This window comes from Peromyscus eremicus, chromosome 22 (genome assembly GCF_949786415.1).
Source record: "Peromyscus eremicus chromosome 22, PerEre_H2_v1, whole genome shotgun sequence".
Taxonomy (NCBI): Eukaryota; Metazoa; Chordata; class Mammalia; order Rodentia; family Cricetidae; genus Peromyscus; species Peromyscus eremicus.
Window position 1 is genome coordinate 6,393,546 of NC_081437.1, and position 144,179 is coordinate 6,537,724.

General features: G+C 43.2%; 3 protein-coding genes across 5 annotated transcripts; 2 read left to right on the forward strand and 1 right to left on the reverse strand.

The window, feature by feature from the left end:
• Nucleotides 1-13,057: 13,057 nt before the first annotated feature.
• On the forward strand, nucleotides 13,058-94,624 carry Fbxo11 (F-box protein 11). Of its 2 annotated transcripts, none has more exons than XM_059248455.1 (23): nucleotides 13,058-13,329; nucleotides 64,769-64,893; nucleotides 65,013-65,094; nucleotides 65,923-66,067; nucleotides 68,568-68,697; nucleotides 69,780-69,863; nucleotides 70,107-70,239; nucleotides 71,895-72,001; nucleotides 72,084-72,195; nucleotides 72,282-72,388; nucleotides 72,466-72,603; nucleotides 81,029-81,246; nucleotides 83,202-83,287; nucleotides 84,595-84,689; nucleotides 87,097-87,219; nucleotides 87,332-87,417; nucleotides 88,425-88,501; nucleotides 88,588-88,731; nucleotides 91,158-91,268; nucleotides 92,295-92,402; nucleotides 92,607-92,715; nucleotides 93,112-93,210; nucleotides 93,288-94,624. In XM_059248455.1, the coding sequence occupies exons 1-23, from the start codon at nucleotides 13,122-13,124 to the stop codon at nucleotides 93,415-93,417; spliced, it is 2,757 nt and encodes a 918-aa protein (XP_059104438.1). In that variant the 5' UTR covers nucleotides 13,058-13,121; the 3' UTR covers nucleotides 93,418-94,624. The 2 variants fall into 2 exon arrangements, with proteins under 2 accessions (XP_059104438.1, XP_059104439.1); XM_059248456.1 differs by having other exon boundaries at nucleotides 65,926-66,067.
• On the forward strand, nucleotides 55,735-56,600 carry LOC131897527 (small ribosomal subunit protein eS17-like). Its single transcript, XM_059248457.1, has one exon. It carries the CDS (start codon nucleotides 55,769-55,771, stop codon nucleotides 56,231-56,233), a length of 465 nt encoding a protein of 154 aa, XP_059104440.1. The 5' UTR covers nucleotides 55,735-55,768; the 3' UTR covers nucleotides 56,234-56,600.
• Nucleotides 94,591-112,215, reverse strand: Msh6 (mutS homolog 6). Of its 2 annotated transcripts, XM_059248453.1 has the most exons (10): nucleotides 111,887-112,209; nucleotides 106,499-106,698; nucleotides 102,667-102,836; nucleotides 99,035-101,588; nucleotides 97,194-97,462; nucleotides 96,611-96,728; nucleotides 96,349-96,438; nucleotides 95,128-95,282; nucleotides 94,846-95,045; nucleotides 94,591-94,748 (listed from the first exon to the last, which is right to left on the reverse strand). In XM_059248453.1, the coding sequence occupies exons 1-10, from the start codon at nucleotides 112,168-112,170 to the stop codon at nucleotides 94,667-94,669; spliced, it is 4,122 nt and encodes a 1,373-aa protein (XP_059104436.1). In that variant the 5' UTR covers nucleotides 112,171-112,209; the 3' UTR covers nucleotides 94,591-94,666. The 2 variants fall into 2 exon arrangements, with proteins under 2 accessions (XP_059104436.1, XP_059104437.1); XM_059248454.1 differs by lacking the exon at nucleotides 94,591-94,748 and having other exon boundaries at nucleotides 94,868-95,032; nucleotides 111,887-112,215.
• Between the last annotated feature and the right edge of the window lie 31,964 nt (nucleotides 112,216-144,179).

A 144,179-nucleotide genomic window follows, 5' to 3' on the forward strand; every position in this document is an offset into this window, starting at 1 on the left:
GGACTAAGACAAAGGGATACAGCCAAACAGCCCGCGGAGGAATGGGAGGTAGTAGAGGTGAGGTCACATTGGTCACACTGCAGTCTGCAGTCAGGAAAAAGAAAATGGACGGAAAGAGGGGCGGGGTTATAAAACCGCAGAGCCCAATCCCATTCATCCCTTTCCTACAAAGAGGCCCCATCTCCTAAAGTTTCCACAACCTCTCAAAACATCACCACCACTTGAGAACGAAATGTCTAAACACATCATCTGTGGGATGTATTTCACTTTTCTTTCCTGGCCACCACAGGCTTAAGCCATCTCATAATGCAAATACATTCATTTCAATTTTTAAGTTCTTACATAGTCTTTTTAAGAAATTAATTACATTTTATTTATTTATTTACTTTGTGTGTGTGTATGTACCTGTGTGTGTGTGTGTGTGTGTGTGTGTGTGTGTGTGTGACAGTGCACATGTGGAGGGCAGAGAACTTGTAGGAGTTGATTTTTTCCTTGTACCATGTGAGTCCTGGGGATTGAATCAGGTCCTCAGCCTGAAGGCCATCTCACTGGCCCCATGCCTTTTAACAGTCCCTACACTTCAAAAATCCAAAGTCCGAGTCTCCTCTGACATTCAAGGTAATTTCTTAGCTGTGTGCCCCTTTAAAAGAAAATGAGCCGGTTTGCGGTGGCGCACGACTTTAATTCCAGCACTCGGGAGGCAGAGCCAGGCGGATCGCTGTGAGTTCGAGGCCAGCCTGGTCTACAGAGCGAGATCCAGGACAGGCACCAAAACTACACAGAGAAACCCTGTCTCAAAAAAAAAAAAGAAAGAAAATGAAAAAAATTACATTCTTCTAATATACAATGACACAGAGCACAGAGTAATCATTTCCATTCCAAAAGGGAGGAACAAGGGCATAGCAAGTTAAGATGAGACCAAAGCAAGACTGAAATCCAGCAAGGAAAACACCAAATCATATAGCTCTGTGTCTGGTCCAAAGCCTGGTCCCCGGGGCCCCAGTGGTTTGCACACCCCCACCACTCCAGATCTGCTGCCTACAGCACATGTGGACACTTAAGGCTGCTCAGCTCTGCCCCAAGCTTTCCTTGGCAGATGTCCCACAGTCCCGGCACCTCTAATATCCTGGGGCCACTTCTGAAACTTAGATTTCACCTCCCAGCTCTATGTACTGGCCTCTCAGGGAATTCAAACCCCGCCACACATTGCCTGCCCTCGGCGGCTTTCTGGGACGTTGGCATGAGTCTCCACGATCCCCTCATTTGTGCATATTTAATGCACCGTGTAAATGATGCTGCCAAGTTCTGCTGCTGCAGGCTTGAGATGCAGCTGACCCTCTTGGACCACAGCTGGAGTGGTTTCTCTGTACCTTAGTGGCTGAATCTAAGAAAACACTTCCATAGTTGGCCATTTGGGATCAGGGACTCCTTTCAGCGGTATTCTCAGTTCAAGCCCCCTCTTTTCAAGTAGACTTGTATTTTTACAAGCTAGAGCCTTTCTCTGTAGGTAGAGTCTTGCCTTCAGTACATCTAGCCTTCTGTCCCAGTGAAGAGCACTAGCTTTCTCTATGATGGTGTTATCCTTCAATAATATCTGCTTTTGCATCCACCTTGTCTGCAACTTTATTTATTTTTATTGTTTTTATACGTAAACACACACACACACACACACACACACACACACACACACACACACACAGAGAGAGAGAGAGAGAGAGAGAGAGAGAGAGAGAGAGAGAGAGAGAGAGAGGCTTGTTTTTGCCAGCTTGACACAAACCAAAGGAATCTTAACTGAGAAAATGCATCCACAAGACTGGTCTGTAGACAAGTCTATGAAGTACTTTCTTGATTAAGGATTGATGTGGGAGGGCCCAGCCCATTGTGGGTGGTCCATCTCTCGGCAGGTGGTCTTTGATGGTCTAAGAAAGCAGGCTGAGCAAGCCATGAGGAGCAAGCCAGTAAGCAGCACTCCTCCATGGCCTCTGCATCAGCTCCTGCCTTCAGGTTCCTGCCTTGAGTTCCTGTCCTGACTTCCCTTGATAACAGACAATGATGTGGAAGTACATGCTAAAATAAACCCTTCCCTCCCCAAATGGCTTTTGTTCACAGTATTTTATCTCGGCAATAGACATTCCAACACACACACACACACACACACACACACACACACACACACACACAGACTTGCATGGGATGGTATATGTTTGGAGGTCAGAGGACAACTTGCTGTAGTCATTTTTCTCTTATCATGTGGGTTCTGGGGACTGAATTCAGGTCGTGGGGCTTGGCAGCAAAGGCCTTACCGGCAGCACTCCATCACAGGCCTTTGTCTGCAACTTTAAATCTCCTTCTGATTTCTTCACCAAACTGCAGGATTCTCTTATCTTTCCACTCTATGTCTTTCTTCCATAGACCTAGATAAGAGCAGGAGCAATAACCATGGCACCGCCTGAGTTATCCTACCTTTAGTTTTTCTCCACCAAACAAACTAGTCTATTACTTTTTAATTTTTTGTTTGTTTTTGTTTTGAGACAGGGTCTCTCTATATAGCCCTGAAAATCCTGGAACTCACTGTACAGTTGAGGCCGGCCTTGAGCTCTCAGAAATCCACATGCCTCTGCCTCCCAAGTGCTCAGATTAAAAGGTTTTGCCACCACACCTGGCTTTAGTCCTTTACTTTTGAAACCAGCCTCACTCAAAATTTCAGAACATGGGCAGAACACCGAAAGATTCTTTGCCAGAATGTAACATGATGGCTTCTAACCCAGTTCCCAACAGAGTCCTTATTCCCCCCTGAAACCTCACGAGCTACATCTCTACTGTTTCCATTCTTCTAGAGCAGTGTTCTCAACCCTCCTAACACTACAACCCTTTAAGACAGTTCCTCATGTTGCAGTAACCCCCAACCATAAAATTATTTTCGTTGCTACTTCATAACTCCTATTATGAATTGTAATGTAAATATCTGTGTTTTCTGAGGGTCTTAGGCGACCCCTGTGAAAGGGTCCATTGACCCAAAGAGGTCAAGACTCACAGGTTGAGAATCACATTTCTAGGCATTCTGTCTTCCAAATTCCCACCTGAGTGGCCCATTAAGCTCTGCTTGCAGCCTTCTAGGACTTCACTAGCCCACAGCTCCAAACTCTTCTGTATTCCTCCCTCAGAACAGTTGCAAAGGCTTAAAATCCATAGTGAGCTTTGTCACTGGAACTCTTGGCTCCTGGTACTACTTCTCTATATTAGTTTCTTTCTTCACTGCTGTGGCACAATTTAAGAAAAGCTGAGGCTATATCTCATGCTTGCCTAGCATGCACGAAGTTCTGTGTTCAAGTCTTCAACATGGTTTAAAAAGAAAAAGGAAGAAAGAGAGAAAAGCAGCTTGAGGGGCTGAAGAGACAACTCAGAAGTCATGGTGTGCTTGCTTCTCTTTCAGACAACTGGAGTTGGGTTGTCGTCACCTGTAACATCAGCCCCTGGGGACCCAACACCCTCTTTTTGCCCTCACAGGCACCTACACTTGAACATACCCACATAAATAAAAATATTTTTGAAGAAGAGAAGCCAGCAGGGTGTGATGGCGCACACCTTCAGTCTCAGCACTCGGGAGGCAGAGAGAGGCAGGCAGGCAGCTATCTATGAATCAGGCAGATAGATATCTGTGAACTCAAGGCCAGCCTCGTCTGCATAGTGAATTCGAAGCCAGGTAGAGTTACACAGTGAGACCCTGTCCCAACTCCCATCTCCCCTTCCCCCCAAAAAAAATCAATGTAAGGAAGAGTTATTTGTTTATTATATTCTAACCTCAGTTCCCACTCCCTCGTCTGTTCCCAGATCCTCCTACCTGCCTACCCTTGTGATTCTATGCCTTCTTTCTCTCTCTCTTTAGGAAACAAACAAAAAATAGAATAAAACAAAACAAACAGAGGAAAAAAAAACAAAGAAAAAGCACACAGACACACACACAGACACACATACATATACACTCACACATATACACACGCACACACACACACACACACACACCATAAAAGCACAAAAAAAACCCCAGAAACCATAGAGTAGAAGCCAATGACCAGTAAAGCAAAAAACACCCAGGCAAAGCATTATGAGACAAAAATTCTCCAAAAATATCACTGAGTTCGTTTCCAGTTGGCTGTCTTCTGTTGGGCATGGGGCCCGACCTTAAGTGTGGTTTGTGTACCCAGTGAGTAAGGAGGTTTGTCTGGCCCGTCCATCATGGTGGGGAAGGCATGGTTCTGCCCTCAGAGAGAAGCTAGCAGGCAGACAGGCAGTAAGGCCAGGCTGTAAATCTTCAAGGCCCACACCTACTGACCCACTTCTTCCATCCAGAGCCCCCTCTTAAAGGCTCTAGAACCTTCCAAAACAGCACTTCCCACTGGAGACCAAGTGTTTCACCATTTCACATTCAAACCATTGCACCTTTAATACAACATCTTCCTTCTTCCCCTCCCTAGACCCCAGCTCCAAACACTTCCATATTCCTCCCTCAAAACAGTGGCAAAGGCCCCAGAGCGACAGTCAGTAACCACCCCACTTCTGATACTATTCTATATTAGCTACTTTTCATGGCTCTGAAAAAATATCCAACAAAGACTTTAAAATAGCTTCTGTTCTTCCTCTAAAGGCCTCCATCTCTTCATCCGTTTCATTCCATAGGAAGATCAAGAGCCCGTCTGATTGGTCTGAGGCAATTCCCTCTCCTTTACCAGAGATCAAGAACTGTCATGAAGACAGAGATGGATGTGAGGGTTTCGTCTGATAGCATTTCAATGTCTAGCTCATTCTCTAGCCTCCTTTCCCCCCTTGGAATCCTCTCCATATCTTGAATGCTTATTTCCCTTTTCCCTTTCAGCCTGGTGTTTCTGGCATGGAAACACAACGTTGAACTGATTCTGGTTTCTGCCCAATGACATGACTTCTCCCACATGTGAATCCAGCACTTCACATTTACAGTAGTCAACTCTACAATCCATGCTTACAGCCCGACCGCTGATTTTTCCGGGATGTGCCCATTTCCAGAAAGACCTGGAGACTTTTTCAACTGCAGGGTATAGCTGCTGCCACTGTTTCTTTTTCTAGACATCTGTGTTAACCCTGTTTCCAAGGCCTCTTTCCGACAGTGTGTCCTAGCGGCACAGATCCTGAATCTGGTTACCACTTCAAATGGCCATAATTACAGGAACACAGTCGGGGGTGGGGGTGGGGTTAGGGGTGGGGGCTGACATGTCTGTGTTTGAGTGTGAATATCTAGCTCACGAAGACATATGTTTGTCTCCAAACAGCCTTCTTCTGTTAGTTGTTAGAACCTTGTGTGCATTCATTTCTGCCTCTTTTCTTCTCCTGTCGCATTTTTTCTATCATTTTCTACTCTCAATGGGGCTGAATTAGAGTTTTGTTGTGGTGGTTATCTTGAAGAGACAGGATCTTGTTCTGTAGCTTGCCTAGAACTGGATATATAGACCCAGGTGGCTTCCAAATCAAAGATCCTCCAGTCTCTGCCTCATGAGTGCTGCTGGGACTAAAGTCATGCACCATCTTCCTAGGGTGAGTATGCAGATTTTAACCTGCTACTTAAGTGGGTCCAATTCTCCCTCTAACACAAATAAACCTTCAACTGCTACCCCCCCACCCCCCCCACCCCAGCCCTATTTTGCTTCTTGACCTTGACCTCTCCCCAGCAGTTCATCCTAGGTCCAGGTATTGCTTGAGTGGAGAAACCCTTCACAGGATTCTCCTCTCATCAATTTCAACCTGTGTCAAGTTCATGCCTATAGCCAAACTAAGTTGCCCTGCCTCTTTCTTTTGTGTGTTTCTTGAACCTTAAAAAAGTTCTCGTAACAGTCATTTTCTTGGCACATTTCCTTACAAGAGCATACCTGCTCCCCTATGCCCCTCCACAAAAACGGACCTTCACATTGATCAGATAATGTGTGAAGTAAATTCATCGCCAGCAGCAGCAAGGACCAGAATGGCCCACCATGGACTGGACTTCCACTCTGCATTAGGCACGGGTTTAAGCATAGACGCTTTGTTTTTATAGACACTGATTTCTTTAGTCCTGGTGATGAGCCTGCACAATGAGAACTATTATCATAACTCCCCACCCCCACTTTGTAGATGTAGAAACAAACCCAGAGAGGCCAAGGAATTTGCCCAAGGTCATCCAGCCAGTGACTGCACTTCCTGCGGCCTTCTCCCTCACAGCTCCTTATGCTTCTGTCGCCTCCCAGGCCCTCCATAGGACAACTTCCACACAGTACTTTGGACTAGTCTTCTCAACACTGAGCAATTGGGTTCTCCCTTTTAAAAGCAAAATATAAAGATATATAAAGATGGACCATCATCCACCCTAAATCTTGAATATAGTTCATTTCTTCTACTGTGTTGGCTGCGTTATTCTATGGGGAAGGGTATTAAAGTTACTCTGTAATTCTTTAACGATGACCTCTAGTGTAAGTATAGCTGTATGGAGGTCACCAGGCTTTTCCATGTAGACATACACTTCAAGCCTTAGTTCTGAGTTAATTTTCACTACCTGATAAAGTATTATCTGAGCATGTGCTAAAGAATGACTTTCTGGAATTTAGCGAGATAAGTCATTCATACTCCAACACGGATATCTTAAACAGAGCTGGTTATTCCTGTAGGGGAACTATATTCAGATCAAACTAATTTCTTAAATGACATAAAAGGAGTGTGAGGCTTTGAGGTGTCTTATGTAACTGACTGAGTGCTGATGGCTTGGGACTAGATGGTAGCTGACAGGGAAGCTGAATCTTAGAAATGGCAGAAATTATAATCTAAAAATTACAATAAATATCACCTGCCAGGTATTAAAATGATTAAAGGGCTTATTTTTCTACACTCCTATTGTGGTAGGTTTCATAAGCAAATAATTTTAAAAACACTAACCTGTTAAGCACTAGTAATTAGTTGAGAAAAACAAACACAAACGTTCTTGAAGACGAGTGAACCCTGAGGGAATTCAGTCCTCTGAAATTATACTAAGTGTTACTGAAGTAATTCTTGAAGATTGCTACCCCAGATGAAAACCCCCTTTATATTTTCTTCTGTTTCCCATCATCTAACACCAATGTCTGGAAAAACAAAATCAAAAAACAAACAAACAAACAAACAAGCATTCCAGGGGATTTGGCTCAGTAGGTAAGAGTGCTGAGCAAAAATGAGAAGCAGCATCCATGTAAATAGCTGGGTTCATGTCACTCACCCACATGTAGCCCCGGGGACATGGGAGGCAGGCACAGCTGTCCGAGCACTTGGGCCTGCTGGCCAACAGCCTGGCTCCAGGTGAAGTGAGAGACCCCGCCCCAAAGAAGATGTGATAAAGCTCAGGTGATAAAGCAGGACACCTGGCGTCTTTCTCAGGCCCTTTGCATGTGCACACTGGTGCACAGCATACCTGCCTACGCCCCCCAACACACACACACACACACATACACACACACACACACACACACACACACATGTGCACACCCCCCCCAAAAAAAAACCCCAAAAAAAACTCCCCCAAAAAAACCAGGGTCTTTCTGTAGCCCAGACTCTCCTAGAAATCAGTATGTAGCTCATGATGGTCTTGAACTCACAACAATCTTCCTACCTCAGCTTTCCGAGTTGAGATTACAGGTGTGAGCTACCATGCCCAAGCTCATCAACAATTTCTATGGCCGGGCGGTGGTGGCGCACGCCTTTAATCCCAGCACTCCGGAGGCAGAGCCAGGTGGGTCTCTGTGAGTTCGAGGCCAGCCTGGGCTACCAAGTGAGTTCCAGGTTACCTTGGTTTTTTTTTTTTTTTTTTTTTTTTGGTCTTTTTTGGTCTTTTTTGGTCTTTTTTGTTGTTTTGTCTTCTTTTTTTTTTTTCCAGAGCTGAGGACCAAACCCAGGGCCTTGCGCTTGCTAGGCAAGCGCTCTACCACTGAGCTAAATCCCCAACCCCCCAAGTGAGTTCCAGGAAAGGCGCAAAGCTACACAGAGAAACCCTGTCTTGAAAAATCAAAAAAAAACAAAAAACAAAAAACAAAAAACAAAACAAAACAAAACAAAAAAAACAATTTCTATGGCAGCTGTCAGGATCAGTTGCTAATCTAGGTGGGTCTGGTGATGGATGAAAACCCTCTGGAATATTTTGGGTTTTCACCAGAAGCATTCAATGTTTGTGAATGGAAGGACATTGGACTGGTAGACAGTGGCTGTTACTGAGTAGTTAATGGGGTATGGTTTGGTCATCTCGTGTCTCTGGACTTTGGTTTTGCAGTCTGTCAGATACAGAAATGAGATGAAATGGTCTCCAAAGCCCACCCTAAAAACTCCGAGTTCCACAATTTTAAGACGTTTTTGAACACTGTTGCGCAAACAAGACTCTAAGGCTTAATTCCATGAAATAAACTAAAAATACGTCTAAACCAGTGACATGGGAATAGGATATTTAAAAAAATATCTCCCCAAAGATCTGTTATTGTTAAACTAGTTTTTCTCTCACACTCTGTCACTTCACCCAAGAAACAGAGCAGAGCAAATGCCATTTCAAGGAGGAAGAGGCACCTGTGTTCTCAGTAATGCAGGAAGGATGTAAGTTCAAGGCCAGCCTGAATACAACATAGATCATATCTTAAAAAAAAGAATGTAGTACGTAAGGGATGTTTCCAAAAGAAAAGAAATCCATCCTTTGTTGGCTCTGGAGGACGAGGGAAAGAAGACAGGGGACAGTGAAGAGCTGATTTACTTTCCATGCCCTCCCATGGTGGAAAGGGAAGTTGGAAGTAGGCAGCTGACAGACTCACATACATAGGGAGACATTCAGGGAGCCTGAGATAAAGGGTTGCTTTTCTGGGCATGCCTGTGAAAGGCCAAGGCCTCTCTCTGAGTGCGCTTGCAGCCTCAAAGCATGTTCAATGCGACTCAGGGAGAACAGGGCAGCATTGGGAGAGAGGTGGCCCTGGAAGTGCAAAGCAAGGCCCCTGCCTCATCAAGACCTGCGTGGGGGATTCCGGAAGTCCAGAAGTAATGGTGTGTTTCAGTAAGAAGACAAAGTGTCACTCTGAGGATGGACCTGGAGACTTGAGTTCCATACAGACACTGGGGTGTGGGGGAGGGGAGAAAGGAGACAAATACCTCCAAATGAATTACCATGAAAGGAAATCGCATAATATCTCAAAATGATAGAAATGACCAGTTCTACCTTTGGGGTTAGTGCTCCTTCTGAAGCACAGTAGGGGCCACACTAGAGAACAATACACCGTGTGGCCTTTGTGGCTCAGACGTCCTTTCCTCCTGCCTGCCGTGAAAACCTCCCCATCCCTCAGTCACTGTTATTAGAAAAGGGTGTTCCTGGGTGAGCAGTATACGGCACATGGCCTTAGTATTTGGGAGACAGAAGCAGATGGATCTTTGTGAGTTCAAGACCGGCCTGGTTTTACATGGTGAGGTTCCAGGTCATCCAAGACCACATAGTGAGACCCCGTCTGGAAGGAAGGAGGGATGTTTCTTTTCTTAGAACACTTAATTTTTATGTATTGGGAAACTGTCATAAGAAAACAAGAAATGCTATGTTATAAACAAGGCACGTTGCCCTCACTGGCCAGATACCAGTCACAGTTGATTCAGAAATCTAGGATATGCAGAAGACAGCCTCCGTAACTTTATTCCCAAACATATTTTGAAATAAGCAACTTGTGAAACAAAGTCTAAACGATGGTATTTATGTCGAAGATGGAGAGCTACATGGAGCTGAGGGTAAAATGGACAGGAAACAGGGATGAGTTTGGTCCTCAGAACCCATGACAGCAGAGGACCAACTCTGCCTGGGAGTTGTCCTTTGACCAGGCCATTGCACACATGTGCTCACACACATACTCATCTACGCACACAAAATAAGAGGAAATAAGCCACCGTTTCTCCCTACATCTGATTAATATGAATAAATCTTCAATTCTACTACATCAGAATTCAAACTCATCACGGCTAAGGTTTGGTCTTTGGTATTTTTCTGTAGTACCTTACGTACTATGCTTACATCAGAGGAACCCGTGTGTACTTGTTGAGCCCCATATTTTTTCTTTCTTGAGACAAGGTTTCTGTGTAATAGCCCTGGCTGTCCTAGAACTAGCTCTGTAGACCAGGCAGTCCTCAGACTCACAGAGACTTGCCTGCCTCTGCTTCCTTAATGCTGGGATCAAAGGTGTGCACCACCACTGCCCACCTCTCTTCCCTCAATTTTTTTTTTTTTTCCCCCGAGACAGGGTTTCTCCGTGTAGCTTTGCGCCTTTCCTGGAACTCACTTGGTAGCCCAGGCTGGCCTCGAACTCACAGAGATCCGCCTGGCTCTGCCTCCCGAGTGCTGGGATTAAAGGCGTGCGCCACCACCGCCCGGCTCTTCCCTCAATTTTTATTTTCGCTAAATACTAATGCTTATTTTTACCTAGTTAACCATAACATTTTTAGTATTTATGTATTTACTTAGAGATGGGCCTTGTTATACAGTCCAGGATGGCCTAGAACTTGCCATTCTTTTGCTTCAAGCTTCAAAATTCTGAGGTTATAGGCTGAACTTCTCATGAACAACTCAAGCTGTTTTGTTTTTTTAATAAAAAAAAGTTTAAGAGTATAGATGTTTTGCCTGCATGTCTGTGTACCACGTGCATCCTGGTGCTTTCAGAGGCCAGAAGAGGGTGGGTGACAGGTGCCCTGACATTGGAGTTACAGACAGTTGTGATCTGCCATGTCGATGTCGTGAACAGAACCTGGGTCCTCTGGAAGGGCAGTCAGTTCTCTTAAGGGTTGAGCCATCTTTCTAGCTCCTCAAGACATTTTTCAAACAGCTGTCTTCACATAAGAGGTTTTGAAAGGATTATGCTCAGGAGTCTCCATTTTCCAGACTAACAAGAGAGCATCTCAAAAATCACACGATCCAAACAAAAAAGAAAAACAACAATGGTATATCATATGGTAGTTTTATTTCAATGGCAGGAGAGATGTCTGATATTCAGAAAGCTGATTTGCCTAGAGTCACATAAGAAATCTGGGTCTCACACAGCACAATATTGGCTCCTCTCCTTGAGTTTCTCTCAGAATTCACTTTTCTCGCTCTCGCTCTTATCAAGCTTTGTAATGTCTTATCTATCTTAAGCCTAGAAAGTAATCAATGAAATTCAAGTAGGAAATCACTGAAAGCTCTGAAAATAAGGGAATCCAGAGGTAAACTACTAGCTATGCCGTAATGGATAGTGAGAAGAGAACATTCTCAGCGGCAGCCAGGGAATAGAAACACGATTTCCTTGGGGAGAGATTATGCTAAGGGGACCAGATACAGATACAAAAGATAATTCCTCTTGGGAGTTTCTCTTTTTTGAGTGTGTGGGACCTAAAAAAACAATGAAATAGTCAATCACGAACACAATCTTCACACATTTATTTCTTCCGGAACATCATGTACATCACACACACACACACACACACACACACACACACCCCAAAAAAAAAAAAAAAAAAACCCAAAGCCAACTAACTGGCCAAGATCTAAAACATTCGGTTTGGGCGACAGAAACTGGAACCGACTCTAAACTTGCAAGCTTTCAGCTCCGTCCGAGCAGATCTCTAAGGTTTTTTTACCCCCAGCTGGGCTAAAGGGCACAGAGCCTGTGGCGCTCCCTGCAGCTCAGAGTTAGAACCTCCCGAGCACAGAAATGCCGAGTTACCCAAGACTGACTCCCTCACTCCACTTTCCGTTTAAGAAAACCAGGTGAAGGTTGGGGTGGAGGGAGGCTGAAACGGCAAAATACAGGATTAATCACTTCTCCCAGTTACATCAGCAGCCCCCGCCCTTTCCTCCGAGCGCCTCCTCTCCTAGAATCTTCGCTCCGTACTGGCGCTCCTTCGCCTCCCCCCCAGCTCCATTATATGCCCCGATACCTCCCCATTATCACCCGCCCTGCCACACTCCCCCTTTCCTCTTTCCTCCTCCTCCTCCTCCTCCTCCTCCGCGGGGGAAGGAGGAAACCCGAGAGAGGAAACAGGGCGTTGGAGGAAGGGACTTCGTGATAAGAGAGGAGGCCCTATTGGCCCGCGGACTGTACGGGCGCCCCCCATTGGTCAGGCCCGGCCGGAATCCCCGCCCCTCCGTCCCCGCCCCCTCCGCCCCTCCCCCGCCGGCCGCCCCCCCCCGGCCCTCCCCCGCGCCCCCCGGCCAGCCCCACGGCGGGGAGGGACCGACTCGGCTCGAGTGGAGGCTCCGGCGGCGTCAATGGCTCCTCCTGCCACGGAGCAGCAGCAGCAGCAGCAGCAGCAGCAGCAGCGGCGGCGGCGGCGGCGCTGGGGCTGAGGAGGAAAGGTTCCTTTAAGGAGGAGGAACGACGACGCCTCTTTTTTGCCCCTATCTCCTCCCTTTACACTCATTTCCCCTTCGCTGAGGAGGAGGGGGGGGGCGGAGGAGGAGAGAGAAGAGGCCGAAGAAAGAGAAAAATTCCTCGCAGGGCGCTCTTTCAGGGGGTGTGGGGGGAGGAAGAGGAACGGAGGAGCCGGGCGCCCCCCGCGCGCTCCCGCCCCGCTCGCCATCTCCGAGATCGCCCGCCCGCCCGCCCACTCCCCCCCGCCGCCGCCGCCGCCGCCGGAGACGCCGCTCGGGAGTCGGCGGGCCCGGCTCGTCTGCTCGGCCGCAGACGCCGCCGCCGCCGCGCTTCGCCTCGGGCTCCCCAGGCAGGCAGGCGGACGGACGGACGGACGCCCTTTCTTTCTTTTCTCTCGCCCGGCCCCGTCTTTCTGTCTGCGTCCCTCGCGGCCGCCCCGCCCGGCGGCCTCGGCCTTGCCCGTGCGCCAGGCCCGGCCGGCCGGCCTCGCTCGAGCTCCGGCTGTGTGTACCCCGGCCTTCCCCGCGGCCCCGGGGGCTCACGCCCGGTCCCGGGCCCTCCCCTCCTGTGTCCCCTCGTCCGTCCCCCACCCCACCCCGGCCGCCCCTGCTCCTTCCCGCTCCCCACCCCCTTCCCCGGCCCCCGGAGCTCGCGGTGCGTGTGCGCGTGAGTGTGTGAGTGTGAGTGTGTGTGTGTGCGTGCGTGTGTCCCTCCGCCAACGCCGCCACCTCAGCCCGGCAAATGAACTCCGTCCGAGCCGCCAACCGGAGACCCAGGCGAGTGTCGCGGCCGCGCCCGGTGCAGCAACAGCAGCAGCAGCCCCCGCAGCAGCCGCCGCCGCAGCCGCCTCAGCAGCCCCAGCCGCCGCAGCCGCCGCAGCAGCAGCCTCCGCCGCCGCCACCGCCGCCGCCGCCGCCGCCTCAGGAGCGGAACAACGCCGGCGAGAGGGGTAAGGCCGCGCTCGGGGCCGGGCCGGGCCGGGCGAGCGGGCGGGGAGGCCGGGCGGGGGCGGCGGCGGCGGCGCGCCCGGGGTGGGAGACGGAGGCCGAGCGGAGGCGGGTCCCACCGTGCCGCAGTGTTCGCTTGGGGCCCGGGCCTGGCCCGGCCTGGCCGGCAGGAAAAGCCGCGGCTGCGCGATCCGCCCGGGCTGCGGCTCAGGCCGCGCTTTGTTTGGTTTCGGGGCCGGCACCCTCCGTCCCCACCCCTCCTTGGGCTTCCCGGCTGGCTCACCCACCCCACGGGAGTCTGTTGGCGGCCGGGGACGGGCAGAGGGTGGGATTTCCCCCCCTTTCTGCCGCCTGGCTCGGTCTGGGCTCCCCCCTTTCTCGTGGTAGGTGTGTGGGGGGGGACGGCTGGCAGCGTGGGGCGGTGAGGCTGGCTGGGGAACTTGTTTTCCCCTTCTCTGTGGGCTCCCCCTTGCCCTGGAGGAGGGGGAGAGGGGCACCCGAGTGGTCCGCGGCTCTGGCTAGGGAACTTGTGCTGCTCCCCGCCACCCCCACCCCCAGGTCACGGGGCAGGGGGAGCAGCGGCTCCTCTCCCAACCCCACGATGTTTGCTGCGCAGTTTGCCTTTAGTTACAGAGCCCCTGGGAAGGACCCGTTAAATCAATACCTTTAAATAAATAAATATAGAAGCCATCGGCCATTTCCAGCCCCCTCCCTCGTGTGCGGTGCAGTTACCCTTCCGCTGTGTCGTCCCCCTCACCTCTCCTCCCCACTACGCCGCGGTGCTCCCCTCTATGGCCTGGTGGGTTTGAGCACCCCTGTCGTAGAACCGGCCCCTTGGGATCGTGTGTGTATCTGTATGTAGACTCGCGCGCGCGCGCGCGTGTGTGTTGTGACCAAGGCCTAGTGAAATGTGTCATTTGGACCCAACTGTGCTGCGCTGTCTGGTAACCACCATTGTCTAAGGGCTGAGGCTCCCTGGGGTTGGATTCCTGCTTTAGCAAAAATAATGTTCGGCTTTGCCTGGATGATGTGGTTAATTGGAGAGGTTTGTGAGATGAGAGTGTTGCACCTTTATCTCCGAACATAACTAGTCTATTAATGAGCTGCTTTCAGTGGGTGTAAGTCAGCACGGAATTTTTGTGTATGGTTGTTTAAAGGAGGAGACTTGTTAGAAGACATTTTGCGTGTTTTGGTTGGCGGATTAAGGTTAATTTTTCATGCGTTGCGTTGGTTGTCACACCTCCTTTGATTAAGGAGACTGCGTTTAAATGTGTTTTTTAGACTGTACATTCTTTCCTTAACTGTTTCATTGTATTTGATCAAAATATTGATTAGGTGAAGGAAATTATTAGTTTGAAAAACAAGTGTAAAAGGTTTGCGTTAGTCACTGTTACAATAGTCTTTGAGAAAGCAGTTTGCTGTGTGTTGTTTGAGAGAAGGGGATGTTTCCAGCCAACTAGAGGTCTTTTGCAACATGGTTGGTAAAAATGTTTTAGCGATTCTTTGATACGTTTACCAATTTTTGACAAATTAAAAAAAAAAAATTGTATCTCATCGTTACCATTCACTTATACATACCAGAGTTGTACCGTGTTCCATTTAGATAATTACTAGGTCTTCTAGAATTGACATTAGGGGAAACAAGCAAAATTGAAATGTTACGTGTTTAATGTTAAGGATTCTGTCGTTACAGTAAGCCTGATGTCCTGATCTGTTAATAGCAGATCACTGAAAGTGTCAGCCACACTCAATTCACTCCCATTGTGTATTTTTAAACGTTTATTCTGCATTCCTGGCTCACGACTTGTTCTAGTTGAGGTAGACCCTGGGCATTGTCTTCATTTATTCTAAATTATTAGTTACCAAAGTCTATTTCTACCTGCATCTTGGTCATTGATGGTCACATGCCAGTGTCAGTTTTCTTTTTATTGTTGTTCAAACACTGACAAAGATATTCTTGAATCGTGGCTTCATTATGTACTTAACCAAACAGTAATTGAAGTGCACTGGGGTTGTTGCTGTGTTGTAGGAGTAGGAACTGTTCTTGAGGTTCAGTATTGGTACAGAGGGGATAAGGACTTGCCTTGGGGGAGACTGGTGTGAGTCTTTCAGTAGACAAATATATGGCCTCAAAATGAATAAAACATTAAGATAAATTAAGACTAAAGTAGTGAAGATTTTGCTAGGCTTGTGCAAAAATAATATTCTTTGAAAGATTAGCATTTTTATTACATTTTTAAATGTACGTAGAAGTTTTAGAGAGTATACAGATGATTTCTAGTTTAAAAATATATTCACACTCATTTAGGAATATACTGTAATTAGTAATTTTATAAGGGGGCTAGAAAAATGGCTCAGTGGATAAAGGAGCTTGTCACCAAGCCTTGATGACCTACCTGAGTGTTCCATCCTGAGACCCACATGATGGAAGGAGAGGACCAATTCCCTTAGGTGATTTTCTGACCTTATATACCACCATAGACATACACACATTAAATAAACGAATTATAAAATTATAAATGATTTTATAAGGGAATTAGGGAACTAAAGCAATGTGTTTATGGTTATTTTTCTTTAAGTCTTGATGAGTATGTAACTTATATTAGTCTTGGTTACAGTTACATAATAGTGGTTCAGGTAGTAAATCAAAGTGAGAATTAGTTTTTAGACAAATTAGTTAAATCTGTCTATAATTAACTTACTTCATATGAAGATGTACTCTAAGCTTTTTAGTTGTAATACAGTTAAAGACATTTTTCCAACAAAAATTCCTTCAGATTGTTTTTTAGTTGCTTTTTTATCCACAAGTTTAACTAGAATAAAAAATTGTTGGCAGTGTTATTAAATATGTATCTACAAATATGTGTTTGTCTCTTTTGTACACACACATTTTCTCTTGTATGTAATGACTAGTATTTGAAGTGCAGTAGAAACTTGGGTGGCATCTTAGCAGGATTCTATGCCAGTTACCTGGAGAATTTCTAATAGGCTACACTGGGAGAGGGAGTTGGTGTTGGATTTTGTTTGTTTGGTTTGTTCATCTGTTTTACTTGTTTACTTAATTTATTTAGAGGTTCTCCTTTGTAGCTCTGACAGGCCTGGAACTGACTATGTAGACCAGGCTGACCACCTACTCACAGAGATCCACTTGCCACTGACTCCCGAGTTCTGGGATTAAAGGCATGCACCACCATGCTAGGCTTATCATTCATATATATATACATATATATTTATATATGCACATATGCACAATTATATACATATGCACACACATACATATATACACATATATGTGTGTGTGTATATATGTTTATTTAACTTAATTTTATGTGCATTGGTGTGAAGGTGTCAGTTCCCCTGGAACTGGAGTTACAGACGGTTGTGAGCTGCCATGTGGGTGCTTGGAATTGAACCCAGGTCCTCTAGAAGAGCAGTCAGTGCTTTTAACCGCTGAACCATCTCCACACCTTATACTTGTAATTTACATATTTATGGGATACTCAGTTTTAGTACGTGTATATGTCATGTGTAAAGTTCAGATCAGGATAAGCATCAAATATATCTCTCCTTGAATATAATTTCTTTCTGATTAAAAACACCTTCTAGTTTTTTGAGATCCGTAATACATTGCTGTTCTCTGTAGTCACCCTACTATAACCGTAGAGCACCAGTGCTCAGTTCTCTTCCTGTGTCAGGGTGCTGACCCACCTTCCTCATCCTCCTCCCTCCAGCTCTCCTGGTGTCACTGATTCTGCAGCAGTGAGGTCAGCTTTTGAAGTTCCACACATCCGTTTGTCTTTCTGTGCTTGGGTTGTCTCACTTAGCATCATAAAAACAACAGATTTCATCCCCTTTTCTTTCTGGAAAATGTGTATGCGTGTGTATGTACGTACCTGGTGTTCATCAGTTGATAGGTTGTTGAGTTGTTTGCATCTCCTGACTCCTAAGAACAGTGAACGAACGAGGCAGTGGAGGTTTAGCATACTGAATTCACTTCCTTTGTTTATGCATGCGTGTTTGTTCTAAAATTCTAAAAAGGACTTAGCTTTTGCAACCTGTCCCACAGATTTCATCCTCTTTATTCTTAGAACTTATTTTCTACTTTTTCTAGAAATATAGGGAAAACAAATCTGCAGATGTGCTATATAGATATTCTAACTAGTAGTTTTTTAAAAAAAATTATTTAATAACATTTCTCTCTGTGTAGGTATGTGTGTCTGTATGTGTGTATATGTCTGTATATGGGTTATGTACATGTATGAGTACAGAAGAGGGTGTCAGATCCTCAGGAGTAGGTACTGGTAGTTATGAGCCACTTAACATGGGTTCTGGGAATAGAACTTGGGTCCTAAAGAGTAGCAAGTGCTCTTAAAGACTGAGCCATCTCTCTAGCCCTTATTTTTTTTTTTAAAAACAGTCTCACTGTGTAGCCTTGGATGGACTGGGACTCGCAGATACCTGCCTGCCACTAGCTCCCAAGCACTGGGATCCAGGGTGTGTACCACCATGCTCAGTTTCTTAGTTACTTTTCTGTTGCTGTGGTAAGGTATGATGACCAAGGCAACTTATAAAAGCGTTTATTTGGGGCTTATAGCTTCAGAGGGTTAGAGTCCATGACAGTCATGGGGTGATATTGCAGCAGACAGGGCACTAGAGCAATAGCTGAGCACTTACATCTTGTTTACAAACACCAGGCAGAGAGAGCTAACGGGAATGGTGTGGGCTTTTGAAACCTCAAAGCTGGGCTCCCATGGTATACTTCCTCCAACAAGGCCCCACCTCCTAATCATTCTCAGACAGTTCCACCAACTAGGGACTAAGCTTTGAAACATGAGCCTATGGGGGGCATTCTAATTCAAACCACCATACCTGGTTAACCAGTACTTTTTTAGATGCTAAAATTATTTTTTTTAAACTGGATATGATCGACTCATTCTTATAATCCCAGCTGTAGGGAGGCAGACACAGGATCATGATTTGTAGGCTTGCCTGGGCTACGAAGCAAGACTCAAATAAAAATAGTTAATACATGTGCACAGTTTAAAATTCAATTCCCTTTTTTATTAAATGTTTTTATTTATTTGGGTTTACATGTAAATGTCTGTATGAGGTCAGAGGGGTGTCAGATCCCCCCAGAGCTGGAGAAACAAGCAGTTGTGAATTGTCTGATGTAGGTGCTGGGAACTGAACAATATGTGCTCTTAGCTACTGAGCCGTCCAGCCAGACCTGAAAGTCCCTTTTTATATGTGCCTTCACCTACTAAATTCTACTTGCAATCAGTCACTCTTCCTAGCTTCTCCATCATGATGATGTTATAAGAGAATTTGAGTTGTATAAATATATTTATATAGAAGTTTCTGAAAGTAGTGGTAATATCTACTATGTGGGAAAGAACATGACCATTTTAGGTGCTGAAATTTTAACTATAGCGTATTATTCAAGAAATGTACTAATTCTGTATATTAGTAGATGTTGCTATTTATCATCTGAAATAAGTTCATAGCACAAAAGTTTAGTCTTAGCCTGTTGGTGGTGACACATGCCTTTAATCCCAGCACTTGGGAGGCAGAGGCAGGTGGATCTCTTGAGTTTGAGGCCAGCCTGATCTACAGAGCGAGTTCCCGGACAGGCTCCAAAGCTGCACAGAGAAACCCTGTCTCGAAAAACCAAAAAAGAAAAGAAAAGAAAGAAAGGAAAAATTATTGTTTATTCTCATACTTGCACGATAAAAATCTCATCTGTGACTGGACTCTGGTCATGTGTGCTGGGTGTACATTCTCTTTGACTGTTTTGGCTTATAGAAGGAGCCTCTGAGACCTATTTTTGGATCCAAAATATGATTTTCCTTTTTTGAGGAATTAAGTACCCTGGGACACTGTCTAGCGACATAACCCTCACCAAAGCTCCCAAGAGAGGAGTGTTGTTCTTTATTCCTTTCTTAAGGGAGACTGTTTTCCCAAGGCTTAGCCATTGAGGGGTACCAAACGGTAATGTTAAAGTTGTGCTGGTGAGGCCTCAAGGCTGTCACTGCAGTTCTTTCTTCTTTCTTTGATACTCTTTGAGACTCTGGCAAATGCAAGGAAAGGCCACCTAGCTTAGGAACCCGTTGGGTAGACAAGAAGCACCAGCAGCAGGTGCTGTCCAGTAGTGAGGCCTGCCTTCCACACCTCACGTTTGGCAGAGGTCAAGGTGCATCCTGCAGTATCCTGAGGGAGCAGGGCTAGTTGAAAGACCGTATACCAAAACCTGGGTCCTAAAGTTTCTTCTACAGAATGGCCTAGTACAGAATCTGCATATAAACTTGACATGTCCTTCCACAGACAAGAAGTTGTCTCTGGGTCACTCATAATAATGCCAGTGAAGTGCTGTGCAGACTGCCACACTGTTATCTGGAATAGTAATAAGGAAAGGCTCTATACACGACAGTTTTCAGTGTGGATGCAGTTTCCTCTCCAGATAAAACAATCTGTTTTGTTGAAACTGGGTCTTATTATGTGGCTCTGGCAATCGTGGAACTTACTATGTAGATTAGTCATTTGGGGGACTTAGTTTTTTTCTTAATGTTGGAAATAGCTTACTTAAGGTCTGGCATGGTAGCTTCGTATGCCTTTAATGTTAGCACTCAGGAGGCAGAGGCAGGCTGATCTCAGGCAGAGTTTTATACTGAAACCCGGTCTTTAAAACAAAAGAAGGAAGGAAAATAACCAGCCTGTGGGTTATTTCAGTGTAAGAGTTCTTGACTTCCTGTTTCTCTGTCACTAATAAGTGACTCTTATTTTGTATAAATCTGTTGTACCTGTCTCTGAAGAATTCTGATTTTTACTTTCCATTTCACTTTATTAGCTTGAATTGCATTCTTCCAAATGAGTAACTCAGATTAGTGACAAGGTGGTACTCCTCAAATTGCATTTGTTGTCCATTGGAAACGAAATTAGGGAAACATAAAATAGAAGGGGTGTGACAGATAGCAGCATAGTGTGACACGCTTAGCTGTTGGAGGGCAAGCAGTCCACTGCTGTGCCTTACTTTATAGTCTGAAGAGAGGGAGTGTAAGAGTGAAGACACAGAGGACCTATGATATGTACATATGATAATCACTCACAATGACAACTCTTTCAGATAATTTTTAAAAGAAGAGGTTCTAATCAGTTGTCAAAATTAGATGCAAGAAAATAAGTGCCTGTGAGACATTAAAGACTTCAGTAGATCCAAAAGTTTTGATCTACATGATTTGGTATAAACTGAGCAACACCGATTTTTTTTCTTAAGCTATTCTTTTTTTTTTTTTTTTTTAATGGATGTATTTATTTTATGACTGTTTGGCCTACATGTATGTATGTGCACTATGTGCATGCTTGATGTCTATGAAAGTTAGAAGAGGGCATTGAATCTCCTGGAACTGAAGTGACAGATGGCTGTAAGCTGCTATGTGGGTGCTGGTAATCTAACCTGGGTTCTCTGCAAGAGCAAGAAGTGCTCTTAACTGCTAAGCCCGTCACTTCAGCCTCAGTTACACTTTTTTTTTTTAATTGTAAATAAGTAATCTTAAATATAGTGAATTGAATTAGTTTTTAGATTTATTTTTTATTATATGGAGATGTGTCTTCATATAGGTGTGTGCACATGAGTGCAGGCGCTGAGGCCAGTGGCATTGGGTTCCTTGGATGTAGAGTTAACAGCTGGCTGTAAACCTCCTGACATGGGTACTGGGAATTGAACTTGAGTCCTCAGGGAGAGCAGCAAGTGCTCTTAACCACCGAGCACTTTTTGCTATGCACTAATCTGCAGGCACGTTCATAATACTGTCTCATTGAACTGTTCTTTCAGTTCAATGGAAAGTACATTTCATTATTAATTTTTCAACAAAACAACCAGGAATCACCATTTCCGTGCATAGGAAGTAGCAAAAAAGGAATTTCTAGATTGACTTTTGTCACTGACTCCATATAAAGGGAAATAGCCAGAACATGTTTGGTTGAATGCCTCCATCATGTTGAGAGAAGGATTAACATAGCCCTTACAGCAGATCTGCCCTTTATCTAATCTCATCTAGTTTTTCGAGGTCAGTATGTTAGTTTTGTACTGTTAATGCATCACGTGGCTTCACATGTTCCCAAATAACCTAATGATAATTTGTCTCATTTGTGGACTAGTTAGTAAGTAAGGTGCTGTCTACTTGACCAACATGGTTTTTTTTTTTCTTCCTAGCATGTTAATGACAACACTAACAATTACTGTACAAAGAAGTGTCGATTTTCTCTGAATTTCATATAACTTAAGAGTAAAAGATTTCAAGCCGTTTTAGCTCATGGTTGCAGGAGCGAAATATTTCAGGAGGGGAAAAATGTGAGTTAAATAATAGTGTTAGACAGTAATTTTAACTGGTTTATGAACTGGGCATGCTTTCCTAACCAGAGGATTTTTGTTTTGTTTTAATTTTTGGTTAATATAATAGATGTGCTTAAACTTAATGTTAGAGAACAAAGAAATGAAATTAACTAACTTCCTTCATATAATTTACTTGGTTTTAGGCAGATACCCCAAATAATTTGTTTCATTTGTTTTACTTTAAAGAGGACACTAATTGCATTTATTTATTTTAAAACACTTTGAATGAGATATGTTAATGCGAGTGTAGGTTCTGTATGATTATTGCTTACCTCTCAGTTTCTAAAACTTCACTTTCAAATGGTCTGCTCTTTAACACGTAGGACACTGAAAAGTTGGCCATTAAAAAGAGTGAAGGAAAGATTACTAAAAGCTGTTCTCCTATTTGGTGACTAAACATTAAAAAAAACTATTACTGCTACTATATTATGAGAAAAGAAGGACTATTTAAATCTTTTTCTTTGTTTCATGAGAAGAAAGATTACGGACTTTGTTTTTTTTTATGTGTATGTAAGTTTTGTCTGAATGTATGTATGTGCACTTTGTGTGTGTGTGTGCTTATGAATGGTTGTGAGCCACAGTGTGGGTGCTGGGAATTGAACTCAAGTCCTCTGCAAGAACAGCAAGTGCTCTTGACTACTAAGCTATCTCTCTAGCCCAGATTCCAGTTTTTTTTTTTTTTTTTCAAGTGTAAAATTTGAAGGGTAGAACTAGAGTTAGGCACTTGTGCTTTAAACTATTCTTCAATAGTAATGGTAACCTTAGGTTCACTATTTCCTGATTGAACAACACTGTTTTCCAGATGGCTGAGTTGGATTGTGGCAGAATCTATGTTGAAGGTTTTTCTTTGATCTGGAATTAACTGGCTACGATGTGGGTTCAACCCTTTACGTTACTTCTTTAGTATCCCGATACACCCATCTGATTTGAATTAGATCAGTCTGCTAGTCAGCCAGCTCCACTTGGGTTTAGATGCTTTCTTGCCTGGTGTTCAGAGTTTATGAAATTCTGTCTTCTGTACCTAAGCATTGATTTTATATCTTGTACACATAATATATAACAGTGCATGCATATAGGGGCATGTTGTTTTTATTTTTATTTTTTATTTTTATTTTTTTATTTTTTTTTTTTTGGTTTTTCGAGACAGGGTTTCTCTGTGTAGCTTTGCGCCTTTCCTGGAACTCACTTGGTAGCCCAGGCTGGCCTCGAACTCACAGAGATCCGCCTGGCTCTGCCTCCCGAGTGCTGGGATTAAAGGTGTGCGCCACCACCGCCCGGCAGGGGCATGTTGTTTTTAAGAAACTATAATCTGGGGCTGGAGAGATGGCTCAGTGGTTAAGAGCATGTGGTACAGAGACAAACAAAACACCAATAACACATAAAATGATAATTTTTAAGAAAGAATTTATATCTAAGAGGAAGTAGCTGGAGAAAGGAAGAACATAAAACCTTTTAATGCACTTTTTTTTAAAAGTTCCTTTATTTTTTATGTGTATGAGGGTTTATCTGCTTGTATGTGTGTGTGTGCCATGTGCATATGTGTTACCCACGGAGACTAGAAGAGTGTGTTCACCTTCAGTGATCACCTGAGCCTGGAGTTGCACATGGTTATGACCTGCCATGTGGTGCTGGGAATTGAACCCTGATCCTCTCCTAACCATCACTTGTTATGTTTTGAGATGGACAGAATTAGTATAAATGTGTCACTAGTAATTATTTCTTCCCACGTAACTGGTCATATACCATGTTGAAAAGAGAAAGAAAACAAAACAGAAAACCCACTTTAAAAAGTGAGTTTAAGCCGGGCATAGTGGTGCATGCCTCTAATCCCAGCTCTCAGGAGGCATAAAGAAAGGCAGGTGGATCTCTGAGTTGGGGCCAGCCTGGGCTACACAGCGAGTTCTAGGACAGCCAGAACTACATAGTGAAACCCCTACCCCCCCAAAAAAAGTAAAGGTGAGTTTAATTTAACAAATGAAAACTAGGGGTCTGTACAAACTTGTATCTTCCAGCTAAGAAAGATCAAGGATTTATTTGAATGAGACAGAAAGAAAAGACTTTTGAATCCGTTTTAACAACGTGGTTTTATAGTATAAGAAATTGTGAAAACATTTGTTTCTTCTTTTTACATGCTCTACATTACTATGTTAACACAGCCATTGAATTAACTCACAGTTGTGTGGGAGTGACTGATAACGTTCTGAGGGCATTCACATTTAAAAATCTTGAGTACTGGGCACTTTAGTAATTTATGCCCAGGTTGAAGCAGAAAGTGAAATGCAGTGATCAGAGGAAGGGAGAGTGGAAAAGTCTTGCAAGCACATTCCACTCGGCTTTTCCGAATGCCCTTTGACTTTAGCTCTTAAGGCTTCCCTCTCTGAAACTAATTTTGGTTTAAGCATTGGGATTTGTAATAGGTGGTAGTGATAGTACATATGGATGAGTCATTTGAACCAGGAAAGGACATTTGGCTCAAGAGTCTTTTTTAAGTAATTTATTTTTATGTTATGTGCATTGGTGTTTTGTTATGTTCCAGGATGTCAGATTCCCTGGAACTAGAGTTTCAGACAGTTGTGAGCTGCCATGTGGTGCTAGAAATTGAACCCAGGTCCTCTGGTAGAGTGCTCTTATCCACTGAGCCATCTCCCCAGCCCCTTTAGAGTCTATTCTATACACACACACACACACACACACACACACACACACACACACACACACACGGTGGGGGGAGAGAAGAGGAGAGAGAATATACATTACAGAAATTATTTTTGTTAATTAAAAAAAAAAGTCTTGTGCCAGGTGGTAGTGGCACATGCTTTTTATCCCAGCACTCAGGAGGCAGAGGCAGGCGGATCTCTGTGAGTTCGAGGCCAGCCTGGTCTACAGATGGAGTTTCAGGACAGCCAGGACTACACAGAGACACCCTGTCTCGGAAAACAAACCCCCCAAAAACAAACAAAAAATCAGACTTGTAATCAAAGTCTGTTAAATGCACAAATAGTGTCCAGTTTGATGCCTCCTGACAAGTGTGTAAGGAGGTGATAACACCTACATGAAGAAATAAACACTACTGGCATCCTAGACGTTCCTTTAAGGTCTCGCTGTTACTACTCCCAACTCTTTCTAATTCTTTGGATTACTTGCACGTGTTTTTAATTTATGTAAATAAAATCACCCTGTGTGCACTCCTTTATTCCTTACTACTTGCCTCTAGTATCTGGGTTTCATCCCTGTGCAGTTAGCCTGTTCATTCTTACTACATTGTTTAAATATGTTGCAACGTATCCATTCTACAGTTCAACCTAGAGACAAACATAGAAACTGTTTTTGTATTTAGATGTCAGTGAACGTTATTATGTGTATCATTTAGTACACACACGTTCACAAACCAGGGCCAACAATATATGTCAACATATATTGTTGCATTTTCCCAAAGAAATTGACAAGAAATGGAAGATAGGACATTTTGAAGACAAGTAAACCTTCTCATGACTGTCACTAAAACCTTATCATTTCAATCTGAGGCTGATAATCCAAAAATATAGTGGAGGAGAGTGCTCTGTCCTGTTTTCATTTTTGCAGATGGCAAAATTATTAAAAAATTTAATATTAAAACATTAAAGGTATTAAAATAGCTGAGTTATGCCAGAGACATTACTATAAACATGTTGGTGCTTGTTCCCCACCACCACCACCTTCTCTTTGTTTGGTTTTGTGAGACAGGGTTTCCTCTGTCTAGCTGTGGCTGTCCTGTCCTGGAACGCACGCTGAGACCAGGCTGGCCTTGAACTCAGAGATCTGCCTGCTTCTGCCTTCCAAGTGCTGGGATTAAAGGTGTGCACCACCACCAACCCAAATGGCTTTTCCCCCCTCTCTTACTGACTGCAGTTTCCCTGCCTCCACTCTCCTTCAGATCCATTCCTCTTCTGTTTCTCTTCAAAAGAGGAAGAAAAAAAAGGAGCAGGCCTCCCAGGGATATCCACTGAACATGACCTAACAAGTTACACTAAGACTCATCCCCTCATATCAAGGTTTGACAAGGTGACCCAGTAGGTGGAAAAGGGCCCCAAGCACAGGCAGAAGAGTCAGAGACACCACCCACTCCCCCTGTTAGGAGTCCCACAAGAACATCAAGCTATACAACCATAAGCTATATACAGAGGACCTAGCTCAAACCCATACAGGGTCCATATTTGTCACTTCAGTTTCAGCGAGTCCTGTTTAGTTGATACTGTGGGCCAGGTTGTCCTGGTGTCCTCAACTCTTCTGGCTCCTACAATCCTTCCTCCCCCTCTTCTGCGGGGTTCCCCTGATTCTGCCTAGTGTTTGGCTGTGGGTCTCTGCATCTGCTCCCATCAGCTGCTAGAGGAAGCCTCTCTGATGACAACTGAGCTAGGCTCTGATGTATGAGTGTAGCAGAATATCATTAGAAATCATTCCATTGACTTTTTTTTTGCGGGGGTGGGGGGGGGTGGGGGCTGTCATGTTTGGTTCTATCCTAGATCCTCCTGGGCTGTCCTGCCTCTAGACCAGGCAGTGTCAGGTATGAACTCCCTCTCAGTCCTCCTGGCTTTTTTTTTTTTTTTTTTTTTTTTTTCCCCCTTAAGGGTTAGGGATCACTATGAAATCTGTTTGGCAAGGTTTGGCCATGAATTCTTGGGCTCAAGCAATCCTACTTCAGCCTCTTAAGTAGCGGGGATTTAACATTTGTGCACTACTGTGCCTACTTTGTGTGTGTATATGGGTGTGTCTGTGTGTGTGCATGAATGTATGCACATACATTTTTGTGTGTGAATGTGGGCGCATGCATGCCATAGCATATGTGTGGAGGTCAGAGGATATTCTTGAATGCCAGTCTTCACCTCCACCTTGTTAGAGACAGTGTCTTTTTGTGGTTTTTCCCAGTTGTACACACCACCTAGCTGCAAGCTTCAGAGATTGACTTGTGTCCACCTCCATTTTCCTGTAGGAATGCTGGGGCCACAGGTGCTCAGGGTACTTGTCCAGCTTTCACCTGGGTTCTGGGAATTGTAACTCAGGCTTTTACCCACTACGCTCTTTTCTAGCGCATAAGAACTGCATTGTCACAGAGTTTACCTATCAGTGCCTGAAATTCCATTTGCTTGGGAGGCTGAGGCAGGAGGATTATAAATTTTAGGTCACCCTGGGCAATTTGGGGAGTTTCTATCTGAAAATACAACTTTGTAAAGAGAATTGGAGATGTGTCTCAGTAGTCATGAGTTTAATTCCCAGTACTGTTTTCCCCTCTCCCCAAAAAATTTACCTACAAAAGTAAATAAACTTCATGTTCCACTCATAAATTACAGGTTTAAGTGGTTGTGGGAGAGCATCTTTTTATCTTTAGAAATTTTGAAATATTGTAGACTTTGACGTGATTTTTAAATATTCACCCAAGAACTAATGGCTACTGAAGTGGTACTGAGTATTTTTGTTTTCACATTTAAGTCTGAAACATGTTTCTAGCTGCTTTTAAGCTTATCCTTTTTAATAGCTTTCAAGTGTCTTGCAGTGGACAGGTACCACATGTGGAGGCCGAAGGATTGAGTTCAACACCAGCCTGGGCACAGAATTGAGTTCCAGACCAATTTGGACTATATAGTGAGAAACAACCCCCTCCCCCCCTCAGGATAGTCTTAAGTAGCCCTGGTTGGTCTGGAACTCAGTGCTGGGATTAAAGGCATCACACCCAGCAAAGAAGCACTTTTCTTTTATCTGGCTTTCTGCTTGTTCTTAATTGCTCCTTATTGTCTTATAGTCAGCATATACTAAGAAGTGTAGAAAGTTGGGGCTGGAGTGATGACTCAGCAGTTAGCAACACTGGCTGTTCTTCCAGAGGACCTGGGTTTGGTTCTCAGCACTCACAGGGTGCTTCACAACCGTCTGTGCTCTGCCTCTGTGGGTACCAGACATGCACAGTGTGCAGAGGCATGTGTGCAAGCAAAAGACCCGTACACATCAATAAATCCTAAAATATTTTTGTAAAGAATTGTAAACTTTTTTGGTTTTTCAAGGCAGGGTTTCACTCTAGCCCTAGCTGTCCTGGAACTCACTCTATAGACCAGGCTGGCCTTGAACTCAGAGATCAGCCTGCCTCTGCCTCCTGAGTGCTGGGATAAAAGGTGTGTACCACCATTGCCTGGCTAAGAATTTTAAACTTTAACCGAAAAACTGAGGCATATTTTGCTGTTTTTCTAGTCCTTGACCTTATCATTCCTGACATACAGGGAAAAGGTGAAAATCAACATCCTTGGTAAGTTCTCAGGTAAAAGCTTGTGCTAAGTGACTTGTAAGCTTGTGTCCCCTAGGATACAGGTGTCCCCTAAGAATGACTGCTTGATTGAAATGGACAATATGATAGCCTTAGATAACAAAGGAGAAGGGGTTATAAAAGTCTATTTTTACTTGGGAGGCTGAGGCAGGAGGATTATCTAAAAGCATCTAACAGTCTGTCTTTTTTTTTTTTTTTTTTTTTTTTAAGTTTTTCGAGACAGGGTCTCTCTATGTAGCTTTGCGCCTTTCCTGGAACTCACTCGGTAGCCCAGGCTGGCCTCGAACTCACAAAGATCCACCTGGCTCTGCCTCCCGAGTGCTGGTATTAAAGGCGTGCGCCACCACCGCCCGGCCAGTCTGTCTTATTTTTTGCCAGTCTAAGCTGAGGTTATCTTTCCTGCCCACAAGAGCAGGTTAGAAAGGATTGCTGTCTTCCCTTCCCGGACTTACTTTTTCCAGACAGGGTCTTACCTTCTTTGTTTCTATTTGTTTGCTTGTTTGTTTTATTGAGCTGTGTTTTGCAAATGTTGCTTAAAAAATTTGGAGATAAGAATCTTCCCCACCCCCCAAGAATGATTTCTTTTTTACATTTACTCTTTTTCTTTCTTTTTTGGGGGGAGGGGGGCGGTGATCTCATTTGTAGACCAGGCTGGTCTCATATTTCTGGCAGTTTCAATCCCTGGAATTCTAGGATTACAGGTATGAATCATCACGTCCTACTGAGAAGGATTTCTTAATTAGGGGCTTTTTGAGGAGAAGGATTTCTGAGACCTCTTAAAATTCTTCGTGTAGTTTTTTAGTTACTAATATAAGTCAGTGGGGTTTTAATTTATAAGTCATTATTATGTATATATAATTCTTGCCTTACGAAACTTAAGGTTGAGTTAAGAAGGTGACTTTAAAGGCCGGGTGGTGGTGGCGCACGCCTTTAATACCAGCACTTGGGAGGCAGAGCCAGGTGGATCTCTGTGAGTTCGAGGCCAGTCTGGACTACCAAGTGAGTTCCAGGAAAGGCTCAAAGCTACACAGAGAAACCCTGTCTCGAAAAACCAAAAAAAAAAAAAAAAAGGTAACTTTAAAATAAAATACAGGATCAAGATGGACTGTAAATAAAGATATTGCTTTCACTTTTTTAAGGTAGGGACTTACTGTGTAGCCCTGGCTGGCTATGAACTCAGAGATCTGCCTGCCTCTGCTTCCCAAGTGCTGGGATTAAAAGCTTGCACCACCACTGTCCTGCTTTTTCCTTGTGTCTTTTTTTCCTAACAAGTAGAAATCAATGTTTTCATTGTTTAGAATAATAATTTACTGCCTGTGTCAACCCATATTTTTCTGCTTAAATCAGATACATATACATTTTCAAGTATGGTGACTGATGTAGATGGGTGCTAGTTCTGTGTATGTCTTCAGTTCTGTGGGGGGGGGGGTCTATTGGGACCCCTGCTGTCTAGTAATATTTTTGCCTTTTAATGGCCTTTGTGCCATATTTCAAAAGTTGTTTTAACGTAACAATTAAATTTTAGAGGTTCTGTGTATGTACATTGTTTTTTTTAATGTATACCAGCTAAGGAAATACCTGCAGAATTAGAGTCACTCACTTTATTTTCATGGTATTGTCCTTTTTTATTATACTTTCTTTGATCTTATCTAGGAATTAAAGGTAGGAAGATGGGTTTAAATTAAATTATATGTTGCAAGAGTTCAAATACCTCAACTGCAAAGATTAAAAGAACACTTGAGGTTCCTCACATATGAATTAGTAGTTAACCTCCCAGGCCCTTTATGGAGCTTTTGGATTTCACAGGAAACCTATGCTTTATTTCTGAGTTATTGATTTGGAAGTTTACTCGGAATCGCTAAGAGTTGAAAAACTAAAAACTAAAATGTCAGGAGCTTGAACCAAAACTGCTACATAAAAACTCTGGGTTTAGGGGCCTAGAAAATTCCACATACCTATTATAGACATGTTTTAACATAGAAACAGAAGCTGAGAAGTATGCATTCTTTTATTTATTTATTTATTTATTTATTTATTTATTTATTTATTTATTTTTTTGGTTTTTCAAGATAGGGTTTCTCTGTAGCTTTGGAGCCTGTCCTGGAACTCACTCTGTAGCCCATGCTAGCCTCGAACTCACAGAGAGCCTCCAGCCTCTGCCTCCGAGTGCTGCGATTAAGGGCCTGTGCCACCACCACCCGGCAAAGTGTGCATTCTTGAGTTGATAAACTATCTGAAATGTTTTAATGAGAAACTTGGTAAGAAGTCATGATGGTAGAGGTGGAATACCTCGTTACTCTTTTACATTTATTTTTCAGGTAGCATATATGTAACCTAAAGAGAAGGAATCTGTGTGACACTGGTTTTGTCATCATAGATAAGACAGCAAAAGTGAAAGTACATGTGTAATACTGCATCAGATTAAAGGCTTCTGCACGCCAAGAGACTGAAAAAACAGTCTATGAAATGGGAAAAAATATTTGCTTAACATTTATCTGATAGGCAGTTAATTCCCAAAATATATAAAGTATTACTACAACTTGATAGCAGAAAAACTAGTAACTCTACTAGAAATGGGCAGAGGACTTAAGAGATGTCTCCAGAGAAGACATACAAATTAGCAAGCAAGCTGGTGAAAAAAGACGATGTCTCTAGCCCTCAGGGAAATAGCCCTCTGCTATTTGAAACAACAGCAGCAAACAATGAGGGGCTGGAAAGGTGGTTCAGTGGGTTAGGAGTGCTCACTGCTCTTGCAAATGACCCGACCCAACCTTTCTGTCACCCATGTGGCAACTGACAACTTGCCACTCTAGTTCCAGGTTATCTGATGCCTTCTTCTGACCTATGAGGACTCCTGCATGCATGTGGTGCACATAGACTCATGCAAGCTTGTACACATTAGAAAAGAAAATAGACAAGGCTACAAGGGTAGCTCAGTGTAGAGTACTTGGCTAGCCTGTGCAAGGCCCTGTATGCAGTCCTTAGCACCTCATTCCCTGAAAGACAAGTATTGGGGAGTGGGGTGTGTAGAGGACTGGAGCCTCATTAATCACTGTTCTTAGATTGTAAAATAGTGCAGTCTTGTAGAAGACAACAGGCCAGAGGTTTCCAAAAAGTAGAACTAGTGTGTTACCCAGAAATTCTACTTCTAGTGATTGACTCAGAAGAGGGTTGAAACCAGTACCTCCCCTCCTCTCTCATACTGGGAGTTATACCCAGAGTCTCTTGCCCAGCAGGCAAGCACTTTCCAGATGAACTCTTTCTCAGCCACAGACAGCCTCAGTATCTTGAAGAGATGCTGACTCTCTTGTGTTCATAGCAGTAATTATCCATAGTAAGTAAGGTATGAAAACAGTCCACCTTTTATTGACAAGTGAATGGAGAAACAATGTATACACACACAGAGGAGTGTTATTCAACCTTAAAAAAAGATACTGTGCAATATGCAATGACATTGATATACTGTGAGAATATTAGCCAGTCACAGAAAGATAAGCACTGCCTAATTTCATTTTATACATATTTATATGAAGTATCTAAAATAGTTTCCTAGAATCAGCAAGTCTTGGAATGGGCTTGCCAGAAAATAAGGGAGGGTTAGTGGAGAGTTAGTATCAACAGACATAAAGTTTCAGTTAAGCAATACAAGTAAGTGCTGGAAATCTGCGTGTCCTCAGCACAGGTTAAAACAACAACAAAACTCACCTCAAGTGATCTTGACCAAATAAAAGGAACTATACAGGAAGTTGTGATTTAGTAGGGGTTTTTTTTGTTTGTTTGTTTGTTTTGTTTTGTTTTTGTTTTTGTTTTGAGACAGGCTCTATGTAGCTGAGTCTGTTCTGGAACTCCCAGTGTAGACCAGGCTAACCTAGAACTCAAAAACAGCCTCCTGCCTCTAGGCCTCCCAAGTGCTGAGATTAAAGGCATGCACTACCACACCTGGCCAGTGTTTTTGATTATGATATGAAGTCACACTACTTGGTTAGTTGTGTAATCCTCAATATAATTCTTTTTAAATTAGAAAAGCTTTATATTTTTCAGCACAGTTTTAAATACTTACTAATTTATGAACAGTTTTGGAATTTGTAACCACAGTAACTTTACAGTGGCAATTGGCTAAAGTTATTGTCATTAGGAACTGAGTAGAACTAATACCAGAAACCTAGTTGAGAATTTAAATATTAAATATTTGAGCAGGCAACTCTTTCCAGAGTAAACTTGGTGAGTGTAGCATAAAAATCTTTTTGTATCAATTAGATTATGATAGCAAATACAAAGAAATTTAGTTTCTAATTAAACTGAATGGTTTAAAAGGAAAATGTATTTCTGTTACAATAATTGGCTTTCTTTCCCTAGATACCAGTGGTATAGATGGTGCTTTTCATAAAACTGGGTTTGACTCTAGAGAAATTAATGACTATCAGTTCATGAGGTTTTGAAACAGATTGATAAAATAAATTGTTTTGTCATCAGTTTAAACACACACACACACACACACACACACACACACGCACACGCATGAACCCTTTTTTGTGCGTGTGTATGTTGTATGTGCATACTAGAGCGTGTATGAGGTGGTCAGAGAACAGCCTTGGGTGTTGGTTCTTGCAGCCTTCTGCCTCACTTGAGACAGGGTTTTTTGTTCACTCTGTATACCAGGCCTGCTGGTTCCACAAGCTTCTACAGGTGGTTCTGTGTCTGTGTCATCTCCCTTAGAGCACTGGTGGACAATTAGAACTACAGCACCCAGATTTGTGTGGATTCTGGGAATACGACCAGAGATGCTCCGTCTTGCTACCTGCTGAGCTAGCTGTCTCTGCAGCATGCCCTTACTTCCGGTTGGTGAGACCTAGCCTGGTTGAGAATGAGTAACCATTTCAATAAAAAGCCTTTGAAACAGAATAAGTCATTAGATTTTTTTAAAAATCTTTTACTTATTTTTATTATATCATGTGCATTGCTGTTTTGCCTGCATGTATGTTTGTGTGTGTTAGGTCCCTTGGAACTGGAGTTACAGACAGTTGTGAGCTGCCATGTGGATGCTGGGAATTGAACCTGGATCCTCTGGAAGAGAAGCTGATGCTTTTAACCACTGAGCCATCTCTCCAGCCCCTCACTAGATTTTTTAAAAATTGATTGATATATTCAATTATCTGTAGGACTAATTATCTCTAGGATTCTTGTTTGTTTGTTTGTTTTGTTTTGTTTTGTTTTTTGAGACAGGGTTTCTCCATGTAGTTTTGGTGACTGTCCTGGATCTTGCTCTGTAGACCAGGCTGGCCTCGAACTCACAGAGGCTCTGCCTCCTGAGTGCTGGGATTAAAGGCGTGCACCACCACCGCCCAGCGTAGGATTCTTACGGAACGTAGACCAAGAGAAAACAAGCACTTACCTGTTTTAAATACACTAGATACCTACCAAAAGTAGTGAAAGATGTTTGTCTTAAAATAAAGGTTAATGACCTGGGAATGTAGCTTAGTGATGGACTACTTGTAGAGCATGCTCAAGTGCTAAGCGTAATAATTAGTAACATTAAAAACTTAAGTAGCTAGACGTCGTGGAGCACACATGCGGATCTCTGTGAGTTCCAGACTAGCCAGATCTACATGATACCCTGTCTGAAGGAAAAAAATTAGAGGCCACTGATTGATTTAGGAAAAATCATTAAGAGTAGATTCTAGGTAATAATTTATATGGGTATAAACTTGATGTGTTTCTCTGAAACTTTTTTTTTTGCCAAAAAATTAGTAAGAGAAACAAATTCAAATAAAATTTTTATGAAACAATTATATTTGTGTTTTTTTTCAGTTGCAGGAAACTTCTAAAAGTGTTTTTAGGAAAGCTGTAACTTACAAAGGAATGCTAGCATTTGCAGCAGATACTTAGATTGTTTTCCTTTCACTTCCGTCTCTGGACCCAGCTTTGTTCATATAATTACTGATTTACACTACTGAACATTTTGAGTGTATACTAGATAACAAATTTGAAATTTTGTTCTTGAAGAAAATAAGAAATCAAAGCATTTGTTATTTTTAAGACAAATATACTTTGGATGTGTACAAGCAAAAAAGTAGATTCAAAAACTATCCTGAGAGAACTAAGTATCGCAGCTATGGCTCTAGGTAAAGGTAGAGAATGAATATGCGCTCAAGCACAGACATGACGTTACAGCAGTAAGTTTGCAGATTTTTCCATGTCCTGACTGGGTATGGAGCTCTGTTATAGTGTATGCCAGCACCTACACAGCCCTGGGTGTGATATCCAGTGTCCTGTAAAGTAGGCTGGGTGGTACATCCCTTGACACTAGTACTGCAGCCTTGGGAAGGCAGGAGGACCCAAGTTCACAGTCATCCTCAGCTGTACATGGAGTTCAAGGACACCCTGGAATACATAAGATCCTGTCTCAGAAAACAAAAGTTGGATGCAGGGATGAATGCCTCTGCTCTCAGCACTCAAGAAGTTAATGAAGGATTCCAAGTTTTCTGTTTGAATGTTTATGATTGCTTTTCTTTTTTAATTAAAAAGAAGCCACAAGCTACACAGGAATTAGTTGGTGATTTAAGTTTTGCTTTTTAGTTAAGATACCCAGAATATTCATTCCTCCATATCTATTACTCATGCTTTTTTAAAAGTTGCTGAGTAGTCTATATAAATACACTGTATTTATTAGAATATTTTTCTACTAATAGATACTTAAGTCTTTATTTTTTGCCTTTATTATTGAACTGTAGCAATTAACCTTATGCCAGTATCTTTGCATGTTTTATGTCACAATCTCAGGAAACAGATTCATAAAATTGGGTCAAAAGGACCTGGGAGGCAGAGGCAGGCAGATCTCAGTGAGTTTGAGGCCAGCTTGGACTACAAAGTGAGGTCCAGGACAGCCAGGGTTATACAGAGAAACCTTGCCTCAAAAAAACAAAAAACAAAAAAAGGGGGGTGAGGGGAGTCGGTGTACAATTTATAATTCCCATTAATGTAAAAGATTAAATACGACTGAATGAATGAATACATCAGATACTTAGGGAACAGCTAGGCCTGGGGTTGAAAATGATTTCCCAAGTTGCTCAGAGAAAGTAGATAAAGTAGATTTGCTGGTTTGGGATTGGTTCAGTTTGGCTGGATTCTAGGTTTAGGGTGGTCCTTCTGTCTTCACTTCCCAAATCCTGGGATTATAGGCCACCCCTTCTGGCAAGTAAATTTTGAAGAATGAGTATATACCACAGATAGAGGAAAGAGAAAAAGAAGTTTAAGGAAAAAAACAAACAAACAAAAAAAAAACAACCAAAAGATCTCTGTTAGTGAGAGGATATGGGTAAAATGTAGAGATTAGGAGAGTTACCAATACTGTCTTTTCACTTTGTTATGCTCTGTTCATTTCTCGGTTCACTTTTATTGGTACTTTCTTGTCTTCGTGGTTTTTTGCTGCATGGAACATCTAAATACTTCAAACTAGAACTCAAAGTCTTCCATTGCTTTCATGGGATTCTTCCCTCAGTAGACCATTCATTTATACATTGTTCTTAAGTGAACCACAAAGATGGCAACTGACATTCTTTCGGTACTGCTGGAAGATTTTTAACTCAGTAGTCATCTTCTTAGTAGGTGCTCATATCACAACCTCAGGTACTTACTGTCCCATAGAAGGATCGTTTTGTTCACTGTCTTGAGTATGCCCTCTTACATAATCGTAAAGTCCAGAGAGCTCTGAACTCAAAACTTTTGTGTTAGCTTGTGTTGTTACTCAAAAATTTGAGATTTCTGACCCTTTGGAATTCTGGGTTTTTGGAATAGCAGTGTTGAATTGGTAATGCCTGCAGGTAGAAGTCAGAAATTTGTGGTGACTGTAATGAGTGGTGCATGCTTATGATCCCAGAACCTGGTAGGTAGGGGCAGGAGGAGCTGGCATGCAGAATCATCAAGACCAGCCTCTACCTCTAATGAATATTCCAGATAGTTTGAGACCTTATCTCAAAAAGAACTTGAGAGTTGGAGGAGCCAAACTCTTATCCCAAGCATTTCAGATAAAGATTTCTGCCAGGCCATGGTAGCATGCCTTTTATCGCAACAGAGGCAGGTAGATCTCTGAGTTTAAGGTCAGCCTGGTCTATATAGAGAGTTTAAGGACTACATAGAGAGATCCTGTCTTAGAAAAACAACAACAAAAGATTTCTAAGCAGTAATGCTGTTTGACAATTAAGTTGATAAATATTTAACTGGAGTATATTTTCCTTGTTTAAAAGTGTATAATATCAATGCCTGGACTTGTAATACCCAATAGAAACCGTATAATTTCTGTTAAGTGTGATAAGATTTTTTGGAAGTATTTTTGTGTGTTCCAGTTATTTAACTTGACACATGGGAAAACAATGTAGAAATTTTCTAATAATGGTAACAAACACTACTTATAGCAGTAATGATGACCATTACTTATTGGTCATTGTTCTATGGAAGCACTAAATGCGTCTTGTAACAGCCCTCATTAGACAGATAATATTTTATACAGTTTACATTTAACAGACAGAAGTTTAGGAAATGTAAAGGAATTAAAAACTGTGCCTGTCTTTCTGATTAAACAGCCTGGGTAAACCTTTAGTTGCTATATTATACTGTACCAGTAATGATTATCTCATGTAAAAGATATAAAAATATTTCTAAGAAATGTAGTCTTTTTGTTACATAAAATTTATCACTAATTATGCTGCAGTTACTTGCCTTTTTCTGAAAAGCAGAGAAATTATTGCATCACTTGGGAGGCAGAGGCAGGCAGATCTCCGAGTTCGAGGCCAACCTGGTCAAGAGATTGAGTTCCAGGATTGCCAAGACTACACAGAGAAACCCTGTCTCAAAAGACCAGGGGGGGGGGGGTTTAAAAAATTAGATGCTTACAATTTTTTTTTAATTCAGAATGTTTAAAAATTGAAAAATTGCAGCAATTTAACAAACTAGAAGAAAGCTGTACTCCTTTCATTTGGTAAAAGTAAATATCCGAAACATAGAAATATGTAAAATTGTGTCTACTAGAGTCATATAATGTTTACTTTCATATTACTATTTATTTTCCCACTATAAATGTACATGCATATGTATTCTTTCAAGATATTTTTGTTTTGGTTTTGGTGTTTTTCAAGACAGACTGCTCTGTGTGGCCCTCGCTGTCCTGGAACTCCCTTTGTAGACCAGGCTGGCCTCAGACTCACAGAAATCCACCTGGCTCTGCCTCCCAAGTACTGGGATTGAAGGCGTGCGCCACCACTCCCTGGTTGGAAACGATTCTTAATTGGTTCTTCATAATCCTTTACATGTATACTGAACCTCATGTTGTCACTAGACCTGTGAATGACCATTACTTCTGCATTTGAAGTTGTGCTATAGCTAGAAGGAGACCAAAAGAATAGTGCTGTGGATTCAACACTGTCTCCAAAGAGCGTTGACAAATGAAGCTTTCACAGCTAACGGTCTTCTGGAACAAATAACAGCTGCCTTTGCTGTGTCTTTTTTCTCTAGAAATTCTAAAAAGAAAAGAATGAGAAAAACCTTAACCTTCATTCTCAGTGAAACTGAAGATTGTGATTATTAAAGGCTATCAGAAGTGTCTGAGAAGGGCAGAAGCTGTAAGCCTAAGTGTATTTGCTAAAGGGGAGGCTTCACCTTGAAGTTATTTGTGATGAGAGAGTTAGTGGCAGAAATCTCTGGTTTGGTTTAAGAAGGAAGAGAAAATACAGCAATACAGAAGCGTACACAGCCCCAGGTTCACAAACAGCCGTTCTCTGGTTTGCATTGGGACATCTGCCACCCCCCCCCCTTTGCCTGCCCTGCCTAGTCACTAGGAACCAGTGTATTCGTATCAAAAACAAAGGAAGTGGTCATGGTAGCAGAAATTTACCAGAGCACAAAAGGACACATTAGGTAGGAAAGCGTTCTACAGAGCAAGTGTGTGTGTGTGTGTGTGTGTGTGTGTGTGTGTGTGCGTGTGCGCGTGCGCGCGCGCGCGTGCATGCATGCATGCGTGTGTGAGTGCGGAATTGAGGATCTTACTTTTTACCACCATGTCTGGCTCCTCACCCTCACCCCAAATCCATTTTGATTTTTTTTTTTTTTTTTGGTTTTTCGAGACAGAGTTTCTCTGTGTAGTTTTGCGCCTTTCCTGGAACTCACTTTGTAGACCAGGCTGGCCTCGAACTCACAGAAATCCGCCTGCCTCTGCCTCCCGAGTGCTGGGATTAAAGGCGTGCTCCACCACTGCCCGGCCCAGTTTGATTTTTGAGACAAAGTCCTCACTGGATACCCTGGATGTCTTGAAATTCACTATGCAAACCAGACTGTCCTCAAATTTGGAGTGGTCCTCTTGGCCTTTGCCTCCCAAGAGCTAGGATTATAGGTGTACATAGCTGTGCCTGGCTTGTTTTTGAGTTGGAAACGCTGTAAAAAGTTCTACCAAAGATGACCAAAGATCAAGAATACAGGAACTCAGGGAAAAAAATGGTAAACTAACAAAGAGATGGAATTGAGAAACCTTAGAAAAGAGTTTGAAAAGGCAAAAAATCCAGAAATTCACTTGGAATTAGAAAGGAGATAGCCTTGAAAAGCAGTAAAGAGATAAGCAGATAAAAATAAGAGAAGCTGGGCTTGGCGGCACATTCTAGCATTTGGGAGGTGGAAGCAGAAGATCATGAGCTCAGCATCATCCTTAGTTCCACAGTGAGTTTAAGGCCAGCTTGAGCTCTCCCAGACCATGTGTCAGAAGGGAGAGGAGGAGAGCTAATGGAAGGAAGGATAAATGATGGTCCTTGTCTATAATCCCAGTATGCCTGTAATCTCCATTAGGTGATAAAGAAGGAAGATTGTAAATTTGAGGTCAATCTGGGCTGTGAAGTGAATTCCAAGACAGCCTTAGCTGTGAGACAAAATAGTATAAAAAAGAGATGTTAACAGTTGTAAAAGATGATCAGAAACTCTGGATATACTGTATACCCAGCACTAAGAAGCAGGATTTGAGGCCATCTTGGGCAGCATACAAACATGTCTCAAAAAGCAAAACAAAACAGATAGAAAATAAAACTGATAGAAACTGCTGTAGATCCAATACTTAGAATCGGAACCTCTGTCGAGAACCAAGAAAGTCCAACAAGAAGACTGGTGAGAGATACAGCTGAAGAGCAGCCAACTGACTGAAATGTATACGTTAAAGACTGTCTGTGCAGAGAAAAACTGATCATCTTATAGCAGGTGGATAGCCACATCCCCACAAATCTGCCCAAGTAGTAGATAAGCTGTTGAAATCAGGCTGGCCTTCTGGAACACTGAACAAATAGTAAAGCTACATTTATAACATACAGGAGGAGTAGGGTAGGAACTAAAGATTTCTCATGTCCAATCACATTGTTCTTGAAGTAACACACGGAGCTCAAAGAACACTGTTTTTGGTTTTTTTTGAGACAGGTATAGTTTTGGTGCCTGTCCTCTGTAGACCAGGCTGGCCTCAAACTCACAGAGATTCTCCTGGCTCTGCCTCCCAAGTGCTGGGATTAAAGGCCTGTGCAACCACCACTGGGCAAGAACACTGTTTTTTGTTGCTTGTTTGGTAGATTTTTTGGAGACACGATTTCTCTGTGTAGCCCTGGCTGTCCTGGAACTCGCTCTGTAGACCAGGCTGGTCTCAAATTCAGAGATCCGCCTGCCTCTGTCTCCTGAGTGCCGGGATTAAAGGCATGCACCACTATGTCCAGCCAAGAACACTGTATGAACCCTTCTGCAGAAGCACAAGACAAACTTGAACTAACAGACATCTGGAAGAAACTTTGGTGGTAAGTATTGAATGTAGATACACTCCTAAGGACTCAGAAATACAGAGGCTGCAATGACAGAACAGCCATATAATCCTGAAGGTGACTAGTCTTGTCAGAACATGATGTTGATGTTATGGAACTCAGTAAGACAGAAATGATAGAAATAGTAAAACACAGGCCTGTAATCCCAGCTACTCTGGAGTCTGGGGCAAGAGGATCACAAATTCAAGGCTACCTAGACAGACCACAGAGAAAGAAGTCCTTATCAGAATAACTGATAACCAAAAAGATAAAGATCACAAATCAAGTAATAAATTCAGTCAGTGGAAGAATAAACATACAAAAGAAACATTAAAGATACCCACAGTTAAATGTTATTAAACTAGTGGATGGATGGGGGAACATCCTAGTTTTGACTTTGTCCTTAAGGATGTAACTGTTGAATTGAGAAATATAGGTGAATTATGGAAATTAGTTAATCATGCGCCATATAAGATTATAACCTGGTGGTACTGCACATGACTAACTGTTATTTCCCTAATCCATGGGCAGAACTAGTTTTGCCTGGAAAATGTAACCTCAGAATATTTGTCTTGTTAAGACTAAGTCCACTACCTGTTCTGTTTGAGTTTTTCAGTGAGGGGATTGAATCCAGGCCTTCCAGCATGCTAGACAAGTTAGACAGTGAGCTAGCCTCACTCAATCAAGCCCTTCGTGTTTTCTTATTAGTAAGGCGACAGCGGCAGGGATCATAAGACTCCATGTTTTGCTCCATGTGCAGTTGCATGTAAATTTTCTTTCACTAGATTTTAATGGATTTTTGGTTCTTTCAGTATTAAAGAAAACTTAAATTAAACTTTCAGAACAAAAATATAACAGTTCTGAGTCACCTAACTAGGATATTTCCTAAGAAATGTGTTATTAGGCAATTTTGGTGCATGGACATGATGTGTCCTTCCATGTCCTCACAAAACAAGCTTTGAACAAATGAGGGAACATACTGTTTTTTGGAATGGCAAAGTGACATCAAAGATAGCAGTTCTCATTGAGGAGCTTTGTATAAATTAATTTTAAATAATAGACATGCTATTTTCCAAAGTATAAGAGGAAAATGAATTGAATGTTGTTTTTTCATAAGATCCACATGGATCATTGTATGCCTCTAATCCCAGCACTCAGGAGGCAGAGGCAGGTGAATCTCTGTGAGTTCGAGGGCAGCCTGGTCTACAGACTCTAAGTTCCAGGACATCCAGGACTACATAGAGAAACCCTGTCCTGAAAAACAAGCAACAACAACAAAAGAGCCACAGAAAAACAAACAACAACAAAAAAAACCCAAAAACCAAAACAAAAACATGGAATCATGTAGAATAAATACTCATGCATAAAATAAATTTAAAAAATTTAAAAATACATGGAAATGTCTTTTTATAATCTTAGTAAGGGAAAGTATTTAAGTAATCTGAGCTAGGTATAGGTTGGTGGTAGAGTGCCTCTTTAGCCTGCACAAGATTCTGGTGCTGTCCCAGAACCAACAAACCACCCACCTCAATTAAGAAGTAATAAATTGACAAATGTGTACAGAAAGTAAATACATTTTAAAAAATAAATAAAAGAGCACTGCTCTTCCAGAGGCTCTGGCTTCAGTTCCCAGCACCTAATGATGCCTCACAACCCTCTGTAACTCCCACCCCAGGGAGTCTGATGCCCCCTTCTGGAGATGCCTCTGTGAGCAATGCATGCATGTGGTGGTCAGACACACATGCTGGCAAAACTCTTGTACACATCAAATGACAAGTACTAAAGCAATTAACATGGTTTACTACATTAAAAGTGCTCTTGCAGCTGGTGAGATGCCTCAGCATGTGAAGGTGCTTGCTGTGCAGATCTTGTGACCTGAGTTTGATTCCCAGATCCCAGGTAAGGGTGAAAGGAGAGAATGGATTCCACAGTTGTCCATTCCTTCACATGCTCCCCACCTTATCATTTGTATATACACACAATAATAATACATTTAAAAACACGCACTATTTTTTTAAAGCAACTGTTGCAATCCCAACACTTGGGAGGCAGAGGCAGGAGAAACTGCAAGGCCAGGGTGGGTAGGAATCTTATTTCCAAAGAACAAAAACTAAAGGCAAACAGATGCCTGTCTGAATGGATAAGGAAGCTGTGGTTTGTGTATTGTGTAATACTCAGCCTTCCAACCTTTAAGAAGTGTGGGACACACTAGGAATAAAGCTTGAAGATGCTGTGCTGACCAAGCCACTCATAAATTGGCAGATACTGCTGAGCATCTTGGTATAGTGAGAGGCCACAATGGAAGGAGTGCTGTGAGTTCCAGGCCAGCCTGTGTTGCATAGCAAGGCACAGTCTCCAAATTAAAATTAAAAAAAAAAAAAAAAAAAAAAAAAGACAAATATTGGACAGGGTTGAGTAGAATGCTTGTCTATTGTGTTCAATTAGTTTATGATTGCATTTGTGCCAGGTATCTTGATTAGAATTAGTTACTCATAGAAAGCAGAATGGTTATTGTTGGGTTGTTCAGTATATATGGATTTTTAGCAAAAATATATTTGCATCCTAAAACTTACAATTAAAAGTGAATGGACTGGGTGGTAATGGTGCATACCTTTAATCCCAGCACTCGGGAGTCAGAGGCAGGCGCGGCTGTGAGAGTTCAGGGCTAGCCTGGTCTACAAAGCTAGTTCCAGGATGACCAGGGGTACACAGAGAAACCCTGTTTCGAAAAAACAACAACAAAAAGTAAATAAATCATATCATAGTCATCTACAGTGCATCTCCAGACAGTGGGTAATAATTCAAATAGGTAGTTCTTAGGAGATTAAGTTGTTTTTAAGTATATGAGAAGTTGCCAGCCTCATTCACAGAAAGAAAAATTAAATTTACAATGTTAGAGTTTACTTAGACCTAAACATAAAGGTTGGGTGACATGTTCTGCTGGTGTGGTGGGAATGGTGTGTACAGTGTGATGTATGCATTACGGAATATTCAGCCTTTAGAAGATTGGCTTCAAACCCAGAGATCAACCTTGTCTTTGCCTCCAGAGTGCTGAGATTTAAGACATGCACCACTATACCCAGCTTATGAGTCTTAATATTATATCCTATATGAATTTTCTCAAGAGAACTCATCAGTGGGCAAGATTTTTCTGATGAATGAATTTCCTTTTTGAGACAGAGTCTCACTATGTGAACAAGATTGGCCTTAGACTCAGAGAAAAATATGGAATTATATTCTGGAATTACAGACTTGTACCACTGTACCCATCCCACACAATATGTCTCTTAAGGATAAAAATAAAATAATCTACTTAGTCATTCAGAAATATTTGCAACATAAATCCCAGCCATCTCCGAAGAGAAAAGATGTCATGAGAGTGCCCTTGCGCTTTATATGATGTTGTGTGCAAAACTTTACTTGGTACCAGAGACTTGTTATGCTTAAATTCTTCCTACTAACATTTACAGCCAAGCATAGTGCCATATGCCTAGAATCTCAGTCATCAGGAGGCTGAGACAGCTAGACTGAGTTTGAGGCTAGTTTAGGCTTCATAGTTGAGATTTTATCTCAGAAAAGATAAAGGGGAAAAAATAAAGATCATTTTGTACTTTGCCTTTATTTTTCTTTATAAAATGATAGAAAACCTTTCCTGAGGAGGACCATTTGTGAACACATAGTAAACGATATGCCGAGGCAAAAGAATGAGGAATGATGGAAGAGAGACAGTAGGAAGTTTAGAAGGATAGTTGTAACAAGGTAGTAGAAATACACTCAGTCACAGTGAATGGACTAGCAGTGTGAATTTAAGATCACGGTCTTCACACCTAAGATGGTGACTGAAGTGGGAAGTGTGTATATGAAAAGGTGAAAATCCCAGTGCTTTAATGGTCACCCAGTTAAATACTAGGTTTCTAGGTTTGTCTCTTTTCTTTTCTTTTTGTTTGTTTGTTTGTTTGTTTGGGTTTTTGTTTTGTTTTGTTTTGTGTTTTGTTTTTGAGACAGGGTTTCTTTGTGTAGCTTTGTGCCTCTCCTGGAACTCGCTCTGTAGACCAGGCTGGCCTCGAACTCACAGAGATCCACCTGCCTCTGCCTCCCGAGTGCTGGGATTAAAGGCGTGCGCCACCACCACCCTGCTTTAGATTTGTCTTTCAAAGATGACATGTCTTGCTACCATGACATTAAAATAGGTAAGTTGAGGGGTTGGGGATTTAGCTCAGTGGTAGTGCTTGCAAGGCCCTGGGTTCGGTCCTCAGCTCCAGGAGAAAAAAAAACAAACAAACAAAAAAAAGAGGTAAATTGAGCTGTCTAGAAACAATGGGAGAGCTGTGGATGTACTTCAGTATTAGAGCATTTGCCTACCATACACACAGCCCTGGAGTCGGTCTGTAGCACCCTACAGTGTCCTCCCCGTAAACACTAGGAAGGTGATAAACTTGCCAGTGTTTGTCCTGAAACTTCATTATGACCCTGTTTTATTACTCTGCAGTAGCACTGTCAAGCTTTTCTATGTCAAGACTTGTAATTGTCTCAAAGTTACCAAGGTACCCTAGTAAAATTCAAGTGTTGACATAACAGCTGTAGCATAAAACAAGGACAAGCAAGGTGGCTCAGTGGCTAGTGGCACCTGTCACCAAGCTCATCAGGTTAGATCCCCAGGTCCCACATGGTAGGAGGAGGGGATGGATGACTTGCAGATTGTCCTCTGACCTTCACACACATGCTGTAGAATGAAGCACACAAATACAAAAACAGAAACGTACAAACAAAAGAACAATATTTTTTTAGAAACTATAGCAATAAACTTAGGTGTCAACATGGCATACTTCTTATGAAAAGTAATGCTCTGAGTCTGAAATTTCTCCTACAGGATTGTGTACTCACTGAGGGCTCTATTCTCAGCCTGTGGCACTGTTTTGGAATACCGTGGAGCTTTTTGGAAGTGGGACTGGGCTGTCTGAAGGTGTAGCTCAGCCCTAGTTTCCATCTGGCTTTTCTCAAAGATGTGACATGAGCAAGCATCTGCCACATGTTCTTTCTGCCACAGAGATATTTCACCCTAGCTTCCCTACCATTATGAGCTGTGTACCCTTTGAAGTCACAGCCCAAACAAATCTTTCCCCATAAGTTTTGTATGTTAGGTTTTTTTGGTCATGGCAATGAGAAAATAAGTAATACACTAACTTCTCCACTAACACATTTATAATAACATTGTTTAATAGTCTTGTGAATCACTATCCAACTTAACAAATACTTAATTTAATACCTGCTTCTATATTTTTGTTTCTCTTATTATCAAGTATGTGTGTATTTATACATGTATTTATTATTAAGGAACTGGCTCATGTAGTTATGTGGTCTGTAGCATTTAAAATCTGTGTATAGTCTAGCAGGCTTCGGACTCATGAAAGTTGATGGTACAGATGAAGGCTGGAGGCTGGAGATCTTTTTGTTCCATTCAAATCTTAGCTCCTGGGATGAAACCCACTCAGCACTTATGGAGAGCTATTTATTTACTCAAGAGTTTGCTGGTTTAAATTTTCATCTTACCCCAAGACACTCTCCAAATTAATACATTGGCACCCAAATTTATTTTCTTAAGACATACATAATGTCTGACTGTCTTGGAACTCAAAGAAATCCACCTGCCTCTGCCTCCTGAGTGCTGGGATCAAAGGAATGTGCCACCACACCCACCCAACATAAATCAATAGTGTGATTTATTTATTTATATATTTATTTATTTATTTATTTATTTTTAAGTCAAGGCATGTAGGCAGGGTAGTGTACACTTTTAATCCCAGCACAAGGGGGACAGAGGCAGCTGGATCTCTGAGGTCCAGGCCATACTGGTTCCAGGACAGTCAGAGCTGCATAGAAGACCTTACCTCCAAACAACAACAACAACAAAAAGAAACAGGGAATGAGCTATAGCTCAGTGGTAGTGTGTTTATCTTGCATGTCTTGAGTTCAGTCTACTCACCACCCTCCCCAAAGGACCATATATGTTACACACACACACACACACACACACACACACACACAAGTGAGAAAGAAATACTTCATTTCTGTAACTACTTAGATAATTATAGCTGCTGCTCATACCAGTTTCCTTTTTGCTACTTATTCTGTATTCTCTTGGCTTTTAACAAGCACTAGGTGTAATTCTTTCTGATTTCTGAAGGATCTGGGCTATTTGTAGTCTTGATTAATTGGGTCATAGTTTTCTGTTGACTTTGATTACATGAACAGTGATACTGTGATATAACCTGGGGAATCTCCTACATGCCAGACATGCTCTTTCTTTTTCCCTTGTGAGTGAGTAGTAACAGACCAATTTCCTCTCAGTAGTCCAGATAAAATACTCAGGCAGCCTAATAACTCCATTGCTTTTTGATTCAGATACATGAGTGTTTGAAATGGCCAGGTGGCAATGGTAACTTGCATTTCAGTGGAATTGTTTCATCTCCTGATGGAAGCCTTCCTTCCTTTGGAGCTAAGATCTCCAGGCTGGAAGAGTATGTGACATACTCACAGTGACACAAAGCAAAAATGTTGTTAGTGTGTCACTAAAAGCAGAAGAGATACCACTCTCGTTTCTCTCTTGATTCTTAGGCCTGTCAATTCTGACTACTGAAGAAACAGTACCATGTGTTAAACACTGATGCAGGGAATACATAGTTGCTTGTAGATCATCATCCCATCGCTACAAAGTATTAACCTAACAACCTTCAAAAGACTATTATTCTATGAAGCCAAGCTGTCTTAGGATGGTATGTTCAGTGAATTTCACGAGCATTTGCTGGGTTGTGTCTAAGGCAGATAAGATGCTGCTCTTCCATTATGAAAGTGCTCCAACGATACTCAGACTTGAGTGACCTTAACCTTCTACTGTAGGAAGCTGCCACGTCAAGTCTAAGTATCGATCTCCACTGTTGACAGACTAGGCACTCAACAGTAGCCTTCCTTCTCCCTTCTAAGCCCAAGTATAACCTCCATCCTTGCTACTTGCTTAGTGGGCACTTTATTCGTGAGTCCATGGTCACTAACAGGGAAAGCCACCACTTGAATATTTATTAAAATCCTTCTCTCTTGATGCCACTTTTGGTGGCATTTATCTACATGTTAACACAAATACCTTGGGGTTGCCCACTTGGGTTTAGCTGCATACCCGTCCCCCAGGTTTCTTCATCCCCAACTTGAAGTTGCATATCTCCAAGTTGCTGATCATCCAGCCATTGACCACTGCCCATGGATTGGTTGGTATATAATTGTGTATCTGGCTATATTCTTCATCAGTGCCCCTCAGTGGGTGGCCCAGAATAGAGTTGCAGTGCTGTATCTATCCACCCAGAACTGATTTCTGTATGTTACACAGGAACATCCTATAAAGTGAGCCCTTGCTTCCTCTGTCAGCTGATGAAGAGACTTCCCGCTGGGGTCACGTGTGCAGGTGATGGCAGTGGCGGGGGTGATGGCGGGAGTAAGAATCATCATGAGACATTTCATCTAAGTTGTTTGCACCCTAGGGCCTTGTTGGGCACAGTCCTAACAGTGTCACTTCCATTTGATGACAGAACCTTGCTGCTCTTGCTCTTTCATCTGCCACTCTCTGGGCCACTGTCATTGGCCCATATAAGCAGTTCTGGCCAAAGATCTGTGAATGGACATCTGTTTGTCAGTTCCAGTCTATCAGTTAGTTTCAGTGTGAGACTTTGAGAGCTCTCTTCTTGTTTTGTTCCTTCAGCTAGCAATTAGCAGTGCTAAGGAATGTGCTTGCACATGTGTGTGTGTGTGTGTGTGTGTGTGTGTGTGTGTGTGTGTGTGCACGTGCATCGTCCACAGGCTGAAGAGAGTGTCAGCTCCCTTGCAAGTGGACTTACAGATGGTTGTGCCCTGCCCCCCTGGGGACTGAGGACTGAACTTGGGTGTTTGCAAGAGCGGCAAGTTTTCTTAACCACTGACCCATCTCTCCAAGTCCTGTTTTTAGCTTTTAAAATGATTTGGTTTTTCGAGACGGGGTTTCTCTGGGTAACAGCCCTAGCTGCCTGGAACTCACTCTGTAGACCAGGCTGACCTTGAACTCACGGAGATCCACCTGCCTCTGTCTCACAAGTGCTGGGATTAAAGGCCTGCACCACCACTACCGCCCAGCCAACAGGTCTACTTCTTATCGAGCTAATTTAACAAGAGCTTGGTTTGGATTATATTTCCTAGATTGCAACAGACTTCAGTGCAGCACAAATCCTTGTATTTGAAACTGTTAAGTCTTTGGACTAATTGTTTTAGATTTGTCATAGTTACTTATTAGGAGTCATATGTCTGGTACTGTGATAATTGATGTTAAAGGAGAATTCAAAAGAAAGAATTATACATTGTGCATGTTTTGAGATTTGGACTTGAATTGTTATTCTTTGCCCTGTAGATTAGGTTTTGATTTTCACTATTCCTTTTTAGTTACTCCACATTACTCCACTTTGCTTAATTCCTCTAATAACGTGGGGTTTCATGTTATTACTCCTTGTTTTATATCATGAATGGTGGAACGCTTTCAAAATTCAAGGTGCTTTTGGATGTAAATTCAATTAAACTCAGTGTTTTAAAAATAAGAAATATTTCATACAGCAAGTTTTATTTCTGATTTTCCACAGTTGTATCTTTGCCCTGGTCAGTTTGTCAACCTGGCATTCTGGTTGGGTTTCCTCAAAGAGCTAGGATGATTACCTACTGTAGACAGTACAGCACTCACCTGTTTTGTTTTGTTTTTCCCTGAGACAGGGTTTCTCTGTGTAGCTTTGGTGCCTGTCCTGGATCTCGCTCTGTAGACCAGGCTGGCCTCGAACTCACAGAGATCCACCTGGCTCTGCCTCCAAGTGCAGGGATTAAAGGCTTGCACCACCACCGCCTGGCACTCATTCTGTTTTTGATTCTGCTAGCAGGAATAAAAAGAACACTGCTATCTTACAACCTTCCTCTTCTCTTCCAAAAAATAAACAAATGCTGCAGAGGATCAGCTTGGGCTTGCCTATCCCTGAAATAGATGTACATCTGCCATGGGAGGTGGGTGTGTGAAATCAGGTATAGTGGCTAGTCATGTTCTTACAGAGTCTGCAGGTGACTCAGGCTTAGAAATGGGGTGCGGACCCCTCATTTTCCAGTGGAGCAAAGTGACTCTGTGTGACTGGTGTATCATATCTTTTTTAAGTCTTTTCTGACATATCTTGGCTTTTTCATGGGTGGGGGCAGGACCAAAATTGGAGGTAAACAACTTCCTGCAGCTGTGTTTCATGCCCCTTTATGTGGATCCCGGCATCAAAGCTCCGATCTCCAGGCTTGTTCAGCAGTGTTTTAGCTACTCAAGACCCCAAGGCCCAAGTTTTTAGATTAGTGTTGGTTAGAGTCCAGGGTAAAATGTTTAATTAAGGATAAGGATTGAAATCTTACATTCACAATTGCCATTTACATTTACTAGCCATCAATATGAAATAGTTAATTTTTAATGCCCTGGTTGTGATTTCTGGCAAGAACTAACCAGTTGGAACAGTGGTGGGAGTTCTCTAAATTTTGTGTGTATGTGTGTGTGTGTGTGTGTGTGTGTGTGTGTGTGTATGTGCATGTGGGTGTGTGCATGCACAAGTGCACATGGGCCATGTGCTTGTGGAGGTCAGTTCTCCACCTCTTCGTGGGTCTCAGGGATCAGATTGAGATCTGAGTTTGCCAGGCTTGCATAGCAAGTGCCTTTAGCTGCCTAGCCCTCTGCTGCCCCAGAAAACACTGTAATTATTTGAAATGCAGCACTCAAATTCCGTAACATTAAGAAATAGAAGTAAGCCGGGCGGTGGTGGCGCACGCCTTTAATCCCAGCACTTGGGAGGCAGAGCCAGGTGGATCTCTGTGAGTTCGAGGCCAGCCTGGGCTACCAAGTGAGTTCCAGGAAAGGCACAAAGCTACATAGAGAAACTCTGTCTCGAAAAACCAAAAAAAAAAAAAAAAAAAGAAATAGAAGTAATAAGACTTCTGTGTAAACCTAACATAGTTTTAAATGCTGTGTACTTTATTATTGGGAGTGGGGAGCACAAAGTTTCCCATTATGTGTCTGTTTACTTTAAAAATAGATATAGATGTTTTGTTTTGTTGGTTTATTAGAAAAAAGATATTCTGTACTGTTGGTGGACAGCTAGAAAAATTGACAGCATGACAGCAAGAAAAGGAGAATCCCAGCACTTAGGAGTGGGGAGTAACTAGTGAGGCCCTCTCTCATGGTATTTCAGACCACGTGAAAACTTGCTGGTTTCTTATTCTAACTTACATTCTTCAGTTTTACTAGGATGGGTCCTGGCTCCCACCTCCTGCCTTGGCTTCAGTTAACCGTGGATTCGTTTGTAGTTACCCAAAGCAGTATTTTTAATGACATTTTGGCGCCATCTGCTGTTCTTTAATGTGATTCTCCATTTACTTTGGTAAAACTTGTAAGTAGGAGGTTAAAATATGCTATTTGTTTTTGCTCAGATAAACACAAAATTGAATTTAAGAAGAGAATATGCTTTATCTGCCTTGATTTCTATATCCCGTCTGACATGACTATGGACTTGAGTAAAAATATTTTTGTACTCTTGCCTCTGTTGGTTTTGCATGTTCAACCAGTGCCTTTTAAGTTCCCCTTTTTTTGTTGTTTTGTTTTGTTTTTTGTTTTTTGAGACGGAGTTTCTCAGTGTATCCCTAGCTGTTCTTTAACTTTATCTATATAGATGAGGATGGCCTTGAACTCAGAGATTCAACTGCCTCTGTCTCCCAGGTGCTGGGATTAAAGGCGTGTGCCTGGTACCACCACCTGCTTACATTTACTTCTTAACACCTTTCCCCAACCCCCAAACAGGGTTTTCTTTTTTGCTTAATTTTTTTATTGATTTAATTATTTTTGTTTTATGTGTGTTGCTTACAAGTATATATGTGCACCATGTGCATGCTTGGTGCCCACGAAGATCAGAAGAGATCCCCTGTTAACATGGTTGTGAACCACCATGTAGATTCTGGGAATTGAACCCAGTAGTCTGCAAGAGCAGCAAGTCTCTTAACTTATCTGAGTCAGCTCTCCAGACCTTTGAAACAGGGTTTTCATTTAGCTCAGGCTAGCTTCCAATCTAACTATGTAGCTGAGACTAGCCTTAACTCCTAATCATCCTTCCTTCTCTTCTGTGATAGCATATGCCTGTGTGTAGCTTCTTTTATATAAATCATTTCTACTACAAATGCAGCATCTTATTTTATATTCATAGTCTTTTAACTGTCTTACATGATCTGGTTCCTTGTCTAATGTAGCAATTTGTAGATATGGGAATATAAATGACTATTCCAGATATGTCTTTCCTTTCTCAACAGATGTCTCCGTGTCTATATGAGTATAGGTTCCTTCAGAGACTAGAGGAATGTTGTGAGTAACTAGATGTGGATGTTAGGAATGAACTCAGAACCTCTGCAAAAGCAGTACACACCAGTAACTGCTGTGCAGTTTCTGTGGCTCCCTAGTTTTGTAATCTCTACAAAGTAAATCTGCATGTACTATTAGGTATGTAGGTTTGTGCATAAAGACAGATGGCTACAAGGGGTAGCTTTTGAGTAACGTAGATCATTTGGCCCTTCAGAGCTCATCCAGTCAGTTCTTTGTTACTTTTAGATGTTGTCTTTTGAGTTCTGCTGTGGTGATCAACTTAATTCCCATAAACCTTTTGGTTGATAGCTATAGATCCTGTCTTTAGTATAATGATGACATTCTCAGTTCTTGCTTTTCATTGAAACACTGTCCTAGATAAGTTCTGCATTTGCATTGTACTGGCTGGTTTTGTGTCGACTTGACACAAGCTAGAGTCATCAGAGAGGAAGGAACCTGGGTTGAGGAAATGCCTCCATGAGATCCACCTGTAAAGCATTATCTCAATTAGTGATCAGTTGGGGAAGGCCCAGCCTTTTGTGGTGGTGCCGTCCCTGGGCTGGTGGTCCTGGGTTCTGTTAGAAAGCAGGCTGAGCAAGCCATGGGAAACACCTCCATGACCTCTAGGTTCTGACCCTGCCTCTAGGTTCTGACCCTGCTTGAGTTCCTGTTCTGACTTCCTCCAGTGATGGACTATGATCTGGAAGTGTAAGCTAAATAAGCCTTTTTCTCCTCAACTTGCTTTTTGGTTATGCTATTTCATTGCAGCAATAGAAACCCTAAGACATGTATTTTGAAGGTTAAGAATGTCTATATTGGGGACTGGAGAGATGACTCAGAGGTTAAGAGCACCAGCTGCTCTTCCAAAAGACCCGGGTTCAATTCCCAGCGCCCACATAGTAGCTCATAAATGTTTATAACTTTGGTCCCAGGGGATCTGGCTTGCGCGCGCGCGCACACACACACACACACACACACACACACACACACACACACACACACAAATACATGCGGGTAAAACCCCAATGTACATTAAAAAGTAAATAAGTAAATCTAAAAAAAGAGTGTCTATATTGGTAATATGTACAAACTTTAAGTTTTTCAGTAAATTGTGTGTGCATTGAGTGTAGAAGCTAAAAATACACTTGTGTTCACCTTATTATGAATATGGATGTATGTAATACTTCTGTAACACTAAATATGTACCAGAAGTGTATTTTCTTTTCCAGTACATAGTATTACCTATGTCTGGGCCACTCCAAAGGGATTCTTCCCAGTTACATTGATGGGCTGTTGTTTTCTGTATATGAGTGTTTTGCCTGTGTGTATGCATTTACACCTACACCGCTTTACATGCCTGATGCCCTCAGAGGCCAGTAGAATGTGTCAGATCTCCCTGGGGCCAGAGTTACAAAAATTTATGAGCTACTCTGTGGCTACTGAGAATTGAACCTGAGTCCTTTGGAACAGCAGCCTGTGCTTTAACAAACTCTGAGCCATTGCTTTAACCCCAATGGACTGTCTTTAAGTACCGTGTGTTGCTTTTACCATTTTATCTAACACTCCTGGAAAAACATTGTTTGATTCTTCTTCGAAGATAGAGTGGCTACTGTTTATCTTGGAGCTTTTTTCCTCTCTGGCTTCTTCAGTAAGGTGACTACATTACCTCCTGGATACTGTGTCATTGTCTTACTGCTGTGTTTACTCTTTAGTTTGGCTGAAATAGGTCTGCATGTCTGGAATATTTTTAATTCTACCTTCCCTGTGTTTGATAGTTCAGTGAAGAGTCATTGCTTCCTTTGTGATCTACAATGAAGGCCATTGTTTTGACATTCACTGTGACAGTTGTCCTTTGTTGTATTTGTGCTTTTATAATCAGAAAAAAATAATTACACTAACTGGCAACATTGTTGACCTTTTTACAGCTTTACCAAATGCCTTACGTTGTTGACTATTCTACAACCTTACAAAATGACTGCTGGAGTTAAAGGAGACAGTGTTTGTTTTTACCTGTAGTCAGCCCTTGGCCTTTATCAATTTAACTCTATAAATTTTGCTCTTTGAGACCTATCATGAGATGTATTTTGTAATCATTATTTCTGCCACATAGAATTTTCCAAATATTAGATGGAGTAATTTAAAAAAAAAAATTTTTTTTCCCCTGGGATTTGAAATAAATTTTGAATACATTTTGTAACTTTCAGTGTCTCATCTCAGTTATGATAATAATAGCTGATTCTGAGATGTTGTCTTCATCAAGTACTAACAGTTATCAGTCATCGCAATAAATCCTAAGGTGGACAACCATGACACGTCTCCATTTTTTAAAATTTCAGATGATTTGTGGTGTGTGATGTATGTGAGTGAGTAGAGGTGTGCAGGTGGTCAAGACATCTTTCAGTAGTTCTTCCATCCTGGGCTTTGGGCATTAAACTCGGGTTGTCAGCCTTGTACAGTGAGTCCTTTCACCTAATGAACTGTCCTGCTGGCCTGCTTGCTTATCTCCATTTTGTAGATGAACTGAAAGTCAGTAAAGGAAGTTGAAGTTTAAAAGTGAGAAACTGAGCCGGGTGGTGGTGGCTCACGCCTTTAATCCCAGCACTCAGGAGGCAGAGCCAGGCGGATCTCTGTGAGTTCGAGGCCAGCCTGGGCTACCAAATGAGTTCCAGGAAAAGGCGCAAAGCTACACAGAGAAACCCTGTCTCGAAAAACCAAAAAAAAAGTGAGAAACTGAGGCCAGGGAGGTGCCTCAGTTGGTTAAAGTACTTTACCATGTAAGCATGAAGACCTAAGTTCAGATCTTCAGTAGCCATACGAGTAAACTAGGCCCAGCAGCATGTATCTGTAAGCCCAGTATTGGAGAGGCAGAGATGGGGACCCCAAGGCTTACTGTAAGGCCAGCCAGGCTAGCCAACCAGGGAGCTTCAAGGTCAGTGAGAGACACTGTCACACATTTTTTAAAAATAATTTAAAAAAGAGTAGAGAAGCCATTCCATATATCGTATATGTGTACACACACACACACACACACACACACACACACACACGGCACTTTCTGAACAGAACAGGGCTAATACTGAGTGCTAAACAAAAGCCAGTCTTTCTGGAACTCTTGTATCTTTACATTGTACTGTACTGTCCCCACTTAATGTTGATACTCTTTTACTAAATGAAAATATCTAAGGAACTACCTCTTTAGAAAATGATTAAAAGGTGTGTGTCCCACTGCATTGTATTTTCTACAAGCCTCTAAAATACTGGTAACAAGTATACTTAATTATACTAGTACAAACAATTGGTATTTGGATAGTGCCTTAGTTAGCAGTATAAGCTGTAAAACCTCAGCTGGTCACGAACTGGTTATCTTCCTGCCTTAGCTATCTGAGTGCTGAAGAGTGTGGCCGTGTGCTCCTATGGCTGGCTTGCTAGGGGATACTGGTGTTTTGGGTTTTGTTTTGTGTCATTTGTATAATTACAGTTTACTATAATACTATGGAAAGAAGAACTGATCATGCCTCTTCCCATTCGCTTTCCTTCTTCCAAATAAAGTAGTTGTCTTAGTGACATTCACAAAGCAGAGGTGATATATTTCTGTGTACCACTTGTGTGTGTGCCCGGTTTCAAGGAGGCCAAAAGGAGGATCTGGAGTTACAGATGCTTGTGAGCTGCAGTGTGGGTGCTGGGAATCAAATCTGGGTCCTCTGTAAGAACAGCAAGTGCTCTTAACCGCCGAGCCCTCTCTCCAGCCTGGGGTAAATAGTTAATGCTTGTAAGAGTAAAATAGGAGCCAGACAGATGGCTCAGCACCCAAGAGCATTTGTTGTTCAAGAAGAGGATCTGAGTTCTGTTCCTAGCAACCACATCCTTCATAACCATGTGTACCTCTAATTTCAGGGGCTCCCCAACCTTTTCTGATCTCAATAGGTAGCATACATACCAAACACCCACATATACACTTAATAAATCTTAAAAACAATAAATGAAATCTTCTTGCTCTTCCTACTTTGCTGCTCTTGGTTATTCTTTCTCCAGTAAATACAAACCAATAAAAGATCATTTCTAGAAATTTCTAAACTTAATGTGGAAATAAAATTAGGGACAGGCTGTTTTTCCCTTAAGCTGTATGCTAAGATTGAGCTCATTGTTAATTTGGAGCAACGGTCATTTGATGATAAATTTGATACTTAGTCACATCAGCTTCCACACAGCTATAACACTGCTTTTAATTACCTTGTTAACTAGTTAATATTGAACTTGGAGATAATTAAAATGTACACAAGTTGCTGGACATGGTGTTTGCACCTTTAATCTCAGCACTAAGGAAGCAGAAACAGGAGGAACTCTGTGAGTTCAAGGCTAGCCTTGGCTACATAATGAGTTCCAGGCCAGCCTAGGCTACGTAATGAGACATTGTCTCAAAACAACCTTAGAAAAGTCACTAACTTTAAAAATACTTTCTTGTTCAATAGAATAGGAATATATTTATGAATGTTGACAGTTGGGGATGATGAAGATTCAAAACTGAATGAACAGTATGAAAGGAGAAGAAGTGCTGTTTCCTCTTTTACCGGGACCCGTCAACATGGGCCGCGTTCGCACCAAGACTGTGAAGAAGGCGGCCCGGGTCATCATCGAGAAGTACTACACGCGCCTGGGGAATGACTTCCACACCAACAAGCACGTGTGCGAGGAGATCGCCGTTATCTCCAGCAAGAAACTCCGCAACAAGATCGCCGGCTATGTCACGCATCTGATGAAGAGGACTCAGAGAGGTCCTGTGAGAGGCATCTCTATCAAGTTGCAGGAAGAAGAGAGAGAAAGGAGAGAGAATTATGTTCCTGAGGTCTCAGCCCTGGATCAGGAGATCATTGAGGTAGATCCTGACACCAAGGAGATGCTGAAGCTTCTGGACTTCGGGAGCCTCTCTAACCTGCAGGTCACTCAGCCTACAGTTGGGATGAATTTCAAAACACCGCGTGGAGCCATTTGAATCTGTTCTGTCATATTTTCAATAAACCTGAAAACAACAACAACAACAACAAAGGAGAAGAAACCTCTTTTGAAAGAAAGAATTTTAGGCTTGCAAGATGGCTTGGCAGGTTAAAATGCTTACCATGGAAGGAAGCCTGATAGTTTGAGTTCAGTCCCTGGAACCCGCGTTAGAAGGAGGGAACCAGTTCTCAAAAGTTTTCCTCTGACCTCCACACATGGCATGCATTCATAACTGCATTCACATAGACACACTAAGAAATAAAAGTAAATCCAAGAATTTGTATGATGTTCATTTTACAAAGAGGGGGGGCTGTTGTACACTCTTCTCCCTCAAAGCCTAGGAGGTTGTGGTATGTAACAGGGAAGAGCTAAGTTGTTCCCAAGGAAATGTAAACTTGGATTAGTAGTTGTCAAAAATTGAGAGATTTTATTTTTCAATTTAAGGCTATAAAATTTAATCAGTTCTGGAACAGAGATTTTCTTTGTAGACACTATCAGTAATTTTGACATAAAAATAATAAGACTAGTCCATTGAGCAAAAATACTCTTTATCACTTATAATGCAGTTTTCTCATGAAATTGGATGACACATCGTATGTGAAACATCAATGTTGTGCTATACCACAGACTGCAGGCATGCTGCAGTGTATCTTCAGGTTGACAAAATGCAGCCGCAGCCGCCGCAGCCGCAGCTTCTTCGTTCGGTAGCACACACTTGTCCCGCCGTAGGCCTGGCTGCTGTTTCACTGTAGCTAGCACCAGGCATGGCACGGCCGTTCCTCCTTCACTCGGTCAGCAAAGACTTGTCAGTAAACCATGCTTTGTGCTGCTGTGCACTTCACCACAGACAGTTGTGAACTCTGCAGGAGAAATGAATCCTCATGGCCTTTCTGATAGTCACAACAGCGAAGATTGGGCGCTCTAAGTTGGTAGAAAGTAGCTAAAGTGTGTTTGTTTTTATCTTTTTTTAAGAAGGGTTCAGCTAATCTCTACAGTTACGTGATGGTGAAATTTAATAGACATACGTACCTGTTTATATAAATAAATATATTACTGCAGGATGTCATGTAGCATTGTATCAAATAGTTAAATGTTGAGAATTTGTAGCCTAAGTATAACCAGGATCTGATTACATTGTACGGCAGGTCAAGCTTTTTAAAACAAACTTAACATACTTATTTTTAGATTCTCTATCTTAAAATACCTCTGCTTTAGGTAAAAATATTTAAAGAATATTTAAAATAAGTGTTCTCTTGATTTCAATGTATTCATGGATAGTTTTGATTGGAAAAAGCAGTAGTGTTTCCCAGCTGTGTTAGAAACAGTTGTCAGGTGGTAGTGCTTTGCACTGTGACACTCGGAGCTGTTCTAAACACACGGTTGTTAGCAGCACAGCCCTCACTGCTGCCGTCCAGTCTGGGTCTCTGTAAGTAGTCTGTGTGTGTGGAGGGGATGACTCCTGTACATTAATCTCCATAAACTACATTCTGCAAACCTTTGAGATGGCCACAAATATATATAAAAATCAAGGTGTTCTAGCCTCAGGCTGGAGAGACACCAGATTGTTACTTGCATCCTAGTACATTTTCATTGCTACTTAATTATAAAGTTGTTAAATATTTACTTTTAAATTAAGAAACCTATTTATTTTCTGAGGGCCTTCCTTATCCTAGTGGTTCCAATTCATAGTGAAAATTCTAGAATATACATATATATATATATATAGGATTTGAAGAAAAGTCCAGAAATGTAAAAATAAAATTTGATTATGTGTGTGTGTGTATATATATTATATATGTACATGTAGCTTTCTGTTGAATTGCATATTAACATTTTTTTTGCTGTTCTTACTTTTGAGATTACATGTATATCTAAGTGGAGGGTTACATAGCAAAGCCCTAATTGAATTAGTCACTCGGTATTTGATAGTTACCACAATCATTGGCTTTATATATTGTTTTCCTTATTTATATAATAAATCATATTTTATCTATTCTTGTATGCCAGATCTGTCTTGGGGAATGCTTCTCTATAATTTTAGGAAGGAACAAAAAATAATGTAAAAAAAAAATGTAAATCTGGAAAAACAAAGTTAAGTCAGTTCCTATCTGTTCATTCTTCAGTAAAGATCATTATAGTTCTTATTAGTTGTGGAAATTAAGTATTCTTTATGGAGAGGAATCAACATTTACTGAGTCTTTATAGGTACTAAGCTGAAACAGTGCAAGTATAACCCTCAGAGGTTATAATTTTGTTAAAATACGATATAGCAAAGGTAAAAATAATTAAGGCAACTGTCTCAGTCACTGTTCTATTGCTGTGAAGAAAAACATTACCAAGCCTACTTCTTTGTTTTTGGTTGTTTTGTTTTTTTTTTTGGTTGTTTTGTTTTGTTTTCAAGACAGGGTTTCTCTATGGATCCCTAGCTGTTCTGGAACTTACTCTGTAAACCAGGCTGGCCTCAAGCTCAAAGATCTGCCTGCCTCTGCCTCCCAAGTGCTGGGATTAAAGGCTCACCACCACACCTGGTTCCAAGGCAACTCTTAGGAAAGAAAGCATTGAATTGGACATTTGCTTATGGTTTCAGAGGTTTAGCCAGTTATCATCATGGTGGAGAGCATGGTGTCATGCAGATGTGATACTGGAGAAGCAGCTGAGAACTGCATCCTGATCTGCAAGCAGAGTGAGAGATGCACTGGGCCTGGCTTTTGAACTCTCAAAGCCCACTCCCAGTGACACACTTCCTCCAAGAAGGCCACACCTCCTAATCCTTCTGATCCTATCAAAGAGTTCCTCTCCCTGGTGACTAAGCAGTCAAGTATATGAGCCTCTGGTGGTAATCTTATTCTAACCACCACAGCAACTGTACTATAGTGAGGAAGATGTACATGATCCTTTAGAGACAAAATAGAGAGACACTGATGACTAGAAAACAAAGTTGATACTGTAGCTGGAAGTTTCCCTGTGTCCTCCCAGTCCTGCAGCTGCTCAGACCAAGTAAACACACAGATGTTCCATCAGTTACAAACTGCATGGCCTATAGCTCAGACTTCTTGCTAGCTAGCTCTTATATCTTAAATTAACCCATTTCTATTAATCTATAAGTTGCCACGCAGCTGTGGCTGACCAGTATTTTCACTTCTTGTTTCTCCTGCCGGTGGCTGGCAGCGTCTCCTTCCTCTCCTTTCTCCTCCCACTGTCCCTCTAGGATTTTCCCACCTGGCTCCATCCTGCCCCGCCATAGGCCAATGCAGCTTTATTTATCAACCAATCAGAGCATCACATATTCACAGCATACAGAAAGATATCCCACAGCATGATACTGTATTTTGAGTGTTCAGAACATTACTCTGAAGCATGACTAAACTAAGCTGATAGAAATACCAGTCCAGTGTGTGCATAGACTGCAAACGTAGCAGAGTGACGTCACAGAACTGTAGCTGAACCCCAAGGAAGGAGGAGGGGAGTCATGGGTGCTGGAAATGAGAGGACCCCAAGGCAATGAGTAGGAGAGAGTGCTACAGTACGGTAGCACAGGGTCTTGTGTGGTCCTGGCAGTCCATTCTATGGCACTCAGGTAGGACTCTAGTACACACATGGGGTTAAGCAGACTTGTTGCTCTTGAGGAGAACCTGGGTTCAATTCCAAGCTCACAGCCATCTCCAGTTCCATGGTATCCAAAGCCGCCTTCTGACTTCCATAGGCACCAGACATGCACATGGTACACATACATTTATGCAAGTAAAACATTTTATACACATAAAAAATAAGTATTTTTAAGTGTGACATTGGGACTTTTTAAAACAGCTTGCACAGACCCAGATATTTGGCTTAGAAATCCCTAATTGTTCATAGTGACTAGGAAAAGAACCTGCTAGGCCAACACTCAAGAACAAACTCAATGATAGAGAGAACTTAAAGATAATATAAAACGTTTATAAAGTAATTAAGAGGGGTGAGATGGTGAAGGACTTGGTGCACAAGCCTGACATGGGTTCAGGAACTCATGGTGGATGGGTAACTCCTGTGAATTCATGTACAATAAGAAACAAAATTAAACCAAAAGTAAGTATTCTAAGAGATTAAAGGAAATAAAGCATGATGAGAGTTTTAACAGGCCAGTATGAAAAGGTAAGCCAAATCAACTTTCAAAAATTTAGGTTGATAGTGTATGCCTTTAACCATAGGGAGGAATGGGTGGGAGGGTCATCCCAAGTTTGAGGCCAACCTGGTCTACATCACTAGTTCCAAGGATATGTGGCTATATAACACAACCCTATCGCAGAAAGGGTGATGATATTGCCTAAGACAATCCTTATATTAGGATGCTTGTCTATATTTTTATGAAAAGAATAAAGAGAGTTATCACATAATGATAAGTTGAGTAATTCACCAGGAATTAGTAACCTTGTTCTGTATCCAGTTAACATCTTGGAGTATATAAAATAAAGGTTTATAGGTTAAATAGACTACCTAGTGATGCAATTGGATGCTAATTGCAAATTAGCGTATTTCTTTCAGAAGCCAGTAGATAACCATATTAGTTCTACTCACAAGAAAGGACAGATAGACTATTTAAACAACATATTAAAAACTTGCTTTTTAGAGATTTTAAAATTGTATTGTAAAATGTAACTATATTGTACTCTAAAATGTAGGCTCTAGGGGCTGGAGATACACCTCAGTTGAGAGAGTTTCTGCCTGATATGTATCAAAGCTTGTTTAAAAGACAAAAGACTATACATGTTCCTTTTAGACACAGATAAACTAACCACACTAAAGCACAAAAGAATGGCTCCACACATACCTAGTAAGTCATATGCTGTATTTTCTGACTCCAGTGCAAAACTTGGTTTTCAGAGTTTTATTTGAAAATGGTATTAAAAGAACACTTTGCTGGGCGGTGGTGGCACACACCTTTAATCCCAGCACTCGGAAGCAGAGGCAGGCGGATCTCTGTGTTCAAGGTCAGCCTGGTCTACAAAGTGAGTTCCAGGACAGCTAGGACCACACAGAGAACCCTGTCTCGAAAAACAGAAACAAAAACAACAGAAACCACATCTGTATCCCAGAGAAGCCTCAAACTCTTGATCTTCTAGCTTTAGACCTCTGCATGCTGAGGTAATAAGCATGTGTCTGAGACCCAGCTGAAAACAATGTTTAAGTGAAATAATAACAGCTAAGCTTTCAGCTCATTTTGGTGCTCTTTCCCAGGCTTCTATTCTTTCTGGAGGAAATATAAAATCTGGTTTCTCTTTTAGTTATACTAGGGATGATTGATGGTAAATGTCTAAGTCTGTTAGCATTAAGAAATTGCAAAGTAGTGATTCTGCAGTTTTATTATTTTCTTCTGGTGTGTGTCTGTAGGGGAGCCATTTTTTGTCTGTTGGTCATTTGATGGTTCAGGTTAAGCCAAGAAGAAAGAGTTTTTTATTTTTATAAATTTGAGTATTTTGTCTGCATGTATGTCTATGCACCACACACATGCCTGGTGCCTGAAAAAGCCAGAAGGTGCCAGATCACCTGAAACTGGAGTTGATAACCCCGTGTAGGTGCTCGGAATTGAACCTGAGTCGTCTGGAAGAGCAGCCAGTGCTCTTAACCCCTGAGCCATCGCTCCAATCACATCTTCTCTTTAGCCAATAAGAGCCTCTTCAAGTTGACTCCCTGTCCCATGGAGAGTGTGTGTGTTCCCTGAACAAGTTCCACATGTACATAGATGTACAGGGTTTATGTTTGGTTGTTTGTTTTTTTAATTGTTTTGTCTGAGTTTTGCAGTTTGGGCCTTGTACATAATAGACACTCTTACTAAGCTACAACCCCAGCCCTGATTTGTTTATTTGTTGTTTTTTGTTTTGAGTTTTTATTTGTTTTTGTTTTTTTCAAACAGGGTTTCTCTGTGTAGCTCTAGCTGTCCTGGAACTCACTCTTTTATACCAGGCTGGCCTTGAACTCACAGAGATCTGCCTGCCTCTGCCCCCTCTCCCCCAAGTGCTGGCAGCCCTGATTTGTATGCCAACTTGTACATTGGGGGTAGTGCTTCATCACACTGTATAGAATTTCTTTATGTTTGTAGCAGCCACACATTAGTCCATCGTGAGCTGGCCTGCAGTAGGACAGCTACTGTGGTGACTGTCTTGGTACATGCTACTGCTTTGCTGTGCATGACGACAGCTGCAGGGTCAGCTGTCAGAAATGGATAGCTAAGTTACAGCGGGCCACACTGTCTTCGGAAAGCAGTGAAGAGTCTTTCCTCTTAGCCTTGATGGCTCTAGTATGCAGATTGTCTTTGTGGCTTTGGTAATGTGGTAGATAAACAAAAATTATCAGCCGAGTGGTGGCAGAAGCATGCCTTTACGCAGAGAGGCAGGTGGATCTCTGAGTTCAAGGCCAGCCTGGTCTACAGAGTGAGTTCCAGGATAGCCTGGAATACACAGAGAAACCCTGTCTTGAAATCCTGTCTGTGTGTGTGCGTGTGTTATATTTATTCATTTATCTTTTTTGTTTGTTTGTTTTTTTCTGAGACGGGGTTTCTCTGTGTAGCTTTGGTGCCTGTCTGCATCTCGGCTCTGTAGACCAGGCTGGCCTCGAACTCACAGAGATGCGCCTGCCTCTGCCTCCGGAGTGCTGGGATTAAAGGCGTGCGCCACCGCTGCCCATCTCTTACTGTTGTTTTTATTTGTATTTCCTTAATTTAGAACTGTCTGTGTACATCTTATGTACCACCACATGATTGTGTACCACCATAAATCATGTATTGATTTGTGAACAAATTGCCCCTTTGTAATGTATTGCAGTCATTTTTTCCTATCTATCTTCTTTTGGCTTGTTTGGATTGAAATTTTTAAGATTTTTTTTTTTAACCCAAACTTAGAGAATGAGCTGTAGTAGAGGTCCCCAGTCCTTTAAACGTTAAATTGCCTTTTTATGTCCTACCTAGTGAGTATCTGTGTCCTACAAACAAGACTCTCCTAAAGAAGTATGGAATTAACACGAACACATCCTGCTTTCCAGTCTCTAGGTTTCCAGGTTTCAGTAATTGCTGGGGGGTGGGAAGGTAGTGTTCTTTGCACGAGAGCCACGGGTTGTGTTTAGTTGTCCTATCCCTTCGAATCCTACAGAACAACTGTTTCCACTCTGTTCCAACAGAAACCATTTTACTTCATAGAACAAATTTGGGCTTGTTTGATACTTCATAATTCAATTCATGTTATGCATCTTTGTACGGGATATCATAGAAATTCTGTTAGATGCTATTGGGTGGGGCAGTTTCAATTTGTCTTCCTAATGACCTGAACTTCGAGCTCTCAACATATAGTTGGCATCCTATTTCACTCCTTAATCTCTAGGGAAGTAACTTTAAGTACTTGTCATCATACTCTTCAGTGTATTTATATATATATCAGGGTTTATTTATGGAGTATACCTTTGCTTCGGTTACTACTTTCCATGCTCCAGCATAATTTGCCTTTTTAAGCTCACTTCTACCTTATTTTATATGACCTCGTCATTTTTGAGTACTTTCGTTCTACCACGAGATATTCTAGGCTTATTTTGTACTTTTCCTGCCTGAGCCCTGGGATCTATCATTTTTCCAATGAGTATGAAAACTTCCTTTTATTAAAAATGTTAATCAGAAGCAAGATCCAAATATTAGTCATGCTCATTACTTTGAGAAGCTTTGTATTCTCGGATGTGGAGAGAGCTAAGGATGATAAGCACATTTTCCATGAACATCTAAATATTTACATCTGTATTTCTATATCTGTGGTTGAAAATCATGAGTTCACACTTTATACCTTTAACTCCAGTCTCGACATCAGAGGGCTTACCCGTGCTTTCTGTTTGTGTATTTATAGCTGTTTCGTTGAACAGAAATACGGCTTCCATTATCCTGTGTACTTATTTGGTCATCATGTCACTCTGTTGTTACATGTAATCCATCTCTGCCATCACCTCCGCTGTGTGAGACTCAGCCTCTCCCTTCCCCCTCCTGGCAGATTTCTTTCATGTTCTTACTCTATAGCACCAGATCTCAGACCACCCTCTGTGGGTATCCTTTCCACCCTAGTGTGTCTAGTACACAGTACTGACCTGCCTCTCTTCAGAGGTGACACCTCCCCGTCTCTGCTTTGCGATGGCACCCCTTGCCAGTCTGCTGACCTCACCTCACTGTTCGATCCTGCTCCTCTCTTTGACTCTTCACTTTCTTTCCCTTTCTTTTTTAGTGTATTCCAAGCTTTATAAGACTTTATAAGACGTCTAACATCTGTCAGATAGTCATCCAGTTGGCTGGAATTCCACATAAAAATTTGGTTGCTCTTTTCTCTTGCCAAATTTGAATTTTTTTTAAAATAATTTATTCAACTTTTATTTTATTTTACAGCTGTCTTGTAAGCTGCCATGTGGGTACTGGGAATTGAACCTGGATCCTCTGGAAGAGCAGCCAGTGCTCCTAACTACTGAGCCATTTCCCCAGCCCCTGAAATTTTTATTAAAAAGATGGGTATCATTTTTCTTTTATCTTTTACAGATGATGTTCCTGCAGATATGGTTGCAGAAGAATCAGGTCCTGGTGCACAAAATAGTCCATACCAACTTCGTAGAAAAACTCTTTTGCCAAAAAGAACAGCGTGTCCTACAAAGAACAGTATGGAGGTCAGTTCATTGTAATGGTTTTTGTAATGAGAGAATTGGGGCGGGGGGGTACAATTTTTGAGAGGTAATTATATAGTGTAGAAATATTTGATTGATGAATTTTCTCTCTGGTTTTGAAGGGTGCCTCAACTTCAACTACAGAAAACTTTGGTCATCGAGCAAAGCGTGCAAGAGTGTCTGGGAAGTCACAAGATCTATCAGGTATTTTGAATGGAAAGCTAAGGAGTAAGAAACAGTTAGTTTTAAAAACTTACATTTGAGCCCACAAATAGTGGCACATGTGGTGGATCACTGTGAGTTCAAAGCCATCCTGGTCTACATAGAGGTTTTCAGGACAGCCAAGGCTACATAAGAGACATGAATGAGTGAATGGGTGAATGAATGAATAAATTTGATGCCAAAAATTTAAATTAAATATTATCTGAATATGTTAAGAGTAGCTACTATTAAAAATATATTAGGACCCTAACCTTTCCCTCTTTGACTTTTTTTAAAGATTTATTTTTAATTATGGGTGTGTGTGTTTCTGTGGGGAGGGTATTAAAATTGCCTGAATGGGCTAGAAGAAGGCATCAGATTTCCTGGAGCTGGATTTCCAGGAGTTGTGAGCTTCTGGTTATGGGTGCTGAGAACCAAACATGGGTCCTCTGCAAGAGCAGTACCAACCCTTAAATGCTGAGCCATCTCTCCAGCCCCTGTCTTATTTGTATATAAAAGTACTTTTTCATAGCCAGGTCAAGTGGTATAGCCATAAACAAGGGCGTGGGTGGGTGTTAGAGGGTTGGAAAATTAAGTGCCTGCCTAAGTTAGTGAGTTCAAGGCCAGCCTAGGAAACTTTTCAAGACTGCCTTTAACATAAAACAAAAAGCCATTTTGTGTGTGTGTGTGTGTGTACACATATATGTAAGATAAAAGGAAAATATAACTCATCAAAAAATACAAGCTATTTGTTAGATAAAATATTCTTTAATGAGGAAGTCATTGCTTGATAATGAATTGTTTACATTTCGTTTGTTAATTTCTTTTTAGCAGCACCTGCTGAACAGTATCTTCAGGAGAAACTGCCAGATGAAGTAGTTTTAAAAATCTTCTCTTATTTGCTGGAACAGGATCTTTGTAGAGCCGCTTGTGTGTGTAAACGCTTCAGTGAACTTGCTAATGATCCAATTTTGTGGTAAGTGAACACCTTGTTATCTTGAAATATAGTATGTGATACCTAAAATGCCAAGTATAAGTGTAAAATTCTAGTTACAGCTAAGTAGTTAAAATTAAAATGTTTGTAAATTCTGTTACCTGAATATCATAAATGTGGAGGACTTGTCAATCCAAGAAATATTTATAGACCAGTAAATCAAATTTGTTTCTGCTGTTTACAAGTTGATAACAGTTGAGTGATTTGGGAGGAAACGTTTTATTTGTGGAGTCTGGTGGGGTGTTGAAGACAGAATCTTGTGTAGCTGAGGTCCTCCTGTTCCAGCCTGGGATGCAGGTATATGTCACAACCACACCTAACTCATTTTATTTTACCTTTTTTTTTCCCTTTAATGAAGCAGTTAGGGTTTAACAAAGATATTTTGGTATAGACTTAAGTACCAGGGTCAGGAAAGATGCTCACAGAGATCCGCCTGCCTCTGCCTCCTGAGTGCTGGGATTAAAGGTGTGCGCTACCACTGCCTGGCCAGCCTGGTCTACAGAGTGAGTTCCAGGACAGCCAAGGCTACACAGAGAAACCCTGTCTCCAAACACACACACACACACACACACACACACACACACACAGAGAGAGAGAGAGAGAGAGAGAGAGAGAGAGAGAGAGAGAGAGAGAGAGAAGCTCAGAAGACATAAAGACATACCCAAGTGTTGGTACAGACTCCTCAAGGAAGTGTTGCCTGGTTTTTGAAAGCAGGGCAGGCCGAGTTCAAGGCCAGTTTGGTCTACAAATAGAATGCCAGGCCAGCAAAAGAAAAAAGTCAGCTGGGGTGATGGTGGCGCACACCTTTTATCCCAGCACTCAGGAGGCAGAGGCAGGTGGATCTCTGTGAGTTTGAGGCCAACCTGGTCTACAGAGCGAGATCCAGGACAGCCAGGGCTACAAGGGAAAACTGTCAAAAATTGAAAAAGGGGGGGGGGGGGGATCCAAGTGTAATTTAAAATAGTTCCTTAAATCTTATAGTTCAGTGAGAGAGAGATACACATACCTGAAAATGATTATATTCATAAACTTTAAATACACATTCCCTTTGGCCCAGTCATTCTATCTATGAAAATGTTTTCACTTTTGCACACTTTTTCCTAACATGTAGTTAATGAGTAGGGAACTGGAGGTCATTTCCTTCCAGCAGTAAGGAAATGAGGTAAGGGCTACAATGCTCACTCCCCTCTCAGAGGACCTGGTTGGGTGCCAGCACCACTGTGGTGCACATACAAAACTCATGCAAGAAGAAAGAAATGAGGGAACTGTATAGTGTCTGGTTGGAATATTGAGATCAATGCTAACAGTGACTTTGACTTTAGAAAAGCCAGGGGTTGTGCACCCCTGTAATTTTAGCACTTGGGTGGTAGAGGCAAGAGACTCCGTTCCCCAGCTACCTAGGAAATGTGAGGTTACATGTGACTCTGTACAAAAGGAAGGAAAAACCAAAGGAAAGGACACGAAACAAAAAGTGAACTGAGCAGGGTAAGGTTTGTTACCCCAGCTGCTGCTGAGACGGCTCAGACGGGAAGACGCTTACCACCAGACCGCACCGCTGCATTTGATCTCCGGAACCCACGTGGTGGAAGGAGGGAGCTGGCTTCCACAAATTGTCTTTGATTTCCACATGTACATGGCATGTACACACTGCCTCCAACCCACACGACAATAAATCAAATTTATAAAACCTTTTTAAAAAAGATGCTTTATGCTGATTAATCAAAGTAAACGAATGATCTGTAGATAAAACGACTGGAAGGAAAATACATCAAACCATCAATAACAAATGCATTGAAGCTATGTACTATCTTTTATGCTGTGTTTTATGGAGCGGGTGAGGAGAGAGTGTAGGCAGGATCTTTTTTGGTGTTTTGAGACTGAATTTCCCTGTGTAGCAGCATTGGCTGTCCTGATCTCACTCTGTAGACCAGGCTGGCCTCGAACTCACACAGATCTACCTGCCTCTGCCTCCCGAGTACTGGAATTAAAGGCGTATGTCACCACTGCCGGCTTTTTTAAATTAATAATTTTTTAAATTATACTTTGTCAACTAGGTGTAGTGGCACATGCTTTAAATCCCAGCACTTGGGAGGCAGAGGCAGGTGGATCTTTCACTCAGGCCAGCCTGCTCTATAGAGTGAGTTCCAGGACAGCCAGGGCTACATAGTAGACCCTGTCTTGAAGGGGAAAAAAGGAAGGTATTATGTCTGCACAATGGTACACGTCTGTGGTCCCAGTTACTCAGAAGGGTAAGAAGGCAGGAGGTTCCCTTGAGCCCAGGAGTTTGGAGCCAGCCTAGACAACACAGAAGCCCTGCGCCACCAGTACCATCTCGGGAACTAATCAGTTAATTGATTTCTATATTTTGATATTTAAGTCATCTGTCCTTATTGAAATTTTGGTCATTCAGATAACATTTAATATTTTATTAATCTAGAGAGTATTTTTATAAGGAAATCTTTAATTCCTTTTTTCCCTTCAGGAAACGATTATATATGGAAGTATTTGAATATACCCGCCCTATGATGCATCCTGAACCTGGTAAATTCTACCAGATTAATCCAGAAGAATACGAACATCCAAATCCATGGAAAGAGAGTTTTCAGCAGTTGGTATGAAATACAGAAAATACAGATTTATGTTATGTATCTGTAAATACATTTCTTTATAAAAATTAAATAAATCCAGAAATAGAGAGATGGTTTAGGGGTTAGAGCATGTACTACTTTTCTAAAGGACCTGAGTTTGAATCCTAGCACCCACATAGGCAGTGCACAGCTTCCTGTAACTCCAGCTCCAGGGCATCTGGTGCCCTTTTCTGGACTACTGAGCCAACTGCACTCACATACACATACCCACACACAACTATGCATTAGAGCTTTTAATTGAATAAATAAATGTATTCAAGAATAGATTGTGAACTGGACACAGTGGTACATGCACACTCCTGAAATCCCAGTGCTCAGGACGCTCAGGCAGGAGGATCCTAAATTGAAGGGCAACCTCTGTCACATAGTAAGACTGTCTCAAAGGGAAGAAAATGTAAACAGCAGAAAGCATCAGTAGCATATACAGTTATGACTCCAATGGATCTGCTTACATTTGTACATAGATTAGTAGGTTTTAGTCATTTTAAAATTCCATATAAGACCTTACTTTTCTTGTTTTTTTAACTGGGGTCTTGCTGTGTCGTCCTGGCTGGCCTACAACTCTCAAAGATCCACCTGTCTCTACCTCCACTTGTGCTGGGATTAAAGGCATATGCCACACCCCAACCTTCATATTTCAATTTTCTTACAGTCCATTCTGAGTGGTTCCCAGCTAGGGGTGATTGCTTTCTCAGATGTCAGGGAACATGTGGCAGTCTTGAGACGCTTTGTCAGAGCAGAAGAGGGCACTTACCTTTGGTATCAAGTGTGGTAGAGGTTTCAGATGTTACTGAACAGCCTCTCCTTCAGGGGACAGCTCCCATCTCAAAGAATTCTGTAGCCCCAAATAATAGTAGTGGTGAAATTGAAAGTCGGCCTATCTTACTAGGTAGTAATGAATAGCCTCTTCATTCTACTGTATGACTGAAAATTAGTTGGGATAGTTGAGAGTTGTTTTATATTTAGTAAATGTTACACAGGTACATTGACTTAAAATACTGTTTCTATGACAGTAGACAATGTTTGTCTTGTTTTTGACATCTTAGTATAAAGGTGCACATGTAAAGCCGGGATTTGCGGAACATTTCTATAGTAACCCTGCAAGATACAAAGGAAGAGAAAATATGTTGGTATGTTTGTTTTTATCTTTTAATTGGCATGTGGGGTTTTGTTACAGTGTTTTCGAATAGAATGTGTTTCTGTTGACCTCCCCCTTTGTCTCCCTTTCCATTGTTACATTGTGACATCTGGTCTGTGCTACTGTGAACAGGCCTAGTCCTATCTAGTTTGTATTTTTATGACTTTAGATAGTAACTTTCTGTTCTGTATGATCGTAACTTTCTGTACTGATGCTTTTTTTTTTTTTTTTCTAGTATTATGATACTATTGAAGATGCCCTTGGTGGAGTACAGGAAGCACATTTTGATGGGCTTATCTTTGTTCATTCTGGAATTTATACTGATGAATGGATATATATTGAATCTCCAATCACTATGATTGGTGCAGGTATTTTGAAACTCATTATTGTTAGCATTTTGTTCATATTCTTTAATTTACATGTTGGGGCTTTTTTTAGTGCTAGTGACTTAAAATCCACTTTACCTTTGTTAAGGTATCTTAATAGTAGGAAAGCACAGCAGTGAAGATACTTTGAATACACTATGTGCCAGGGAAAGGGAAACAAAAGCAGGAAAGGTTATGTTACAAATGTGTGTGTTTTGATGTCACTGGTTCTTCCAGTTGACGTCAGTTACTCAGTGAAAGAGAAAACATAGTTATGTGATTTTTTTCCTTTGAAAACAAGCATGCTGGGTTGTTTGGGGTTTTTGTTTTGGTTTTTTGTTTTTGTTTTCTGCTGGGGCTCCAACTCCAGACCTTGCGTATACTCATTCTGCAAGTGTCTACCACTGAGTTAACCTCCCTAACACCAATGCTTATGTTTTTATTACTGTGTTATTTTATATTTAGATTCATTTATTTTATTTTGTGTGTTCCTGTATGTATGTATATATGTGCACCACGTACATACCTGGTGCCTGCAGAGGTCAGAAGAGGCCATCAGATCCTCTGAAGCTGGAGTTAGAAATGGTTGTGAGCCTCATGTGAGTGCTGGGACCTGGACCCAAGTCACCTGCAAGGGCTTTTAACCGCTGAGCCCTCTCCCTATCTCTAGCACCCATTGCTGGATTTTTAAAGAAACAAATTATAGATTTTAAATGCTTTGTGTACTAGTCAAGTTTTTTATTTAAAATACTAATGAGTTTTTTCAAGATTTGACTCCATCTTTGATTTTCGTTTTGGGGAATGCAGTTGGTAGACCACATTAACCCCTCTGCTTCCCTCCATCTCCATCATAAAGAAGAGGGGGGTGGAGAGTATAGTGTTCGTCTAGCATGTGTGAGGACCTGTTGAAGCCCTAACAACAGCACCACCACCCCCAAAAAGAGAGAAACTTTGCTCGTTTTAGCTTTAAACTTAGAACTTTAAAAGCTGAGGTCCCCATTGAAAATTAATTGAAAGAAGAGATCTTTTCTCCCCTGGGCTGCTGCTTCTGCCACTGCTGCTGGTGGTGACTGTTTATTTCTTAATATTTACTGCATTTGATATTTATACTGGTTATAGTTGAATCTTACTGGAAGTATTACTATACATGAGTTTGGGTGTAGTGTTAATCAAACAGTATCTCAAATAGATATGATTATTTGTCATAAATACTAATGAAGCATATAACTAAAAGATCACTATTAGTCTTGCTGCTTAATATTGATATCTTTTTACTTCGTGTATTCATATGTGTGTGTTTGAGTACAGGCATGTGTGTGTGGAGTTTAGAAGAGAGGGCTAGATCCCTGGAGCTGGAGTCACAGGCAGTTGTGAGCCACATGGTGTGGGAACTGGGAATTGAACTTAGGTCCTCTAGAAGAGCATAAAGTACTCTTAACCACTGAGCTGTTTCTCCAGTTCAATACTAAAAGTCCCCTCTCAGCTGGACATGGTGATATAGGCGTGTCCTGAGCACTTGGGAAGAGGAATTGGGAGGCCCTTGAGTTTGAGGCTGTCCTGAGCTAGACACTGAGGGCTTGCCCTGGTGGGGTATTCTCTGCACAAACACCTCACTGGTTGAATAGAATAAAGCTGTGTGCTTCAAATGTCTTCTACAGCGCCTGGGAAAGTTGCAGACAAAGTTATCATTGAAAACACTAGAGATTCAACTTTTGTTTTTATGGAAGGTTCTGAAGATGCTTATGTTGGATATATGACAATAAGAGTAAGACATTTTTCATCTTGAAATATTTTTTGAATTAGGTAATGCAGTAGCTGTTATTTCAATTACAATTTCTACTTTTCAGTTCAACCCTGATGACAAATCTGCTCAGCACCACAATGCACACCACTGCTTAGAGATCACAGTAAACTGTAGTCCTATTATTGACCACTGTATCATCCGAAGTACATGTACAGGTTTGTGTTTGTTTATGTTTTGTATAAAATGGAGCCATTGTCTTGTCCTCAGGAGGGTTTTAATGAATAAATAATTTTTCTTGTAGTTGGTTCTGCAGTATGTGTTAGTGGTCAAGGAGCATGTCCCACTATCAAGCATTGTAACATCAGTGACTGTGAAAATGTTGGACTTTATATAACAGATCATGCACAGGTATTTTTGTAGTTTGGACTTTTTTTTTTAATTAATTTTTTTGAAACTGCACTAATGTTTGTTTCTCATTGTTGTAGGGAATATATGAAGATAATGAAATTTCTAATAATGCATTAGCTGGGATTTGGGTTAAAAATCATGGAAATCCAATTATTAGACGGAATCACATTCATCATGGACGTGATGTTGGTGTATTCACATTCGATCATGGCATGGTAAGGTTTATTTTTAAGATAAAAAGCTGGCTCTGCCAATTAACATTTCATACATCAGCATTATTTTTCATGAGATTATTTGAATTAAAGACTATCATTATATTCTTAAAGTCATACAGTATTCATTCTATAAATTCATGTGCCCAGAAAAATATGTTTGTGATAGAGTGTATCAAGAATTGATGTGCTCTTTGAAGTTTAATCCAGTAGTTAGTTCTCAAGTCTGAATGCAGGTAAAAAGCAAATGGGAACCTATGGTTTTTGTTGTTGTTGAGGGTGTGTGTGTGTGTGTGTGTGTGTGCGTGCGTGCGTGCGTGTGTGCGTGCGTGCGTGCGTGTGTTGTGTGCGTGTGGTGTGTGTGTGTGTGTGTGTGTGTGTGTGTGTGTGTGTGTGTGTGTGTTTGTGAATTTCTGTGCCCACATCAGGTACAATAAGGATTTCCAAAAATGAGGCCAAAGAAAAGCAGTTTTGATCAGCAGCAGAGTGAGTCTATTACAGCTTATCTATAATGTGTTTACTTTGGAAACAGTCTCAGTTGTTTAGGTTTGTTTGTTTGTTTTTTTATAGGGAGCAGTGTTGGGGTCAAACCTGGGACATGGGTAATAGTAGTAGGCAAGTGTTCTACCCAGCCTCTTATTGTTAATTTGGTTTCCATTTTATTTCTCAAAAAAAAAAAAAAAAAAAATTGTTAGGCAGGGTATACCATAGACCAATATCCCATAATCCTAACCTTGCAAGGCAGAAGCAGGGGGTTCTGGAGTCAAGGCCAACCTTGGATACACTGGAACAGAGCTAGGGAAGAAGAAAAAACACCCACAGAACCATCTTTCAGCTTTCATACATTCACAGCCAATATAAATAACAAGATATTAGTTCTAAAACAGGCAGAAATTACTGAGCATCTAAATTTGGCTCTTTATTTTACATAATTTTCTAGACTTGACTTTTGAGTTCTCTAAGGTCATTATTCCAAAATAGTGTTAATAGCAGACTGATGTAATGGCACATGCCTGTAATCCCAACACTGTGGAAGCAGGAGGATCACCACAAGTTTTAAGACCATCCTGGGCCGTATAGCAAGTTCCAGGCAGGTCAGGGCTACACAGTAAGACTCTGTTTCAATAGACAACCACAGCGGCAAATACTTAGAGATACTCATTTAGATGTTCTTTTGATTAGTGTCTTGAGGTAATTTTCAGGTTCTCAGGCAGCATTGCCAACATTTTGTATTGTAGGCATCAGAGAAATTGGAGAAAAGTGGTGACAAATAGAACTATGTTGAGATTTGATTACTGTTAGGTATAATTAAACTACCTGAGAACATTGGTTTCATAGATACATATTGTCTATGGCAAAGAAAAATTGTCTTTGCTTATACCTGAAACCCTAATACAGATCCCAGATGAATTAAGCCATGATGAGTGACTTTTTTCAAATGCTGATTAGTCCTAAAGTGTTTAGGTCAGAAGCTAAATTCCTAGATCAGTTTACCCATTTTACCACTATAGTGGGAGAAAACTGATCCACTTATAATTCAGGCTGTGGCTGGAGTCTGTATATAAGAAATAAAAGTAGAGACCAGTCATGGTGGCCCACGCCTTTAATCCCAGCACTTGGGAGGCAGAGGTAGGCTGATCTCTGTGAGTTCAAGGACAGCCTGGTCTACAGAGTGAGTTCCAGGACAACCAGGGTTACCCAGAGAAACTATCTTGGGAAGAAAAGAAAGAAAAGTAGAAGGGGAGGATACAGTGGGGCACACCTATGTCAGCACTCAGGAGGAAGAAGCAGGAGGGTCACAGAGTTGAGGCCAGCCTGCACGTCATAGCAACTCCCTAACTGGAAAAAAGAGATAAAAGTTTTACTGAATAATGTAGCTCTTTTACTGACAGATGAGAGAGGGGTTTGGATAATTACACCAAGGACATTGAAACAAGACTATTAGGAAGTTGTTCTTCCTTGGAGAGACATATTGGTAATAAGTCCTAAATAGAATTCTTCATTTTGTAATGGAACTGTGTGCTGATAGTTTTACCTGTGTTTTCTTCAGGCTGTGTCCAGAAGTTATATACAATTAAAGTATCATATTTATGAATACTTGTGTCTCATTTACAAATGATTAGAGGTACAAAGGTAATTTAGCTTGAGTACAAGCTCCTCATTTATGAAGCATCTATGGTGATAGTTACTAAAGCTCACTTCAGTAATTTACTCCACAGCTTATACCCTGTAGGCAGGGTTTTGAGGTGTTTACATATTTGGGTTTACAAGTATTATAACAGCATTTTAAATTGATTGGTAGTTCCATTAGGGTTAATGAGAGGTTTTCTAAATAATCAAATTTGTGAGGGAAAAGCAATGTATCTTTGCCATCATATCTTTGGGTTAGTTTGAGTACTGCAACACAATCTAAAATCCTTTGGAGCTGTGCTCCTCCGGTCCAGTTCTGTTGTCTTGTTGGCAGCTCATAATTGTTGGTCACATCCTATTCCAGGTAACTTTTCTATAGAGCTCCGAAGAACATCGCAATAAACATTTAAACTACCTCCTGGGCTGTCCCTTACCTTTGAATACATTCATATTTAGTGTTCGTTTTTGAAGTTAGCCTTTTCTGTGTCTATTGCATTCCTAGAATTTAAATCTCTATATTTCTAAAATGAGTCACAAGAGATGTGAAGGGCTGGGGAGACGGTTCAGTGTGTAAAGGGCATGCTGCACAAGCTTGAGTTTGGATCCCTGAAACCCATCTAAAACTGGGTATTGCGTTGCTTGCCTGTAATCCCAGTCCTGGGGAGGCAGAGACAGGGTGGCAGCAAAGGCTCACTGGGCAGCCAGTCTGTCTGAATCTGTGAGCTCTGAGTTCAGTGAGAGGGCTGGAGAGATGGCCTGAGGTGAGTGTATTCTGCTCTCAGAGCTGGCTTCCCAGCACCTGTCTATAGCTCGTAACCTGCAACTCCAGCTCGAGAGAGACCCAATGCCGCAGGCTTCCAAGAGCACCTGCACTCAAGTGTACATGCCCCACACTGATACATATACTAAAAACACATCTTTTTTCTTTAAAAAGGTGACATAAGGCCGGGCAGTGGTGGCGCATGCCTTTAATCCCAGCACTCGGGAGGCAGAGCCAGGCGGATCTCTGTGAGTTTGAGGCCAGCCTGGGCTACCAAGTGAGTCCCAGGAAAGGCACAAAGCTACACAGAGAAACCCTGTCTTGAAAAACCAAAAAAAAAAAAAAAATAATAATAATAATAATAATAATAATAATAATAATTAATAAATAAATAAATAAATAAATAAAAAGGTGACATAAATTGAGGGAAACACCCATAGTGACTCTAGCCTACACATATGTACACAAACATGTGCTTACTACCCCTGCACATGTGTGTGCTTAATTTACCTGACACATACAAAAGCCCTAAGGATTTTCTATTTTGACTTTAAAAAAAAAAAATGTTTGTTTAAACTTTAGCTTAAAAGAAAATAGAAAGATTTATGAAAAGTTTTGCTACAACTTCAGAGTTTGTCATTGTTAGTTGTATGTTTGAGCTCCCCTATTTTGAAAAAAAAAAAAACAAAACTTTTCAACTATAGCTTCATCCTATCACTCTTAAATCTTTGTGGGGTTTGTTTGGTTTGGTTTTTTGAAACAGGGCCTCACTAGCCCTGGCTGGCTCGAAACTCACTCTGTAGACCAGGTTGGCCCTTAAACTCACAGAGATCCGCCTGCCTCTGCCTCCTGAGCACTGGGATTAAAGTGATACACCGACATGCCTAGCCCTTTTTTTTTTTTTAATGTATATCCTTGTGTATCACATGTGCAGTGCTCACCTAGGCCAGAAGAGGGCATCATCCTATGGAATTGGAGTTACAGACGGTTATGAGCCACCCTGTGGGTGCTGGGAATTGAACTCTTGTCAAATTGAACTCTTGTCCTCTGCAGGAACAGCCAGTGCTCTTAATGGATGAGCTGTCTCTCCAACCTTATAAATTCTTTTGTAAATGCTGAAAACATTTATGTTCTTACAGTTGCTGGTTTGTATTTACTTGTATTCGTTTATCATATTCTCCCCATGTCCCATGACTCCCCATTCCTGAATTTTACATTCTGGTTCATTATTGATATGTGTCTGGGTTTTGTCAGCTAGCCTTTTTTTTTCCCCCTTCCTTCATTCCTAGAAGAACCTAAAGGTTTGGAGTTTGAATTTCTGCCCCTTGAAAATACCTACCTGTTGGTTACCTTTGAACTTAGCTGAGTCTGCAAAGTAGTGTGACTTTCTGGAATCTGCAGTCCCTTCATTATTTTGTAGGATTCTGGTTCTTTATTTTGTGGTTTTTATTTTTAATTTTGAATATTTTTTAAATGAAACAATTGTAAAATACACAGAAGTAGAGAAAATAATGTAATGAATCCTGATGTGCCCACAGATCTCTCAGATCCAGTTTTGGTTCTCACTGCCTCCTTGTTTACACTGTGTTCCTTTCCTTACATTCTGGATTATTTTGAAACAGAATTGAGCATTACTGGGATTAATAAAATCCAGACAGCATTATTGTGTAAATATTTTAACATTTATCTTTCAAAAGCTAGGATTCTGGGGCTGGGATTTAAGTGGTAGAACACGTGAAACCCTGGGTTTTTCCCCAGCATCAGAAAGTGGGGGACCTTTGTTCTCTCCCAGAGCCCCAGTCAGTGTTCCTCTTAGGACAGTGAGACGGCTCAGTCGGTAGTGAGCACTTGCTGGGCAGGCCTAAGGACTTGAGCATGTTCCCAGTGTCTGTTTTAAATTTTAAATAGAGCAGGTGTAGTGGTGACCTGGTGACCCATGGTAGGTACTCTCGGTCCTGAGGAAGAAGAGGCAGGAGGACCCTGGGGGCTCTGACCAGCCAGACTAGACACGGGTCCCAGTGAGAGACCCTGCCTCAAAAAAGGAGATGGTTGTTTGTGCAGCACACACATACAAACAGATTTTTTAAAAAAAAATAAATAATAATTCCTTCATGCCTTCAAATCTATTGATGATGTTCAAATTTGAGGGTGTTTTCCCTTTTGTCCTGTATTCAGTGCATTGAAGAATGTTAACTTAATTGTCTAGACTCTCCATATAGACCAGGTTGGCCTTGAACACGCAAAAATCTGCACGATGGAATTAGAATGAAAAGTGTGCATCTCCATGCCCAGTTTGAAGACTGTTCCTTTTTGTAAGATCATGATTATGGAGAGGTGTCATTCTTAATAGAATTCCGAAACATTTCTTCCAAATTCTGAATTTAACCCGTGATAGATTGAGTCTGTATTTCCTAAATTTGACTTTCACCCTTTCATTTCTTACCACTTTAAATAGGAAGCCTAAATTTATTTATTATTGTGTGTGTGCACAGTATAGATGCGCTACAGAGAGAGAGAGAGAGTGTGTGTGTGTGTGTGTGTGTGTGTGTGTGTGTGTGTGCGCGCGCGCGCATGTGTAAGTCAGAGGACAGTTTGTTTGTTTGAAATAATTCTCATGTATCCCAAACTGGCCTCGAACTCACTATATAGCCAAGGGTGACCTTAGATGCCTGATATTTTTTTTTCCTACTTTCCGAGTCCTGGAGTTTTACATTTGGGTGTTGGTGGTGCTGGGGTACGAACTCGAGGCCTCAAACATGCTAAATGGCTACACTACTGCTGAGCTGTGCTCAAACCCCTGGAAGTATAAGGTTATTTTGGTTTGGGGTTTGTTTGTTTGTTTTTCGGGAGACAGGGTTTTTCTGTATAATAATCCTGACTGTCCTGGAACTCAACTTTGTAAACCAGGCTAGCCTCAAACTCACAGAGATTCGCCTCCTGAGTGTTGGGATTAAAGGCGTGCACTACTGCCACCCAGCCAGAAGTGTAAGTTTTAACCCAGAAAGAATCACTTCTTAGTTTCCTACTTCAGATTTACATTTTAAGCATAAATTGTTTCTATTAACTGTCACTGTAGGTTGTGGGAATGGTGACGCATACCTTTAACCCGAGCACTCAGGCGACGGGTACATACCCATCTCAAGTTCAAGGGCCAGCCATGCCCCTAAAAACATGAATAAAAAAAGCTAAAATAACAAAATAATAATACTTGGATAAAATTATTACTTACCTTCCTGTCCTATTTGTCCATTTATCCTGTTGTACTAGCCTGCTTTATGTTGCCGGGAACATAATTACACAGTCTATTATAGCAGAAGCTTGTTCTCACTCATGGTTCTGGCCCAGGATGAAGTTGCTGCATTTGGTGACAGCCTTCTTGGGAGCAGAAATCCAAAATGACCCAGAGTATAATGTGGCCCAAAACCGTGAATGTTTCTACCCTCCTCTTTGCCTTTTCTTACCAAGCAGCCTGTTTTCGGTTGTAGAAGCTCCACTTGGTGGTCCTAGCTAGTCCTAACCACTTTCCAGAGACCATGCCTCTAAACACAGCTGCCTGAAGGTCCCACATATCTGGAGGACTTGGTCTGGGGAAGAGAAGTGTTGTTTGCTTTTGATATTTGGGGGTTGGGTTGGTTTTGGTGCATACATGAGAGAGGAACACTCTACCTGTGAACAGGATCAGCAGCTCATTTCCCCCTAAACACCCCCCTTCATTTCAGTTACATGTATGTCTGTACCACGTGTGTGCAGTGCCCATGGAGCCCAGAAGGGTGTTAGATCCCCTTACAGTTGTAAGCCACCATGTTGGTGCTGGGAGTCAAACGAGGCCTTTAGAAGAGCAGCCAGTACTCTTAGCTGCCCAGCCGTTTCTCCAGCCCAACCTTAAGTCTTACTGCCGGTCAGTGGGAGTTTCAGAAAGACAAACTGTCTTCAGATTGGAGTACCATTAGATTTTATAAGTTCAGTAGCCATGTACTCAGTTTAGGAACATTCATTACTTTGAGGAGAACTATATTTATATTCCAAGAACATTCTGAGGTAGTGTTAGTTTAGTGTCTTCTTTATCCAGAGTATGCAACATTTGGCACATGTTTTATAAATTATAATTTGGGTTATGGATGTTGATTTCAATGAAAACAGCCTTTCTCTTTTTCTTTTTCCCTCCAGTTTTACTTACTTACTTAAAGGCAGTATTCCACTATGTAGCATAGGCTAGCTTTGAACTCAAGATCCTCCTGCCTTACTCTTCTGAGGTCTGGAATTAAAAGCTTGCACCACTGTACTTTGGTTCTTTTTTTTTAATTTGGAGAGGCCTCATGTGAGTCTCTTGCACTTCTTTCTTTGTGGTAATAAAGATGATTTTACATCAAAAATTATAATTAGGGCTTTTGTGGTTTTATGTTACAAAACTGTTCTGTACAAATTCATTTTACAGTTTGGCTTTACTGAAGCACTTTATGTTTATACTGGAGTTGTATCTTAAAAACAGATGCATTTCTTTTCTTTTTTCTTTTTTTTTTTTTTTCTTTTTTTTCTTTTTTGGATTTTCGAGACAGGGTTTCTCTGTGTAGTTTTGGTGCCTGTCCTAGATTTCACTCTGTAGACCAGGCTGGCCTCGAACTCACAGAGATCCACCTGCCTCTGCCTCGTGAGTGCTGGGATTAAAGGCGTATGTCACCGCTGCCCGGCAGATGCATTTCTTTACACTGTATTTTAAAGCAAAAATGGCTAGTTCATTGGGTTAGAATGAATGAACCTTTTGTTTTTTTTTCTAATGCTTTTTGAGACAGGGTCTCATATATATAGCCCGGGCTGATCTCAAATGTCTTATGTAGCCAAGGCCAGCCTTGAACTCTGCATCCTTTCTCTACTACCACATGCTAAAGTCACAGACCTCCATACTTAACGGTTGTTTTAGGTCAATATTTTGTTCATTAATACTGGTTTTGAGACTAGGCTTCTCTGATGCAGGCTAGCCTAGGATCAGATCGTGTAATCCTCCTGCATGAGCCTCCAAAGTGGTTAGGGTTGGATGCTGGGCCCATTACACCTAACTGCAGGTCATCTTCTAGAAGGTTGGGTCCATTGCACCTAACTGCAGGTCATCTTCTAGAAGGTTGGGTCCATTGCACCTAACTGCAGGTCATCTTCTAGAAGGTTGGGTCCATTGCACCTAACTGCAGGTCATCTTCTAGAAGGTTGGGCCCATTACACCTAACTGCAGGTCATCTTCTAGAAGGTTGGGCCTATTGTGCCAGGTTCCCCGCAAGAGCAGCAAGTGCTCTTAACCATTGAGCCATCTCTCCAGCCCCAATTTTTTTTTTAAAGACAATCATCATGTATTTTCTTTAGTGACTTCAGCCTTTTGTTAAAGGACATTAACAATTAAGTAATTTCTTTTCTACCATTGAATGCATTTACAATAATTAAGACAGTTCATATTGTTGCTGTATTGTCATTTGAACTTTAATGTGTATTTTTCATTTCTATTTAGAAAGTAGCCTTTACATATAGATTTTAACTCTTTTGTTTTTTCAGGGTTACTTTGAAAGTTGCAACATACACAGAAACAGGATAGCAGGCTTCGAAGTAAAAGCCTATGCTAATCCCACGGTGGTTCGATGTGAAATTCACCATGGGCAGACTGGAGGAATATATGTCCATGAAAAAGGAAGAGGACAATTTATCGAGAATAAAATCTATGCAAACAACTTCGCAGGTGTATGGATTACCTCAAATAGTGACCCAACAATAAGGTATTTGTATAATTACAGATACAGGATTTTTTTTTTTTTTTTTTTTTTTTTTTGTGAGAAAAGAGGCTGAACTTTAACTCTTTTTTTTTTTTGTTTTTGTTTTTTTTTGTTTTTGTTTGTTTGTTTGTTTGTTTTTCGAGACAGGGTTTCTCCGTGTAGCTTTGTGCCTTTCCTGGGACTCACTTGGTAGCCCAGGCTGGCCTCGAACTCACAGAGATCCGCCTGGCTCTGCCTCCCGAGTGCTGGGATTAAAGGCGTGAGCCACCACCGCCCGGCTGAACTTTAACTCTTAAACATTATTTTTCGTTTTGTTGTTTGGTGCAGGGATTGGGGGATGTAGGAGGGCTTGGGGGGCAGGACTTCTCTGTGTCCTGGCTGTCCTGTAGACCAGGCTGGCCTCAAACTCACAGAGATCTGCCTGCCTCTGCCTCCTGAGTGCTGGGATTAAAGGTGTGAGCCACCACCACCTGGCTTAAAATATTTTTTGTATGTATGGTGCTGGAGAGATGGCTCATGGTTATAGCATTGGCTGTTCTTCCAGAAGACCCAGATTCAAGTTCCAGCACCTACATGGCAGCTCACAATTGTCTGTAATTCCAGCTCCAGGGAATTCAACACCTTCACACAGACACACATGTAGGCAAAACACACATTTATAGGGTGGGTTATTCATGACCCATGTTATAGGTCATTAAATAGGTCTGTAACCTTCTTCGAACATGCCTTTGTCCTTTTTTTTTACATTTTTTTTTTTTTTTTAATGTGCATTGGTGTTTTGCTTGTGTGTGTGTCTGTGCGAAGGTGTCGGAACTCCTGGAGTTGCAATTACAGGCAGTGGTGAGCTGCCTTGTGGGTGCTGGGAATTGAACCCAGGTCCTCTGAAGAGCAGCCAGTGCTCTTAACCGCTGAGCCATCTCTCCAGCCCCCGCCTTTCTCCTTTTTTTGTTTTTCTCTCTCTCTCTCTCTCTTATTTTTTTTTTTTTTTTAAATGAAAGCAAATAGTGTAACTGAGGAAGGTGATTCTCTCAAAGATCCTAGGACAAAGAGACTAAGAATACCTAAGTCTTTTGCCCACTCTGGTCACAGTAAGAAAGCAAGCAAACCTAAAGCAAGTCTTTTGTTGTTGTTGTTGTTGTTGTTGTTTCTCTGTGTAGTTTTGGAGCCTGTCCTGGATCTCGCTCTGTAGCATCATTGGTCAGTCCTATAGTACAGAGCTATTATAATTTAATCAGACCATAAAGGTTTTTTGTTTTGTTTATTAAATGGGGTCTCTGGTCTCCTTGTATGTTTGGCTGACCTCAAACTATGTAGACCAGGCTGGCCTTGAACTCACAGAGTCCACCTGCTTTTGCCTCCTGGTATTGGGATTCAAGGCTTGTATTAGCATGCCTAGCTGATTTAGTTTTAATTATCAAGCTGTCTGTTAGCTTTATGAAAAAAATATTTCTAATATTCATCACATGTTTATAAGCCAGCTAAAAGAAATTGTTTTCAGGGTTTCAGGGGAATGTTTAAAAAAACTATTTTGGAGTTGGGTCTGGTGGCAAACACCTGTATTACCATCACTTGGGATTCAGAGGGTGGAAAAGCCCCACAAGTTTGGGGCCAACCTATCTGCATAGTGAGACTATTTGAAAAACTAAAACCAATCAAAACAGCAAAAAGAACATTATTTGGGATCTGCTGATAGAGCTCAGAGCTTACCCAGTAATATAGAAGGCCCTAGATTAGTTCAGCACTGCAAAATAAACATAAATAAATAAATGCTTTTTCATCTTAAATAATAAAAGAATTTAGAAATACCTAATCAGGCAGCATTTTTTTGCAAATTAACAAACTTTAGGCCCATAGAAGCTAGATGATTTTTTAAATTACCATGAATGATCTTATGATATAGTTGTCTAAAACCAGCTTTGTTAAGTATATGATTTTTTAAAAATCAATTCACATTATAGGGGGAATTCTATATTTAATGGAAATCAAGGAGGAGTTTACATCTTTGGTGATGGAAGAGGCCTTATTGAAGGAAATGACATTTATGGTAAGCATATGATTTGTTGTATAAAACTTAACACATTAGCTTGTCTTTTTTTCATGTGTGTGTGTGTGTGTGTGTGTGTGTGTGTGTGTGTGTGTGTGTGTACACATTGGACACATACAGATTTATTGAATGAAGGAGGGGACAGGTGAGGCAGGCTCAGTTTTTGGCCTCTACTCTCCTTATGGCTACCTGTACATTGCTCAACTCCTCTTGTTTCCTCTGGATGTGTGTCCCACCTTCTTGACGGACTTGAGTAAGTACCTGCTTGTCCTTGGAGATCTTGAGCAATTCCATATGAAGTCACATACCTCCCAGATCATGTCCTGTATAAACTTGGTGTGTTTGGTGAGGTGCCCTGGAGCCAGATGTGCCTCAACTTGCCATACACACTATCACTTTGTGGCCTTGTGGAGACCACAGCCCTAGTGTAGTGCTGATCTGTGGCTCTTGCTCTTCTGCAGGGGCCTTGACAGTAAGACTAGCCTGACTTCTTCATGTTAGTAATAGACGATTCTGAAATTATCTTAAGTGAGAGGACTGATCTAGTTCCTTTAAAGTCTCAATAAAGGGGCTAGAAAGATGGCTCAGTGGTTAAGAGCACTTGTTCTTGAGAGGACCCAGGTTCAAGTCCCAGCACCTACAGCCATTTGTAACTCCATATTTAGAGTATGTATGATACACAAACATTCATGAGAACAAAATACTCACACATACCAAAGAAACCCAATCGTTTTAAAAAGAGTAAGTTCTCAAAGGTTATTCTCTGGTACTTAAACATTCAGTGCTCTATATGCAAGGCACTGTGCCAAATACCACAGGAAAAGAGAAATAAGACCCTAGTCTTAAGGAGTATGTATGATTTTTTTTCACATTCACTAAATGTCTAATAATAAATTATGTTGGTTGAAGTTCAATCTACTTTGAGCTCAGTAGAGCAGGGAAGTACTCCTCACTAAAGCTTTAATTCAGCAAACCGATTAAATACCTGTGTGCCAGACACATGCTATTCACATCAGTTCTGTGTGATACATATTATTAAATATCTCTAGTTGTTAATCAGAAAACAGGCATGAAGAGTCTAAAATACCGGTTCAGAATCACATTGGAAATGAATCCTTGGCGACCTGGCTTGATCTCTCTAATCTAACTGCAACATTTCTACATCTACTTATACTCTAGTCTTCTTGGTGTTGTCTTGTAATGCTCGCTAAAATTCTGGTACATGAATTGTTACTATTGCTTGATGTAAAATCCTTGCTGTGTACTAGGCTCTAAACATTGATACTGTAAATTTTATTTTTAAATAGGCAATGCGTTAGCAGGAATTCAGATTCGGACAAACAGTTGTCCTATTGTTCGTCATAACAAAATTCATGATGGACAACATGGTGGGATTTATGTGGTAAGTTAATGAGTATGGTTATGTAAATGTATGCATGAAATCAAGGCCCATGGCTAGATGCCTCATTGGTAGAGTGCTTAGCTGGAGTAGGTTCAGTTCCCACTACCACTTAAACCTGGCCTAGTGGCCCAAGTCTATAATCCCAGGATTTGGAAGAGGCGGGAGGACCAGAAAGAAGATGTAATTGTCAGCTGAATAAGCAAATTCAAGGTTAGCCTAGACAACATGAGACCTGCCTCAGAAAATAGGGAAATAAGGAGAAAACTACAAAACGTGACTCATCAAAGCCTACAGGCATGCTCTTGGGTGCGTCTTCCTAAGCATCCCTGTTTCTCTTAACTGTTGTGTTCAAGCCTTATATGAAAATACTATTAAAATCCCATCCCTTTCATTTAAAAAACAGAAACGAAAAAGTGGGGCAGCTTGGATATATTGGCCTGTAATTCCAGCACAGAGCTAGGGCGGGAGAGTCACAGGCTGAGAACAGGGCCGCATGGAGGCTGTGGTGGCTGTGGTGGCTGTGGTGGCTGCGGGTGGCTCGGGTGGCTGCACGGTGGCTGTGGTGGCCACACGGTGGCGGCGGTGGCGGCGGTGGCTGCATGGTGGCTGCAGTGGCTGTGCACTTGCCATTCAAGCATGAGGATGTGAGTTTGAACTCCAGAACCCACTAAAAAACAAAAAGGTGTGATGACTTGTGGTTGTAATCCCACTGCTGGGGAGTCAGACAGGAAGAATCCCTGGGGCGAGTAGGGGGATCAGTACCTGAAGTGGAAAAAATAAACTTGAGGCTAGCCTTGCTCCATATTAAAACTGACTGAACTGAAAACAGAAAAACCCCTGTGAGGGGCTCAGGCAGGGTTGAAAAGATTACATTCACCTTTTGGATTGTGTATTTGTACCTTTAGTATGTAGACAATAAATAGTAGTCTTGTTCTTTTTTTTTGTATACATGAATAACTTCTAGATGTGATGTGTAAGTAACGTAGGAGATAGAACCTTCTTTAATTAATTTATTGTGGGGGGTGTACAATAAATGGGGAGGTCAGAAAACAAGTAAAGGATTTGCTTCTTTCCGTCTACCATGTGGGTCTCAGGCATCACATTCAAATCAAGCTTCAGAACCGAGTTCCTGTACTGGCTTAGCCATCTCACCTACCTTTAAAGGCAGAATTACTGGGAGTGAGTAGTGTGTTCTAAAATTGTAACAACTGATTGGCAGTCAGTCTGTTTTGTTAACCTGGAATTTTGTTAGTGTGACTACTTTGTGAATCTGAAATTCTCTACAAGCAATATTTAAACTCTAACCTCGGCTGCCACCCCCAGAATTAGAGCCTTAAAATGAAATGGCCACCTGGGTCTTCAATTTTTTCTAACAGTGGTAAAATTTCTGGTAACATTGAGACCTTAACATTTTGGAGAAATTTCACAGCAGAAGTTGGTAGTAACTTTGCTAAATGAGACATTTTTAGTATGTTACACATCTTAGAAGTGTTCCTTTCTTTAAAAAAAAAAAAAAAACTTTTACTATGATAGATTTTAAAGTACAAATCTATATAAAGAAGGTTTTAAAAACTTTGGAAGATTAAACACAAGTAGAATCTACATTTAAAAAAATGTTATGGTGGTGTGTGAACCCAATTTAGGAAGAGTGAGGTAGGAAGGCTGAAAGTTGGAAGACAGCCTATCTTTAAAAAGGGGTTAAAGAGCACTGACTGCTGTTCTAGAGGACTTGGGTTCAATTCCCAGCACCCACATGGTAGCTAACAACTTGGAGTTATAGCTCCAAGATCTGACACCCTCACACAGACATACAGGCAAAACACCAATGCATATAAAATAAAATTTAAAAAAAAATGAACAGGAGCTAAAAATATTGTTTTAAAAAGCAATGTTGGGCCAGGCATGGCTTAATCTCAGCACTCAGAATGCAGAGGCAGGTGGATCTCTGAGATCAGCCTAGTTTACTTTTGGAACTGGACTACATATTGAGGCCATGTAAGCAGGAAGGGCAGTTTGGGGCCTGCATAGTGAGATGGTGCAGCAGGGGAAGCCTGTGGCATAGCTGAGCACACGAGCCAGACACCTGAGTTCGCTCCCTAGAGCCCTTTAAGGGAGAAGGGGAGAGCTGACTCCACAGAGTTGTTTTCTGACCACCCCGCTGTGCCATGGCATGTGCAAACCCTCACACATCATGCACACACACAATAAAGAATGATAGGAGATATTCCTAACCCTCGGGAGTCCTGGGTTCGGTTACCAGCTCTAGAAAAGGAAAAGGTGTCTTCGTTTCCTTACCTAGTGGAAAGGACAAAGGCTGCGGCTGTTGGCAGGACTGTTTCGGGGAGGGCCCCACTTAGGACTTTTGCTATAGACAATATATACTGTAACCAGTTTAACTTCTGTTCAGCATGAAAAGGGACAAGGTGTAATAGAAGAGAATGAAGTTTACAGCAACACTCTGGCTGGAGTCTGGGTGACAACTGGCAGCACACCAGTACTGAGAAGAAACCGGATACACAGTGGCAAGCAGGCAAGATCACTTCCTTGGTCTTCTTTGGGTCATTAATGTTTGTTTTGGTTTGTTTTGTTTAAAAAGTTATCATGTGAAAAAGAGTTGTTATTTTCTTTCCCTTCAAATTTAGGTTGGTGTTTATTTTTATGACAATGGACATGGTGTGCTAGAAGATAACGACATCTACAATCATATGTATTCAGGGGTTCAGATAAGGTAAACGTTTATTTGGGTTTCTTTTGCAAAGGACATAGGAGTATGTAGACTGTGAAAAATTGCTTATTTACTCCCCAGTCACTATTCTGTTCTGTATATTCATACTCTCCTTGCACTTGTAGCTTTTCTTGGTCAGGAGTTAATAACATATACCCGAAGAGCTAGCTTATTTCACTGCTCTGCCATCTAGAGTAGCTCAGCCACTACCTGATCTTAACTGCGCCTGGCATGTCATTAGCATTCTGTAAACCAGAAGCTTCTGCTTTTATGCTGTGTATATTAAACAACCCTTATGACTCGCTGTGTAGACCAGTTTGGTGTAGAACCTAGAGAGATCTGCTTACCTCTGCCTCCACAGTGCTAGTGCTGGGATTCAATACATGCACCACCGTGTCCGGCATGAATAACTTTTTACATCTCATTTTCTAATATTATGGAATTATAAGTCTTCGGGAGTGGTTGACTTTGGTTTTTGTGACAGTGTCTCTGTGTATTTCATGCTGGTTTCAAACCCACAAAGATCTGCCTCCCAAATTCTGAGATTAAAGGTATATACCACTCACCATGCCTAGCCCAAGAATCCTAAGAGTCTTAATGACTATAAATTCAACCTTTAACTTCATTCATGTATGAAATATAAAGTCATGTAACTTGAGTTTAGCTTAGCTGTAGAGCTCTATATCGAAAATCTATAGCAAAATAATACAAGGAGTGGTTCTCTGGGAAAACAGGATTAATCATTTATTTACAAAGATCTTTATTTTGTGTGTGCATGTGAGCAGGTATGTGTACAAAGGCACAGATGTGGAGTTCAGAGAACAACTTTTAACCCAGTTCTCCTTCCACAATGTGGTTTCAGGCCATCAGCCATGTTTGTTGGGTGCTGAGCCATGTCACTGGCCCTATGTAGTTAATTCTTGTCATTAGTGTTGCTTGTAGTTAGAAAAGATGAATTATCGAACAAAAATGAGTGATTGAAATGGGATTACTTTCTTTCTTACCCACAGGACTGGAAGCAACCCTAAAATTAGACGCAACAAAATTTGGGGAGGACAGAATGGTGGAATTCTAGTTTATAATTCTGGTATGTTTAATCCATCATCTTTTTCTGTGTTAATAAACTTTAGCAATATGCCTTCTAAATAATGTACCTAAATTTTACATTTATAGGACTAGGCTGTATAGAAGACAATGAAATATTTGACAATGCAATGGCTGGAGTCTGGATTAAGACAGATAGTAATCCTACACTAAGAAGAAATAAAATCCATGATGGAAGAGATGGTGGCATCTGTATATTTAATGGGGGTCGAGGTATTGTTGTTAAGTTTGCATTAGTAAAAAACCCAGTTTTCTGTTCTTCTATATCTTTAATGATCGATCAGTGACACTGCCAACTAAAATGTTACAAATGGATGAACCTTTTTCCTTACCACATCCTTCGATGGTTTAGGGAATTAGTGCCTAGAATTAAACACATGAACAAGTATTTCCATCTTTTGTAACTACCTTGGTTCTGCCAGTTGTCAGTAAAGCATTTTGAAGGTAGAGTTGCACATCCTCACTCTGGTCCTTTTATTATTCTAATAAACATTACAGTCAAGTTACAGAAGTAGATGTGGCAAATAAATGAGCGTGTGAAATTCATGCAACTCTTTATAGCAAACAAGTGTTGATTTTGTAAATGTTGAACTAAATTAACAAAGCCAGCCCAGTTTGCCTTGAGGCTAAGTCCTACAGTGATTGTCCTTTGCAGATAAACTCTTCATAGATTGTGAGACAGTGCAGAGAGCACCCAACACCCACAATTCTGGATTACCCCACATGAAAGAAACACACCAGTACTTACGGTCATTTACTGTAGCAGAGCAGTGATGCTAGAGACTCTTAACGAGGCTAGCTTTTTAAGAACTCAATGTGTACATAGAGGAGAGGACAAGCCAACTGTGGCAGCTCCCACCTCTATCTCAGCACTTAGTCTGAATTAGAAACGCCCCAAGCCTAAGTCCAGCTTTGGCTCCGTGTGAGACTGTCTCCAAAAAGTAAAGACAAGTACAGAGGGGTTGGTTGTAATTGCAGGGTGTTGAGCAAAGGTTCCTACAGTAAAATAACTTGAGCTATGTCTCAATATTCAACTTTTGGAGGGCTTTCCAAGTATAATTGTTTGCCTTTGACTTATTTTGTAGTGCCTGATTGAACATCTATGTACCAACCACTGGTAGAGATAGCTAAAGAGCATAAATAAAAAATCTACAATTAAATGGAGTGGCACATTGTTAACAAAATCTAAGGGAAACTGAAAATGGTTTAGAAGGTGCAAGAAGTGAAGGAAGCTGAAGCTGGCTAAGGGGTTTTCCATGTGCAGTGAGGGGTTTTAACCATCTTATTAGCATCAGAGGGCCCTGAGATGGCTCAGTGTGTAGAGGTGCTTGTGCACAGGCCTCAGGACCTGAATTTAGTTCCCACAAGACAGCCTGAGACCTCCACACGCACACCTGCGTTCATGTTCATCCTCAGTAAATGAGAGTGAGGAAGACAAGCAAGCTGGTTAGAAGTAGAGACTTGGTATAATGTGGGCAAGAAGTTCTGAGGACATCAACAGAAGTTACAAGGCTGTATGTCTAAAAGGGTAGGAATGGGGCAGGAGAGATGGTTCAGTGACTTATACTGCCTGTTCCTGCACAAGACCTGGGTTCGAGTCCCAGCATCTACACGGTGCCTCGCAATCTCTGTTAACTCCAGTCACAGGGAATCTTAATGTCTCCTTTAGGCCTCTCTGAGCACCAGGCTTGTACATGGTACACAGACCAACATGCAGGCAAAGTAAAATAGGTGGGAATATGCTGGGGCTGATGTTCAATTGTAGATGGGGTCCTTAACATTGCAAGGGAAAGATGAGAGAACATTCCAATGAGTTACAATGCAATACCTAGAAATACTAGAGGTCAAATGTCTGCTTTCTGGAAACAGAGAAACACCAGTGTATATTATTTACTGCATCAAAAAAGTTTTTTTTTTTTTATTGTTGTTAAATATGTAAGTCTGCACACCACTTGCAAGCCTGATAATCTAGAGAGGCCAGAAGAAGGCTTTGGATCCCCTGAAACCGGAGTTACAAGTGGTTATAAGCCACCACGTGGTGCTGGGAATCAAACCCAAGTCCTCTGGAAAAGCAGCTAGCGTTCTTAACCACTGAGCCATCTCTTCAACTAAAAACAGGTGGTCTGTGTAATAGCTGTTACTTACTAGTATACTTTACCATGAAAGTAATTCACCCACTCATAGCTAGTGATAGAAATATTTGAAGGATTGAAGGAAGTCTTGATTCCTTGGCACACTTTCACAGCTGGTCTAAGGTGTGAAAACCTCACAGAGGAAGTGACAATATGAAAGAGTGCAAGGCATTCCAGGAATAATATGAAGCCAGGGTTCACAAATGCACAGTAATGTAGTCAGACAAGAGTACTCTTAAGACTTCAAATGCAAGTTAATTTCAAACCACTCAAAAATGAGTTTTATGAGCAGAAAATGATGAAAATGATCAGAATTCTGCAAATTACTTAGGAGCTAATTTATAATGTAGTTATTTAGAAACAGAAAGCCAGATACCACGAGGTGCTAGCCCAGGTGTGCTCCAGGTGTGGTGAACTCAGGAGGCCAGCCTTGGGCCACATAGTGAGAGCCTGCTTCAACAATGTTCGCTGTATGCATTAGCTTTAATCTAAGTATTTTAATTATAGGTCTCCTTGAAGAAAATGATATTTTCAGGAATGCTCAAGCAGGTGTTCTTATCAGCACTAATAGTCATCCAGTCTTAAGGAAAAACAGAATATTTGATGGATTTGCTGCAGGTTTGTATTCTTTATCTGTGACTTGTTTACAGCCTGTAACTCTTAAGGTTTTCTTGGAGAGTATTTTATTTGACTGGGAGAGAACCTATTCAAAGTTCTGGCTCCCTCTACTCTAGGCCAACCTTTCTCTGCAACCCTGGCTGTCATGGAACTCTGTAGACTATGCTGCCCTCAAATTCAAGAGATCTGCACCCATTAGAGGCATGTGCCACCACCACCTGGTTTCAAGGAAATACTCTGTAATGTTTGAACATTAACTGGAATAAATTTGTAGGCAGATTGGGAATTTACAGATAAACTTGAGTCTTTTGACTTCTAAGTGTTTAAAAGGGGGAAAATGGTTACTTTAATTGCTTAAAATAATCATTTAGAATGGTGGTGGTGCACGTCTTTAATCCCAGCACTCGGGAGGCAGAGCCAGGTGGATCTGAGTTCGAGGCCAGCCTGGGCTACAGAGTGAGTTCCAGGAAAGGTGCAAAGCTACACAGAGAAACCCTGTCTTGAAAAGCCAAAAAAAAAAAAAAAAGAAAGAAAGAAAGAAAGAAAAACCACTTAGCAGCTTTTCTTTTTTAATATGAAAACTATTTCAGCATACTTCTGGGTACTCTCCCCTTTATTAGCTCCATCCTTTATTCCAGTCTCTGTTATACTTTCTGGTAAGTTTTTACAAGCTCTTAAGCCCTTTCTCTTGTAAGGGTGTTCCCCCAGTTTACTTTCCCTGTCTGACTAGATTACTTGCAATTTGTTCTTTAAACTAATGTAAAAGTACCAGCTTACATCCTTCCCAATTTGGAGATTCTTTTAAGAACAGTGTAAAGTGGCTGGGCAGTGGTGGTGCACGCCTTTAATCCCAGCACTCAGGAGGCAGAAGCAGGCAGATCTCAATGAGTTTGAAGTCAGCCTGGTCTACAAAGCGAGTTCCAAGACAGCCAAGGGTACACAGAGAAGCCCTGTCTCAAAAAACAAAACAAGCAAACAACCGTACAAAGTGATGCTGCATCTACTTGTTTGTGAATTTCGCTTCAGGTATTGAAATTACAAATCACGCAACTGCAACACTAGAAGGCAATCAGATTTTTAACAACCGATTTGGAGGCTTATTTTTAGCGTCTGGTGTTAATGTGACAATGAAAGGTACGTTGAAATCTGTTTTTTCAAGTACTCTAAAATTTGCAGTCGGAAGTCACTTTCCAAGTTAGCAAGTTTAAATGACCAGTTTTGAGTTTGGCTTATTCTGAGTGGGGATGTTTTACACAAGGAAAACCTATTTCTGTTCTTAGTTTCTTATATATAATTGTATCCTTGGCTAGCTGTTGAAAATACCTTTTGTTTTTACAGATAACAAAATAATGAACAATCAAGATGCCATAGAAAAGGCTGTTAGTAGAGGACAATGTTTATATAAAATATCAAGTTATACCAGCTATCCCATGCATGACTTCTACAGGTACATGTCTAAGTTACTGAATACAGAAAAGTGGAAGTTAATGATGCTGCCTGATATCTTTGGTTCTGTTGTAGAATCAGACTATAAATACTGGGGGGAGGGGGATGCACTACTATTAACTGATGTCATTTAAAATTGTACAGGCTGGCCTTGAACTTACAAACATCTACCTGTCTCAGCTTCTCATGTACTGGGACTAAAGGCATGGCCTGGCCTATTTTGTTTAAAAAAAAAAAAAAAAAGTTGTTCCATTTTTCCTAAGTCAACACACAATACTCTAGTTTCCTTTCTGTCTAGACTTAGCCAGCCACAAAGTTTCAGTTAAAGGCCATAGAGTACTATAACGCATGTTTTAAATTTCTGACAAGTTCAATAACACAATGTTTTGATTTTTAGATGTCATACTTGTAACACCACAGATCGAAATGCCATATGTGTGAACTGCATTAAGAAGTGCCATCAGGGACATGATGTAGAATTTATTAGACATGATAGGTACGTGGTATACTTGTCGTTATATTGCCCAGTTACTTCCCTTCACTTGCTAATGTTTGGATTTTCATTTGCTTTAGGTTTTTCTGTGATTGTGGTGCTGGAACACTGTCCAATCCTTGTACCTTAGCTGGTGAGCCTACACATGATACAGACACATTATATGACTCTGCTCCCCCTATAGAATCGAACACGTTGCAGCACAACTGAATTCTTTCCCTAAGAGAAAAGTCCTGCCATTCTAACATCTTAACTTAAACATTTTTTGGAAGAGTTAAAATACTTGCCCATGCTACAGAAAGAGACTGTAATGAAAATGGATACACAAGGTCAGTTGACACTATGAAGCTCAAGCTACCAAAAAGACAGTGGCAATATATTGACTCAGGATCTCAAAGCTGGGTGTTTTAGCATTACTGTGTAAAGACTTTTGAAGGGACAGAAGTGAAGACAATAAGCTGCAATTTTGTACAGATACCAACTTCTGAAAAAGCTGGTGTTTTTACAACTAGCATTGAATGCAGTCCGATTTGCAGTAGTAATCTTCACTCGACAAGCAGCTTTGTTGCTGCCTTTATGGACATGGGTACCAATTGCTTTTGTAATATGGTAAAAATGTGAGCTAGCACTTCTGCATTGATTTTTTTAACATGTATTCAGACTGAGAATATGATTTTAATGCTTTACTCTCATGTAGTTTGTTTTTAATTTCAAGCAAAATCTTACTGTACTTGAATGTGCCCTGTTTTGTTAGCACACCTAGACTTGCTGTAACTGTACTCATGTCCCAGTATGTACGTTCTTTCTATGAAAGAGAAAACACTAATCTTAAATTATATCCAGCAATGTTTCTGGTATCCTTTAAGAAAAGTTAAGACTATTATTTCCTTCCCTCTCCTGTGCAGCATTCAAAAAAAACAAAAAAAAAACAAAAAAAAAATAATCACCCCTAGAAAAAAGTGAGTGTTTTAATGAGACTTCCTAGGAAGGGATGCACTGTAAAGCAAAAGTATTCTTGTATCTCAGTTTTGTGAAAGGTAAAAACTACTATGTTTTAAAGTTCACTTTAGAAAGTCTCTTCAAAACAGGCCTGTATTTGAATTCTGTTCATAGTTTTTATTTGAACAGTTTAGACAAAACGGCTGGAAATTAAAGCAATTTCCTGCATAAGCTGAGACCAGTATATATACAGCCCTATACAGTTTCATAGCTCCCTCCCCCCATTTATGTGTATTGGTGACAGTGGGTATAAACAGCCTGAAAGTGTATGCATGTACCATAACATCTAGACTTAATATATTGTGGAGTATTCAATAACCATTATGTAGAAGGTAGATGAGAATTAAAAGGGTTTAATTTCCTAGAAAGAAAATGGAAAAATGGTCATTTTTAAAAAATAAAGTTTATTAGATCATAATGTTGTCTGAATTTACCACCTTTGTCAAAAGTCCAATGTAGTCTACAATTCCTCAATCAAAGCCAGCAGCCTATGGATAGCTTCAGCATCTACAGTCGGCCTTTCACTAGCCATACAAACTTCCCTTAAAAAAGAAAAAAAAAAAATTATTTGTCTCTGTACCAGCCTTCCAACTCTATTTAAAAAGTCAGCTATAGGAAAATGATACTCCAAATAATTACCGAAATAGTCGTAATGACTGATTCATCTTCTCAAATTCTCTTGCTTTTCTGTGTCCCTTTTGAATAACTTCCTCTGGAAGATTTGCAAGCCTTGCTGCGTTAAAGCCATAACTCTTGGGACAAGCTCCCTCAATGAACTTATAGAGGAAGGTAATAGTCTCCTGGCTGGGATCCTCACATTCATTTTCTACCATGCAAGCCTTTAAGAAAGAGAAACTGTTTTATTACAGCTCTACTATTTATTTGCTGCCAATAGGAAAATGCCTGATTGGTTCCACATACCATGTGTCCTAGGCGCACAGAAACATTTTTAGAATAGTCTTCTACTAATGAATGATAGTGTGTAGAGAACAATGTTCGACACTTTATTGTTTCAGCAAGTTCTTTAACAACTGCATTGGCTATCGCTGTCCCATCAAAAGTTGCAGTACCTCTTCCTGTGAAAGTGAAATGTGATAAGAGATATCACAGTGATAAACACAGAGGGAATGCAAGGAAGTTTAACCTGTGCGGTATAGAAAAAGGGAACACCTATCCTCCATCTCCAGTGAGTAAAATCAGTAACTCAGTAGTCCCATGCAGCAAGTCCCCAGAACCAGGAAAGGGAGCTGACTGATACAAGCCACAAAATTTCCCCAGTTGTAATAAACAGGTACTTTCATTTTAGCAAGGTTAAAAAATTTAAAGCGCTCACACAGGCTTGACCAAACCTATCTCAGGAGTTCAAGGTCAACCTGGACAACTTAGTGAGGCAGTCAAAAATTACCAGGAGGCATTTGCCACTAAGCCTGATGACCTCTGGGTACGACTTGTATGTAGAACAGGACAACTTATTCGGTTGTCCTCTGACCTCCACAGGTGTGGCCATGGAACACTCTCCCCCCACACACAAAAATGATGTAACAAGTTTTACGATGCTCAGCATTTAAGAGGACCACTCTAGTGTAGTGGCACACCTTTAATCTCAGCACTTGGGAGGCAGAGGCAGGAAATCTCTTGTGAGTTCAAGGCCAGCCTGATCTACAGAGTGAGTTCCAAGACAGCCAGAGCTACACAGAGAAACCCTGTCTTGAAAATCTATACACAGTTCTGGGAGATCCTTTATGGGCACTTGCATGCACATGGTGTAGACATACGTGCACATACATGAACTGAGACTTAATTATTTTAACCTGGAAGTGGATAAACATGCAATTGTGAGCTGCCTGATATGGGTGCTGGGATTGAATTCCTGTCCTATGTAAGAGCAATACATGTTCTTAACTGATGAACACGTATGCAAAGAGAGAGATGGGGAATGTACCTCAGTGGTACAGCTCCTGCTGCCCAGGAGACCCAGGTTCAGTCCCAGTACCGCCAGAAGGGATAAAAAATGTCATAGTAGCTGACAGGAAATAGATCTTCCATTCTAAGGGCATTCTTTACATAGCCTTCAGATCTTCATCTAGAAAGAACTACTTCCAGTGTTTTTAAGATGGCATTCCAACAAAAACTGCTGCTTACCTAATTCATCCACAAGCACCAAAGAATGTGCTGTTGCGTGCCTAAGTATGCTAGCAGTTTCGCTCAACTCAACAAAAAACGTACTTTCACCTAAAAAATGAAACAGGATTGTGTTAACAGCAGATTAGCAAGCAAGAGGTGAAACTACAAAATTTGTAAAAAGTGTTGAGTTTTATATAATGCCAAGTTGGGAGGCAGATGTCTTTATCCCTGCCAGCTGAACTGTAAAAGCCTTAGGGGTGGAGGAGAAAGAACGACTCACCTGACATTATCCTATCTGAGGCCCCAAGTCTAGTAAACACTCTGTCTACTGGTGTGAGCCGACACGCTTCAGCAGGTACATAACAACCCATCTGGGCCATTATAGCCAATAGACCAGCCTGTGAGTGTGGGAGGAAAGGGATGTTAGGACTGGTATTCACAAAACCTGTCCACATGTGACTCAAGAACCCTTACATAGGAATCTGGAACTCCCATCTAAGTAACACCTAACAAACAAATACTGTATCTAAAGGGCAGGATCAACAGGAAGCTCTTTAGCACTAAAACTAGAATACCTAGAACCAACCCTGGATACATAACCCCTATACTATACTTAAGCCTTCCCTCCCTGCCTTTACCAGTCACGAAAATCAAAGCCAGGGTCTTCTCACACATCTAGTTGTGTTTTCTACCATAGAGCATTACTACCTCAACATTAGCTAAGAGGACAACTAATTAGTTATACAAGGAGTTTCCCTCTGCTTTCCTTATGTGGCTTTGTGCTGTCTGGAAAATGGACTTGGGTCTACTTGCCCCTCCCTTACAATTACTGTCCAATTAATAGAGCGTGAAGGATAAATTACCTGTCTTATGAGTGTAGATTTGCCCCCCATATTTGGTCCAGTAACAAGCACACAATAGGCTTGGCCATTTTCTTCTGCTTCTTCCTCACAGCCTATTAGAATGTCATTGGGAATAAAATCATCTCCAAAAAAAGTCTTTGTAATGCAGGGATGCCTTGACCCTTTAAGCTCTAGGAAAGGGTGTGTGTCTTCTCTTGGTAACACAATTACTGGTCGACACATAGGACCATCGCCTCCTTGACTATAGTTAGCCAGGCACAGTAAGACATCTGTCAAAAGAATATAAAAGTAAAGCATCATTTTGTTAATTTCTTGCTGGGTATACTATCATACCCACTACATAGATAGTACTTGTTCCAGCTTTTATAAAATGTCTTTTTAAAAATAGGCAGCAAGATGGCCCAGCAGCCCAAAGGTGCTTGCCACCAAGTCCAATGACCAAAGTTCAATCCCCAGGATCCGCATAATGGAAAGAGAGAGCTAATTCCCACTAAGCTGTCCTCTTACCTCCACAGGAACTGTTACATGCCCAACCCCCAACACACATTCAAAAGTATTATACTAAGTAAAGCATGTTCTATTTTGTTCTAAAATGCTCTTAGTGCCAGGCATGGTAGTGAAAACCTTTAATCCCAGCAACTGGAAAGCCAAGGTATCTCTGTGAGCTCCAAGCCAGCTAAGGCCACACAATGAGAGCCTGTCTCAGAACAAAATGCTGTTTCTGAAGACAAGTTATTGGTGTGGGTGTTTTCCATGTCTTCATTGTAACATGTCAGTAACAGGAGAAATAAGTCTCCATTTCAGCAGTTCTCTCCTGCACATCTCCATGGCAGTAGAGTGCTTATATACTACAGAAATACACCATGTGCCTGAGGTGATAGGAACAGCCAGAGAGCCAGACAAATGGACCAACTTAGAAGAGTACCTCTGCTGAGAAAGGATTTTACTGTTCCAGTCCATTTGATAACTGTGTTCAGAGGGGGGTTCTGTGTTACAATCTCAGTCGAGGGTTACTGTGGCACACTGGACAAGCACATGCTTGAAGCACTAGCTAGGTTCAATCCCCGACACCAGCAAAACTAAGGTGGGGAGGAACCTGCAACAAATTTTGGTTTCCGTATTTTACAAAAACTGATGTTCAAATGGTTCCAGATACACTAGCCCTTGATATTTAAAGATTACCACATTATAAGCATTTAAATCAAGGCAAAGATACTGTGGTGGAAGGGCTAGAGGGACAGATCACATAAAGCCTAGACTCTGATCTCCATTCAAATATGATTCAAGGAAATACAGAAGGAAGAACCGAAGAATAAAACCAAATTTACACTCTCTCTGCTTTTTAAAAAAAACAACAAAAATAGAACCTCAATTACAACAGCAATTTGGGCTCAAGAATTGGCCCGGGGCAGTGTTTAATCCCTAGCATAGCAAATTAAATTATAAAAGCTAGGGAATAGTGGCTTACTCCTCTAAGTAATCCTAGCAGTTGGGGAGCTGAGACAGGAGGATTGCCAGGAGTTCAAGGAGAGCTTGGGCTAGAGATTCTGTCTCAAACAAAAAAAAGAAATGACATACTACCAATTTTTAAAAATCTGGAAAAAAAAATATTTGTTCAATAATACAATTCAACTATTCCAAGAATGAAGAAAAAAATGCCATATGGCTAAAAACCAAGTTTCAGTTATTTAAATTACCTTATGCAATATATATAGCAGTTTGACCCAAAACAAGCATGTATGCATACATGTCAATACACACACCCATGTTTAGAGATGTATAGCTGAGACACAAAGATTTATCAGTCAAAGCCTGGGGAACAGGGTTGTTTAAAGCCTTACCCAACACTGCAATGCACTCTACAGCAGACTGCCAGTCCTTGTAATTTTTATCAAAGTTATAGAATAGCCGCCTCATGCAGTCCTTCAAAGATGTGTCCCTACGTTCTTCAGCATTTATAAGATTAGCTAATTTCTTCTCAATTGTTTTGGTCCAGTATCGTTTACAGCCCTTCCTAGTAGATTTCAACTCATATTCTTCCGGTAGGTTACGGGCAGTAAAACTGTCTGGAATCTCCAACTGGTAACGGTTCCTACCAATTCCCCAGTAGACTATGGTCCTGCAGCCAATCCGACTACGCTGTTTTTCCAAGTACTCCAGGAGGCCCTGTTCATTCTCTCGTATGTCAGCAAGTGCTTGGTCATAATCGGAGTCAAACCCTGCCTTTGGAGTAATGAGTCCAGTCTTTCGAGCCTTCTCGTGGTCAAAAGCGGTATACCATCGGTCCAGTTCTTCAGTCAGATCAGGAAAGCGGCCTTCAGGGCTCTTTGTCTGTGGAGTAACAACCTGCTTAAGGGTTTTGGACTTAAAATCATCAGTGACATCCTCCATAAGCCCTATAATCTTACTTATTACTTTGAATCCTTCTAGAGCAGAAAGAAAATCAATGATCTTTTTTTTGCTGTATGTGGTTTCTTCGTACATTATAGCCCTGCTGTCTGGGTGGTTTTGGTTCCTTAGGGGAGAGCCAATATTATGGATCTTACTCAGTAGCCTCTCAAGATCTGGTAGCTTCTTTAGGAGGTCTGCAACTTCAGTGATTTTGTCAGGCAAAGCCATCAGGTCTTCCACAGCATCTAAGCGATCACTGATGGCACCGGGGCTGCAGAGGGGGGCACAAAGCCACTGTTTTAGGAGCCGCTTGCCAAAGGGAGTATGGCAAGTATCAAGCCTCTCTAGCAAAGTTCCTTCAGTAGAACCATTTGTCCCATTCAGGAAAATCTCCAAGTTGTTTAACGTCACTGCATCTAGCACCATTCGCTGACTGGCACTGGTAAAAAGAGCACCGGGTCTTACTGTGGTGACCATGTCAGAATCCAAGGGAAAATAGTCTTCAAAATTGGCCATTGACAGAAGCTCCTGATCGATCAGGCATTTTTTGAGGTAAAAAACACAACCACCTAGAGCAGAGAGGGCCAATTCACTCTTCTCTCCTGGGGTCAGCCCGACGGAATCCGACTCCGAGGTCATACTCTTAAGCACCCGGGGCAGTACTGCACCTGCACTGCTGTCTTCGCCTACCTTCCCCGTGAAATAGCCGTCTTCAAGGAGTGTTCTCAGCGTCTTAGTGGCATCCCAAAACTGGGAACCTGGTATCAGACCTTCCTGAAGACAAGAGGACAATGAACCCTTCAGGACTGTTTTGGTTTCTGTTGAGAGATTTCCTTTCTCAAACAAAATCTGTACTGGAGGATAGTGTGCCACAAGAGTCCTAAATCTGGAACAATGGCGATCATCCGAAAACTGACCCAGGAAAAACTTGCCCAGTGAAGTGTCCACGAAGCACACACCATATACACGGGTGTGACCAGAAGAATCCTCCTCTTTCTCTTTAAGGCTAAGAAGGTACCTACTGTGGTTCTCGGAGGGCTCACCTTCCAGCACCCCATACGTCTGTGTGCCCTTGGTAATGATCCTACACACCTCCCTCTTCACCACTCTGTCAAACTTGGACACATGTGCCATCTTCCGGCATCGTGCCTCCATCATCTCTGGAGTCTCAGTCTGTTCCACTCGGGCTACTTTATAACCCTTCTGCACCAGGGAGTCTGAAAACCGGCCAAAGGCGATCTCTGGGAAACCAGAGTGGGCCCAGTTGCCCTTCATGAAGACCAGCCCCAGCTCATTGACTCCAATGATAGCATCCATGTGATACAATTCGTAAAACTTGCCCACCTTATAAAAAATGACAAGATCAAAGTTCTGAGACTTAATCTGCCACCACTTCCTCATCCCTGGAGTACAAGTATTAAGGAAATCTTCAGGCACATACAGTGTGCAAGGATTAAAATCGGGGTGATCAGGCCGTCTCCTGTGCTCATCTCTTCTCTTTTCTGGCTTAAGCCACTCTAAAGTCTCATGGTACCAGATAGTGGGTCCACTACTGTCATCTCCCCCACTGACATGGGTTTGGGACTCAGAATTTGGAGGGGCAGAGAATGCACTCAAGGTACTCTTGGTTTCTGACAAAATTCGAGTTGCTCGTTTGGTGGCTGAGGGGGTTTCCTTCTTTGAAGTCTTCCTTTTCAATGCACCGTGACCAGCCACTGGCCTCTTCCGCTTTGGAGCACCTTTGGCAATGGTGCCCAGGCCTTCGCTATCGCTGTCTCCAGCCCCACTGCTCATTTCGTCGTCGCTGCTTCCGTCTTGCTTAGAGTCTGGCTTGAATTCCACATCGGAGCCCCCGATGTCACTCTCGGAATCCGATATGACCCTGCGCTTTTTCACTTGCCGGCTGCTTCGCCTAGGCCCCTGCACCTTAGGCTGTACTTCTTCTTCGCTTTCATTTGGATGATTATCCTCTTCACTCTTATCAGATACAGAAGCTGTGTACACCTGCCAGACAAAGAGAAAAAAAATTTAAATAAAACAAAGGCCCTAAGTTCAATCTCTGGCACCACAAATCAATAAAAAATTTAAAGACAAAAAATCTGGCAAATACTTGAGTAGAACCCAGATGCTATGACTCAGGCTCATAATCCCAGCACTTGGGAGGCTGAGGCACAAAGATTACTGAAATAGTGAGGCCAGCATGGGGCAGGATGTAGCTCGGTTCACTAACATGCAGATTCCCGGGTTTGACCCCAACAATTCATACACCAGGAATGTTGGCATACACTGCAATTCCAGCACTTGGGAGGCGGAAGCAGGAGACTCACTAAAGTCATGCCCCGCTACATGTGAGTTCAAAGCCAGCCTAGGATACACAAGAGCCTGTCTCAAAGAACCAAAAGCAATACTGCTGTGCGTATGCTGCAATGTCACACACCCTGAGAAAGTGTTCTTTCTTAAAGCTATTTCAGTTTAGCCTAACTTTAAACATAAACTAAACCTGATACCACAGGTCTGTAATCCAATTTCTTGTGAGGTTGAACCAGGAGTTCTAGGCCAGCCTGTCTCAAAAATAGCCTTTTTCTCTGAAGGAGGTGGGTGGACTAAATGGAAGAGCACAGCGTATGAGGCCCTGGGGTCAATCCCCAGGACTGGGAGACAACACATATAACAGCCTGTAATCCCAATATTTGAAAGGCAGGAAGTCGAAGAGTCTGAGCTTGAGCCTAGTTTCAGCTACAAAGACTGTCTCAAAAAAAGGGGAAGAAACTGTTGAAATTCTAAATAAGCTAACCTAACTTCCAATCCAGGGAAATACAGACGTATGCATGTATAAGCACTGGACATTCACATAAAATTGCCTTTTTTTTTTTTTTTTTTTTGAGGCGGGGTTTCTCGGCGTAGCCCTGTCTGTCCTGGAACTCACTCTGTAGACCAGGCCAGCCTGGAGATCCACCTGCCTCTACCTCCCAAGTGCTGGGATTAAAGGCGTGCACCACCACCACCCAGCTTAATATTTTTTGTTATCTTTCATCACATATCATTTTCCCCATCACCCCCTTAAAGAGAACTGAAGCCTGACCTCTGTCTCTTCTTCCTCTTCTGGCTCTGAAGGCTCATCACACACTGCCAACTCAAGCCTCTTAACCTTGTCTTTACTTAAGGCTTCATCTGCACGTTGCATTGCTCTGAGTATTTCAGACTTTGAACTGTAGAAATGACCTCCCTTTTGGGCTTCCTTGGACTTTGAACCTAGAAATATATTTACAATAAGAACATGGTAGGTGGATAGTTGGCCAAATTACAACATGAACAAGAATGGTTACAATCAGCTATAATTTTTAATGTCCCATTTTTTCATATACATGGATCAAAAACTTATAGGAAGGAATTTTCAGGCAAAGGTAGCAATGAAACTGGAATCACCAATTTTACTTCTTTGAATTTGCCCTGTCCAATCATCCGGGCCACTCTTCCAATGTCTCAGAATCACGGGCCAAGGTATGACAAGCCTCACAATAAAGCAGACACAAATATGACTTCAGATTTATTTCAATAAGTAACTTGATAACCAGGCTGAATTAACTGTTAGAGTGCTTGCCTAGCATGTATGAGGCCCTGAGTCGTTACCCCCAGCACCATGTAAACCAGAAGCGGCAATACTAAATGTAATCTCTAGCACTTGGGAGACAGACAGCAGTCAGGAGCTCAATCCATGTTCAGCTACAGAGCTGGTGCCCAACCTAGGCTTTAGGAAAATAGAACCACACTGCATTTCTTTAACAAGGGGCCTACCAGTTAAATGGTTTTTTCCCTCTGAATAACACCAAAACGCAACATTCAAAGACCTCTGCTTTAAAATAAAACTCTTCATTTAAAATCTATTTCCTGGAAATGGAATGCAATGGTTGGATACTGGCCTATCATGAACCCTGGGTTCAATCCCTAGAAATTGTTTTTCATCATTATCCTAAATGAGAACACGTCTATCCAACAAAAACTTAGCATCACAAATGTAATGTTAAAATTACTTTTCTTTTTTTTTTTTTAAAGATTTATTTATTTATTATGTATACAGTGTTCTGCCTGCATATATCCATGCAGGCCAGTAGAGGGCACCAGAACTCATTACAGATGGTTGTGAGCCACCATGTGGTTGCTGGGAATTGAACTCAGGACCTCTGGAAGAGCAGCCAGTGTTCTTAACCTCTGAGCCATCTCTCCAGCCCTTAAAATTAAAATTACTTTTCTAAGACAGTCACTAGCTGAACTGTTCTGCTGAACTATAACCATGATTGGAAAAGAAAACCAAATGTCTAAGTGAAACAGATCCAAAGCATTCTTACCTTCTTTCTGCACATGGAAACAGGACTACTTAAACTTCAGTGGAACTAACAACTTTTATGGACCATCTATACCCTTTCCCTAAAGAGCAAAAGCTATAACCTGCAACAAGAATTATCAACTGTGAGGTGGGTCTAAACTTAAAAGTGCCAGTGTAGCTTGACTACACACCATACCTCACAACACTTGATCCAGCAACTACAATACACAATTTCAACAAAGGAGGCCTCTCCCTCCATGCTCTTGGCTAACGTATTACAACAAGCATTTCGCCAGGGGGTGGTGGCGCATGCCTTTAATCCCAGCACTCGGAGGCAGAGGCAGGCGGACCTCTGTGAGTTCGAGGTCTACAGAGCGAGATCCAGGACAGGCACCAAAAGCTACACAGAGAAACCCTGTCTCAAAAAAACCAAAAACAAGCATTTCAACGTTTTTTTATTAAAGAAACTAGGTGCTTGCTGGAACCTAACCTAGTGGTGGGATTGTAATCCCAACTCAAGGAGAAACTGAAGGGGAGGAATCCAAATTCAAAGCAAACAGACTGTGGGGGCACACACCTTTAATCTTAGCACAGGGAAGCAGAGACAGGCAGATCTGAGTCCAGACTGGTCTACACAGTAAGTTCCAGAATAGCCAGGGCTACATAAAGACACCTTGTCTCAAAACAAAAAAAAAAAAAAAATTTAAAAGCCAGCCTAGGCTACAAAGGGAGTTGAAGGTAGCCTGTACAATTTAGTCTCGGAAGTAAAAAAGGCCCTACTACTCCCTTAATCTCAGTGTGAGTCTGAGAAAATGCTGAAGAGCCCAGACTCAAATAGTGTGCAAGAACAAAGAGTGTTTAGTATTCAAGCATGCAGGGGTCGACACCTGCACAAAATGGCGACCACCAAGAGCTAAGGCGAGTTTCCAGGTCATATATAACTGGTTAAGCATGTAGAGGTTACATTAGTATACTGTTAATTGGACACATGTGCACAAGCTTGGCCATGACTCAGAAGGGGGCTGCTGGGTTTGTCCTTGAGATACCGTGATGCTGACTTAAACCCTATATGTTTGTTCTCTCCCTCCACCCTGAATGTAAAGACTTGTAGATAAATGGCCCTTTGTGGGGAGAGACACCTGTTTGTCCTTCTCAGAGGACTGGAACCTAAATTCAGTTGTGAAAGTGAGCAGAGCTGAACCCCTTTACCAGTACTATGAAATGGAAGCAGAGGCAAGTGGATCTCTTGTGAGTTTGAGGCTAGCCTTTCCAACATAACAATATCCAGGACAACCAGGGCTAGTTTCCCTAACACTAGAAGGAAAAACTTGTGCACATTCTGGGCAAGGGCTCCATCACCAAAATATACCCTCAGCCCAACAAATGGGAATTTAAAAGAACAAAGGATAAAATGTTAAAGACAGAGACACAACATTTCATCTACACAATGACAACATTTCCTGATCTCTTATTTTGCCCAGGCAGTTTTAAAATATAAAAATCCTGAAGGACAGGGCTGTGGTGGTACACAACTTTAATCTCAGCACTCAGGAGGCAGAGGTAGGCGGAGCTCTGTGAGTTGGAGGCCAGCCTGGTCTACAGAGTGAGTTCTAGGACAGGGCTGTTACATCAGAGAAACCCTATCTCGAAAAGCCAAAATAATAATAATAATAATAATCCTGAAGAACTCATTTATCATCTGCTGCCATAAGAAGTCATTTTATATATGAGTAACAGTATCATTCACCAAGATTATGCAGCAGGTAAGCAGAAGAGTAGAATCAACTTCCTGGTTCTCTTTCCATTCTGACAGTGTGTTTTTCAGTAAACCTACCTTTCGCAGGACAAGCACACTAGCCAAAAGGTTTAGTTCTTCAGAAGAGTTCTGGGAAGCTGGCCCTGTTGTATCTATCACACCCCAAAGAGTTCAATGTGCTGGCCTGGGATGGGTGCCTGAGAATACAGGATGTGGACTTGCTCGAAGGCCATGTACAGTGCACCGCATCCCGCAGTTACACCGTGTGTGCACTGCCTAGAACTCCAGCGACAAGAGATGCCTGGCCGAGGTGGGGTCAGACGTGAAGCACTGCTGGCAACTGCGCAGATAAAGCTGGGCTTATAAAGAGTTCTGGTGTGAAACACAACTCAAATACACTCATAGATTATCGTTCCGGAGGCCATGTGGTATGCACCTCTGCACTGAGAATGTCACCGATCCATGCTATCATCCTGCTTACATTACCTACTTATTCCTTCAAAATAGAACTAACGTTACCCTTCTCATGTCTATTCCATAGTTCAATTAACTAACTCCCATCAAGAGACAAGTTTTCCTTGAAGGGCTTTAATTACTTTAAGCAGTCAAAAGACAAAAATAAAAATCCCATACAAAACAAAGTATCGAAGACCAGCTGCATCCTGTCTCTCTTTATCATGTCAGAAACCTTACAACTGCTATTTCTGCAATTTGCTGAGGCGTGCGCTCTCGCACGCACGCACGCACGCACGCACGCACGCACGCACGAACGCACGCACGCACACTGTGGAACGAAGACTCAGTCTCCTTTCCCACTCACCCTGTATCTCTTACCTGTATATGGCTTCAACAGCCTTTTGCTAACCCAGCCCCTTGTTGGGCTGTCATCAAAAAACTGTACATGGACACGGACCGTTTTCCCTTTCTTCCGGATGAATGTTCCATCAAAGGGGTGATCATAAACCAGGCAAGGCCACCAGGGGTAACCTTCCATCTTAGCCCAAACCAAATCACCTGGTGAGAAGTCACAAGAACTATTGCCAAAAAGAAATATAAAATTCGGTTAATATTTGGCTACTTTACTTCAAAGACAATTACCCACAAATAAACAGTTTTAAGGAAGCCCTCATTAAGACTCCTTTACAGCCGGGCGGTGGTGGCGCACGCCTTTACTCCCAGCACTTGGGAGGCAGAAGCAGGCGGATCTCTGTGAGTTCCAGGCCAGCCTGGGCTACAGAGTGAGTTCCAGGACAGGCTCCAAAGCTACACAGAGAAACGCTGTCTCGAAAAACAAAAAACAAAAAACAAAAAAAAAAGAAAAAGACTCCTTTAGAAACTTCTGGCAAGTCAGAAGGTTCAAGTAACTTTTATAAAGTAAGCAAGCTAATACAATGTTTATTTAACAAGACAATAATAAACTAGTACTAGATAAGCAACTGTTTCACAGGTTTTAAAATAATAGCAAAATTCAGACAGTATCCTGTCAGTCACAAAAGACAGTGAGTCATACCTATACTGCAATTCAGTGCACCAGATAGACGTAACCCACAAGACCTGAAGACATAATGATTATCAGCTTGCTAATTATATTATTATCATCTAATTCATTAAATTTAGCCTGGAATTGTTCCAGCTAGGATCCTATGTACTCTCAACATTCCAAAAGCTGTTTCACCTTACTAAACTAGTCTTGTCAACATGGGCCTATGGCCATCTGTGGTGGCCCATGCCTTTAATCCCAGCACTCGGGAGGCAGAGAGAGAGGCTCTCTGACTTTGAGGCCAACCTGGTCTATAGCACTAGTTCCAGGACAGCAAGGCTGTCTCAAAAGACCAGAGAGAGAGAGAATACACATGCCTATAGGATTTTTTTTTCCAAAGGTTCATCCTTTACAAAACTTGATTAGGCCGAAACGACTCTGAGATACCACCTTACACTTGCCAGAATGGCTATGATTAAAACCACTAATGACAGTCTATATTGGAGAGGATGCGGAGCAAAGGGAACACTCCTCCACTGTTTGTGGGAGTGCAAACTTGTAAAACCACTGTGGAAATCGGTATGGTGGTTTCTCAGAAAATTGGGAGTGCATTAAACAGCAATATTCTCTAGGCCCTTGTAAAAGGTTCTCAGCACCTACAATATTAAAATAAGCAAACTACTACAATAAGAATACTTTAGACATTTCCAGAGTATTCAGTTGAAGTCAACTGACTTAGACCCAATTATGAAGCATTGTTTCTTAAAAAACATTAATATTCCCAACCAGGCATGACGGCACATGCCTGTAGTCCCAGCACATAAGGCTGATCTCTCTCTACCTTTAAGGACTGGCTCTCAATTTCTTGTTTGTTTGTTTTCAAACAGGGTTTCTCTGTGTAGCTCTAGCTGTTCTAGAACTCATTCTGTAGACCAGACTGGCCTTGAACTCAAGAGATCTGCCTGCCTCTGCCTCCTGAGTGCTGGGATTAAAGGTGTGCGCCACCATTACAGTGACCAGTACAAGTTTATGCATATCACCTCAGGCTCACTACATGGTCATCATTAAGAAGCTGTACCTGCCGGGCGGTGGTGGCGCACGCCTTTAATCCCAGCACTCGGGAGGCAGAGCCAGGCGGATCTCTGTGAGTTCGAGGCCAGCCTGGGCTACCAAGTGAGTCCCAGGAAAGGCGCAAAGCTACACAGAGAAACCCTGTCTCGAAAAACCAAAAAAAAAAAAAGAAAACAAAAGAAGCTGTACCTGCACAATTCAAACAGTTAAATAACTGTTTTCTAACCTGATCTGCCCAGCAAGTCTTTCTTCAGTGACACATTTCCAAAAGGAAGAACCAGGGAATCAAAAAATAAAGATAGGAAAATTGGGATCAGGAGGTCTTGCATAAGCTATGCCTTATGCCAAACAAATTTATTAAGTATAGCATCTAATCTACAGCTTGGAGATGGAGGGAATGGGACAAAGTCAACAGGAAGCTAAACACACAATGCTGTAAAAAGGGAATACAGGATATCTCAAGTGCACCCAGCTGCTTTGGGGACTGAACACCATAGCCCTTGGTGGCCAGGGTGGGGGTAGGGTGTTTCCAGGAGCCTGAAACTTCCCCCAAAGCCCTGTCCCCAGGCTATTACTGACCTTGCCAAGCAGGTACCAGGTTTTAAACAAGGAACTAGTAAGTTCCCTCTCCATATATCAGGGCCTCAGGGAAAAGCCCAGCCCTCAACACTAACCCATCTACAGGAACAAGTAGGAGCTGGCTTTCAATCCTAGCATGCCTTCCCTTCACTCAGGCAACTTGACCACTTAACCACAAAGCCTATCATATCACATCTGGAAAGCCAAGCTCCATAAAATCTTTTTTTTTTTTAACTTTGTTTTCCAGTTAGTTAAAAGGACGTAAGTACTATTCTCAGCACCCACATTGGGCAGCTCACAACCACCTCTTCACTCCAGCTTTGGGTTATCTCATTAATGTCTCTGGCTTCCATGGGCACCTGCATTCATGTGCACATACCAACACACATTGAAGGGTCCAGGAATATAGAAATATTGTAAACCTAAAAAAAAAAAAAGCTCAACAGCCAGGAGTTAACTTTTAGCCCCCTTACCCCTTATAGCCAACAACTGCCTGGACCAAAATTAACTTTTTTTTTTTTTTTCTTTCTTCGAGACAGGGTTTCTCTGTGTAGCTTTGCGCCTTTTCCTGGAACTCACTTGGTAGCCCAGGCTGGCCTCGGACTCACAGAGATCCGCCTGGCTCTGCCTCCCGAGTGCTGGGATTAAAGGCGTGCGCCACCACCGCCCAGCTGTCAAAGTTAACTTTTAATAGATGTTTCTACCTGACTCCTAGCGTGCACCCCATGCTTGATGCTTTCCCCTCTTAACTATAAAAAGGGGGCCAGTACCTGCCTCCACTGCCACAGCCTCAGAATCCCAAACACTGGCTGTGGTCTCAGCTAACTGATAAGCTTTTGTGCCTCGTGTTGATTCCCCCCACCCCCTTTTGGTTTTTTTCTGGAATAAAGTTTGCTTCTGGTTTAATAGACTTTGGTGGTCTGTCCCCCATTATTTCGTGACCCCAGACCCAACAACATATACATGATTAAAAATGTTTTCAAGTTAAATTATAATTTAAAAACTGGGATTGGAGGGAGGAAAGAGGGGAAATGTTATATTTCAATTAAGATAACCAAAAATTTAAAAAAAAAATTAAAGTGAAACATGGAAAAAAGATAGGCATTATACCCTGAGCCAAGCATGGCAAATGCCTTTAATCCCAGCACTCAGGATGCTGAGGCAAGCGGATCTCTGAGTTCAACACCAGCCTGGTCTATATAGGTAGTTTAGTTCCTGGACAGACAAGGCTACATTGTGAGAGTGTCTCAAGACAAAAAAGAGGGCCAGAGCTGAAAGGACAACACAGAAAGGAAGAACCCATTTGCATTACACATAACTGACAAAGAACCAGCAAACAAGCTTCAGCACAAAAGGAAATCTTAACAGCAAACAGCTCAGTGACTTTCAGCTTCCATCCCACACTCCCAAGTCCAAATGTCTTTGGACCGATCAGCCCAGTGACTGGACCATTACATCCTCCTGCAAGTTGTCCTCTGACTCCCTTCCATTTTTCCAGTTTGCAGGTTCTCTTCCAGAACCAGAAACCACTCCAATCTGGCTAGCTCTGAGTCCTTTTAGTCTGTTTACAGAGCTGAAAAAGCCTAGCTTGAACCACACCTTCTCCTTCCTCCAAAGCACAAAAAACCCATATTCTACTTTGGGATCAGTTTTTTACTCAGGATACATTAAAATACATAAAGTAACTTACAGTAAAGTAAATGCAACCCTTTATTTTGGATGCCACAAAATCAATTCACAACCAAGTAAATATGCATTCCTCACCAGATGCTAGCTTGTTTTGTTTTGTTTTCGAGACAGGGTTTCTCTGTGTAGCTTTGGAGCCTGTCCTGGAACTCAATCTGTAGACTAGGCTGGCTTCGAACTCATAGAGATCCGCCTGCCTCTGCCTCCCAAGTGCTAGGATTAAAGTTAAAGTTGTGCGCCACCACAGCCCGGCAGATGTTTCTTTAGCAGGCTTTGAGATCTGACCTAGCCAGGACCTTAAACACACTACAGCAAGAGCTCTGAGTTATATATAACCTCCAATCCTAGACTACTCAAGTGGCCTTTTCTGATCATTTGAACACACAACTGCGGCTTGCCGTGGAAGCTCAGTGGTACATACAGCATGCAAAGTCCTACGCTCCAAGCCCAGTAACACAAAACACCCCCACGTATCAAAGAGACTGCCTCTACAATTAAACTTTGAAAAATCCAACAATTCCTGTAGACACCTTGAACACAGAGCATCAGAAATCGCTGCAAAGAACCACTGGCTAGCGATTTGATCTGATTTTTTTTTTTTTTTTGAGTCTCCATGTCATCACTGGCTTAAACAGCCACCATTACATTATGTGTTTAAAACAGTAAAAGTGAGCTTTCCAAAAATGTCTCTAATTGCCCCTACAAAAGACAGCCAGCCAGGCCCCAGCACTCGGGAGGCACAGGCAGGCGGATCTCTGTGAGTTCCAGGCCAGCCTGGTCTACAGAGCGAGTTCCAGGACAGGCTCCAAAGCTACACAGAGAAACCCTGTCTCGAAAAACCAAAAAGAAAAAAAAAAAGACAAGGCAAATTCACAAAGAGCTACGACAACCCCCAGGCAGACTTCCCCCAGCAATGTTCTTGCCCAGGGCTCTACTCCCCACTACTTCCAAGGCCCACCAACTCCGAAAACCCTTCCGCTCCCTTCCCTCGTATGGAAACGTGCGTTTAAAAGCTGCGCCGTTCCGAACCGGAACACCTCTGCCAGCAGAGACAAACTTCCACCTGCCACCCCAAGTTCCCTGGCGTCTTCCCCGGTAGGTACACTCCGGTGATGTGCTCCCCGCCCCGCTCCGCCCCCTCAGACACACCTCCGCCCGCGGTGCTCCCCACCCCGGCCAATGCGGGGGGGAATGGGGGGAGGGCGGGCGACTCGGACGCCAGAGCCTCCGGACCCACCCCACCCCCAAGGTGGGAATGCGCCTCCAGCGTCCCCCCGAAAGTCCCCGGCACTAGTCCCGCTCCTCCCGGGCCAGCCGCCCCTCCTCCGGCCGCCGGCCTGGCCCTGCACCGCCTCCCCCTCCTTCCGGCCGCTCCGCGCCTGCTGCCTCAGCCCCAAGCCGGCTACCTGGCGGGGACGGCCGGCGAGGCCGACCTCCGCGGCCGTCCGTTGAGGTTCTTGGCCTCGGGCGACGGGGTGGACACCGCCGCGGGCCGGGACTCAGCTCCAGCCTCGCTCCAGGCCGCATCCCCGCCGCGGGAAGCGCAGGCCCCGGAGGAGGCGGAGGCGGCGGCGGCGGCGGTGGCGGCGGGGGCGCCGCCTTCGCACGAGGCCCCGGCCGCGGCCTTCTTGGTGTCACCGAGCGCCGGGGACTTAGAGAAGAAGCTGTACAGGGTGCTTTGTCGCGACATGGTGGAGGATGGCGAGCCCGACCGTTCCGCCACTCGGAGCGCCTACTGGGACAGCCTCCGCCGCGCGGCAGCTGCTGGCGGGAAAGCCGGGGGGAGGGGCGTCCGACCCGAGCACCCGGAGCCCGCCAGCCAATCCGCGGGCGCCTCGGCCTGCGCGGTGGGCGGGGCCCCACCTCGGACGTGCCCCGGCGTCGGTGGGCGGAGTCTCGCAGCTCCGCCGCCCCGCCCTCAAGCCCCCGGGCTGGCGGGCCTTGCAACTCTGGGCCGGGAAGTTGGGGTTGCGGTGGCCACCTTGGGAAGTCCACCCGCTGGCACGGAAGTGGCGAGCGCGGTTACCTGGGCCTAGGCTGGAGCGGCAGGGACTCACCCTGCGGGAGGCCGCATGCACCCTACCCCGGAAACACCTGGCGCTGCGGGCGGTGCTGCGGTTGGACGGATCGGAGCCCAGGAATTGACTGTTAACCGTTTCCCCTGGACGGTGCATGCCTCCGCAGAGCATGCGGAGTGCGGAGTGGCACTCGTGAATGCCAAGTGCAAAGCCCTTGTATTTCAAACCAGCTATCCACAAAACTTTCCTTCATTGCTTCAACTAGTTTATGCCTCATAATCTGAAGTAGACTGCTAAGGTTCACAGCCTTGTATCAGAGCCCTTTGGCATAGGTGTGCAGAATTTTTTGGATTTTAGAAACTGAGAATGTTAAGGTAACACTTAGAGTCGAAATCTGGGCCCAAGCAACCCTAACATGCTCACCCATCCTCAATATTTGAATAAAAGAGACAATGACAAAAACCAGAGAAAGATTTGTTCAGTGGGGCCACATTAAGAAGAAAAGTTCAGAGACCCCTTCCAAATCCATCTTTGGGGTACTGACATGAGGTTTAGGTTTAAACAGGGCAACAGGAACTTAAACTGTCCGTGGCAAGGGGTATTCTGGCCCAGCGTGGTCTCTGCTCCAGTCTGTCCTGCAAGGTGATTCAACAAGGTTCAGAAACGTGTAATCTCCCAGGAAACAAGTTCTTACTCCAGCTAACACCAGGCTTCCCGTCACTACTCCCTACCTGGAAATTCCAGTTCCTTGGGATCCATTGTTTCAATTGCCTGGTGAACAAAGGGAAGGTGTTTTAAGTTTCTCTCCTCAGAAGGTCTTCCTTCCTGCCAGGCTGGTTACAAGACTTTTAGGAAATGAAAGCTCCTATTCAAAGTCAAGAAAGGTCCTGGAGCTGGGTGTAATCCCAACAACCCAGGAGGTAGAGGCCGGTAGATCTCTGTGAGTTCAAGGCCAGCCTGGTCTACTAAGTGAGTTTAAGGACAGCCAGGACTCTGTTACACAGAGAAATCTTGTCTCAAAAAACCAAACCAAAAAAGAAAGGAAGGAAGGAAGGAAGGAAGGAAGGAAGGAAGGAAGGAAGGAAGGAAGGAAGGGTAGGGAAGGAAGGAAGGAAGGAAAGAAAGAAAAAGAAAGAAATTGGGAGACTAATGATCTTGTGATCCCTTAATCCAGCTCTAATAAGTATGGAATCAGCCCCAACTAGCAACAGCTTCACGTTGGCAAAGGGATAATAGTGAGATTTGCTCTGAGCCAGTCTACCTGGAACTTGCTCTGTAGACCAGGCTGCCTGCCTCTGTCTTCCCAGTACAGGAATCAAAGGCATGTGCCACTACTGCCCAGCAAAGCACACAGTTTTTAAAAGCGGAAGTCACATTCTGGCATCTTGCTCAGCAGCTGTCATTCGGTGACAGGTTCCTGAGGATCCTGTTCCTGATCCGGGAGATCAGAAATAAAGAAGACAGGAGCGTTGTTGGGATCAGGTCTGCATGAACTGAAGACGTGTGCCAGCAAGTTTATTAAGTACAGCATCGTATATATTGTTTTTTTTTTTTTTTCTGGTTTTTTTTTTTTTTTTTTTTTTTTTTTGGAGCTGAGGATCAAACCCAGGGCCTTGTGCTTGCTAGGCAAGCGCTCTACCACTGAGCTAAATCCCCAACCCCATGTATATATTGTTTTTGAGGGAAACATTGGACAGTCAGCAGAAAACCATCACACAGTGGGATGAGGTCCACAGGAAGCTAATAAGGGGTGCTTGCAGAAAGGACACAGGGTTTATCCAGTGCATTACACACCCAGCTCACATCATACTTGGGACTAATAACATAACCTGTAGCTGGAAAGACTTGAGTTCCAGAATCAAAGCTCTCCCAATGTCCTGACCCCAGATCATTAGTGTTCCTGGTTTTAGACAAGGAAACATATTCCTTCTCCAAACATCCCAGCCTCAGGGAAAGGCTTGGGTTGGCCTGACCCCCAATAGCTTGACAACAGCTCCCCTCCTTTCACAGATACTCTACCCTACAGAGACACTGTGAGTCCTTAGCTAACTGACTTCTCAGGGCTGTGACATCTCACTTGGGAAATGAGTTTACATCCAAGGGGTACCACTTCCTGTGTTTACCCCCTTCCCTGCCTCCTGCTTAGTTCCAGCTCTTGCTGTGAAATCATCCCCAGAGAGGTAGCTAGGAGAGGCTCTCTTCTTTCACAAAGATGCTTTGGTTCTTTTTTTTTTTTTTGGTTTTTCGAGACAGGGTTTCTCTGTGTAGCTTTGCGCCTTTCCTGGAACTCACTTGGTAGCCCAGGCCGGCCTCGAACTCACAGAGATCCGCCTGGCTCTGCCTCCCGAGTGCTGGGATTAAAGGCGTGCGCCACCACCGCCCGGCTTGCTTTGGTTCTCTTAAGAGACGCCCCCACCATGCTGTCTGTCTCTGGTCCTGGGGCCTGAACTCTCCTCAAAGACCTTGCCATGCCATTGTCTCTCATTCTGTCTGTCTATGGCATTAACTCTGCCTCACTTTCCTCTTAAATAAACCCTATCCAAAACTTAACACATCCTGTTAATCCCAAAGATGGGAAGAGAAAGACCACCAACCCAAATCATCATGGCCAAATAAATTAAACCAAAGCTTTTTTATTTGTGCTGCCTCCCCCTGAGGTGGGCTTTAAGAGGTCAGCCTTGAGCAGGCTGGGGGCACAGGCCTTTGATCCCAGCACTTGGGAGGCAGAGGCAGGCAGATCTGGATCTCTTGAGTTTGAGGCCAGCCTGGTCTACAGGGTGAGTTCCAGGACAGCCAGGGCTACACGGAGAAACCCTGTCCTGAAAACAAAATAAAAACAAATGAACAAAAGGAGAGGTAAGCCTTGGATGTGAGGAGACAAGCTCGGGGGTAGGGGGTTTCCAGATGGGGAAGCTGGCCAGCAAAACAGGCCGCTTACAGGACCGGATGTTGCAAGATATTTGATCACATTGTGAGATTGTGTTACTGACTGGAAAAACCTGTTTCTAGTGTGGTGTGGCTCAGCCTTAGCACACACCTTTAATCCAAGAGCTTTCTGCTTGAATATTGTAAATGGGATTGAATAAAGTCAACCATAGCTCAAGATGGGAGCACGCAACCAGGTGAGAGAAAATGAACATAGAAATCAACCATAGAGAGTAAGAGGGAGTCAGGAAAAAGGATAGAGAGACTAAACTAGAGGAAGTAGAAGGGAGGGACTTTTGAGTTGGAGAAGTTTGTTTGAGATGGGGCGGGTGGAGGATTCTGAGACTTTGGCTGGAAAAGGAAGGTCAGCTGGGTGCTGTCTCTGCCTCTCTGAGCTAGCAGGCTTTGACCCCAGCATCTGGCTCCTCGAGTCTTTAGTGGTAAAATCTACCGATTGGGATTTTGTTAAAAACAACAGCAGAAACATAAGCACGACAAGTTAGTCCCTCCTGAAACAAAGACATGATTGCAGAAATGGGCGTACCAGGGCTGTCACAGGTGGTCATGTAAGCTTTTGAACCAAAGGGAGGGTTGCAAGACGTTCTAAACAAAGACATGGTCGCCATTCCTGGAACCCGCAGTACAGAACCATTTGGAGTTACGGTTGCAGTTTGGGACAGAGCCCACTCCTTGAAAAACAGAGGATTAATCATAACAGGAATGAACCTAGTTTGTCTTACTATCAGATGGCTTTTAAGCCTAAAATAGAGGTAAGCTAGTTCTTCAACCCAAGGTTGTCCTCCATTCTCCAAACACACACACACACACACACACACACACACACACACACACACACACTGTGTATCCACATACATTTCATACACAATATGTACCAACTATACACGTATGTGATCCTCATTGTTTCTGGGATGAAACACTTTATGATAAAATAAGGATTGTGCTTCCACACGAGCTACATAAGTTTTACACCATTATGAGATTTAGTTATGGGCGACAGAGCATACAAGAAAAGATGTTTATATGATTAAGCAGGCTTCAACCCAAAAGATATTTATAGAGTATTTCTAAGATCAAGAAATGATGTGCATTGCTGCACTGAGGCAGGACAGACAGACAGACAGGGAACGGCATGAGGGTATGAAGAGGGAAAGAAGCCCCTCACCCTGGAGCCTGAATGAAGCCTCCACCAACGGAGAAACAAGAAGCCATGCAGAACTAGCATTTGCTATCAAGGCCGCCAGCGTGGAGTTAACACTGCTTTCATATACAGAGGCGGTCGTCCTCCTTTTCCGGAGAGATCAGAACAAGAATACAGAACTGCAGGCCGGAGCCGGGCGGCGGCGGCGGCGGCGGCGGCGGCGGCGGCGGCGGCGGCGGCGGCGGCGGCGGCGGCGGCGGCGGCGGCGGCGGCGGCGGCGGCGGCGGCGGCGGCGGCGGCGGCGCAGCACGCCTTTAATCCCAGCACTCGGGAGGCAGAGCCAGGCGGATCTCTGTGAGTTCGAGGCCAGCCTGGGCTACCAAGTGAGTTCCAGGAAAAGGCGCAAAGCTACACAGAGAAACCCTGTCTCGAGAAAAAAAAAAAACAAAAAACCAGCCATAACTGAGCTCAGGGCTCTCCCTGATCCCACCACTGAAATGGACGGAGAGCATAAGCTCGAGCTTGCAATAAAGGCCCTTTGCTTTTGCATACAAACTCGGACTCCCGGTGGTCTCTGGGGGGCTCATGACTCATAACTTCTACAGTTCCATAGATCAGAGGGCTTGGTGCATCCTGCCAACTGAGCCAAATCCCTAGTGCACTTTTCTTTTCTTTCTCCCCCCTCACACCCTCTCTCTTCAGTCAGGGTCTCACTGTGTATCCCTGACTGTTCTGCAACTTGCTCTCTAGACCAGGCTAGCCCCAGGCCCACAGAAATGCCTACCTCTTAAGTGTTGGTACTAAAGGCATTTGCCAACACTTCTAGTTCCAGGGCCTGTATTTCTAAACTTCTTTTGTTGCCTAATTTGGACAAAAATTGTGTGTGTGTATGAATGAATTTTTAGCTGGGTGTGGTGATGTACACCTTTAATGCCAGCACTCAGGAGACAGAGGCAGGTGGCTCTTTGTGAGTTCCAGGATATCCTGGTCTACATATGGAGTTCCAGGATAGCCAGAGCTGTTTAATAGAAAGACCTTGTCTTTAAAAAAAAAAAAAAAAAAAAAAAAAAAGCAGAATCGCTCGTATGAGTCCTCCTGAAAAAGCGTGAAGGATGGAGAGAAGTTATAGTCACCTATCCTTTCGGTGAGTGAGATATCTGATATCTTCTCAATGTAGGCCCTACTTGCCTCCTGTCAATGGTGTTTCTTTTTTTATTAATTAATTTATTTTTCTATTATCAGCTTGATACAGTATAAAATTTTATCTTAATAGTGAAATGTTTCATTGAGGATTGCTCAGTGATTGAGTAAAACCAAAACTTATTATAAGCCACAGTCATCCTAGGGTCCCCCCTGCTATATAGCCTCCCTGGTTCTGTGGGTTGCAGTCTGATTGTTCTTTGCTTTATATCTAGAATCCACTTATGAGTGAGTACATACCATGTTTGTCTTTCTGAGTCTGGGTTACCTCACTCAGGATAATTTTTTCTAGTCCATCCATTTGCCTGCAAATTTCATGCTGTCATTATTTTTCTCTGCTGAGTAGTACTCCATTGTGTATATGTACCACATTTTCTTAATCTCAATGGTATTTCTTTCAGGCACAAAGCATTTGGCTTTTTTTTTTTTTTTTTTTTTTTGGACATGGTCTTTCAAGCAGACAGTGCTGGTACACACCTTTAATCCTGGTACACTCAGGAGGCAGAGCCGGGCGGATCTCTGTGAGTTCGAGGCCAGCCTGGTCTACAGAGCGAGATCCAGGACAGAAACCAAAACTACACAGAGAAACCTTGTCTCCAAAAAGCAAAAACCAAAAAAAAAAAAAAAAAAAAAAAAAAAAAAATGATGTAGACCAGATTGGCCTCTACCTCTCAGAAGTTCAACCTCTCAGAAGTTCTTCTACCTCTGCCTCCCGAGTGCTGAGATTAAAGACATGTAATGTCACACCTGGCCTTTGGCTCCTTCTGATGTACTTGGCTCTCATATGCTTGATGGGATCTATGTAATGTTGTAGGTGGGCTGCTCTCACCCAACACAATAACCTGAAGTGGGTTTTTTTTTTTTTTTTTTTTTTTTTTTGGTTTTTCTAGACAGGGTTTCTCTGTGTAGCTTTGCGCCTTTCCTGGGACTCACTTGGTAGCCCAGGCTGGCCTCGAACTCACAGAGATCCGCCTGGCTCTGCCTCCCGAGTGCTGGGATTAAAGGCGTGCGCCACCACCGCCCGGCCTGGGTTTTTTTTTTTGTTTTTTTTTAAGATTTTAATTTATTTATTACATATACAGTGTTCTGGCTACACATATGCATGGCTGAAGAGGGCACCAGCTCTCATTACAGATGGTAGTGAGCCACCATGTGGTTGCCGGGAATTGAACTCAGGACCTCTGGAGGAGGAGCCAGTGCTCTTAACCGTTGAGCCATCTCTCCAGCCCTGAATCTGAAGTTTTTATTGAGCCGCACAGGCCCAGCTGGGGGCTTGTGACCACAAGTCTAAGGATGCAGCCTCGAGCTGACTGAGCAGGGGGTTAGAAAGGGGAAGAAGCCACAAGTTTTGGTTCCTTCCGTTAATGTAGGTGCTGTTAGCAAGCATGAGAGCATATGAACTTTTAATAAGAGTAGGGCACAGGTGTGTCACCCTGTTTGATCAGGGAGCAGAAAGCCTTGTGGTTAGAAAAGGAGGTTAGGTTAGCAGAAGTTCCTTTAAGTACCGTCCGCGCCTGAGGGTCAGGCTGACTTCAGCGTTAGCCCGAGGTCCGGTCAGCACTTGGCAAATACGTTTTTCTCTCTTCGGTACCAGGTCAAGCACTAGACAGCCGAACCAATGACAGTGGCCAAGTCCTCAGGGTTGAGGAACGGGGAAGAAAAGGAAGAGTGCAGCTGGACCTACATTTAGGATCCCTCCTATGAAAATGGAATGATGGGGGGGCCAGCAAGATGGCTCGGGATGTAAGGGGTGCCTGCTGCCGAGCCTGGCATTCTGAGTTCAATGCCTGGGACCCCCATGGTGGAAGGTGAGAACTGACTCCTCAAGGTTGTCTTCTGACTTTGGATATGTTAAATACCCAGGTTTGAAACCTAACAACGTCCACATGCATGTAGTAGCATGTATGTGTGAACACACGCGCGCGCACACACACACACACACACACACGCGCACGCACGCGCACACACACACACCATATAGATAGCCTTGGCAGTTTGGAATAACCTTCGCCTTTTCCTCCCACGGGCGGCCATTTCAGAGGTTGCTTACCCTGACCTACCAGACTCCACTTGTTTCTGACTCTACCTCACTTCTTGCCTTTTGAGTTCTGAATTCTCCTGAGTCTCCCCCCCCTCCCCCCATAGTTTACCTTAGATCCCAGACACTAGTCCGACCACTGAACAAAACAAAGACATTACTTCCTAAGCAACAGAGACCTTCTTGGCGCCCACATAGCTCTGCATGGTTGATCCTTAGACAATGGCCCAAGATAATGATCAGCCAGACCACAGCCAGACCAGAGAGCCTGGCCTGCTACGTGGAAACCCCCAACCCTTGTTTCTCTTTCCAGGATCATGCCGACTCAGCTATAAGCACTTTGAAGATGGAACTAACCAGCAGACACCCTCCCCTCAGGGCTCAGGGCTCCCCACGGAAGAGGAGGCAGAAAGAGTGTAAGAGCCAGAGGGGATGGAGGACACCAAGGAAACAAGGCCCTCTAAATCAACAAGATCTGCACACACAGGGACTCAGAGACTGAGGCAGCATGCACAGGGTCTGCCCCGGTCTGCACTGTCCTCTGAGTATATATTATGGCTTCTAGTTTAGTGGGGGTTTTTGTTTGTTTGTTTGTTTGTTTGTTTGTTTGTTTTGGTTTTTCGAGACAGGGTTTCTCTGTGTAGTTTTGCGCCTTTCCTGGATCTCGCTCTGTAGACCAGGCTGGCCTCGAACTCACAGAGATCCGCCTGCCTCTGCCTCCTGAGTGCTGGGATTAAAGGCGTGCGCCGCCGCCGCCGCCGCCGCCGCCGCCGCCGCCGCCGCCGCCGCCGCCGCCGCCGCCGCCGCCGCCGCCGCCGCCGCCGCCGCCGCCGCCCAGCTTCGTTTAGTGTTTTTATGAGACTTGTTAGTGTGAGAACAAGTGGGTCCTGTGCCTTCTCTTGGGCTCTTCCCCTTCTGTTTGATGGTTTTGTCTAGTTCCGATATGTTAGTTTTTGTTTCATTTACTATATTTTATTTTAGTATTATCCCTTAGAAGCCTGTTTGTTTTCTAATGAGAGATGGAAAGGAACTGGATCCAGATGGGAGGCAGGTTGGGAGGAACTGAGATGAATAGAGGGAGGGGACACCTTAATCAGGACATATTATGTGAGGGGGAAAAAAGAGAGAAAAGAAAGAATATGCAAAACTGAGTGGTGGAACAGTTCTAGAATCCCAGGGCTTGGGAGGCAGGGGCAGGAAAACAGGGCGTTCAAGTTCAGCTAGTCTAGGCCATGAGACTATCCCCAAAACTAAAAAAAGCCAGGCGGATCTCTGTGAGTTCGAGGCCAGCCTGGACTACCAAGTGAGTTTCAGGAAAGGCGCAAAGCTATACACAGAGAAACCCTGTCTCAAAAAAAAATAATAATAATAATAATAATAATAATAATAACAAGTATGAGTTGGAACTTTTGTTTTGCTTTGTTTTTCGAGACAGGGTTTCTCTGTGTAGCCCTGGCTGTCCTGGAACTCTCTCTGTAGACCAGGCTGGCCTTGAACTCAGAGGTCTGCCTGTCTCTGCCTCCTAAACGCTGGGATTCAAGGTGTGTGCCCACCGCCTGGCTTGGAACCACTGGCAGCCCCAGCAAACTGGATCTGACCAACTGTTCCTAACCTCCCAGTTAGAGACAAATACCACTTAAGGGCAGAGAAAGGGGACTTCTTCAATCCAGTGATGCCCAGACCCATCTGACAGTCTGACAAGTGTGAGAAGGAATCTTAGAGCAGTTTTGATTTGTGTTTCTCTGATGGCTAGGGATGTTGAACATTTCTTTAACCATTTCTCAGCCGTTTGAGTACCCTATTTTGAGAGTTCTGTGTTTAGATCATTTTTTAGTTGGGTTATTTGTTTTCTTGATAACGATAATCTCTTGAGTTCTGTATATATTTTGGATATTAGCCCTCTGTCAGATGGGGAGTTGGTAAAAATCTTATCCCATTCCATGGGCTACTGCTTTGTCTGAATGACAGTGTCCTTTGCCTTACAGATGCTTTTCAGTTTCATGAGGCCCGTTTACTAATTGTTGATCTTAGTGACTGTACTATTGGTGTTCTGTTCAGGAAGTTTTCGTGTGCCAATGAGTTCAAGGCTCTTCCCCACTTTCTCTTCTATACGGTCCAGTGTATCTGGTTTCATGTTGAGGTCTTTGATCCATTTGGAGTTGAATTTTGTGCAGGGTGTTAAGTATGAATCTATTTGGATTCTTTTACGTGCGTCCAGTCTGACCAGCAGCATTTGTTGAAGGGTGCTGTCTTTTTTCCAGTGTGTATTTCTGGCTTCTTTTTTTTTTTTTTTTTTTAAGGTTTATTTATTACGTATACAGTGTTCTGTCCGCAGGCCAGAAGGGGGCACCAGATATTACAGATGGTTGTGAGCCACCATGTGGTTGCTGGGAATTGAACTCAGGACCTCTGGGAGAGCAGCCAGTGCTCTTAACCACTGAGCCATTTCTCCAGCCCCATGGCTTCTTAATCAAAAATTGGGATTTATGCCTGGGTCTTCAGTTAAATTCCATTGATTGGGGTGTGTGTGTGTGTGTGTGTGTGTGTGTGTGTGTGTGTGTGTGTGTTTGTGCCAATACCATGCTGCTTTTATTACTATAGCTTTGTAGTACAACTTTGAAATTGGGGATAGGAGTACCTCTCACAGTTCTTTTATTATTCAGGATTATTTTAGCTAACCTAGTCTGGTGGTGTTGTTTTGTGTTCCTATATGAAGTTGAAATGGTCCTTTCAAGGTCTGTGAAAAATTGTGATGGGGAATGCATTGAATCTGTAGATTGCTTTTGGTAGGATGGTCTTTTTTACTATATTAATACTCCTGATCTATGAGCATGGGAGATCTTCCCATCTTCTCATATCTTTTCCTCCTCTTCTTCTAATGTGTGTCTTTTAAGACAGGGTCTATCTCCCTTTCCTGAGTCCAGACTAGTCTGGGACACACTATGTAATCTTGGCCTCAAACTCAGGTAACAGGCCCCCAGACCTTAGTAGGCCCCCAGACATTAGCACAACTGACTCCATGATGGAAGTACCATCCAGGCTATAAAACTCAGGATGTAGACAATACCACATGCCAAAGTGAAAACAAAGACCTAATCCATCAAAGTCCATAGTTCTGGGAATGTCTACTAACTTCGCCTTTTGGCTTCTGTAGTTCTGCTTCTGGCTAACTGTTCTTCCTAACTAGTCTCTCTCCTTTTCCAATCTAAAGGCACCTACTGGCCATGGTGACCAGGAATGCCAGAAAAAGAATGGAGACCCAGTACTGTGCTAGAAAAGCTCTGCCTGGGGCTGATGAAGTGGCTCAGAGGTTAAGAGCAGTGGCTGTTCTTCCAGAGGTCCTTAGTTCAATTCCCAGCAACCACATGGTGGCTCACAACCATCGATAATGAGATCTGGCGCCCTCTTCTGGCCTGCAGGCAACATGCAGGAGGAATATTGTATACATAACAAACAAACAAACAAACAAACAAATAAATAAATAAATAAATAAATAAATAAATAAATCTTTAATAAAAAAAAGCTTGCCGGGCGGTGGTGGCGCACGCCTTTAATCCCAGCACTCGGGAGGCAGAGGCAGGTGGATCTTTGTGAGTTCGAGGCCAGCCTGGTCTACAGAGAGAGAGATCCAGGAAAGGCGCAAAGCTACACAGAGAAACCCTGTCTCAAACAAAACAAAACAAAAACAAAAACAAAAAAGCTCTGCCTATTCTCTGAAAGGATGTAAACAGTCCTCTTTTCTGACCTTTCTCCCTTTTTATTCCTGTCCTGGCTCTGTGACCCTCAACCCCCTAGAGTTAGAATCTGATGTGTGAGCCAAGGTCTCTCTTCTCCATTCTTTGACCCTTCTACATCTCCAACATGGATCTTCCAGATGTCGAGTCCTGTGGGGTGAGCCTCCAGATGCCGGTTCCTGTGGGGTGAGCCTCCAGATGCCGGTTCCTGTGGGGTGAGTGTCCAGACCTAGTTCAGGGACACTTTGATATCCACAGACCTCTTGTCAGTTAGGAAACTGAAGCAAGGGAATTATAAGTTTGAAGCCACCCTGTCTCAACAAAACAAATCAAAAACACCCAGTCGGGCTATGCCTCTTCATTAGACCTTTCCAGAGGATTCCATCACATTGGAGTACAAGCTGAGCTCATCCACTGTGATGGCTATTCTTGGTTGTCAACATCTGAAATTAACTAAAACTCAGGTGGTTGGGCACATCTGTGGGGGACTTTTTTTTTTCTTAATGAAATCATTTGAAGTAGGAAAATCTACTTCTAATCTGGACCACACCTCTGCTGGCAGCCTGTATAAAGGACATGGAAGAAGGAAGTTGTTTTTCTGGGCCTGTTTGCTCTTGCTATGGAGTCCGTTCCTTCACTAGCATTAGAGCCTTCTTCTTCTTCTTCTTCTTCTTCTTCTTCTTCTTCTTCTTCTTCTCCTTCTTCTTCTTTTTTTTTTTTTTTTTTTTTTTTTTTTTTTGGTTTTTTGAGACAGGGTTTCTCTGTGTAGTTTTGGTGCCTGTCCTGGATCTCGCTCTGTAGACCAGGCTGGCCTCAAACTCACAGAGATCTGCCTGACTCTGCCTCCCAAGTGCTGGGATTAAAGCTGTGAGCCACCACCGCCTGGCTTAGAGCCTACTTCTTTGGGGTTCCAGTGTACAGTGAAGACCAGATGAGACATCCAGCCTCTTGGACTGAACAACTACTGGATTCTTGGACCCTCCATGGTACTGTTTGATCAGCTGGACCACAGCCTGTAAGCCGTTCTAATAACCCCTTTCTCTCTCTATAGATTCATTCCTTCAGTTCTGTTCCTCTGGAGCAGTGGTTCTCAACCTTCCTAATGCCTAGAAGGTTCTCAACCCTTTAATAGAGTTCCTCTTGTTGTAGTTGACCCCCAACCTTAAAATTAAAAATTACTTTCATTGTTAGTTCATAATTATAATTTTGCTACTGTTATGAATTGTAATGTAAATGTCTGTTTCTTGATGGTCTTAGGCAACCTCTATGAAAGGGTCATTCAACGCCCCCGCCAAAGGGGTTGTGACCCACAGTTTGAGAATCATTGCTCTAGAGACCCCGACCAATATATCCACATATATAACTACATGAGTAAAACAATTTGGTAGTTTATCTTTGTCTTAGTTATTTTTCTAATGCTGTTAAAACACCATGATCAAAGCAATTAATACAAGAAAGAGTTTATTGGGACTATAGTTTCGGAGTGTTAAGAGTCCATGGCCAGAGGGCGGTGGTGGCACAAACCTTTAATCCCAGCACTTGGGAGGCAGAGCCAGGCAGATCTCTGTGAGTTCAAGGCCAGCCTGATCTACAGAGCCAGATACAAGACAGGCACCAAAACTACACAGAGAAACCCTGTCTCCAAAAACCAAAGGGAGAGAGAAAGAGAGAGAGAGAGAGAGAGAGAGAGAGAGAGAGAGAGAGAGAGAGAGAGAGAGAGAGACCGAGACCATGGCCATTACAGCTGGGAGCACGGGAACAGGCAGGCAGCCTGTTTCCTGGAGCAGTTAGCTGAGAGCTTATGTGCTGATCCATGTGCGCTAGGCAGAGAAAGAGAGCTAACTAGAAATGGTGTGGCTTTTGAAACCTCAGGGCCCACCCTACTGACATGCCTCCTCCAACAAGACCACACCTCCTAATCCTTCCCAAACAGTTCCATCAACTGGGGCATCAGGTATTGAAACAGATGAGTCTACAGGGGCTGTCCTCATCCAAACTACTGCAGTCTTGGTTTTGCCAAGTTAATTCGTAGGCTCCCAGAACATGAACAAAGAAGGCAGAAGGAAAGATTTTCCCTCTCCAAAAGCTTGTGGTGGTTGTTTCTGGCAGTGATGGAGATGCAACTCAGAACTCGTGAATGCTAGCCAAGCATTCTACCACTGAGATACAGCCTCATCACCATTAAAACAAAACAAAACACAACTGTGTGTGTATGGTGCTGGGGACTGACCCAGGGCCTTGTGCATGCTAGGCACATGCTCTACCAGTCAGCTCCATTCTCATTCTCCTACAGCTCTAAATGTCTGCACCAACTGTTACAGACAGAGAAACTGAAATTCATCAACCCAGGGAGGGATTGAGAATTTGGTTCTTAGCTCAGTGGTAGAGCATTTGTCTAGAGTGTGTAAGGCCCTGGGGTTGATCCTTGATACCATGAAGAGAAGAACAAAAAGTTGGACCTTTGGAGGCCAGGTTTACCCCTCACCAGCTCTGATGATTGTGCTCACCTGTCAGCTCTGTGGAATTGAGAATCACCTCAGGGCATGCCTGTGAGGGCATGGTCAGAGAGGATGTCTTGCATGGTATTAGGAGGACCAGCCTTAATATTATACATCCCAGGGGCTCAGGAGAGAGAACTACGAATGACAAGGACTATTTTTGGGAAATAGAATCTCAGCACACTGAGCTCTTAGTCCAGTCATTTATTCTTCTAAATCTTCCTCTTCATCCTCCAGTACCCTGGAAGTCCTGGTATATACACTTACAAGCAGTAATCCCTTGGCAGTGCAAAGCCAGGCTTCCAGGGTCAAATGGAGGGGTGATAAGAATCACATAGAGGGGCAGTAATTGTTAATTATCATTTGCAACCCAAAAGGGAAGTGACTAATGAATTAACTAAAGGCTAAATTCAGGTAATATCTAAGAAGAGGGTTCTTATGTGCTCAACTATTATCTTAAATGTGATTGGTAGAAAATATTAAGAATCTGTAAGTTGCTAGGTCACTGGGAGAAAATAAAAGTGCCTTCTTTTTTCCTGTGGCTCCTATCTGTCCAAGCTATCTGCTGTTTTTCTGCAAGGTGGGGGGAAGGGTGCTCGGTCGCTAGGCAACCCGTGTACAGCTAGATGCCTCTGGTGATAGTTAAAGGGAGATCTGGAACTAGAGGAAAGATTTGGGAAAGGAGGAAGTTAAGCTTAATTGGCACATCTGCCAGGCCTTCTCAAACAGGTAGTCTGAATGCTTAAGTCTGTTCTAGAGACTACAGAGGTATCTCTGATAAGGTACTTCCTCCATCTGGGGATGGACCTGGCCAGATGCTGCCAATGATGATAATTACAGGGAGGCTTGAATTGGTGGGGTTCTGGCCGTGCACAGCCTCAGCGCAGAAGGTTATCTAAATATTCCTTTAGTAGAGGGGAAATGGTGCCCAAAAAATGATGGTAAAGCTACAATAGCACACAAGAAACTCATAGCAGAAAACGACTGATAATCAAAAGCCAAATATCACCAAGGCTCCTTGAGCCTCAGCTTGACCTCTGGAAGGCCCTTGGCTTCTTTCAGGTATTAGCTTTGTCATAATCAGCTAAACTCCTACTCTGTATATTTTTGCGGCTTGTAGCTGTGAGACCAAAATGAGCCATCTTAGAAATAAGACCAAAATGTCTTCACCCAAAAACTAAGGCCTAAGATTTCTCCTTTTGGGAATAAGCCATTAGTAACTGAAACCAGTCAGTTCAGATTCCAGAAACCAGGAAGTGTAAAAGTACAGAGTCACAAGATAGTCACGAGGTAATGCCTGCCAGACTATGGAATGCCCTCTCCCTGGTTTCCAGGGTAACTGACCATAAAAATGCCCCCACCTGAGGGCTGCCAATGAGAAATGGTGGCGGGCAACCACTCCCTTAGAAGTAATTTCTAGAAGCCCCTAGAAGCGAGCCAATCAGAATTGTACTCGTACTAGCACCCCTAAATGATGTAACCTTGTGATTTTTCCCTTTAAAAACTGAGCTTGCGGACAGGCAGGCACTTCCTCCAGCCTCCACTGTGTTGGATGTATTGGACGAAGTCCTTGCCTAGGCTTGTATTGCTTTTGGATATCCCAGAATTAAACCTTGCTTTTGCATTCCGGCATGCTCGTCTTTGGTGGTCTCTCTAGGGGTCGTGATCTGGGCACAACAGTAGCAAGGATGAACTGAGAGAAGACGTCCTGCCCCTCAAAGTGGGCAGCTCCTTCCAGCTAGCAGCCCAGATGCAGAGAGGTTGGAGCAGGGTGGCCTGCTGCCTTTGCTTCTTCCTGAGTGACAGGTCTATGGCTGCTGCCATCTTCTTTCGACATTAGGTCCCGGGGTCTTTGCCCTCCATTGCAGCTGAATGTCAGCAATGACCTAGGGACCTTCCAGGCCTTCAGCACCATTTGGGACCACCGAGGCATTCAGCTGTGTGGTTCTCTGCCTCTCCAGCCTGTAGACAGACAATTTTGGATTACCCAGTGTTGTAGAATATTATTTTTTTTTTTTTTTTTTTTTTTTTTTTTTTGGTTTTTCGAGACAGGGTTTCTCTGTGTAGCTTTGTGCCTTTCCTGAAACTCGCTTTGGAGACCAGGCTGGCCTCGAACTCACAGAGATCCGCCTGGCTCTGCCTCCCGAGTGCTGGGATTAAAGGCGTGCGCCACCACCGCCCGGCTAGAATATTATTTTAAGGTGTGTTACATTTTTTTTTTATGCTCTGGAACATTTGTTTAATGATGCAAAAAAGTGTTGCATTCTTTTATGCTGCATTTGTTTAACTCTGTGAAGCTGTGTTACTGTGTCTGTCTCAAACACTTGATGGTCTAATAAAGAGCTGAATGGCCAATAGCAAGGCAGGAGAAAGGGTAGGTGGGACTGGCAGAACAGAGAATAAATAGAAGGAGAAATCTGAAGAAGGAGCAAGAGAACAAGGGGAGGAGGACGCCAGGGACCAGCCAGCCAGCCACAGAGTAAGAGTGAAAGTAAGATATACAGAAGTAATAAAAGGAAAAAGCCCAGAGACAAAAAGTAGTCGAGATAATTTAAGAAAAGCTGGTTAGAAATAAGCCAAGCTAAGCAATAATTTATAAGTAATAATAAGTCTCCGTGTGATTTATTTGGGAGCTGGGTGGCAGGCCCCCCAAAGAGCAAAGAGTAAAGAGCTTAAGAGTAAAAAATGACCAACAACCACCCAGCCCCTACCATGTAAACCAATCTAATAAATCCCTTTATAGCATCTATGCATTCAATGGGTTCTGTTCCCCTAGATAACCCTGGTTCATAGGCTGGCTGTGTGACCTTGTGCAGATGACTAAACCTTTCTGTGCTTGAAAGAGGCATCTCTAAGGATTAGGGTGCAGCTCAGTTGCAGAGCATGCGCTTAGCATGCATGAGGCCTGGGTTCCCAGTACAGTCCTCCTCACCAAAGGCCACCATTGGGCAGATAATAATACTTATCCCACAGGATTGCAGACACAGTTCAGTGAATGGCTCCCCCATGAAGTGCTCAGAACTGTCCAGCACAAAAGTACCATTGAATATTTATTTGGGAAAGGCAAGGCATTTACTTAAGGGCCCTCAGTTAATTGCTAATGATCAGAAACGAAATAAAAACACTTTTCCTGTCTCATGGTTCCAGGTTCATACTAAGTAAAAATAACTCAACAGTTTGCTTTAGGAAGTACCTACTCCTAAAAGGTCAACCACAAACCATGTGATTTAGCCATGGAGGCCAGCCGCTTGCCAGCACAGTGTCATGTACCTGAGGTCCCAGCAGCTTGAAAGGTTTGGAAGGTTGGGGGAGGGGAGGCAGGTCACTGGAGAACAGGCGTTTTTAGAGTAACATGAGAGACGTGGTAAGAGCACGAGCCTCAGATGTATGAGCCCGGGGTCACCAGCTGCAGGAGTGTGAGCCCGGGTCACCAGCTGCTGATGCTGTTCTGAGACATTGTAGAGTCTCTTGAAGGTGGAGCCTAGCCACAGAAGAGTGCCTGGGGGCAGGCCTTGAGGTCTATATCCTGTCCCCACTTCCTGTCCCCTTCCTGCTCCCTGGTTCACCTGGACATGAGCAGGTAGCTGCCTCATACTCCCGCCACTAAGGGGCCATCTGCCGTCACGCCTTCCTTTTCTAGCTTGGCTTTGTGTTGCTGTGATAGAACATCAACCAAAAGCAACTTGGGGGGCGGGGAGAGGGTTTATTTGACTTGTGGTTATAGCTCACCACTGAGGGAAGTCAGGGCAGGGACTGAGGTGCAGCCCACAAGGGAACACTGCTTACTCTCTCCTTTCCGCTGGCTTGCTCAGCCACCTCCTTATGTAATTCAGGACCACCTACCTGGCTAGGGGTGGTGCCGCCCACAGCGGACTCGGCCCTCCTCCGTCAGTTAGTAATCAGAGAAATGCCCTACAGACATGCTCACAGGCCAATATGACGAAGGCAATCCTTCAGCTGAGACTCCCTCTTCTCCTAGTTACAGCTAAGCTGGCATCAAGTCAACAACCGCTAACCAGCACACTTGCCCACCATGACGGACCGTATTCCCTCAATACCATGACCTCAAACCAACCTCTCCGGGGCTGGAGAGATGGCTCAGGGGTTAAGAACACTGGCTGTTCTTCCAGAGGTCCTGAGTTCAATTCCTAGCAACCACATGGTGGCTCACAACCCTCTGTAATGACATCTGGTGCCCTCTTCTGGCCTGCAGGCACACATGCAGACAGAACACTGTATATGTAATAAATACATCTTTAAAAAAACAAAACTGTAGCGGGAATCTTAAATGGTCTTATTAATAAGATCAAACCTGAGGCCAGTTATTGGGGTGAAGCTGGAAGATCAGAGAGACAGAACAAGCCACAGCCACCTCACCTGGCCAACTTCTCAGCTGATCTTGTTTCCTCAGACTGGAAGTTTTCTGTGTCCTCATCCCAATGGCTCTCAGCTGAACTGTGCAGCTAGAAGCCTGAAAGCTTAACCAGCCAAATGCTTCTAGTTTCTGGTTCTCATGCTTTATATACCTTTCTGCTTTCTGCCACCACTCCCTGGGATTAAATGCTGCTTTCTGGGATTAAAGGTGTGAGTCACCATGCCTGGTTGTTTCCAATGCGGCCTTGAACTCAGAGAGATCCAGAGGGATTTCTACCTCTGGAATGCTAGGATTAAAGGTGTGAGTGCCACCATTTTCTAGCCTTTATATCTAGTGGCTGTCTGTCTCTGACCTCAGGTAAGTTTATTAGGGTGCACAATATTTTGGGGAACACAATACCACCACACAAAACAAAACAAAAAAAACCTCTCCTCCCGATATGGCTTCTTGTCAGGTATTTGGTATCAGAGAATGAGGTCATTCAATAACTACCTGACCATGTGGGGTTTTTGTTTTTTTGTTTTTTTGGTTTTTTTTTTTTTTCAGATAGGGTCTCTCTATGTAGCCCTGGCTGCCCTGGAACTCACTATGTAGAGTAAACTGGCCTTGAACTCACAGAGATCTGCCTGCCTCTGCCTCCTGAGTGCTGGGATTAACAGCCTGTGCCACCAAGTCTGGCTGACCATGTGGCTTGTGAACTTCTGGAAATGGTTTTCAGGAGGCTTTTAAGAGTTTGGATCTGTGAACTAGAGAGTCCCTGTAGTGCTGTAAGAAGAGCTGAATGGATCATTCTGGAAGGACCACAGAGGACTAGAGAGCTGATCGTGATGAGGGGGGTGAAAGCCAGGCTCCTGTTTCAGACGGGAACAAGGACTCTACCAGGGACTGGATTAGAGGCTGTTCATGTTATATTCTGGTGAAGAATCCTGCAGGGTTTCCTTTGTATCCTGAGAAGCCATTCGGCTGAATTAGAAGGCAATGGACTGGGTGGTTTGTGGAGGATAACATCTAGGTTGTGGTGTGCTTCTTCTTACTGCATTTACCCAGATTACAGAGAGAGAAAGTGTGTAAAAATCACATAGCAGAAAGCAGAGGAGCAAAAACCACAGACTCTCTGCTGTCTCCACTTTTAAGATGGAGTTTCTGTTACGTTTCCCACCCGGTCATGAACTTGTGGGCTCAAGTGATACTCCCACCACAGACGCTGTTTGTCAAGTTCTTTATTCCACTCATGAGGGCAGAACCCTTAGGATCCATTACCTTCCCCCAAAGCCCATTCCGTAACACTGGTGTTTGGGGGATGAAGTTTCCAGCCAGTGGATTTGAAGGGTGTACATGCAAACCAAAGCACCATGTGTGATTTATCAGACAGCGTTACTATCAGAATGGAAAACTGATACAGTCCTTGATGTTTCCGATATTAAAGATTCTTTCCAAGTTCAGTAGAGAAATGTGGTGACATGGATTTCAGGTGATCAGGCTCTTTAGTAATGCCTGGTACTCATACCTTGGGGAGACTGGGCGACCCAATAGTAACCCACAGAATAGAGGAAATTTATTATAATGACAGACTTTAGAGTGTTGAGGTTTCTGAGCTTAGCGGGGAAGGATTTCTGAATTTAGCAGATGACTGAAGACAGATAGGATAAGACAGTAGTGTGGGAAGCTGGTGCCATCGTCCCGCCCAACCTGCTGTCACACGCTAGGAGTTTTAGCCGTTTAGGGACACTATGGACAGGATGTAAGGCGTGATTGATCCGCCTCCCCAGGGGCAACCTCTGTGATTTAATCTTCATTTGTTGGTTGAAAACTGATGGGGGTGTAGACAGTAGAGCAGGTGATGTGGGTGATTTCTTTGCACCTTAGGGATTTCCCTTTCCTCGTATTCCATCTGAAGTGTTTCCTGAGGGTGTCAGCTGTGCGGCTTTCTCTGCCTAGGCAGGAAGTGTGGAGTTGATGGGATCACTCGAGAACGGAGGCTGTAGGTCTAGGGTGAAGCCTACAGCCACTGCCTCCATTATTTTCTTGCCCTGTGTGTCTGAGGCAGACAGACACTCTGATAACAACTTAGAGGCCATCCCCGCACCAACAAAGCACTTAGCAGCCTGGGTCCCCGTCTTAGTGAGGATGACTACAGCTGGGAAAAAACGCCCTGACCAAAACCAGCCTGGAGAGGACAGGATTTATTTCGCTTACACCTCCACAGCACTGTTCATCAGCATCAACGGTCAGGGCAGGAACCTGGACATAGGACCCGATGCAGAGGCCATGGAGGAGTGCTGATTACTGGCTTGCTCCTCATGGCTTGCTCAGCCTGCTTTCTTATAGAACCCAGGGCCACAAGGCCAGGAGTGGCCCCACCCACAGTGGGCTGGGCCCTCCCCCATCCATCACTAATTAAGAGAATGCCCTACAGGCCTGCCTACAGCCCCATGTTATGGAGGCATTTTCTCGTTAGAGGTTCCTTTCTCTCAGATGACTATAGCTTGTGTCAAGTTGACAGAAAACCAGGAAGCACAGAGCCTCACCAGCGTCACAGCCTGAAGTGGCGAAGCAAGGCTTCAGGCCCCCAAACACCTTCACTAGGAGAGCTGGCCTTCACAGACAGTGCCGCCAATGTCTAGAAGGGGGAAAGACTGTTTCACAACACAAAGGGAATTTTTCTGTCTCATAGGTTTTTGGAGTGGGGCAGTGTGTCCCATAGCATGTAACCTGGCCTGTGTGCCAGAACCCTCAGAGAAAGGCACAGTGTAAGAGTGAAGTTGGAGCTGAGAGATGGCTCAGTGGTTACGGCACTGGCTGCTCCTCTAGAAGACCTGGGTTCAATTCCCGGCATCCACCTGGTGGCAGCTCACGACCATCTGTAAATGCAGGGGCTCCAGTGTCTTCTGGCCGCCTCAGGCACCGGGCACACCCATGGTGCACGGATATACATGCAGGCAAAGCACCCATTCTCAGAAAATAATAAAGCATTTATTTATTTATTTATTTATTTATTTATTTATTTATTTATTTATTTATTAGGTTTTTCAAGACAGGGCTTCTCTGTATAGCTTTGTCTGTCCTGAAACTCACTCTGTAGATCAAGCTGGCCTCAAACTCAGAGATCCACTGTAAGCTCCGAAGCTAACCTGTCCCAAGGACCAGCTAGCTTCCTAGAATGCTGGAAGTTGTACAAAGCTTTATAGGAAACATGCGGCCACATAGGTTTGTCCTTAAAAGCCCCTACGCGTCTCAGGGCCACTCACTGGAATTCCCAAATCCATCCCGGTCGGCATTTAATTAAAGCTTGCTTCAAATTTGGCTCAAATTTGTGGAACTGGTTTTTCTTTTGCAAATCTCAGGATTAACACCACCTACTTCTGCTGGGATCAAAGGCATGCATAACCAGCGCAACCACGGCCTGGCTTTTTTCTTTTTCTTTTCTTTTTTTTTTAAAGATTTATTTATTTATTATATATACAGTGTAATGTCTGCATGTATCCCTGCAGGCCAGAAGAGGGCACTAGATCTCATTACAGATGGTTGTGAGCCACCATGTGGTTGCTGGGAATTGAACTCAGGACCTCTGGAAGAACAGCCAGTGTTCTTAACCGCTGAGCCATCTCTCCAGCCCTTTTCTTTTTTTTCTTTTTTTTCTTTTTTTTTTTTTAAGTTATAGGGCTCAGCAGATAGGAGCAGTTGCTGCCCTTCAAGAGGACCTGAGTTTGGTTCTCAGCACCCTCACTGGGCAGCTCTCAACCGCCTGTAACTGCAGCCCCGGAGGATCCGATGCCCTCCTCTTCCGGCACACACAGACACACCCACAAATAAAAACACACCTTAAAAAAAAAAAAGAGTAAAATTATAATTCAAGGCTGTCTTGGGCTTACTCACAGCTGCAAGTCCATGGCACACAGGTTACTAGATTTCTATGCGATCGAGCAGTGGGGTGTAGCCTGATTTCTGGAAGCAGCTAGTGGATCTGTGACCAGAGGATGGTGGGGAGACCATCTCCCAACTGACTGGCCTCTGTAGTTGTGAAGAAGGAGCCAGCAGGCGAGTCTCCTCAGGCCTGCGGTGGGAGGGAAGACATGTTCGTGTTAAAAATCTGTCTCAACAGCAAGCCCCACACCCAAAAAAAAAGCAAGACTCAGGTTGGTCATGCTTGCAACTGGTGGGGCTCACAATGAAGTGTTCCAGCTACGTTCCAGCGCCTGGCCTTTCTGAGTACAGTCACTTACCACTTACCGATAGGAATACGTCCTGAGAAATGTACTGCCGGGCCATCTGATGTGACCAGATGGCTTACACACGAAGACGGCCCTATCATCACTAGGTGAAGCCCTCGGGTGGGACCAGGTGCAAACAGTAGTTAGCTGAACTGTCCCTCGGTACGTGCGGCTTTGTTTCTGCTGAAGGAGTCTGGGAGCTATCTGACTTCCTCCTGCCCACTGTCTACCTCTTTCTCCCCCGACTCCTCCCCAGCGAAGCCGTAAGCCCCAGGAAGGTCACTTCTGATGGTCACCCCCACCCCCTCCAGAAGAACCTCATGAGAGAGGTGCCCTGTCCCATGCCTAAAGAGAAATGCTGTCCTGTAGAGACACTGAGGAGGGCCTGAATAACAGGCATACAGGATCCCTCAGGCTACCCCCATCAGCTCACGCCTCCCTTTCATCCCCGCATCCTTGCGCAGGTCTTCGTGAGTGCGCCTGGAGGCACAAACCTGTAGCCCCAGCACAGGGAGGTAGAGGCAGGAGGATTAGTTCAAGATCATCCTCAGCTGAGTTTCAAGTCGGCGGTTTCCATGGCTACACAGAGAATCCTAGTCTCAAGAAATAAGCAGGCAAACAAAACGGCAGTCCCAAACCAAACAAATAAAAGCCCCAACCCAACACACCAGACCCACCGACCCACCCACTGTCTTTCCCAGGCCTTCTTCCTAACTGCTCTCGCATTACCTAAGACGGGTGAGATGGGGTTGTCTCTTGTGGTCTAGCCGAGTCGTCACGTGGCTCTGAACCTGGCTCACTCCCTCGGTTCCTTCCCCACAACCACCTGCTCCCGGTAGAGCTCTGCTTGGGTCGAGCAGGCTGCAGCTGCAAGGCGCCGTGCGGCCACCAGGGGTCAGCCCTCGCCAGGTCGTGAACCCAGAGACTCCGCTCGGGGCTGCAGCTCCACTTTCAACTTTCAGCTTGGGCTCCTAGGACCCCATCCCACTGAAGGGGCCGGCTCCCCCCTGTCTCTCTGGTCCCAGAGGTAAACACGTGAGGTCAAAGTCGCGGTATGGAAGTAGGAACACAGTTAAATTTGAATTCTCTATTGTCTCTTCATCTGTCTCTGTCATACACTCAGTGCACATAAAATAGGTGTATTTGTTGGGGTTGTTTGTTTTTGTTTTTATTTGTTTTGTTTTGTTTTTGGAGACAGAGTTTCTCTGTTTTGCCTTGGATGTCCTGGAACTTGGTCTGTAGACCAGGCTGGCCTTAAACTCACAGAGATCTGTCTGCCTCTGCCCCAACAAGTGCTGGGATGAAGGTGTGCACCACAACAAATTAAAATCAATGTTTCGCCGGGCGGTGGTGGCGCACGCCTTTAATCCCAGCACTCGGGAGGCAGAGCCAGGCGGATCTCTGTGAGTTCAAGGCCAGCCTGGGCTACCAAGTGAGTCCCAGGAAAAGGCGCAAAGCTGCACAGAGAAACCCTGTCTCGAAAAACCAAAAAAAATAAAAAATAAAAATAAATAAATAAATAAATCAATGTTTCTACCCTCCAGTTTCAAACATCTTCCTCCAAAGCCTCGAGTTGTGCCCTTCAGTCTGGGCAGTTCGATCAAGTCCACACTGAAATGTCCACTTCACCTTCGTTCCTGCAGCATGCACATAAGGCCCGCTCACCCTGACTCACCACTGAGAACAAACGTGACATGGTCTTCAGTACTGCTTTGGGTTGGCTTTGAAACAGCCCCCTCGAAGATGCTCTGGTTGAAAAGTGCCGACTTCTCACTGGAGCCCACAGGATGACTACACACAGGACACCACCCTGCATTTTGTGTTTCTGTCTCTGTGACTTTGGTGGAAGGCACTGGGATAACCCATGGTCCTAAGCCAGTAGTCATCCTGGCCTCCAGGAAAAGTAAAACTTCAAAGGCCAGAACCCTCCCCTCCTAGGGGAGGGCAATTAGCCATGAATGCACCTTGGGGCAGAAATAACCAGCTCCTGAGAACTGACCTGTCCCCTCAGATAAGGCCTTCTTTTGACCACTTTTGCAGGACCCAGACTGAGACGATGGTATGGAAGTCAGGGCCAGTTCCAAGTTCCAGGACAGCCAGGACTACACAGAGAAACCCTGTCTGGGAAAGCCAAAAAAAAACAGAACAAGCAAACAAAAAAAACAAACAACAAAACCCCCCAAACCAACCAACCAAACAACCCCAACAAATAATGTATTTTATGTATTTGGTGTGCAGGTGTGTTTATGACAGACAGACAGAGAGACAAGAGGAAGGACAAAAAGGAAGAGTCAACAGAGAATTCAGATTTAACTGTGTCCCTGAGGTTTATGTGACAGCCCCACTCCCACACCTTGGAAGCAGGGCCACACCTTGACCAGGACTACTGAATTATGCGTACCCCTTGCTTCTTGCCAGAATCCACCTTTGGTTTAAATCTAAAATGCTCGGCTGGTAAGGACATTTGCCCTCAAGTGGGATAAACTGAGTTCGATCCCTGGAACCCACCTGGTGGAGGGAGAGAACTGACTTCTCCAAATTATCCTCTGACCTCCACTTATACGCATTCACGTGTGTGTGTGTGTGTGTGTGTGTGTGTGTGTGTGTGTGTGGTGTGTACCCATGTGTGAGTCACTGAATCTTTTTCTCTCTTTTTCCTCTGAGTGTGGCACACTGAAAAAAAACCTCCTTGGACAGGCATGGTGGTACACTCCTTTGACCCCAGCACGCGGGAGGCGGGTGAATCTTTTGGGAGTGTGAGGTCTGCCTGGTCTAGATAGTAAACTCCAGGCCAGCCAGGACTACATAGTGAGACTCTGCCCCATAACAAAAAAATAACAAAAGGAAAACAAAACAAAAGCAAGCAAACAAAAAAAACCTCTTCTGGGGGACTGGAGAGATGGCTCAGCTGCTCTCCCAGAGGTCCTGCGTTCAATCCCCAGCACCCACACGGTGGCTCACAGCCGTCCGTAATGAGATCTGGCGCCCTCTTCTGGCCCGCAGGCGTACATGCAGGCGGAACACTGTGTACACAGTAAATAAGTAATTAAAACCACCCTCTTCTGTCGGCTTTCTCCATCACGTGTCTCTTTAATTGGCATGTGGTTGATCCATTCTAGCTTTCTGGGCTGCTAGAGCCCAGTCTTATACTTATCCTCCAGTTACAAATTGTAAAAACGAAGCCGGGCGGCGGCGGCGGCGGCGGCGGCGGCGGCGCACGTCTTTCATCCCCGCACCCGGGAGGCGGAGGCAGGCGAGTCTCTGTGAGTCCGAGGCCGGCCTGGGCTGCAGAGCGAGTTCCAGGACAGCCGGATGGCACAGCCATGTCTATGGGAACAGCAAAAGTCACAAGGCCAGCACAGCTGTTTGGCAAGGACCCAACAAGCTGAGACAGGGCAGGGTTTGGGAAGACAGAGATGGAGGAGGGGAGTTGAGGTGGGGCTTCCACCAGAACACTCAGGAGGAACAAGATAGTCAAGACAAAGTAAACTTTAAAAGGCCAACAAGAGTCAGTGGGCTAGAGGAGTTGGTCACAGTTCAGATCGCAAGCCTCTTCCTACTGTACACTCAGGCAATTACACTAACAGCAACACAGTTAGATCAGCTGAAGTCACCTCAGCCCTACACAGAGACTTTTTGACACATTGATGAACAAAGTATGAAATGGAAAGACGATTAAAGGGAGATGTCAGCACCTCCCTTTCTTAGAAAAGTTAGCAAAGCCAATGTGATGTCTTATGACCAAAAAACAACAGAATGCCAGGATTAGACACATAAACAAATTCTATAAAATATAAAATATAAACATTGTATTTATTATGCAAGCATTTGAATAATAACTGCAGCAGCTTTGGCCTGAGGGTTTTTCCTGGGCACTCTGACCACTGAGAGTTAATAATACACTGCTTGGCACATGGCAATATGTCCGGGCTGGCTTGAAGATTTTTGTTTCGGTCTAGCAACCTTGAAGCAACCAAAGCAACCAGCCTGAGCACAGGCTGTCATACGCCTCTAGATTCTCAAAAATTGGGTTATGGGTTAGTTAAGAGTAAAAATGATAACTCTGTTCATCAATGATATCAAAACTTGAGGAAAGATAATTGGAAATGGTAACTCTGTTCTGTCATAGTTTTTAATGTTGACTAAAAGATAAGCAAGAAAAGGTGAAACACGTGTCCAAAACCAAAAATGATAAGATCCATGTTTTGGAACAACATGAATCTACCCCTGCTTACTAAATGTTGTATAGATAAAAAAGCACTCTGGCTGCTAAGGAGTCAGGCTGCAAGATTCTCCCAACCATCATGCCTGGCTCATTCCTTCCCCCCTGACTCCTTACATCCTCTGCTGGGACCTGTCTACTGCCGGGGATGGTTTCCAGCAGCCAGAGCTATTATACAGAGAAACCCTGTCTCAAGAAACCAAAACCCAAACCAATGAAACAAAACAAAACAAAAACAAAAAGCCAACAACAATAAACACCAACCCCCCCCCAAAAAAAAACAAATTCTAAAACAATATACTCACTAGTAACTTTTCTCTAGATTTACAAAACCCAGTACAAAGAGAATGGTCTTCAAGAACACCAAGAAGCAGACTGAACTTTTTGGAGTCTTGTTCTTTAATTAAAAGTAGAACAATGTTTAACTGGAAGGGAAATGATGTGTTTGTTTAAAGAATTACAGAGAGTGGTGTGGACAACAAAAGTCAGCTGTTGTCACAGGATATTCTGGTGGAAAAGGAAATGCCTGCTGTGGAGGGTGCAGACTCTGCTCAGCAGGTAGCATTCCTGTCCTCTTCCCTGTTCCCCTTTTCCCTCCCAATAAAAGCTCTGTCTCTGGATCCCCTAAGATATTTCTGTAGGTGATAGACTCTGGGGTGCTTGGAATGAGAATGGCCCCATAGGTTCACATATTAAATGCTTAGTTACCAGGGAGGGGCAACTATTTGAAAGGATTAGAAGGATTAGGAGGTGTGGCCTTGTTGGAGGAAGTGTGTCACTGGGGGTGGGCTTGGAGGGTTCAAAAGCCCGTGCCAGCCCCAGGTTCTCTCTCTCTGCCTACAGATCAGAAAGTAGCTCTCAGCTACTGCTCCAGCACCTGCCTGTGTGCTCCTCACCATGATGATAATAGACTGGACCTCTGAAACTACAAGCAAGCTCCCAATTAAGTACTTTCTAAGAGTTGCCTTGGTCATGGTGTCTCTCTCTCCACAGCAACAGAACAGTGACTAAGACAGTCTCCATAGTTGCTTTGTTGGCTTTCAAATAAATCTGTCTCCTTGTTCCGGCAACTTGTCCTTTGGATTGACAAACAGACCAACCCGGTCAGTAACAAAGAGACTTGTGTTATTTCCGGTTCTCAGTCACTGCTAGCTCTGATGAGGTGAGTATTCTCTGTGTCGGAGTCACTTCAGCAAGGCAGAAACAAGCAGGGAACCTGGAAATTTAAAAGCACTGACGAGGCGGAGGCACGAGGATCAGGAGCTCAAGATCATCTTCTCCTATGTGGAGAGTTCATGGCCAAGCCTGGTCTGCATGAGACCAGGTGACACTATGTGACAAAAAAAAACAAGGCAAGCAAACACAAAGCCATCAAGACTGGAAGCAAGAACAGGAAACGGAAGAGGGGGACTGCCCTACTTCAGAGCATCCTGTCCAGATACCTACTCCTGCTGCTCACCCCACCACAAAATGCCAACTCTGCTTCTTCTTACAGGCTTCCCTGACACCTGTACTAGCAAGAGAACCCTAGGGAGGACCCACTGTCCTACTGAGGTTTTCTAGGGCCTTTGGCAAAGGCGCAGCAAATGAAGAGGCAAAATGAAAGACCAAAAATCACAATCGTAATCTGAAGCATTTACCTAATTATTCTTAATCAATAAAAAATCGGTAGTCAGATATGGGGGGGGGTAAGAACCCGAATGATCAGAGAAGCAGAGAAGTCACCAGTCACCTCCTCTCTCTTCGTTCCTCCATGCAAAAGCCTGAGGTCCTCTCTCAGCCCTGCCTTACTACTTCCTGTCTCTATCTATCCTCCATCCAAGACCTCTATGGTTAATTTTGGTCGGCAAACTTTATTGTCGGAATGCGATCAAAATATCACACAACAGCCTGGGGGGCGCTCACCAACCTAAGACAGAGCGCCTGTGTGGCCTGGGCAGGCGTCTCCATGACGGGTAAGGTGACCTGCTGATGTCCCATGCAACCTAAGTCAGAAGCTCATTTTTTAGTAAAAGGGGGACCTGTAGGTCCCTGGCCCCCGTTTTGGGTAACTGTTGCCTTACTTGCTGACCTTGACCTTGATATCCTCCCTATGCTAATTCCTTCCCTGGTTCCACCCTCCTGAATGCTTAAGGGAAGTTCCTTGTCTGTGTATCCTGCATAATGGGCGTTAACAGCTTAGATGCAAGATTGTAAAACATTGGTAGCGAAGCCGGGTGGTGGTGGCGCACGCCTTTAATCCCAACACTCGGGAGGCAGAGCCAGGCGGATCTCTGTGAGTTCGAGGCCAGGCTGGGCTACCAAGTGAGTCCCAGGAAAGGCGCAAAGCTACACAGAGAAACCCTGTCTCGAAAAACCAAAAAAAAACAAAAAAAAAACAAAAAAAACAAAACATCGGTATTGAACTTCTGCCCTCCAGGGTTCTCCCATTGTGCTGTAAGCCTGTATTTAAGACCTCCTCCCTCCTTCAATAAACAGCATTCGGCATTAAATAGAAAAAAAAAATATAGAAAAAGAAATATCACACAACAATAATCCCCCAGTCTCTAACAAGCAGAAGCCGACTGGATCCCGCTGACTCTGACTTGTATAAATGCCTTACACAAGCAATGCCGAGCCTAACTCCCAAAGCCCCTGATGCCTCACCCTAAAGGGTCGGTCTCAGGAAGGACAAAGTGGGTTTTAACATTCACTACCTAAGGAGACAGTGAGCTGCCCTCCTCTTATTTACTCAAATACCGCCCCACTCAAACGGCCCATGACAAAGCCATATAGCTTTTCTGAACTGCCTCAAAAGGTCCCCTTCCCCCTCAGCACAGTGATTGTCCCTGAGAAGTGGCCTGCTCTGTTTGTGTCTGTCTAATAGTAGACTGGTTATTAAAACCTTTATATCGTTTTGGTCTGGTAAATATTTTTACCTCCACACCTTGGGCTAATTGCTGGCACAGTGGTGTCAGCTGAGCCAGCAGCACTCCGGGCAGCCCAGGAGATGAATCTGGTTCACTGGCAGAGCAGGAAAGTGAGTATGGAGGAGGCTGAGCCTGTCAGCAAGGCATCCGCGGCTGAGGGCCAGCCCTGGAGACAGAGAGAGGCATGTTCATGCTAAACAGCAAATGAGTTTTTCAGCAGCTCATCCATTCTTCCTCTAATTCAGTAGTGAAATATTACCTGCGTGCACTTGAATCACCTTCAGAGGCTTGTAACACACCCCTGAAGAGATTAAAGTGATTTCCCCCGAGTATCCCTAGACTTGAGTAACTCAGTAAGGAATGGAAACACAAACACTGAGAGCGGGAGAAAGCGACGACTGCCTCCTCCTGGAGGCAGATGTGGGCTATGGCAGACCCCGCACACGGAGAGCCAGCTCCAGGAGGATGGAAAGGCACTGTGCGTTTCCAGTCCGGGGTTTCAGCCCGATCCACTGGGCTCAGGGTCCCTGCCGTGGGAGCACACTAGCTCCCATCTTCCACATGCTCTAAATGCAGACTCTCTGTGCTGAAAGCGACGCTTCTTTCTGAGTCAAGCCGGGACACGGAAGACTCCCGTGGAGCGGAGTGACTCGGCTTTCCATCCTCTGCTCCTACCCTGGAGAGATGTGCCTGCACCGTTTTCACTCCAGTGGCCTCCCGTGCATACAGAGCTCTCGCGCTGTATTAGTTACCTGTCTTCTTGTTGTGACAGAATGCCGGACGGTAACAACTTAGAGAAGAAAGAGTTTCTTCAGGTCACAGTTGGAGTGTACAGTCGCTCTGTCGCGACACCGAAGGTCGGGGGCAGCTGGTTATACTGCATTCACAGTCAGGAAGAAGAGAGAGAGAGAGAGAAAGCTTGCGCTCTGCTGGCTTTCTCCTTTTTGCTCAGTCTAGGACTCTGGCCCAGGGGATGGTGCCGCCCACCGTGGGCCGGTCTTCCACCTCTTTAACCTAACGAAGGTGAACATAAACCTCACAGACATACCCAGAGGCTTGCTTTCTAGGTGACTCTAGATCCTGAGTGCTGACGGTGTGACCCACCACGCTCATTTCTCTCCACGTACATGTGAGAGTCAGATTGGTGTAGGTCCGCCCCCCCCCCCCCCCCGCCCCCAGCTGAGAACCAAACCCAGGGCTCTACCACGGAGCTAAATCCCCAACCCCTGCTTTTGGTTTTTGAGGCAGAGTCTCATGTAGACCAGGCTGCCCTCGAACTCACAGAGATCCACCTGCCTCTCTCTCCCGAGTCGGGAGATTAAAGGCCTGTGGTACCACATCTGTCTTGTTTATTTTACTTTGAACCAGGGTCTTACTATGTACTCCAGGCTGACCTCCAACAGGAGATCTTCCAGCTGCTTCAGATACTTTTTTTTTTTTTTTTTTTTTTTTTTGTAATATGCTATTAGCTTCCAAAAGCGTCTTCCTGTTTCGGGGAAAAGACATGAATTAAATGAGAAATATTTCCCCTATGGAAACAAAACCCTTCTTGCTCATAACAAGGTTGATTTTTTTCTGTCTTTTAAGCGTTGATGGAAACTCACTGAGACCAACTCAGAGCTGTCTTGGCAGCTTTTTTATTGTTATTCATTCAATTTTGGGTTAATGAGGCAATACATATGGACAGACACTGTTCTACCAGTAATTACGTGAGCAGTTACATGTTTGTTTGCATTTTCTTTCCTTAATGAAATAGACCTGAGCACATTGCCCTCTGGGGTTAATCTGGAATAATGAGGCTAGGGGATTTTATGTTGGTACAAAATGTGTCACTGGGGTTCTCAGATTATTGTCCACCTATGTTTCCAGCACAACCAGGGTTCTACAGAGGTTTGAGATCTGAAGGACACACATCATCCATGTGTCGTGGCTGCATTTCTGTAGCCCCATGGCTTCCTCTCTTGGCATGTAGGTGTTGAATCCCCAAGCTTACAGATCTGTATGCTAACGATTCACTATGAATTTGGGCTTGGATTAGGTCATTTGGGGGGATAAGGTCATTAAAATATTTACGAAAGAAGTATGCAGCATTGAAGTAGATCCCACCACCCCTTCCAGCTACCTCACCCTAGTGGGGTGCATCTTGGGGTCTCCCTACAGAGGCCATGGTAGACCTGGGCCCCTCAGGCTTTCCACTTGGATGGTCCCTGGTGCGGTGGGACAGGCCTCGTTGTCTGTTTCAGAGGTCATAAATGTTCCTCAGCCTTTAGCTTTGGTGTCGCAAGACACAGCAACCAGAGCTCAGCCTGGTCCTCCATCACCAGTCAAATTATATTGCTCACAAAGCAGATGGTTTATGGAATGTGATTATGGAGAGGAGCAACCACACAAATAGATGTCTGCCGATCTT

Bases quoted from the DNA above. Each gene is read 5' to 3' on its own strand.
- Fbxo11 (XM_059248455.1), top strand. From the start codon at position 13,122: ATGAACTCCGTCCGAGCCGCCAACCGGAGACCCAGGCGAGTGTCGCGG. The intron at 83,288-84,594 runs GTAAGCATATGA...ATTTTTAAATAG, and splicing joins TGAAGGAAATGACATTTATG to GCAATGCGTTAGCAGGAATT. The intron at 88,732-91,157 runs GTATTGTTGTTA...TTTTAATTATAG, and splicing joins TATATTTAATGGGGGTCGAG to GTCTCCTTGAAGAAAATGAT.
- LOC131897527 (XM_059248457.1), top strand. From the start codon at position 55,769: ATGAACAGTATGAAAGGAGAAGAAGTGCTGTTTCCTCTTTTACCGGGA.
- Msh6 (XM_059248453.1), bottom strand. From the start codon at position 112,170: ATGTCGCGACAAAGCACCCTGTACAGCTTCTTCTCTAAGTCCCCGGCG. The intron at 106,699-111,886 runs GTAGCCGGCTTG...TTTTGGCAATAG, and splicing joins TCGCCGGCCGTCCCCGCCAG to TTCTTGTGACTTCTCACCAG. The intron at 95,046-95,127 runs GTATGTGGAACC...TCTTTCTTAAAG, and splicing joins CTGTGCGCCTAGGACACATG to GCTTGCATGGTAGAAAATGA.